Source organism: Pelobates fuscus, chromosome 6 (genome assembly GCF_036172605.1).
Source record: "Pelobates fuscus isolate aPelFus1 chromosome 6, aPelFus1.pri, whole genome shotgun sequence".
Lineage (NCBI taxonomy): Eukaryota > Metazoa > Chordata > Amphibia > Anura > Pelobatidae > Pelobates > Pelobates fuscus.
The window spans coordinates 272435476-272579654 of NC_086322.1; the positions used below are offsets into that span (position 1 = coordinate 272435476).

The following is a 144179-nucleotide window of genomic DNA, read 5'->3' on the forward strand; positions in this document are numbered from 1 at the left end:
TAAGGGTGCTTGTATATCATTTTAGTGTTTTAATGCGGGGTGGTATGTGTTTGTATGTAATGTTTGCGTTTGATTGCAGGGTTGTATTTGTATGTAATGTTGGCTTTTAAATGCCGATGTACATTTTTGTAGTGTTGGTGTTTGAGTGCTGGGGTGTGTTGGCATGTTTTATTGGTGTCCCTAGAATGGGCCTAACATAAACAGGCAGTCTTCAAGCTAAATGAGAGAATAAAACGGAGTCAGACCAAGGATCAGGTTATAAAAAATATACAGAATTGGTAAACAAGCTAAAATGAAGGAGAACAGAGGAAAAGAGGACAGGATATTCAGCAAAAAAGATTTTGAATAATCAGAAGATATGAGAATATACTTTCAGATATCTAAGAGCATGACAGGGCACTGAGCAGACTGTGTCGTGATCTTAAATAATGCCAGACGAAATGCCATTGTACAGTATCAAATTATGATGCCAGAACATCTTCGACTGATATCGCCAACATGTCGAGGCTCGCTGTGGCTCCAAAAAATGACAAAACAAATATGACGGCATGTATGAGAAGCGTGGCGTCAATACATATCTGGGTCAAAGAGTATTACAGGAAATTGCAAAATGATGTCTTTATTCTCAATGGTTTCTTCATATCACAAAAATTTGGCCAACATTTGTCTCAGTCCATTACCATGCAATTCCCATCAAGGTGAATGGACGTCGGTGCTACCACACTATTCAGCCTCCAACACGACCTTGTGTAGCAGGGGTGTCACTGCAGGGTAGGGACTGAAGGGAGGCTGTAGTGCTCTAAATATGCTTGAGTGCCCCTGTTTATGCCTGTGTGTCTTTCTTTACCTTTCTGTATTTGTATGTGTACCTCTGTGTTCTTGTGTGTGTCTGTCTGTGTTTGTCTGTCTGTGTCTCTATATGGACTTGTTTGTGCCTGTGTTTACCCGTCTGCTTACCTGTGCCTGTCTGCGCTGTGTTTGTCTGTCTTTACTTGTCTGTGTCTCTGTGTGTAGCTCTCTGTGTTTCTGTGTACCTGTGTGTGCCTGTCTGCTTTTGTCTGTCTTTACCTGTCTATGTCTCTGTGTGTACCTGTTTGTGTCTGTGTGTACCTATCTGCTTACCTGTGTATGTTTGTGCAGGTGCCTTTGAGTGCTTGTGCATTTGTCTAGCCATCTGTGTCTATGTGTGTATCTGCGTATGAATCTGTGAGCCTGTCTGTAAATAACTGTGGGGGTTAAGGGTAAGGGGAGCTGGTGGGACCAGGTTTGTTTTTGGGCTCAAGCCCCAAATATTCTTTGACTCTTGCAATGCCCCTATTGTGTGGACACGTTTAGTTTCAGGTATAATGGCACAATGGGAGTGTGATGTTATACATGACAAATTCTAATTTAAAGACACTGTGGCAGATGTCTGCAATCTGGTCACACATTCTGTCCTTCAGCTTGTCCCCCTGGGCTCCTGGTGCTATCAGTCTTAGGGTTCTACTCTACATTTGTTCTCACTCTCTTCCAGAATGATGCACGCTTTTGATCTGGCCTTGGTATAAATCACTCTCAAGTCGGGTCCTGGTATTTTCCAATGTGATACATTTGCTTGCTAAAATTGTTCTGACCTTGCCACTAAGTGACATTCTAACGATCGAGTCTGTTCTTTCGTTGGAATGGGTTACCCAGAAGATCTGGAATCGTAAAACAAACTCAGAATTCTTCAGACTCTAATAGAAAAAGGAATCATATCCAACAAGAACAACTCATCTTCAAAGTGGAAAATGGGTTCTGAGAGGCAAACTGTACTCCGTCAGCTCCTCGAACCTTTCAAATGTCTTCAGAGAGGATGAAGGCTTATTTGCAGTGCCATCTTTAGAAATGTAATCTATCAGAAATTGAAGCTGCCTTGGAGAACAGATTCCAGGAGTCGTTAACATTTATGTTGAGATGTCTTCTATTTTAGTCGTGTCATGATGATGCCAAAAAGGAGTTCGTCTGCATGCTTTGTCTCTGGAGCTGCAGGGATTTGTGGGTTCTCCAACAGTAACAGCTGTCTAAACTGATTACATAGGAAAGGAATGCGGTAAACTATGCAGGATATCTACAATATTATAAATAAGTCGTGTTTCAGATCTGGTTTCCAGTGAATGCCAAGACAAATAACCAAATGGACAATTTCTTGAAAGACATCAGTCTTATAATTTGAGGGTAACTGGTAAGGTCGTATTCTGACCCTAGATACTGAATAGCATTGGTACGGCAGATTACATATTTGCCACTGATTTACACTATTATTTGCCAAAGAAGATGACGGGGTATGCCATAGTATGGTAATAATAATGTTTAATAATTATTTACAATTTGACACGTGCTATTGAGCTTTTAACGGGGTCCAACAAAATCACATTCTCACATTTGACAAAGGGTCCATATGCCTTACATTAAGCAATCAAACTTCCTGGCATTAACATGTACTTTGTGTGGTTATAAGAATAAAACTGGGTTTACTCTGCATTCATGACCATTTCCTTTTGACCAAATGTAGAACCCAGCACATTTCACAATGGAGTAATTAGGTACCTCTTTCTACACCTCCCTTAATTTTTTTTTTTTACCTTACTACCTCATTTTTAGTTCTGTCCTCACATGAAGGTGTCTATTTTGGGAAGATAATGACCCCCGCCTCTTCTTACCCACCCTGTAGGCTGACTCTTGCATATATTATTAAGTAGCTTGAGAGGGACGTACAGTACTGTAGGCAGCAAATAGTTCGCATTCCATTGGTGAAAGAATCTCTCATACACTGCACCTGCCTCCTTTCCCATCCATCTGATTAGATCCAAGGGTAGTAACTACACAAAAACATCAATATCTGTTTTATCAAGCAGCTTAAAGTTGAAAAAAATGCACTTATATCTTCATGGCGACATCACCGTCCCATGATGCCCTGGGTGCGCAGGTACCCACTTGGGCATCTGTAGAGAAGAGCCATATGAGAACTCGGGCAATCATAGTGCCATGTGAGGGCAGGAGACTGGGCATATGGCACTGCAGGTGTTTATTTAAATTAATATGTGCCAGACAGACATATCTATTTTTTAAAGTGCTAATTGGAGCTTACTTATATATAGCTATCTTGTTGTGCAAAAACCCTTATGTGAAAACTCCACTGTAATTTTTCTAATTATTCTATTTGCAATCCTGATTACTAGTCCATAAGCTTATTTATATTTTATTCAGTATTCTTTTTTAATTAAATGTTTTCACCGTCTTAGAGAGAACCCCGGCAAGATGCTTTACGATTAACATTAATATTGATTACTATTCCAGATTAAATATTTCAACATTTAAAATTGTGCCGTCTCTCCCTAATATAAAATATATCACATTTTCAAGAATGTTTCTTCAAATGGGTGAAATTTACTTTGTTCTACATCACATCACATCGCATCTTCAACTTTATAATAGATTATAATAGATTTTTAATAGGGCCCTAAGCAGGGTGTACCCCCACAAAACCCATTACAATATGTAATTGTATTGTATAATCAAGTCATACCCAACACTCCATTCACTATCACTATATGTCGTCTATTTCCTTATTCAATATCCATATACCCCTAAAGCAGTGGTTCTCAAACCAGTCCTCAAGACCCACCAACAGTCCCGGATTTAGGGATTGCCCTGTTGTGTCTAAGGTGTTTTTAGAAAAGAACTTTAGACTCAACAGGGCAATCCCTAAATCCTGGACTGTTGGTGGGTCTTGAGGACTGGTTTGAGAACCACTGCCTAAAGTCATGTACTATCCCCTAATCATATACACCGCATCTTTATTCCCATTGTCTTACCCCCCATCCTTAAAGGAATACTCCAAGCAGCACAAGCACTACCTTTTCTTCCCCTCAATGTCAGGAGTCAACCATTTTACAACGATTTTACTTCTTACTAGAAGGCCCTTTTTCGTCTCCTCTCAACAGCCAGGAGAGCTGGATGCTTTTTCTAGAAGCCTTGAAGCATCTGTTGATGTCTCTCGGCCAATAAGCTAAGCTCCGCACTGTCGGACTTAGCTTAGACAAAGAACATCTGATACTCTGAAGGCTGTAGTGGAGGCAAGGTTCGGCACCTGGTGATCCCCGGGTGTGTACTAACAGTTCTGGTGGGGCCACGGCACTCTGGCATCATAACCACTATAGCACACTGTAATAGTTATAGTACTTGCAGTATTCCATTAAAATAACCATAACCCCTATACATAGCCATATCCTCTCATCCTCACATCCGTATAACTTCATCTCACATAGATATCCAAAGTCCTCAGACCCATTGCCACACTCCCCAGCCATGTTTCCCCCTCTCTCTCTCTGAAATAACACGTCCTCATCCCCACCCCCCAAACCTCATTGTTCCATATCCATCCCCAACGTGTCACATCCACATCCCCAGTTCCCACAGTAAAGAGGCATCACTAGCACTTTTAGAGTACGTGGTCAGAAAGCTTGCAATTATTATATCAAATACATTTTATTTTTCTTGCACAAAGGTGACTTAGAAGAACAGCCCAAACATGTTTGTTTTGCTGTATATGGCAACCCAGCTTCTCTGTTCTTTTTACGTATTTACAAAGTCATTACATTCTCTAATTAGCTTCTTATGAAAGTATCAAACTGTGATCTAACCTGACCTGAAGTCATTAATACATTTTGTTCTTAGTGAAAATTTTCCATAAACAAAGTACAGGCAATAAGTCAAGGTGACTTTGTTTCATTCAAGTATAAAATATTGCTGAAATCCGTGGAATTCTATAAACAGATATTTTTTTTTTCTGTGCTGCAGGGAGGCTGAACGCCCATCTGTTTCACGAATGTCTGCAGCAGAATACATTCGTGGATATTTAATAAACTGGGAAAGATATATGTAATAGAATTCTCTCTCTGCAGGGATAGTGCCACTTGATTTAAAACGTGTTCACGGGGCCTTTTATTCTCGTAGAGAGAAAGTGGTTTGAAAAGACTTTAAGTCTTCTCCACGATGAAGCTTTTCGTCGGCTCAGAGAGTCTTTACTGAAACCGTTCTATGTTGAAAATAAACTAGAAGCTTAAATCCCTCCTTAGTGATAACAACACTTCCAGTTATAGATCGTTCCTCTGGGATCTAAACAAGGCAAGGCTCTAGCTTCTCCTTCAAGAGGGGGACTGTGCCAAATTCAGATCCTTCTTCCGGAATATGAAACTGTGCCAACACTGTCCTACTGTAAGATGGAAATATTTTCTTATGAAAAACTGTATGCAGAGTCAGCTTTAGTGGACCTGGTCCTAGGCATGCACCGCCTATTAGCATATCAACATTACTTAAAAATACTAATTGAAAATGTAGTTTAGAGAATCCACATTGCTGCTCTAATGATCAATTGGAGTAGGCAGAGATAGGCATTCTTTATTTTCTTCCAAACGTAACAAGCTGACCAACACCAACAGTAAAGCAAATTGTAATTTGCCAATAGAGACCTAAATAAGGGACAGCGAAGACAATTTAATCTGGCCACCTGGCACGTCTCTTACACATTTACACTTACACTTTTGGTCCCGGTGAGGGTATAAGACCATGGTGGCCCTAGGAGAGGAGGTGCCGCACTTTGTAGGCCTGCATGCATATTGTGAATCTTCACAAGGATGCATCATGAAGGGGCTAGACAGTTAGTCGGGGATAATAGTCTTGTAAAAAAAAAAATATGTGGAGGCGTTTACTGGGGAAAAAAATGCCATCTAGATTCAGGATTCTAGAGACATTAATGGACCATTCATCCTTGTGACTTGTGGTTTATTCATATATAATAATATGTATGCAATATATATATCCGCAAGATCTTTTGGATAAAGAATGACATCTCTTAAAGGAACACTATAGCGTTTGTTATTTCTAATGCTATAGTGTTCTCCAATGCATAATGTCAAAGGAGTGCTGCACACGAGTATGTTTGCATAGAAGATCTGTGGAAGGGGGTCCGCAGCCCACTAGCAACAACTAAAAATAGAGGTCCACAGACGTCAGAACATAAGGTGAAGGCAAAATAAAATATTTATTGAAAAAAAAAAGAAAAAAAAAAGATATAATGTTTTGGCATAGAGGCCTTAGTCATGACACCTGTGGGCCCCTATTTTTAGCTGTAGTGTTCTCCTATCTATTTAGATTCAGGGAACCCCTAAATTAATTTTAAAAAAAAAGAAAAACATAGCTTTTTTCCAGCGCCACAACTCACTCGGTGCAGCTGCTCGTTCTTCCTCGTCTCACCCAATCCAGTGCTTCACCTAGAGAAGCACTGGGAATGAAAACCAAATGCTGTATATGAGAAGCATTCAGAGGAGGAAGACGGCCACCAGAGGTATGTTTAGCCCTGCATTGAAAACATTGCGTATGTATTAAATGGCAGTGTTATATAGTGTAGGGCAAAAATAGCAGGGGCATTGCACCCAGACCATTTCATTGACATGACGAGGTCTGGGTGCCCTTTGGTAGTCCTTTAAATTGCATGGTGTGGAATGCATGTAAAATGGTGATATGCGATATAATAAGCGCATTTACGAAGAATATTATATTATTAATATATAGCGCAGGTTGTTTGCTAAAACTAAAAGGGGATCTGTTACTTTCTCGGATTTTTAATATTATCTTTAAATATCCCTATATTTAACAAATATGTATTTGGGAGGGGTGAAAAATAAAATTAAAAGTGGAACTCAACACCTCTTTATCCTGCAACTGGGCTCCTCCATAGAAACATAGAATGTGACGGCAGATAGGAACCATTCGGCCCATCTAGTCTGCCCATCTCAGCTCTATGTCAGCCATTGTTATAAACTCTGTCCTTTGCATTTGACAGTCAGGGTAGCGAACGCTTACAGAGAAGAGGAGAAATTAAACAATGTTTCTATGTGTTCTCTCCATTTGCAATGTTTCTCTTGGCCTTGTCTGAACTGGAATATGATGTCACTTGCTAAATCTTTTATAGAATTTAAAAGAAAACAGAGTTTCTCGTGAAGAATAAGGTCAGCGCAAGTTATAAATGATTTTCAATGTTTTATTTAATTTTGCAAATTCTAAAGAAGTGGTTGTTCACGTTAAAAGAAAAACATGTTTTGGGGCGGAGCCTAACTGTCAATGGAGTAGGACGTGTGTTCCCTCAGCTCTCTCACCCCGGGCACGAAATCCGCATCCATCAGCCTCCACAAAAGTGCTAAACAGGTGCTAAACTATCCACAACCAACAACAACACTCACCTTCATGGGGGGAGCAAAAAAGAAAAAGGATTCGACACCATCCGTGGCCACGATGTTCCGGACAAAGGAAGACAGGCAGCCATCTTGGGCCCAGAGCCAGGGAAACTCCGGTTCAGACTCTGAAGAGAGCGAACACGAGAGCACCCACTCGACACCCCTCACCAAAGAGGACCTGCGGCTCATGCTGAAAGAAACGTCGGCAGACATCAAAGCCTACACCACAGCAGCTCTTGAAAAACAAATTGCAGGCCTCAAAGGCGACATAGAGGCACTGGCCTCACGCACCGGCGACACAGAAAATGCGCTTAAAGAAACTCAAACCCAGGTGCTAGATCACAGCAAAGACATAGGGATGCTGAAAGACAGAATCCTATTTCTGGAAGATGGAATGGAGGATCTTAATAACAGATCTCGCAGGCAAAACATACGCATCAGAGGCCTGACGGAATCTGTCCTGCCAGAGGCCATACTCCCCACTATCACAGCCATATTCCAGTCCCTACTACCAGACACCCCGGGGCCAGACATCTACATCGAAAGAGCCCACAGGGCATTGAGGCCCCCATTCCCTAACTCAAATACACCAAGGGACATCATCGTCAAATTGCTACATTTCCCGGTAAAAGAACAGCTTATGAAAGCAGCGAGAGATCACCCACCAACTTACCAGGGACAACAGCTCCAATTTTACCAGGACTTGGCCCCGTCAACACTGAGAAAACGCCGGGATCTTAAGCCCCTCACCACGGCCCTACTGGAAGCCGGCTGGCGATACACGTGGGGGCACCCCTTCCGAATCACGGTAAAAAAAGGGGATCAAACTTACACCCTCCACCAAGTCTCCGACATGCGGGATTTCGCGACACATCTGGGATTACAACTACGTTACCCGACGACAGACACCCGAATTACCGCAAACGAAAGCCGAAACCGACGAACTGATTCCCGCGCAAACATGGCGCGCACACAGTCAAAGAAGAACACCTCACCGGCCTCGCAAGATCATCCACAAAAGGACACCTGAACAACAGCGCTTGGTGCGCATAGGACTCCTTCATATAATTCTGATTCTACCTGAGCCCAGGCACCCACGCCAAGGACCGGGTAAAAGGACTCCATTAATAACTCCAAGACCGGTAGTATCAATGTCATAACACGCTGTTATACCCCAATAGGGGGTTAAGGTTTAATGTTCACATATGGTTATGTTTATGTTTATGCTTAGACCCACTTCTGACACAATCGAGCCAGCAAGATTGCCACCACAGGGTATACTTAAGGCGGGAGGGTAACGGGGAGAGGATGGTACCACCCCGACTAAAAGAGGGGTTACATGCCAGTACGATAATGCTATACACCAATCCTGGGATACTGCCCAACAAGGTTTACAATAAGAACTCCAACCGACACCAATGAATCAATATGGGTACCACCACAGGATATACACAAGGCAATGGTGGCCGGAGGGAGGCGGGCAACACCCAGACAACACACTAGATGGCTCACCAGATAATATATAGCTATACCCCAAATACCAGGCTAATATCCATTAATGCTCAGATCAATAATTGCAACAGACGCAATCAAACCAATACAGTTGCCAATACCTGGTACACTTAAAGCAAGGGGCGCCGATAAAGGGTGGACACCACCCCGGCAAAATGCAGGACAACACCCCAGGGAAATACTGTCACACCCCAATGTGGGACCACTACACACCAAGGTCTATAATACTGCTCATAATGATCACACTCATACCAATAAGTAAGACACTACAGGGTGCTATATAACAGGGGGTGCCGGGGGGAGAAGGACTCCACCCCAGAGAAACGTAGGGCAGCATAAAAACCCCACGAAACAACAGGGGGCTGACCCCCGATACCTGACGCGAAGCACCCACTTACTAGATTTCTAAGGGGTAACATGCATTTCTAAAGTGATGCTGCACGACAAACACCCAAACTGTAAAGGGTTGATGACCCCCACAAAAAAGGGAAACCCGGGAACCGGGCAGTAGGGACTGATCACCCCGCCACAATCTACACAGGACCTAAACACCTACCCTGAGCACCTGATGCTAAGATACTAAGAACCTACTATATATGTGATGTTTAAAAGTTTCAATGACATGTTGTTTATGTTTATGTTTATTTTTGTTAAAGATATGTTACCAGTGCTACACTATTGCTTCATGAAAACCTGACACCCTGACGACAGCACATCAGCATGCAAACTGGGTCTTACAACGAAAAATAGACACAGACAGGTTAGTCAGCAAAACCTACAGGCCACAATTACGAACACACCAAATCGCACCCGACTGCACACACACCCGACAGCCATAGCACGACCACCCACACAAGAATACCACCATCATGAGGATAACGACAAACATTTACAACTACCATAAATCCCAGAACACGTACACTGACTTAACAAAGACCCCACCCCAGACAGGACAAAAACACACACACAAAAAGCATAATTCCAGAACACTACCGTACATACGACCCGAAAGACTACCCGGTACCAACACAGCATACAATCATACAACCCGCCATAAACGCACTGCACCCGCGGAGACGACACCTCGTGCCCGGGGAAGAGGGGAAAGAGACACACAGTCACACTACCCTCCTCCCCACAAACTCTAACAACCAAACACAACTATCTACACTTAACACACTCCAAAACATACAGGCAACAACAAATCCACATACACAAAACTCAAACACCAACAACACCAACCAACACCGCCCACTCGACGCCTGGCGATTGACTGGTAAGACCAGGCCCCTCCCAACACTTTCCCCCACCCACCCCACTGGTTCAACCTTCCTAACCCCACACAAACACCCCCCCAAAAAACAGCGCTTCTCACCCACACCCCACCCCAACCCCCCCCCAACCACAACCCACACTCCACAACCCAAAACAACCCCCCGCAGACAGATAACCCACACGCTACGGTCTATTGCAACACCAACCAGCATGCCAGCCACTCTGACCTGCCTATCAATCAACTGTAAAGGTCTGAACAACCCCTCTAAGAGACACCAACTTATGAGATGGGCAAATAGAACCAAAGCAGACGTACTTCTACTGCAGGAAACGCACTACACTCGAGCCAAACAGTTCCCTCTCCTGAGCCGACACTACAAAGTCAACCACTTTGCCAGCTCTCCACAAGAGAAACATAACGGGGTAGCCATAGTACTAAGAAAATCCTGCCCCCTCTCTATACAGAAAACTGTAGCGGACCCTCAAGGCCGATACCTCACAGTTGCAGGGAAGATAGGCACGCAATCCTATGCATTTACCACCCTATACGCGCCAAACGCCCCAACCAACGCATTCTGGCACACAATACAGGCTCACCTAGCCCTCTTTCCCTCTCACCACTCCATAATCGGTGGCGACTTCAACGCTACCCCATCACCAAAGGTAGACCGACGCCGCTCACAAACCTGCAGAAAAAATAGACCACCAACAGCGAACGCAGATAAACTACTCTCAGCATTCATTTCACGCACACGCCTCATTGACACATGGAGAGCTCAACACCCCACAGCTCTAGACTACACCTTCTTTTCACACCCACACCAATCACACTCCCGCATAGACCTCTTTCTCGCGTCACCGTCACTAGCACCCATGATCAAAAACACAGCAATAGGCCCCATCACATGGTCTGATCATGCAGACATAACGCTAACGCTCAACCTACCCGGAACGGCGAGACCCTGGACGTGGCGCCTAAACCCACTCCTCCTACACAATCCACAAATCAGACAAACAATCGACAAAGCCATAACGGAATACTTCCAAATCAACAAAGGCACGGCAAGCTCCGAAGGCAATCTATGGGCGGCACACAAAGCCGTAATCAGAGGAGCCTTAATTAACCAAGCGTCAATACACAAAAAAAAGCAGGTAGCCCATCTCGAACAAACGTTACAGACTCTGCGAACCCTGGAGGCCAAACACAAAATAGACCCAACACAAGAACTCAACGAACAAATTAAAAAATGCCAGACAGAGATAAAAGAACACATGGCGAAAGACTCGGCCAAAGCGATACTCTGGACAAAACAATTATATTACGACAAAGCGAACAAAGCCGACACACTACTCGCCCGCAGACTCAAAAAAAGAAACGAACATAAACAAATACATAAAATAACAACACCAAATGGAGACACCACAGAAGACCCAGACAGAATCGCCAGAGTCTTTCAAGAATACTTCAGATCCTTATATGACCACACCCCTGAAACACGACACCACCCAACACTGACCAAAACACTAATAGACCAATACCTAGCCCAAATACCACTACCCTCCCTAGCCACAGAAGCGGCACAGACCCTAGCCAACCCCATAACACCAGAAGAACTCGCAAGAACGATAAAAGAGCTAAAGCCCAACAAAAGCCCAGGTCCAGATGGGTTCACTGGGCTATATTACAAGACATTCGCACCCAATCTGATACCACACTTGTGCACACTATACAACACCATCCTACAGGGAGACCAACTACCGAATAACATGCTACAGGCGAATATATGCCTCCTACCTAAGCCCAACAAAACTAACCTCGACCCTGGACATTACCGACCAATCTCACTCCTAAATGTGGACATTAAAATATTCACCAAAATTCTAGCAGACCGCCTAAGCCCCAACCTAACCACACTAATAAACCCAGATCAAGTGGGCTTCATACCGACACGACAGGCAAGCGACAACACGAGACGGACATACAACCTCATCTGGTCAGCCCACAAGACACACACCCCAACCCTCTTCCTATCACTAGACGCCGAAAAGGCATTTGATAGGCTCCTATGGCCCTTCCTATTCGCCACACTAGAAAAATTTGGACTCCCACAAAAATTCATGAATGCCCTGCACGTGCTTTATGCCTCACCACAAGCACACCTCCTCCTCCCACTCACACGCCCTCCAACCTTCACAATCCATAACGGTACTCGCCAGGGATGCCCACTTTCCCCAGTACTTTTCGCTCTGTCCCTAGAACCACTCCTACAAATCCTCAGACTTCATAGGGACATAAAAGGAATGACGATACGAGGGGAAGAATACAAAACGGCGGCGTACGCAGACGACCTGCTCCTAACAATTACAGAACCAGTCACATCCCTACCACCACTCTTAGACGCCCTGCATGCCTACGCCAAGGTCTCGGGATATAAACTCAACATTAACAAAACGGAGGTACTACCAATACACATAGACCCCACCACTAAAACAGCTATACACAACATATATCCATTCGACCTTACTCTCAATCACATTAAATACCTGGGTATAACCATCCCGGCAGACCTTTCCCTTTGCTATGACCTGAACTACACACCTACAATTCAAAACATCACCCGCGACATAGATAGATGGCAAGACATGCCGATATCCTGGCTAGGACGGTTGGCGTCTGTCAAGATGAACGCCCTACCGCGACTTTTATACCTATTCCAAACTCTTCCGATCCCAATACGCCCCACAGACTTCAAACAGCTGCAGTCAAAGATCGATAAATTTATATGGGCCAACAGACGCGCTAGAATAAAAAGACAGACCCTATATGTACCCAACAAACAAGGAGGTCTGGGCCTCCCGCACCTCACTCATTATTATCAGGCTGCACAGCTGGCACAAGCACAGAACTGGCACGTTCCACCAGGGGCAAAGAGATGGGTCGACCTGGAACACAATATTTTTGGCAGGGATTTCCCCTCAATGTATATATGGCTGCCCAAACCAGCGAGACCCCCCCTCCCTCAAACATCACCCGCAATCCTAAACACTATTAAGGTATGGGATAAAATCGTACACAAACATGGCCTGACAACCCAAATTTCCCCGCTAACCCCCATACTCCGGAACACTCAATTCCCACCGGGCATGACGCCCAAAGACTTTACCCGCTTCGAAGATAATGACCTCACGAGACTACAACACTTTTACAAAGACGCCCGATTCCATTCGCAGAACTTCCACAAAACACTCCTTTTCGCACCTTCGACATGTTTCGCCACATACAAATAAAAAGCTTTCTAGAAACCCCGACAATAACTCAGGGAGGGACCAGAAAGCAGACACTCTTTGAAAAACAATGCCTACAAACCCCAGCACGTAAAGGCCAAATCTCAGAGATATACTCACACATAATACAACACACCAAAGACGGAGCACTCACGTACGTGTCGGCTTGGGAGAGGGACTTAGGCCCGGCAGAAGACCCATCAGACTGGGCCGACATTTGGGAAGCTATAGCTACCATCTCAATTTGCGTCAACCATAAAGAGCAGGCTTACAAGACCCTCATGAGGTGGTACCTCACCCCCTTAAGACTCAAGCAGATGGGCAGGTCAGACAACGACTCATGCTGGAAGGGCTGCGGACAGAAGGGAACATACCTTCACATGTGGTGGGAATGCCCCCACACAGCGCAACTATGGCACCAAATTGCTACTATGGTTTCACAGATCTTGCACACTAACATCCCGCTGGACCCATGGATATGGCTCCTGTCCAAACCCCTGGCAGACACACCACGGGCCCAAAACAAACTCATCGCCAAAATAGCTCTGGCCACCAGAAGAGCAATCGCAGAAAAATGGGGTAGCCCAGATACCCCAACAATGGACACAATTAAGCGGAAAATCAAAGACACTATAAAAATGGACGAAATGTCCGCTTTAATCCATGACACTACAAAACACCACAACAAGATCTGGGACCCCTGGTTCTATGAATTCCCAACCCTGCCATAAGAAATAAGAAGGGAACAATCCCCACCCGCTGGCGAAACACACACACCCACCACCACCTTCAAAACACAACCCAACCCACCACTCACAAAACCCACAAAACCCCTCTACGGAGAGCGCTTAATTGATAAAGACCTACACCCGAAACCGCAAAGACATTAACCAAGGGCGCACTCACACCGAGCCCACACATAAGAAAGGAAGAGAAAGTGGACTCACGAGGAGGACCACTACACAACAAACACCCTCCCACTAACCAGGGGAGATCAACACAAACAGACCCATCCCACAGGACACACAATGACACCTCAAAACACCTCGAAACGAAACTCCAACAAGAACCAACACCCACACACACGATCAACCGTCACCACATACGACTACACGCACAACCTTCCAAAAGGCTACAAAAACCCACCACAGACGCAACGACAAGCAAACATCAGACTCACACCCCCCAACCCAATCCCTCCAAAACCCACAGACACTACAGAGAAGTGCTACAACCGAATTGCCTAAGCTAATCCCCCATAAACTCACACACACACCAGATGCCAGACAAACCCGACCCACAAATCAGTAAGAGGATACGACATCAGAGCAAAGACAAAAGGACAAAATATTAGGATATCCAATCCCCCCCCCTTCTTCTTTTCTTTTTGTACCCCACCCCAACCATTAGACAAGGAAAAGATGATACGAAACACATCTGTAACACTGGGCCAATGAACAAACGCCCAAAAACTAACTCTATAAACAATTGTATTGTATTTTGAACAACAAGAACGACCACTGCAAATAATGTATGAAACAAACTGTTACAGACATGTAAAACTGTTAAGCTTGATAAATTGTCATGTTAAAACATACCTGCTCTGTGAAACAGGTACCAATTATGCATCCCCAAGTTTTCTTTTCTGTACCCCAACCCCAAACAACAAAATCTTTCAAAATAAAGAATTTATAAAAAAAAAAAAAGAAAAACATGTTTTGATATATACGGTGGCGAGCATTGGAACTACGAGAAACGTCAATTCGAGATGGACCTTTGTTTTGACCTGCTTCAGTGCTTTTACACTTCAAAAAAACACTTAACGAGAAAAAAAATAACTCAACTTACTAAACATCTCCTAAATGTGGCTAAATCTCTTACCCTTGTCCTGTGGAGACGACAAGTGTGACCTCTGAAGATCATTGCCTTGAAGGAAAAACACGAATAAGCCCACCACTTCTCATACAGCGTTTCAGCATATAACTGCCATGGTTTGACTTTATAGCTGATTTAAGGGTACTTGCAAATTCTATTTAATTAAGGAAATGTGACATATATTATATATATTGGGGCCATTCTCTCCCCACCGCACCTTCTGTGTTCCCCTTTTATTTCTGGGTATTTTGGTTCATGCTATATTCTGAAATGATAGCTAAAATTAATATGATTAAAGTATTGAATGTTATTCAATACTGTATACAGATGAGTCAAATGTTCATTGGTTAACTAAAAATAAAGATTGTCCCTCCCCTCCAAAAAAAAAGCTTATTATACAGTGAAGGAGGTCGATGAATGAACAACACATTGGCCAGCTCTATTTCACAAGTTGTCTTCCAAAGTTCTTAGATAGATATATTTAGTAGTAGTAGAATGTTAAAACAGGGAACGAGGTGATTGTGGCCACAGTGGTTAAAAATACCTCACAGCTGGAAATGGTAATTAAAACCCATATATATTTAAATTACCAGCTGTGAGGTTTTTAACCACTGTGTTTGCAATCACCTTGTTCCCTGTTTGATCTACGTATGTATTAAGCGTGACAGTGACATTGCACTTGAGTGATTTATTGACTGCACTGGGTTTTAATTACAGCAACATTGATCTTTAAAAGATTTTAGAAGTAGAATGTTGTTCGATGAGTAAGTTGCACAGTTCTGGAGTAAAGATTTAGATAACTTACTACAATTGGTTGAATCAACCAGAATTGCCCGTTATGCTTACATGTTTCATAAGCGTTAGAATTCTTTCAAATCTGATGGTCAAACCCCATGTACAAAATTGCTGCTGTTTTTATTTTCTATTTTGTAATTCCTATAATTTTTTGACGACTTTTTTTTATGAGACATTATGAACGTTGACTTGTGCTAAAAATAATGGAGTTTTGTTTTGTTTCTTTATGATATAGCTCTTCCAACAAAAGATGACCATCTGTTTTGATGCTCTTACATGCTCACATCTCATTAAATATAAAAATCAGATTCCTATAAAAAGTTTGAAACCTCAGAAGAACACATTGCTTTTAGACCTGACATTCTGAAATTCTACTGAAAGACTGAAAAGTCTAGCCCCTTACTTGGGGTTGGAGACAAGATTGGACCAAGCTATAAGGCAGGGGTTTTCAAACCAGTCCTCAAGGCACGCCTACCAGTCCAGGTTTTAGTGATTAACCAGTTGTGTCTTTTTTCTTTCTAAAAACACCTTAGATACAACTGGGTAATCCTTAAATTGTAGATTGGTAGGCGTGTCTTTAGGTTTGGTTTGGAAACCACTGCTATAAGGAACCATTGTATTAAGGGATACAATGAATACATAGCCTAAAATAATACTTTGTTAATTTTTATTGGTGGTCAATGTATCCTTGGACTGAATCCAAAGGCCACATCCTTTAAAAAAACAGACATGGAAAATCATCAATGTATATCTTGTAGATAAATGATTAATATAAAGGTCGAAACCTTTATATTTAATCTCCTCTCCGTGATCTGAAGTACCTGTGTTATGGAATTTATTTTATTCATAGGAAAATTACCACATCCTTAAAGGATCACTATAGTGTCAGGAAAACAAAGCGGTTTTCCTGACACTATAGTGCCCTGAGGGTGCCCCCACCCTCAGGGTCCCTCTCCCGTGGTTAAAACCCCTTCAGCAGCTTACCTTATTCCAGCGCCGAGCTCCCTCGGCACTGGTGACCTCTCCTCCCCCGCCGACGTCAGCTCCAGAGTGGAGCGGAATGCGCATGCGCGGCAAGAGCCACGCGCGCATTCAAACAGTCCGTTTGAAAGCATTTCTCAGTGCTTTCCTATGGACTCTCTGCGCGATGGATGTGAAATTCGCATCCAGCGTCGCAGATGCGCCTCTATCGGCTGTCTGGAAGACAGCCACTAGAGGTTGGCTTAACCCCTAATGTAAACATAGCAGTTTCTCTGAAAATGCCATGTTTACATCTGAAGGGTTAAAACCTGAGGGACCTGGCACCCAGACCACTTAATTGAGCTGAAGTGGTCTGGGTGACTATAGTGTCCCTTTAGTAACAACATGCTAACAGGCTTATGCAAGCACATATAAAAGCGTCAACTTATTACTAGAATGTGACATTGGAACTTTGAGACATTTCACTGTAACCGGAAACAGTTTTGTGAATTTTCTCTCTCGTCACTGACGGAAACGTGTTGTGTCACTGAACTTATTATATGTTACTAATATGCCTGGTGTTATAACACTGAGAAAAGGAGAAAAAAAAACAGACATAAAAAAGGGTTGTGGTGCATGGTACGTGTCTGAATGTTGTGTTGTTTTTTTATTATATGGGCTTACATGAATGCAGATCTAACTTTCTGTTATACACAATCTGCATTTTATTTTGTTAACATTGTATAGGTTGCAAAGCAGATTTTTTTATTGTTTGCACCAAATTTGTGTGCTTCTTTGATATTTTGTTTTGATGTGCTTTTGTTAATTTTTACAGTTTCTTATTAAGTAGGCGCAGTGTTGTGCACCATGTTTTTCTCAAAAGTCAAAGGCAAAAGAGACCTTAAAAAGAAAAACAAAAAAGATAAGATTTACGCATCATGAGCCGTATGGCTAACCACTTAACCGCTTAAGTACACAGCTTCGGAAGCAAAAAGCCAGTATGACGGAACAATTCCTTCATGTGTTCTTAAGGGATTAATGTAGTCAAAACTGCAAAAAAAAGTTTACCTTACAATAAAACAAATGATTTTTTTTTATTTTTCAACATGTTTTAAAGTTCCCCTCAAGTGGGCGGTTTTATTTCAGAGATAAAAAAAGTTGTGCACTTGGCCCAACCATCCCTCACAGTCACACTTCTATAACATTACCAATGTTCTTTTGGATGCCAGAAACATTGTCATGCAGACCATAACCTGGACTCACCTTAAAACACATTGTGTGTGCAATTAGAAAATATTGATCTGTAGTGTGTAAATGAAAAACACGTCAACCCCTAGGTAAAGCAAAAACGCATAACCCACGGGTTTCATATTTCTCAGGGGTATGATCTTCAATAGCAGGAAGGCAGTCTGGAGCGACGAATGGTTCACTAAGACTTTTAATGGTAATTTCAGTTTTATAAATAACATTTGAGAAGAGGAAAAAAACAGAAAGATGAAGAGAACAGAGAGTCTTGGCGTGAACATGGAGAGGAGAAAAAGACTCTCCCAATGACAGTGAAATGGACAACGGAAGCAAAATGGGATATGAAGGACAGAACAGGACAACTTGCTCCATCGTGCGGGTGGTATAAGACGCAGTGTAATTTACAAGTTGGCGTCACAACGCTCCAGAGGAATGTCCCACAGCTTATTGTACACCTTCCATCATCTTCAGGAACTCTGCAAAAACACAAGAACACCTGTCAAATGTGGTGGCAATATGCAGGGCAGGGTTGCACATAAGGCAGAGTAGGCACCTGGCAACAGGCACCTGTCCTGTAGGGGGGCACGTGCTCTGCCTGTTAAAACCCCTCTCCCTACCTGTGTTTGCTAACTACATGACTGTGGGACTGTTTGCATACAGTCTAAGGAGCCTGATCTGTGTGTTCCCACTGCGATCAGCAGGAGGGAGAGAGGAGAGGACCGGGACAACTCAGGAATTAAAGGTCCACACTGCTCTCCACACACATTGTCCACACACACACTGGAACAAGTCAGCCAAAAATTAAACAAAAATGAACATGAAGAGGAAGGGAATTGGATCACCACTTAGATAATAGTACAGTTTATAAATACAAGTATAGAGCAAATAACTGAGAAAACCTTATTTCAGTACATTCAAATAGTTGTCATAATTAATAGACTATGCACTCTACTTATTATCTAAGTGGAGATCCCATTTCCTTCCTCTTCATTTCCAGTTTTGTTTATTTTTTGGCTGATTATTAAAGGGATATGATCAACTGAGCAGTGAGACTGCATGATGTATACACTTCATTAAGCTAAAGTTGTTTTGATGCCTATAGTATCCCTTTAATGTCTTTTAGGATTATGCCCTATATTGGGAAGAAACAGGGTAGCTCCTTTTACATAGTTACATAGGCTGACAAGAGACATGAGTCCATCAAGTCCAGGCTTTCTCACATCTTCCTCAAGCTTTATGTGTATATTATTACATTTAAAAGTTCAAGTACTGTTTTTATTAGTTTGGAAGGGGCGCTTGTGATGTAAATCCAGACCTAGCAGTATATTGGTGCCCAGAGGCAGTAATTTGCGATGTTGTATAAATATCGAGCCTTATGCAGACTCAACATACCATCAAAGTCTATTTTGCCATCATTGTTTTTATCTCCGTCCTTCATGAGCTCCTCAATCTCTTCATCTGTGATACTCTCTCCTGAGGAACGCAGGATCTCGGCCAACTCCTCACCGTCAATGTACCCATCAGCATTTCTGAAGATGAAAGACACATAGTATTATATGATGTACATATTCCTATAAAGTTGCAGATAGCTCTGTGGTATGACACGCCAGAAGCGGTCCTGACCCTTATCTCAGGTTGGGTTCCAGAAACATATCCATATTTCGGAGAATTGTTTCCGTTTTGGGTATTTATGCCTAATCTTTCCAATTCCCTTGTCCCTTCTGACAACATCCTGTATGGTGGATTATCATTTTTGCATATTGTCCAATACTAACTTGGACTTAATATTTAATATTTTTGGATAAACTTTTCAAATAATTTAATATTTTTGGATAAACTTTTTAATTATGAAAATATCCCCCCAAAATATCATATATATAAAAAAATATCAAAATATTGAAAGTTTATAAAAAAATCTCACAAAAATAAAAAAGCTTATCCAAAAAAATTTAATTAAACTGTTCTTTTTGAAAACAACTTTCAAATTATTTTTTCAAATAAATAAAATACCAGAAGTATATCATTAATAAAAACATTTGTTATCAACATATTAAAATATTTGTAATAATAGTAAATCATTTTAAAAGTGGATCGAAAAATATTCATTAATTGAGTCTTTTTATCGAGTCCTTAGTTTTAGAAATTATTTTTAACATTTTATAAAGGGCATCAAAATAAAGTAAAGTAAATAAAAACTATATGCCATAGAACACTTTCTTAACCATGTTAAATGATTTATGGTTTTTTATGTGCAGAAAAAGTGGGGCACATTACTCTGTGTGTTCACAGAACACAGTAGGAATAAAACAGCATAATGTAAGTTAGAGGTTGCCTTATGTCACTTGAGATTGGGTATATATTTGGGTCATGATGCATGTGTAAATCTTGGTAAGTTCAGGACTGCCATTAGCAGGGCTAAATAAGGGTATCACTGACTTGTCAAAGATGCGGAAGCATTCAGCCAACTCCTCCTCGCTTTTTCCCTGAGCATCCTCTTTCATCTGGCGCACCATCATGACCAAGAACTCTTCAAAGTCGATGGTTCCGCTGCCTGCAAGATAATCCACCAAATTCCATAATTTCAGTACATATTTGCCATTTCTACTGCTAATACATATTTCTTAATAAAAAAATAATAATTTTAGATGGCATGGACATTGTGAGTGCAATACATTTACGCTACCATTTTCCCATACGGGATTCCACTTATGATAATCCTTATAGTCTAAAGACATACGTGAATATGCTTTTATGAACCTAAATATACATTGTCCGAGCTACACTAGTCTCGTCATTCCTTTCTATAGACTGATCACCCCACCCCTGAAACTCACCATCTTCATCTACTTCCTCAATGATGGCATCCAACTCTTCTTTGGTTGGTGTCTGTCCCAGCATTCTCATGACAGTACCCAACTCCTTGGTGCTGATGTCACCACCGCCATCAGTGTCAAACATGTCGAAGGCCGCCTTGAACTCTAAAGAGAAAAAAAGACGCAGACTTTGTTCAACCAGTTTTTCTGTATATCGGCCATTTGCATATTTATCCATTCCCCAATGCCATTTTGAATTTTTACTCAGCCAAGCTTACTTTAAACCTTTTTCTTCACCCCTTGGCTCGGAAATGTAAATAATACATTGTTAGCACCTGGATGCAAATCCACTGCGCATCCGCCATTGTTTAGCTTATACAGCTATAACAATAGCATAAAGCCATACATGGAAAAATGCTAAATAAAAAAATAAATTTCAACCAATTTGTACCAATCTCTTCCATGTGACATCTCTTAGTACTATTTAGGTTTCTTCTGTCTCATTATTTTGCCTGTCTTGTTTAATTTCCATTTCAATTTCCCTTTCCCTTTTTCCCCCAGTTTGGTGGCTGTCACAGAGCAGTGGTGGACATTCTTTGCTATGGAGATGCTATGCTAGACATTTCCCATGATGCTTAGCCAGCCTTCAGCCTAATTTTGCCTGGCTGAGCATTATGGGAAATACAACTCAAAACAATTGTACTGCCAAATTTTGCCATCACTAGCAGGTCTTGAAAGGCTACAGAAACCTGGATGCTCTGCTTCCTAAAATGGCTCCTGTCTGGGGCTTTTCTAGAATTGTATAAACATGCCTCTTCTGGTTGCTAAAAATGTCAGTTTTGCTAGCCTCCCAAATATTGCAGATATCTCTAACGCCCCTTTTCGGTAACATGTTTACTATGTTGCTGTTCACCCCTTTGGTCTCTTTCTCATATCTCCTCAAAGTTCAACCCAAAAACCCAGGCCTGTGCTTTAAAAAAACTGATTATACATGCCTGACCTGGATAATTTCCTCAGCTCACTGTATTCACATATATACTGTACAAAATCAGACCCAATAAATTCCACACACAAATATCTGTCCCAAACACACACACACACACACACACACGCAAAGACATACATATATATATATATATATATATAAATCAACGGATTATGCAGAAATCTAAAAACAATTCCTCAGATTTATTCATACAAATGACTACAATCACATTAATAAACACTTTAGAAAGGTAAATACTTTATGCAAATATGCAAATATAAATGTTGGGACGGGAAGAAATGGGAACCATGTACAGTACTTAGAATTGGGAATGGGCCATTAAACATTAACTGCAACAAACTTCAATTTGTACAGACATAAAAATATGGCCAGGGGGCTATTGAGGTGTATGGTCATTGGACAATAGCACTCAACACCTCTCCTAACGCATAACTTTACAGGCATACCAACCACGCATACATATACGATGGCAAATATCTCACTAAACAAGGATATGCATATAGTAATACCAATATATACACAGCTAATACACGCACAAAGAAATGCTACTTACCGGCGATCATCTCTTCACTGAGGAAGGACCTCGCATCTTGCTGCTGGTCTGTAGGCTGCAAACCAAAATATATGGGTCACTGAATGCTTGGAATTAATAAGTTGCCCTCCAACCCCATGTTTAATCAATAGTAAAATGTGAGAAAAAGGTCCCTGTAGAATAGTGAGGCCAATCTACATTAATATACTGTGTCAGCTCTTGCAATCATATGAAACAAATGAAGGCCCAGTGTCTTCCTGCATCAACAGATTATAACATATCTCAAGATATCCAGGTAGTTTAGGTATCCACTGGTGTCTCCTCTGAAGGTTCCATCATACAGCTGTCCCAGCAAATCCTCTTAAACTCAACCAACCAGAATATTCAAGGGTTTTTTTTTAAGGACGAATGTAAAAAAAATTAAATAAAATATATTGGTTGAACTGAAAAAGGGTAAAAAAAAAAAAAAAAAAGCTGCTTAGCTAGCTGACAAAGTGAAGATGGAAAATGATTGTAGGTACAGACATCTCCATGGTGTAGACTGACCTGCGACATGGTGGCAACGGACACAGGGCTTCGTCACAGCACTATGTCCACAGATGACTGAACCCCAAGAGGTTGGTGCAGGTGTCCAGAAGATATGTGCTGGTATAATTAGCAGAGTGTTCGGGGCTCCTTATAGGGAGTGGAGCTCAGAAGGGGATTGTGTTACCGCCTTATACATGAGACCCCCTAAGACTGTCAGAGATAGAAGTGGGCTGAAGCTGCCAACCTGCTAAATATACTCTGTGCAGACAGAGCAACATTCTCGTAAGAACATTCTTAGATTTCACCTCAATGATCTGTCCCAGCCTTGGGCCCAAAATGCTGAACTCAAACTCACACCTATAAACTATAAATGTTATGTTTTGTTTATCGGACGCTAACAAGTAAGAAACACGAAGCAATGACTAGCCACATGTTTACCCAAGACATCATATTTACATATGGGTTCACACAAAAGCTCAATATAAATTAAAGAAAAAGAAAAGTATTCATACATTCCCATATGCAAAGTTTACAGAGGTTAACAAAATATGAACAGGACAAATCGAAAATTGTTCATTCACTCTATAATAATTCCAGACTAGATTTGCAAAATTCATGCCAAAATGGCGACATTGCAAACATTCCCCAACTCGGCCAGTGAATACATACTATAAATGAGTTGCTAATTTCACACAACTCACTGTTTCATGATATTTTTGTGAGTATATTCAAAGAGATAAAGAAATGCTTTCAAAATATATATTTTTCAGGAAAGCAGGGTTTGACCTTTCTTAACATATCCCAGGATGCATCTTGCTTTTCTATACCATTTTGATTGCAAATATGGATTTTATTTTGCCTCTTTATGACTGGAATAGTTAATTCAGAAAGGGAAGGGAGGTAAAATGTATGATATTTGTGACCTTACATGCAGTTTCTTGGCAGTTAGTCATAAACCCATTATAAAAAGAAAAAGCTACTTCATTTTTAATGGAGTCATAAATCACATTTTTATTTTGATTCCCTTACATGACTTCATCGGGTATTAAGAAAAATCTTACATACATGGGGTTTTATTAATTAAATTATGAATAATAGGAATTAGTAAACCGAACTGCAAAATCCAGAGTAGCTGTTTAGGAAAGATTTAGCTGTGGTCTTCGTTTGGGCATTTTAGCCCGAATATGACAATTCTCTTTTCAATTATTTACAATTCATGGTTTATTTACTAAATTCTACACGGTTATTCGCCAAATTGATAACTGTTGGGTGTTGACAAGCAAATTGCACATTCATAGTCAAAAACAGTCACACTAAAAAAAAAAACTTAATTATATCTATAAAATTGTATCTATAATTTAATTTAACTGGGATCCCTCAAGATGTGATGATTTTGCAATTAAACGTTAAGTATCTTACTTGGTATTTGTTCTTTAAATATAGGCCTCAGGTTGTCCTTGTATTCTCTCAGGTACAAATGAAACACCATACAACATACTAAAAGTGCTCACAACCTACTTATGCACACATAGTATAATATTGCAATTATAATGAGATCATATGTCTTCTAGCGTTAGCTCAACATATAATAAGCACATACAAAAGGCAATTTGTAGAGCACAATTAACCCGAGGGGTCATTTAAAAGGGAAGCAGCAAGGGGCCCAGATAGGGATAAAAACATTACTGGGAGTTTTTCCAATAACTCCACGACATATTTATAGGTACTTAGGTAACCTGATATGTCATTTAGAACATAAAGAATTTTAATTATACAAATGAATTCAGAGACATGCGAACTGTGCTTTAAACAAAGATCAGTGTGTGTTTTATTGCTGTGGGTCTCTGCGGACACCAAAATCGCGATGAGCTTGCACGAAATAAGAAGCCAGGATACAAATTGGAATCTACAAACTCTTTATAATCATGAAATGCTTCGTGGATGATTGAAATACCAGCCTACTTCGCTGTATCGATTTTATTTGTTTTAAGTGCATGCTTAGGAGATACATATCGTGAGTTTCAGGCTAACAATATCATATATAGTTTCATCAGGGCTCAAAAGTCCTGTTCTACTAGCCAGGTGAAAAAAGTTTCTTGCCACTAAAAACCTCTTCCTATAATGTCAATTCATATTTGTAGAATTTAATGGTTCCAATGACAGGAGCAGACATTGAATTACACAGCAGGTGCTGTCATAGTGACTGTGTCGTAGGTGGGGGGGAGAGGAGGCAGAATGAGAGGGGCTGAAGAGACCTGAACTTCTTAGCTATTTTGAAAGCGTGCAGCTGCCTGAATCCAGATATACACTCTATAATGATGGCCACATATATAAGCCATGTGGCCACTGGAAAAGAATAATAGGCAGATGACCAGTTTGGGTCCCTCCTTTCATTCTTCACACAGCGATAGTGAATGGGGCCTAATAAATGCATGGTTATTGGTCTGCTGCCTAAACCCTCAGAGGTAGGCAACCTTCGGCACTCCAGATGTCGTGGACTACATCTTCCATGATGCTTTGCCAGCATGATGGTTGTAAGAGCATTCTGGGGGATGTAGCCCACAACATCCAGAGTTCCAACGGTTGCCTAGCCCTGCTAGGTCCTGGGTGGCTGCCCAAGGACCCCTTATGGTTGGTAAATCCTGCTCTGGTGGACACTGTTATAAAAGAATTGCTTGTTTCTACTTAGCAGAGCTGAGATTCCACTCGTCAGTGAAAATGTTTACCCTAGGTTTCATAAACGTAATCAATATGACCAAGTAACAGAGACTATCTTGTGTGCATTATAGCTACCACATTAATACAGAGGGCTGATAGATGTATGAGAAAAAGGAGTAAAATTAGATCACACTTACTAAATCAAAATAAAAAAAGATGACAAATGCTGACAAACAGCAATCTGTAAGGTTTTTTTAGACAGTGTCTTCACTCAGTAATCATCTTAACGATATTGCTGAAGCATATAGATCTCTAGCATAGCTACCAAGAGGCCTTTTTTTATTATTAGGGACAGTCCCTCTATTTTCTCTCTTTCATACCCTGGAGTATGTCACTTATAGAATCTCAAATGGTTCTTCCTATACTATTGTATCACTGTATAAAATTCCACAGTAGTAAAATTCACTGTACCACGTTCAAACTATACTTTAAGAGACCGTGAATGTGTTTTGAAATTTACTTTGTACCTATGTTAAATGACTTTGTACATTATATGAATGGCTAAAACTAGACCATGAAGTCAGTAAAAATACCCAGACTCCAACCCCCTGGCCATACTTCTAGCCACTCCTCCCAACAACAAGTGTCCGTCTTTGGCCATTTGAAATGTAAGGCGTTATTTGAGATGGCTAGTGTTATACAATCCCCTTGAATCAGCAGGAGTACAGTTTATTTTACAGTCAACATCCTATAAAACAATATCATTCAGCCAACCACTATTTCACTCTCAGTTCTTCCCCCACCAGTCCCAGTCATGTCCTATTAATCCCAGCCACCCTATTATATTTCAAATATCCAGTCCATTCCTCCAGTTTCAGGTAGCCCACAGCAGTCCAATCTTGTGCTTCTCAACCTTCCTTTCTTAAAATTTTTCTACGGGCTTGCCTGTTACCATCCCCTCTTGTCACTCTCAGCCAATCGCTTATGTCCCTGATCAATATGAATGACCCTGCCTTTCCTGTCAATCAATTCATCTCCAAATCTTTCATATTTATTGTATCGATCTCAGCCAGAGTTTGTTTTTTCTGCTCTCATTTTTACAGTCCCTCCGCTCTGCCGCCTTGATTTCAGAACTCTGTCCTTATCAATATCGGCTACTCAATTTAGTCCCTCTGTGTTCCCTCCTATTAATCAAGCACCTATTACTCTCAGCAACCTCCAATCAATCTCAGCCATCCCATTTTCCCCCTTTGAACCTCTTTGATATTCATCTCAGCTATCACTTTATATCCCTTTCATCGCCCTCTTCTCATTTCAGCAACCCCATTTTGTTCTTTTCCTTCCCTTCTGCAGACCCCTCCTATCAATCTCAAAAAGAGTCTTACTTGGTCTTCACTGACTGATCCCTCGAGGTTTTCATGTGGGCCATGTGCAAGAGACTCAGCCTATGTTCTGCCAACAGAAAATATGGGGGCTAGAGCAAAAAATACATATATAATTTCTTGGATCAAATAATGATCTGGCTGCCACAGGCCATAGTACGTTTGGAGGAATAGAAGAATTATCTTATTTTGCCTAGGACACACTAGGTTTCACAATTCTATTGTTTTACTTTCACAATTTGTAACATACTCACTTCCATCTTAAGTCTATCGGTCACTTGCCAAATCCACTCACCTACTTTCTGGGGGAAATGTCCTTTTTGACTCTAAAATGCCATTTCAGATTTCTCCTTGGGTCAACAAGCGGTTACCCCACATATTAACTACAATAAGCTTGAATATTTTAGATAAAAGGAGTTGCTAAAGGACAGCGTTCATGATGTACTCAGGCAGTCAAGTAAAATTAAACCTTTAGTCCCCCAAATATGGTAAAAAACTATAGAAAAAAAAAGTGAATTTCGGGGGAGCACACAGCACACTCCTGGAACATGCATTTCTCAGTAGTGATACTGCCATGACAATCAAAATATATACAAAACACCGATTAAGGAACAGAGCACACACAGAAAAACATACAGTTTAAATTTTACAAGGCTACTTAAAATCACCTATCTCAGCAAACAAACATGGGGATTCAATTACACCATATGGCCATATTGTGTTAAGCCCACCACTACACCACAGTACACCAATATCTGTGGGTTCTATGCTAATTTTAACATGGGTGATTAAAGAGACACTATAAGCATCCAGACCACTTCACCTCATTGAAGTGGTCTGTGTGCACTATTCCTGTCCTCCTCAGTCCTGCAATGTAAAACATTGCTGTGCTAAGACTGCCTCTAGTGGCTGTCTACCAGACAGCCCCTAGAAACGCTTCTTGGATTTTGGAGTTTGACTCCATTAAACAATGCTGGACGTCCTCAAGCTCTGCATGAGGACATCCAGCGTCCAGGAAAAATCCAACAGGAAAGCATTTAAGCAGTGCTTTCCTATGGAGAATGCCTAAGTCGCTTGTAGCACTCGCCACACATGAGCATTAGGTCCCCCTATTGGCTGACATCAGAGGAGGGGGTACACGACGCAGGTCCTGGGATATTGGGCGCTGAAATCAGGTAAGTTAATAAAGAGTTACTTAACCCTTTACAACTTGAGGAGAATTGGGTGCAGGGGCAGAGGAACACGTTAGTGCAAGGAATACAGCTCTGAATTAAGAATACTAAAGTGTTCCTTGAACATTCTAACTGCAATACTTACTGCTTAAACTGCTTCCAGAGACTTTCCTCAAATGTATGCTTTCCTGTGGTCACCTCCAAAGGGGCACCAATAGTGGAGGGGTGTGGTACTCAACCCAAATGGAATCTGGTCTGGATTCCAAATATGCATAGAAAAAAGACGATTGATGGACACACAAGGAACACGCATTTCTCAGTAGTGGTGCTCAAAAAACGCACATTAAATTTTAGCTCTCATAAATGAAACTGTCATTTAAAAAGCATATTCTCTGGGCATAATACAACTGTAATGCACGGGACAGATTGTGGCCTCATCAGTATGCTGTATTTTTTTGCATGCTCAACTCACAAAAAAAACCCAATAAATGTTTGGCGGAATTTTGTACCATAAGCCTCCTTAGCCACGCCCCTTCATGCCAGAAAGACTTCCTTATCAAACGTATGTACACAGCTTAGACCCCAACAGCAGGGACACGGTGAGGGATGGAAGCATGGGCATGGCAGGAAATAAAGGGAAATGGTACAATCATCGCTGGGGAGCGAGGTAAGTGTGGGTATGATTGAGTCATGAGGGGGCATGGCTGGGTTGGTAGGCAGACACAAGGTTGTAGAGGTTTTTGTTTGGCTAGATGAGTTGCAAAACATTGCCCACAAGCATTTGAAGTGTCATGGCTTCTTTGCACCTAATTAGATGAATCAATACTAGGGTCTACATATCACTAGATGCATTGGGGATACATTTCCCATGATGCTCAGTCAGCCCTTAATGGGAAAGAGACGGGCATAGAGAGAGAGTGGTGTATGAAAACAGTGTGGAATGGAATCAATTTAGCCTTGTCTAGTGTCTGCATGTGCCTCCCTTACACCACAGGCAATGTCCTAAACCCACCACAATGGCCAGAAGACAATCCCTGAATATCCCCGTTCATGGAAGGAATAAACCTGGGGAGGAAGGAAAAATAAAAAATAATATATGTATTAGGCATCATTATCCAGAGCTGATGCCGATACAGATTATTGGTCGGCTTTCAGGCCGAATGGTGATAGCCGGTGCCAATAATTCTGTATATTTTAAGGTTTGAAAAAGCAACACAATTTCTACACAAATCTGACATTAACTGAACATGCTGTCAGCATTTACACTCCTATCAGTCTCAGGCTGCCAGTACATGCGGAAGTCAGTGAAATCTCAGCATGTACAGTGCTGTTACTGATAGGAGTGTTATTGCTGACAGCAAACAAACTCCTATCAATCTCAGTCAGCCTGCCCAGTACATTTCAATAGATTATTCACTGTCAAACCTGCCTTCAGCTGAGCTATGCATGTGGGACTCACAGTGAGGGGTGACGTGAGATTGCAACAAGCCACCTCACTGGCTGGAGCTTCTGGATGCTCAAGACGGTGTGTGTAAGTTATTGGTAATATCAGTAAAAAAAATATTGACTTTCCGAAATATGCAAAATAGCTCTAATAATCGGTCTATCCCTAATACGTATTCCCCCTAATTTGTTCGGCTCTACCTATTTACTCCCCTATATTGCCATACCCTGTCCAAACCCAGCTATATCTCCAGTCATCCGTAACAGAGAGAAATGGAAACTGCAGATCATGATTGACACATGTTATTTTTTCAACACACACTTATCAGTTATTACAATGTCAATCAATGCCCATTCCCGCCGTTTCTCTGGGCATTACCGCACTATCACATATCACATGAATTTTCTAGTCACTGTCAATGATCTGAATTGTTGCTACATTCAGGCTTAAAGGAACACTCCGAGCACCATAATTATTACAATGTGCTGTAGTGGTTACGGTGCTTGGAGTGTTCCTTTGATACAACAACAACAACAACAAAAAACAATCAGAATATAGGTTTGGTTTTAAATGGGCCAGTTTATTTTATTCCTGTCTACCCATATCTCTCATTGCTTGTGTTCTGTAAACCGAGGAGTTTATCTTTTTATATATATTTGAACTTTTCTTACAGGGTTATTTACCAAAGTGTGAATGCCTGAGAATTCTGAGCAGTGGCGTACACACAACCCATGGGGCCCCGGTGCGAAAACTGATCCGGGCCCCCCCCCCTCCCCCTGCGCGAGCGCTTACTCTGCGCAGGCTGGGGCCGCAACACATGGCGGCGGGCACCTGGTCGCAGGGCTGCGACCCGTGCGACCGCGGTATGTATGCCAGTGCATGCATAAACACATACACTTAAAGGACCACTACAGACACCCAGATCACATCAGCTCAATGAAGTGGTCTGGGTGCCAGGTCTCTCTAGTTTTAACCCTGCAGCTGAAAACATAGCAGTTTCAGAGAAACTGCTATGTTTCACTGAGGGTTAATCCAGCCTCTAGTGGCTGTCTCATTGACAGCCGCTAGAGGATTTTCTGCGGTTCTCACTGTGAAAATCACAGTGAGAAGACGCTGAACGTCCATAGGAAAGCATTGAGTAATGCTTTCCTATGGGCGGTTTGAATGCGCGCGTGGCTCTTGCCACGCATGTGCATTCGGAGCTGAGAGGCGGATGGGGACGGAGAGATCCCCAGCGTTAAGGGAGTCCGGCGCTGGAGAAAGGCAAGTGCTTAAGACACACACACACACACACACTCTCATGATGAACAGACGCACACATTTACTGACAGACACACACTCAGTGACAGACGCACACAAACATACTCAGTAACAGACACACACACTCTAACACTAACACACACACTCACTAACACACACTCACTAACACACACACTAACACACACACTAACACACACTCACTAACACACACACACTCACTAACACACACACACACACACACTAACACACACACTCACTAACACACACACACTAACACACACACTCACTAACACTAGCACACTCACTAACACACACTCACTAACACACACACACTCACTAACACACACACACTCACTAACACACACACACACACACACACACACACACTAACACACACACTCACTAACACACACACTCACTAACACACACACTCATTAACACTAACACACTCACTAACACACTCACTAACACACACACTAACACACACACTCACTAACACACACACTCACTAACACTAACACACACTCACTAACACTAACACACACTCACTAACACACACACACACTCACTAACACACACACTCACTAACACACACACTCACTAACACACACACTCACTAACACACACTCACTAACACACACACTCACTAACACACACACTCACTAACACACACACTCACTAACACTAACACACACTCACTAACACTAACACATTCACTAACACACACACTCACTAACACACACACTCACTAACACTAACGCACACTCACTAACACACACACTCACTAACACTAACACACACACTCACTAACACTAACACACACTCACTAACACTAACACACACACTCACTAACACACACTCACTAACACTAACACACACACTCACTAACACTAACACACACTAACACACACACTCACTAACACACTCACTAACACACACACTAACACACACACTCTAACACACACACACTCACTAACACTAACACACACACTCACTAACACTAACACACTCACTAACACTAACACACTCAAACGTTTTTTTTTTTTATTTAATCCCCCCAGCCTCCTTACCTGTGGGCGAGCTGGGGGGATTCCCTGGGGTCCAGTGGTGTTGCTGGCCCTGCTGTCACCCGGCTGGCTGGCGGGCGCGCGAGGGAGCACTGTCCCCTGAGTGCTCCCTCTTCAGCTCCCTCGCGCGCCTCGTACTGATGCCGGAGCCGGAAGATGACGTCATCTTCCGGCTCCGGTTTCAGTGCGGTGCGCGAGGGAGCTGAAGAGGGAGCACCCAGGGGACAGTGCTCCCTCGCGCGCCCGCCAGCCAGCCAGCCGGGTGACAGCAGGGCCAGCCTCGGGGGGCCCGGAGGTGGCCGGCTCCTGGGCCCCCCAGCAGAAGAGGCTGGCCCTGTGGGTACATACCTGGGTCGCAGGGCGGCCGGGCCCCCTGGTGGGCCGGGCTCGGTCGCAGCCGCGACCCCTGCGACCCTGGTATGTACGCCACTGATTCTGAGTGACTTTTAGGATACAACAGCTAAACTGGAAAAATTCCAAAAATCAGCTTTGTATCTTTTTGAGCTATTTTGGTCTAAAATTAGAAATGAATTCTAAACTGACGTCGAATTTTAGACAGTTCACAGTTTAGTCTATAACTCTGCTAGTTTTGTTTCCGTTTAAAGCCATACTTCTACTATGAAATGGGAGCACGTTTAACCCCTTAAGGACTGAGCCAAATGTACACGTTTTGATCAAAATAAAACGTAAACAAACTTGGAATTTGACTATATGTCTGTTCAAACGTAATTCACCTCTTTCATATTAAGTGCACCCACACTTATTATATATCAAACCTGTATATGAGGGGTACTGTTGAACCCAAATACTAGTGTTTCAAAACCATAAAACGTATCACAACAATTATATCGTCAGTGTAAGTGCCGTTTGTGTGTAAAAAATGTCACTTTCACTGATGATATCATCGTTGTAAAACATGTTACTGTTTTGAAACACTAATATTTGTGTTCAGCAAAGCCTTTCAAGTAAGACAGTACCCCCCATGTACAGGTTTTATGGTGTCTTGGAAAGTTACAGGGTTAAATATAGTGCTAGCAAATTAAATTCCCTGGACTTTCTGCCTGGGTTGTTAGGCAGGTCCTGCAAATTGTAATTAATAAAATGACTTAATTTTGTAAAAATATTACATAAATATATATGTAGAATTAAAATATATAAATATATATATACACATTCTTTGGTTTTACTATATATTGGGGCTGATGTGTACTGTAGTCATTTGCAGCCGCCCAGTGATGGGAGTGAGCGCAGGACTTATCTTTCTTCATATGTATATATATATATATATATATATATATAATTTTTTTAAATTATTGTTATTTATATATACGTATATATATATATATATATATATATAGTGATATATACACATATATATTTATTTATGTATATAGATATACATATTATTAATTACCTCAATAGCCCCATGTCTCCCCACCCATAATAGTGTGTTTTATTTCTTTTTTTTTTTTTCTTTCTAACCTCAGACCTTATATTTCAGACTGGGCCCCTTAAAACAGCATTAACACCCAGCACTCCCAAGCAACCAAGTCCTGCTGAATCTTCAGAGCAGAGGTATCATCTCTTGATCTCCAACAGTTGTCAGCTGACATTGATTCACAACTGCTGTCCATCCCTTCCCTCTCCTGTCCTTCACGGGCCATCTCCATATATAATTCTACTCTTACATCTGCCTTGAACACTGCAGCACCACTCCAAACAAGCACCTCGAGGAGGACCCGCCCCCAACCATGGCATACTAAATCAACGCGCTACCTGCAAAGATGCTCCCGTTGTGCTGAACGCTCCTGGAGGAAGTCCCGCACCCAGGCAGACTTTCTCCATTATAGATTCATATTGTGTTCATACAGTGCAGCCCTTGCCCTTGCCAAACAGTCCTATTTTTCCACTCTCATTAGTTCATGTTCCCGCAACCCCAGGCGTCTCTTTCACACCTTTAATTCTCTTCTTCGCCCTGCTGTGGCCACCCCCAAAACTACTGCTGATAACTTTGCATGTTACTTCACTGACAAGATTGAACAGCTAAGGAAAGAATTCTCCCCTCCTTGCCTTTCTGTTTCTCAATCACACATAGATCATGCCTTTCCTACCCTTCAGACATTCTCCCCAGCTACTGACCAAGAGGTGGCTGCTCTTCTTTGCTCCTCTCGCCCCACCACTTGCCCGCTCGATCCTGTCCCATCTCACCTTATTAGATCTCTCTCCACTTGTCTCGTGCCTTCTCTAACACACATCTTCAACTGCTCGCTCTCTTCTGGCATCGTCCCTGCTGACCTTAAACATGCCACTGTAGTACCTATACTAAAAAAACCATCCCTCGACCCATCCACCCCCTCTAACTACCGTCCCATATCTCTGCTCCCTTTTTCCTCAAAGCTTCTGGAAAGACTTGTCTTTACCCGTGTGTCTCATTTCCTCAATTCCAACTCTCTCCTTGACCCCCTTCAATCTGGCTTCCGCCCTCTCCACTCTACAGAGACTGCCCTTATCAAAGTTACTAACGACCTAATCGCAGCTAAATCCAAAGGCCACTACTCCATACTAATTCTTCTTGACCTCTCAGCGGCCTTTGACACCGTTGATCATGCTCTCCTTCTTCAAACTCTTCAATCGCTTGGTCTCTGTGACTCTGTCCTCTCGTGGTTTTCCTCTTATCTCTCCCAACGCTCATTCAGTGTCTCCTTTTCTAATGATACCTCCTCCCCTTGCCCTGTCTCGGTTGGAGTTCCCCAAGGCTCCGTCCTTGGTCCCCTTCTATTTTCTCTTTATACTGCCTCTCTTGGCAAACTTATTACCTCTTTTGGATTTCACTACCACCTGTATGCTGATGACACCCAGCTATATCTCTCCTCCCCGGACCTCTCCCCTGCTGTCCTGCAACGTGTCACTGCTTGCCTTTCTTCCATCTCTGACTGGATGTCATCCCGCTTTCTGAAACTCAATCTCTCAAAAACTGAGCTCCTTGTCTTTCCTCCTCCTAATACTGATCCTCCTCTTTTGCTCTCCCTCCAAGTTTGTGGTACCAACATCAGTCCATCCTTGCAAGCGCGCTGTCTTGGCGTCATACTTGACTCTGGTCTCACCTTTGAGCCTCACATCCAGCATGTTGCCAAATCCTGTAGATTCCATCTTAAAAACATAGCCCGCATCCGCCCCTTTCTTGCACCAGATACTACCAAGGAGCTTGTCCATGCTCTAGTAATTTCCCGCATGGATTATTGTAACCCTCTCCTGATTGGTCTTCCCAATAGCCGTACTGCACCCTTACAGTCTGTAATGAATGCTGCTGCTAGATTGATTTTCCTCTCTAGTCGTTTCTCTCACACCTCACCCCTCTGCCAGTCCTTACATTGGCTTCCTGTATGCTATAGGAGTCAATTCAAGGTACTAACTCACACCTATAAAGCACTGAACAACTCTAGCCCCTCTTATATCTCCTCACAGATCCATAGGTATGTCCCTTCTCGGTCTCTCCGCTCTGCCCGTGACCACCTCCTGTCCGTTGTCCGCACTCGTACGGCCAACTCGCGCTTGCAGGACTTCTCACGGGCGGCTCCCTTCCTATGGAATAGCCTGCCTACCGCCATCAGACTCTCCCCTAGTCTTTCATCTTTTAAGAAGTGCCTTAAAACCCATCTCTTTAGGAAAGCTTATGGCCTCCAAGACTAACCCTTACCTCACATACCTGTCTCTTGCCCTCTCCTAAAGGGCAGCCCACCTTATTTGATTGTAAATTCCTGTCCTAATGTGTTTTACACCCCACCTCCTATAGAATGTAAGCTCGTTTGAGCAGGGTCCTCTTCAACCTATTGTTCCTGTAAGTTTATTTGTAATTGTCCTATTTATAGTTAAATTCCCCTCTCATAATATTGTAAAGCGCTACGGAATCTGTTGGCGCTATATAAATGGCAATAATAAATAAATAATTTTGTTCTAAGTGTATTTTGATATCTATATATATATATATATATATTAATATCAAAATACAGTTAGAACGAAATTACACACACACACACACACATATATATATATATATTTTTTTTTTAAATGTATTTATTATTTTTTTTACGTATTTATATATTTATTTTTTTAGCCCAGCCATACACGAGACACGCGAGAGCAGAGACCGGAATTACAGACCGGATTGGATGAGGATCATTCCCCATTACTACTTCTCCCGATTAAGAGATATTCTTTTGAACACCTCTCCTACAAACATGCAATTGAACAACTTACTGCTAGTGAACAGATTCAATTCTATGGTCCACATCTACAGCATATACAATATGTGGTGAGATCCAACCATTTTTCATCATTTAAATAGTGCACTTTTTTCAGTCTGTTGAACTCTTTAGTTTTTTCATCTTTCTCATTGTTTGGTCAGTTTTTTCTTATTTTTCTTATTTTTTTTCAAATTTTTCCATTTGTTAATTTGTTTCTCTTTTTCTTATTTTTTGTCTTTTTTTTCGTCTTTCAATTTTTGCCTCTTTACATCAGGATAATAATCAAGTGGTGGATCCACCTGAATATTTATGAACTTTCAACCTCATGCATATGGTGTTTATGGACTATATATAGCTGTAAATAGTCTGGGATGTATATATTATGAAATTTTGTCACATGTATCATAGATTAATTCATAATACATCAATTTATATATTTAGTAATAGTGGTCTCCTTTTTTTTTTTACTTTCATGCATTTTTATGCGTGTGAGTGCGGTATAAATTGATACATTTTTTGAATTTATTTTTTATATTATATATAATTATATATATTTAATTAATATTATTCTGTGTATTTTGAGATTATTATATATATACAATTATATATATATTAATATTAAAATACACTTAGACAGTCAATGTATGTGTAAGTGTATATATATATATATATATATATGAATATATATATATATATATATATATAGTTAGATCATATATACATATATGATCTAAGTATATATTATTTTATTTTAAACTGTTTTAAAACTTTATTGAAAATTATTTCAGGCAGCAGGGGGACTACCTGTCATTCCAGGCACTCCCCCTGCTGGCACTTCTATGGATGGCTATTCCGTCCTCGCAAGGACCTCGCGATCACATGGCCCAGGAGGGCCGAATCGGCAGCAGGGGGACTCCCTGGGATGCCATTTAAGTCCCCCCATCGCAATCGCCGGCGAGCAGGTAAGTGAATAGGACGGCGTGGACGTGCAATGCTGCTCACCGGCGTTTAGAGCTGGGTCCCCAAGGATGGCATAGCACGCCCTCCGTCCTTAAGGCGACGGAGGGCGTGCTCCCTTAAGGACGGAGGCAATTGTCCATGTTCTGAACTAAAACAAAACCTAGCTTTGGAGCTACATGTCTGTTCAACCATAAGTTAACTCTTTAATATTACATCCACCCACACTTATTATATATAATTTTGTTCAGGAGAAGGGCTTTTATTTCACATCAAATATTTATATATGAAACAAAATTCTGCGTGGCATTTGATCTGTGAATGCCATAATGCTGTTAACATTCATGGCAATAAAATACACACACATATATATATATATATATATATATATACATATTTGTATGCTCTGATGTCCCCAATGGTGTTTTGAAAAGTTACACGATCAAATATAGGGCTTGCCCATTTCAGTTTTTTCACATTGAAATTCGCCAGATTGGTTATGCTGCCATTGAGACTGTATGGCTGCCCAGGAATGAAAATTACCCCCATCATGGCATACCATTTGCAAAAGTAGACAACTCAGGGTATTCAAATGCAGTATGTCTAATTTTTTGTAGTAGCCACTTAGTCACAAACTCTGGCCAAAATTAGTGTTCATATTATTTTTTTAATTTTTCACAAAAACGGCATTTTCACTGATATCATCGTCATTATCCATTTTACTGTTCTAAAACGCACATATTTGTATTCAGCCATGTTCCACGAGTACAAAAGTACCCTCCATGTACAGGTTTTATGGGGTTTTGAATAATAACAGTGTCAAATATAGGGCTTTTAAGTTAAATTCTCTGGTATTTCTGCCTCAATATATAATTAATATAAAGATGCATAAATGATATATAAGAGACATTTAGAATCAAATATATATATATAACTAAGCAAGTAAGAGAGCACTTGGGAGACTTGGTATTGATCAAAAGTGATGCTGCTTTATTTAAACCACCAGTATAATAGCACATAAACAAAATCAATGTTTCACTGTTCAACTGGACTTTTATCAAGACTTTTGATCAATACCAAGTCTCCCGAATGCTTTCTTACATGCCGAGTTATAACTTTTCGGTTGGATACTTTACACCAGGAGAAAGTAAATTGAGAAACATTAAGTGCGGAACCCCATGTTTTGTACACATGTACATATACATTATTTCATTCTAAGTGTATTTTTGATATATTATATATATCTAGTGTATATTATACACTAGATATAATATACTCAGAATTACATTAAATATATATATATATATAAAATAAAAAAAAGTATCTTGATATTAATATATAATCATATATATATCGATATCAAAATACACTTAGAATGAAATTATATTTAATTTATGTATTGTGTATATATAATGAGCTTATTTTATTAATTATACTTTGGCCTAACAAACCAGGCAATCTGTCAATCACGCCGATCCGAGTCATGTGATCATGGGGTCAGTTGTCAGCCGAACCCTTCCCCCCCCCATACTGATCCTGCTGCCAGGAAGGCCCGATCGTTAGAGTGTGCTGTCCTAACAATCAGGAAGGGGTTAAAGTGGAAATCTGAGAATCATGATAGATTCTGTTTGTTTTTTTTAACAATTTATTTTAGTTTTGTAACTTTTTGGGATATCCCTTTTTTTTTTTTTACTATAGCATATGTAACTAAATTAAGACACAGCTGGGGTCTCAACGTGTCCCGGATTTTGTGGGTCTGTCCCGCGTCCTGGGCACCTTCATTCCGCAACAATGTAATGTCCCGGAATGAGCTGGGCCCCATATTAGTGAAGAGGGGCCCCATTTGAAATGTGCGTGCAGCAACCCTCCCTCACTCTCTTCCCTCCCTCTGAAGTCCCAGTGCTGCGAGGAAGTTCAAACGCGATGACGTAGCTTCCTCCCAGCACTCTTTGCAGATGGCCGCGCGGGAGGAAAGACAGAGGGGCTCCCCTCCCAGGACCAGGTAAGTGAGGAATACATAATAACTGCTTTGGAAGCAAGGTCTGATCCCGCACTCCTAAGGTTAGAAACTATACGCAAACTGGTTTTCATTTCCAGTTACGCAAATAAATGTATGACTCAGTCTAATGTAGAACTAACTTGTCTTACTCAGTGGTTTAAATGGGCAGCTATTAGGATTGGCCAATCTAATATGGCTCTTTCCAAATATTCGCAATAGCAGGCATTCGTGAAACTACTCCTGGGCATTTAGCTGAATACCAGCTGAGGGTTTGGTAGTGGAAAGAATCTTATCACACGGGACGGGTGGCTTAATGCAGTTTTCTTTTCACAATGCATTCGGGCCATGATGTTTAAGTTCATTAAAATGCGTTGAAGTGAAGCCAAGAGAAAGCTGAGGGTTCTAAGTTTACATTTGCTCCCATGGCAGTACAGAAATTAATTTCTCCAAATAAACGTATTCAGGTTAATGGATAATTGAAAATTAGTAAAAGCTAACAGTGTAAGATAACAATTAGTTTATTTATTTTTTTATTACTGTTTTTTGATTACTTAGATACCACGTATTCATATATTAGTCTATTCTGCAGGATCTGTACACTTTCCAATCTCTAAATAAATGTAAAGAATAATGGCTTATTTGTAGCTGTTCCTGGTGACGACATTTCTTTTTAATAGGCCCCTAACACTAAGAGTCTGTGTCTGGTTTCACTTCACTATATACTAAAGCTTGATCTTAAAGTAAAATGGTCATGCTATTTTTGGGGGTGAATGAGATAGGGTTGTGATAGTCACTCTGTGTGGCAGGATGAAGGAGGATGAGTGTGAGATAGTGACAGGGGATGTGTGTGACAGGGTTGGGGTGAGTGTGGTTGTGTGAGAGATGGTAAGTGTGACAGGATTAGGGTAAGAGTTAAAGGACCACTATAGTGCATACTCGTTTTCCTGGCACTATAGTGCCCTGAGGGTGCCCCCACCCTCAGGGTCCCACTCCCGCCCGGCTCTGGAAAGGGGAAAAGGGGTAAAACTTACCTTTTTCCAGCGCTGGGCGGGGAGCTCTCTGCCTCCGATCCTCCTCCGTTCCGCCCCGTCGGCCGAATGCGCGCGTGCGGGAAGAGCTGCGCGCGCATTCAGCCGGTCACAATGCTTTCCTATGGACGCTTGCGTGCTCTCACTGTGATTTTCACAGTGAGAATCACGCAAGCGCCTCTAGCGGCTGTCAATGAGACAGCCACTAGAGGATTTGGGGGAAGGCTTAACCCATTTATAAACATAGCAGTTTCTCTGAAACTGCTATGTTTATAAAAAAAATGGGTTAACCCTAGCTGGACCTGGAACCCAGACCACTTCATTAAGCTGAAGTGGTCTGGGTGCCTAGAGTGGTCCTTTACTGTGATAGGGTTAGTGTGGTATGAAGTGCACTGATACCTATACAGTGCAAATTCTATAGTTCAAATACTATCCAGTTTCCGCCTCTTTTTCCTCCAACCTACACCCCCCTGTTCCTCTTTACTTTTTTGCCTTGAATACAAAATCTAATATACTACAGTGTAGCGCAGTCACAAGTTATTTCAGTGACCTAGACAATTACACATCCTTCCTGTAATTTCCATCATATGCTCTCCCACCACCTCCACCTCCGACAATTTTAAAATGATATGGGCTGCTAAACACCTTGTTAATATTCTCCTAATTGTGTGTGTTTTTGGCTTTGCATTGTACGATCAGTCCTGGACTCATTCCCATGTGTGTGTCTCTCTTGCGTGCCAAGTTCAAATCTTTGAACTTTTGAATCCATCGGTTTCTGATCTCTCAACATGTACCCTACATACCATATGGGGGAATAGACATGAAATGGGGGGTGTGGGGGCGATGGACATGAAATATGGGGGGATATGAAATATAGGGGGAATGGACATGAAATATGAGAAGGATATGGAATATGGGGGGAATGGACGCTGAAACCCACGCTACGCAGCTTTGTCCGGTGTGAAGAGGGGTTGCAGGAGGGGCAAGGAAGTGTCCCTGAATTACATTTTTGAAATGGCACAGCATTACCGAGAATTTAAAAATACAACTATAACACAACTTTGAAAAAAATAAGAAAAAAATTGTTTTATCAGTTATGAAGTGAGAGGTTGAATTTTACAATAACATACCTACCAGCACAGGTGTCCCTCTGTCCATATTTTCTATCATAATGTCCCTTTTTTTGTTTTTCAACTCTATGTTATTGTTTTGTCTGACTGTATAACAGAAAGCCACAGAAAAAATACTTGCAGTAATGTGTCTTTAAACTGCAATAAATGTGTTTAGAAAGCAGTCTGTGTAAATACGATACATTGTTCTTGTTCCAAATTACATTTTAGTTGTACATATTGTTGTTAGTAAGTTACCTTAAATTTCTTAGTCCTGCTTTGCCCATTTTAAATGTAGGGAGGTATGCAATAAAATCAATTACAACGACAAACTGCAGCTTAGAAGATATCTGAGAACATAACATAAGACAAATATAACATGTATAGCTTGGAGGAAAGACGAGACAGTGGGATAGAAACATTGAAATACATAAAGGGAATCAACACAGTAAAGGAGGAGACTATATTTAAAAGAAGAAAAACTACCACAACAAGAGGACATAGTCTTAAATTAGAGGGGCAAAAGTTTAAAAATAATATCAGGAAGTATTACTTTACTGAGAGGGTAGTGGATGCATGGAATAGCCTTCCAGCTGAAGTGGTAGAGGTTAACACATTAAAGGAGTTTAAGCATGCGTGGGATAGGCATAAGGCTATCCTAACTATAAGATAAGGCCAGAGACTAATGAAAGTATTTAGAAAATTGGGCAGACTAGATGGGCCGAATGGTTCTTATCTGCTGTCACAGTCTATGTTTCTAATTTAGCTAATGGCAATACAATATTTTTTGTAACTAGGCTTTCCTGATGACTATCTCTAATAAACGTCTTCAGGGGTATTTACAAAAGGGAGAAGTGTCAGGAATTCAAAGTGAATTTCAAAGAACAAAGCAGCCAAATTAGAAACATTCAAAAAAGGTCACTTATGGCAAATTGAGATTTAAATTAAAATTCTCAGTTTATTGAATAACCCGGGAAATGTGATGTTACATATGATTAAAGCAGCTACTCACATGTTTTAACAGCTTTTCATGGTGTATGTGTGACCCTTCAAAACCAGTTTAATTTGAGGTATTACCTTCATTTGATATAATGTCTCAAGTATCTGGGATACTTATTGAAAACGGAATAACAAACTACTGTAGTATTAGACACTACAAATCCTATAAACCGCTGGATTAAAAAGTAGAATAGTTCTGGTCTTTTATTTATTCACATATTTATTAACAAGTGAATGTGCGTATAATATAATGAGGATTATTCAATAAAATGTTTTTCACCAAGAATGTGCAAATTTCGTCCAAATAACTAACTGGAAGTGTTTTTCTCTATCGTGGACTCAAATGTGCAATTTCCTTGTGGATTCCTGACAATCCATAAATCAGTGTATAACACCTACGTGTTTCTTTACCAAAGTGAATTTCAAATTTAAGGCCGAAGTGGCCAAAATGAAAGCATAGCTGACAGAAAATTTGTCAAGTTTTGACCTTAAATTTAAATTTCACTTTGATATATAACTTTTCTTTTAGTATGGTAAGTGGAGTTTGTATGATGTATAAAATTAACGCAAACAAGGCTATTCCCCAAACTGCGACTTATCAGGGACTGACATTGGATTTTTAAATGTTAGGCCCAAATAGCTGAGTTAGAAACATAGCTGAACTGAAGAAATGTTCAAATATGTCTATTGTGGCCTAATATATATATGGCAAGAATCCCCGGTTTCATGACTAACCCTGGCTGAGTTTTATTAAAGAAACCAGGATTATTTGAACACTGTGAAGGAAATTGCCACACCCAATGCATCTTTTAAAAAATAAATATCTGAATTGTATTTGTCAAATCTCTGTAATTCTTACTTTTTATGAATAAATGCCGAGGAATTAGGGTCGACCACAACACGAGGTTAGAACTCCATGAATCATGAAAACAGATGTTACAACGAAAAATAAATAAAAAATTATTACATATATGCAAAGGATTTTTTATCTTTCCAAAAGAACATACATGGGAACTACATATCTAAAATAATTAAATACATACATGGATGTCATTTATATGAGGTAAGTGTAGACGGGTGTCGGGGGTATTACCTTGATTAGCCTCGGGTATTTTCAACCATCATCCATAATGCCCCTTGTATTGCAGTCTCTCCTGCCCGCTACTGTTAGCAGTCACTTAGACTCTAAACTGAGACCTTGCACAGCAGAACTATTTCTGTGTGTGGATATAATCTGGCTGTCATAAATAAATAAATAAATATGTCCAAATATGACAAACTCTTAATGTCACCAGAGATTTGCATGGCTCCAGAACCTGATACAGTAATACACTAGATGTTTCTTTATTATGTGTTTTTTTGTTGTTTTGCTTTTGTGGTTAAATTGCTTATTTGTTAACTGTATTTAGATTTGTGGGAAATATTAGAAGCTTCAGAATAGTATATGGACTGACGTGATTAGGGACTCAGGTGGTTTTACCCTTGCAATCCTGTAGAGGGCATTGTTGTGCCAGTGAAAGCAGCAAGGACATTTAAAGCCTGTGTGATTTGATATGTCAAAAATACATTATTGAAGCAACACACACACACACACGCACAAACAAACACACATGTATGTTTATATATCATACAGTTATAGGTCAAGATAAACCGCTAATCAAACTTAAATTTCCTTACATTTTATGAAAGCTATACTGCTGTGAACATACAAACTGCACCAGTTTCTACATTACAGGAGATTTGATGAGTCAAAAAGGCCACCACTACTTTTGATTATTATGTAGACTTAATAGATGCTTATATAATGGTGGATGTTAAGCCAATTTATTTACATTTCATTCACCCATTAAACGGACTCAGCCATCTACAAAATATGTCGACAACAATGTGCTTTTTAGGTAGGTATGCAAATTGAATTCATACATCGTGTTTTCAGAATTGTCAGCAAATATATCAATAAAGCTATATTTAATTGAATATTGCATGTGCTTCATTCAAAATGGCAGCTGCCATGGATGCATGCAATGTATGTGCATTGACCCATTACAGCCATATTACTGATTCTAAAATACAAAATTAGGCCCTGCGCTCAAACTCATTAGAGATTTTACCTTTTAGCTGAGAGCAGCAAGGTAAATTGTTAGTGTAGGACTCATCTAGGAGGTTTTCCTTGACATGGCAGGTGAGCTTACACTCAAGTGGATACTAAAAAGCTCCAGTTTTTTATATGTGCATAGCGATTTGGGATAGTGAGCAAGTAACTTTTTTCTTTGGTTCTTATATTAGTGATTCTATTGATACCATCGTCTCAGTAAAGTAAATAAATCTGTATATGACAGTTACAAATTTCCACTTGATCACTATCCATTTAAAAGTGAAAATTCAGCCTTGAATGGTAGAAATTAACCATATGGAGGCATGCCAGGGACCCTCTACGTTTGCAGCTGTGAGTTACTTTTAGACCTGTTTGGTAACGTAGGACTTGGAAGTTGGAGCCCTGTTTATTTTATTTAAAATCAATCTATATCTACACATTGAAAGCGTATGCTCTTAAATAACACAATATCAAAACAACTGTTAGCCATTTGGCCAGCATAAAAAATAGATAAAATAAAACAGAGTGGTTATATTAATAGTCACTTCAACCCTATCCACTGGAAGTAGAGTCACATCCAATAAATATTACAGTAATGCAATGAGCTACAAGGAATTATAAGGAATTATAGAATTATAAGGAATTCTCGAATATCAATCAGTATTACAGTAAAAAATTCATGAAGCAATAATAGAAATTACAGGGAAGGTTTATATTGAGTAATCAGAAACAATAAAAGTACAGGTAATAGTGGGCGGAATTAGAAAGGGTTTAAGTACCAACGGGAGGAGTTACAGTGCAGAGTTTCATGGTAATCTAAATTGGAAATAGACTCAAGCACCAGGTTCTGCCATTCGTGCACCCCTCTCTATTGTTAAACCAAAAGGAGGCGAAAAACACAATTTGAAGCGATTCCCAATTGTACCACACAAAGGTAAACAACCCTTTCTTGGAATTTCTTCTAAATGGAAGTTAGAGTTTGGAGCGACAAGTCAATCAAATATTTAATACTAAATGTTAAACAAATACAGGGGGGGGGGGAGTTTAAATATAGGGTAAGAAGAGTTATTCGTGTACCAAGATGGTATGGTAAAAATGAGCAAAAATGTGTCTAGGGGGATATGTTATATGGAGTGTGTGTAAATATATATATATAGCAACATCAATAGAAATTAATTGCACAGATATTATACAAGAAAGGGTGATTTGAGTTAGTGCAATTGACAGAGAGATAGATAAGGATGAATGAATGGACGGATAGACAGACAGACAGATGGATAGACAGACAGATGGACAGATAGACAGATAGATGGATAGATAGACAGAAATGTGGCTAGATAGATAGATAGACGTATAGATAGACAGACAGTCAGCAAGATAGATATGTATATAGACAGACAGTAGGATAGATAGATAGAACAAGAGGAAATATAGAAAGCTTTAGACAAAAGTTACACTAAAAGAAAATACATTTAGAATGAAACTGTGACTCAGGAGAGTTTTTATAAGAGGAGCTTCATACAGTAATCATAGTGGTTGTGGTAGGAATGATATTGTGCAACAGATGTAGTTTTGGTGAATTGTTATTGATAGCTACAGAGTAAATTACTGGGAATTAAAGTTTGCGGTCACTGGTCATGCTATTGATGGCCATAATTACAACTTCTTTGTGTCTTTGGAGGGCGCTTTGATTCTTGCTATTTTCATAGAGATCGCCTGTGTTTTGTAGAAACTCCCTTTTTATAATGAATGCTACAGAGCCTTGATGGACATGCCAAGCTAAAAACAATGTTATATTAGTCAGAAGGAAAACTCCTCAAATAGTAAGAGTCATCTTCTACGTCCAAGCCTGGGGCTCTCTACAATCTCTAGGGGATATCAAGAGCGACTAGAAGAGGGGGTTACAGAGCTCCCCGTTTTGTAATAAATAATTAAAGTGTGCTGTAGGCTGCGGAATCATTGCTTAGGTTTATAGCGTGAGTGTCATATAGTCTCCCCCTATAAATAGGCGTTATGAGCAAAGTGCTAACACCTGTCCCAATCTGCAGCTGTTCTGCACTAGGAATAGCCCTTCCCATCATGTACAAACATGTTTAGATCAAAGCAAAACACAGGTATCTATGTTTTTCATGGCGTATCAGATTTCTTTCTAATTGCACAGTCTTATACGGAGACAGAAGTCGTTGGAGAGAGAGAACCGACAATGGCCTCGATTTAATATTGTTGGGCAAGCTTTCAAATTATTTCATATTTTTGGCTAAACGGTTAAAATCATTTCATGTTATTTTAATACCGTGATATTTTTCTTTGTATATATTGATACATTGTATTTATATCTGGTATATTTGTAGAAATTCATTTTATAAGTATATAAAAAAAAAATATTAAATAAACGCCAATCTTGGGCTTATTCGATAAACCACAGATAATTGACAAAAGAATTGAACATTTTTGTTCAACATAGTAAAATCGAAAAAATCTGCAACACAGCTATTTTTCCCTAAAACCTGTGATTCCTTTGTCCGTTCTCCATACTTCTCTATTTAGTGTATAAAGCCAACTGTTTAACAGCATTCTGCTTGCAGTATGTTAGCGCTATGATTTATCATTTTATCGCTTAAAATGTAAATGTTTGGATTCCAATATATACCCTATTGACCGCCATAGGAACAGGGTCCAACATGACATTATCTCATTCTAATGACCAGATCTCAAGGGTTCTTTGGGGAAAGTCCATTAGAAAATCACTTGAATCGTATAGTTTGCCAGATCTGTCCAGAATTTTCTGGACTCTACAAGCTGATGGGCAGTGCATGAAAAGTGCTTGCCGGCAGGATCTAACATGCAGGAGGTGATGAATGAAGAAACTAAGAGCAACTTTATGAGTTAATTAATCTTCCCTCTACAGCATGTGAATGCTTTATACTACAGGAAAGCACATTTCATTATACCAACTCTCTAACACGGTGGGGTGACCGGTATCAATGAACACAGTTGGGCATCCAGCAATCCTCACTGTACAATGCTAAATATATCATTATATAACTATATCATTAGATGGATAGGGCGTTAAGCAGTGTGAATTTTGGCGGCAAATTTCAATTTAGTTTTAGTCACAGTCTTTTGACTAAAAAGCCATTTTAGTTTTAGTCGTATTTTAGTCATCTGAATTGTTTTAGTTTTAGTCTATTATTAGTCAACTAAATCTCTAGTAGATTTTAGTCAACACGACTAAAATCTAATGGGTTTAGTTAAAGCTTCTATCTGTCTCTTTGTGTCCTCCCAGACCCTCTAGGTGTCTCTCTCTCCCAAGCCCTGGTCTGTCTCTTTTGCCCCTTCCACAGCCCCTCTGTGCTGAGTCAATTTTGGCGGCAAATTTCAACATTTTAGCTTTAGTCATCTGAAGTGTTTTAATTTTAGTCTAGTTTTAGTCGACCTCAATCTCAAAAATGTTAGTTGACAAAAATTTGACTAAAATTGTTGACAAAATGAACACTGGCGTTAAGTATATGAGCAGAGTGTTTTTATAATTAAATCAAGCACTTCAACAGTAGATCTCAGCCCACGTCCTATGAAAGCAGGATTCCTATAATTAAAATGAATGCAAAATGAAATAAAATGGCATCAAATCAATCAGTGCTCTGTTTTGATGACAGGTGGCTGATAAGATAATATTTGTTTTCTAAGGAGCTCAATCATTTCGGTGTTCATTTATGAAAAGGTTCTGCATTTTTATATATTTTTGTATATTTTGTACTTTAACATTCACACTATTTTGGAAAAAAAATGCACAGGATTATTCAGTGAAATGTGATACACATTTTATAGATAAAAAAGGCTGCAGGACATTGTGTGAAACTGTGTCTAGAACTGAGGTTTCAAAAACAAAAATGGCCTTCTGGCAAAGCATTATGGGTGTTGCAATTACACAACAGCTGAACATTCTAACATTGGCTGTGTGTGGTCTGCTGTGCCCTTCCCTGTTATTTGTGCATTATGCTTAAGTATTGTGGTTGTTTGTCCTGTGCTTACTTAGAAAATCTGGGTTATGAAAATATGTTTCTGTGACTTGGTGTGACCACATGTCTATAATCTGGGACTAGTGTACGGCTAGTGTGCTGGGATACTGAGAGCAAAGTCCCACAAGGTTCTTTGTAAGAATGGTATTATTGTATAGACGTGTGTTTATATAAAAAAATATATCAAACAGTCTGCACTGTGAGACATACAGAAACTGAGGTGTTTTGCTGCAGTAACAGGTTAAGCATGTTTGTGGCTAATTTGCGTCTGAGGTTTGTTTGTGTGTATAATATATACGTATGTGTGTGTGGAATAAAAAAATATTGAGAGAGAGAGAGAAAAATAGTGTGTTAAGAGTAGATACTGTACCCGTATTAGTCCTGTTATGACCACATTTTTTATTGGACTTATAGAATTTTGGAATGACAAGCTTTAGGGGGGTCTACCGAAAGCTTGTCATTCCAAAATTCTGTATATGTATGTCAAATATATATATATATATATATACCTGAGGGGTCGAAACGTTGATTTGATGTTCTACACTGTGATGTAAACTTTTGTCACAATAAATAAACGATAAAGAAGTCCTTTTGAGTGCTCCTATTTTATCAATGGGTATATATTTATATATATGATATATATACATGCGTGTGTGTGTGTATATATATATATGTGTGTGTGTGTATGTATGTATATGTGTGTGTGTGTGTGTGTCTTTTATATATATACATGCGTGTGTATATATATATATGTGTGTGTGTGTGTGTCTTTTATATATATACATGCGTGTGTATATATATATATGTGTGTGTGTGTGTATGTATGTATATGGGTGTGTGTGTGTGTCTTTTATATATATATATGCGTGTGTGTATATATATATATATATATATATATATATACATCCACACATCCACACTGACATTTGATACAAGATATTAGAATATTTATCTCAAGAAACTGTTGCCAAGTGGAAATCTGCATGTAGAGGATCTATTGGCTGTGGTAGGTTCGTGGTAATGCAGAACGTTGGACGGCTTCCAGTTAGAGAGTAGGCTGTAAAGTGCAGCTGTCTTATTTTGAGAGCTCAACGTGTCTGAGGGAAAGATGAAACCTCACAGAACCTTCACACGGATCCATTAGCTTCACACGGACTCTTAAGTATCGCACAGAACAATGGACGAAGAGAGACACTTTAATTTTAGCGCTGTGAGCGGGGGCGTGTCAAGGAAATTGTGACATATTAAGACACTTACTAGTAACAACTTGCAAACAATATGTGAATAAGTATAAGAACAATGTATCTTATTGTATCTGGTTTCTAAACACACCTATTGTAGTTTAAAACAACATTACAGTGAGTATTATTGCTGTGGAGCTCTGGTATCAATTCGGACCCACCCGAATACTGAGCACCTAAAAAAGAGGGACATTAGGATATTAAAAAGGGACGGAGGGGGGGGGGGGGGGCCGGACCGCCGAGCTGGATGGTCGCTCGCAAGACCAGCTCCAGCAAATGCAGTCTAATTAAGCTGCAAAATTAAGATTTACAACATAAAAACTGTTCAGGGACGGCGGCCCTTACCGGGTGGAGAGCACCAGAACCAGGGCGAGGCTGACCCAAAGGGTTTTAGTCCCCTGGAGGAAGAATCTTCACTGGCACACCGAGGCCTACTCCAGCGGTGAGCGGGGCAGACGGCCGCTGCCCAGCTATCCTGCCTACCGATGCTCCGCCAAGAGCCAGACCCTGAGGAACCGGCTCTGTTCCCCCCCCTATGGACCGGGGGGGTGATCCCGGTCCTCACCCTCGAGCCCCGACCACCACACAGCACCCAAGGTGCCGCAGTAAGGGCGCCCCCGACCCGCGATGGAAACATCGAAACTAAGATGGCGGCGGCCGCGTGTGTGGGCACTGAAACCAGCAACTACCTGCCTACCCGGAGTGGCAACAACCAGGAGGGGTTGAAGGCATCTGCAGCACAGTCCACTACTGCAGCCACCCACCCACAGGCACCCCTGCCTTTAAACAAACCACACAGGCCCCGAAGCTGAGACAGGGATGGGGATAAGACCGCGACAGGCAGCGGGGAAGGAAACTACACAGGCCACACAGAACAAACCGCAGGACCCTGAACTGCAACTGATCATCACCCCGACACAGCGATCCATGAGGTACCCTGCCGGGAGCTATACTACTCAAGATCTGCCGCACGGGGCCCACCGCGCGACCCTGAAAGAGACTGAGTCCAAAGCAAGCAGAGACTATGGAGATATACGAGAGAACTCTTTGAAAGTAAGTCTCATTGCCACACAAATTTAGTGTATAACCCTGGACTGAACAAGTAATTGGGGGGCGAGGGGGTGATACTTAGCACTCCTCAGCGACAGTTAAAAGTGTTTGCATGTTACCCACTTCTCTAAGCGTGACACCTTAATTTGTATGTACCCTATGTATGTATGTACTATCCCTAAATACAAGGTGGATAACATCCCATACTTCAGAAGTCAAGCCGTCAAAGTTTAAAGTGCGCGTTCTAGAAACGTTATATATTAAGATGCCTGATCTCTGCGATCAAAGTCAAATATTGTTTATTCACTAAACAGTGATTGTGGTGAAAAGAAAAATCAATCGCAAATTAAATTCACAGGCTAAATGTCCACAGGCTTTTTTTCCCCTCAAACAGATTTTTTTTGCCTAATTTTTTGCAATTTAGTTCACAGTTTATTACAATTTGTCTTTTTTTTTTTTTTTTATTGAATAAGCCCCGATGGGTATTATGCCTTCAACAACTGTGATCAGTATGTAAGACTTAAGAGCTTATCCACCAAACTGTGAATCATCATGGATTGGAAACTGAATTGCAAATGTATACAGACAGTGCTAATTTGGAAAAAAAAAAACGTAAATATAAAAATTGAAAAATGTAAAAGTAAAAACTGTAGCTATTTAGTCACGGATTGGTTATTTCGGGCTGGGTTTAGCTATTGGGTTATCAATTCACCCCTCATTTGCTGTTTAGTGAATAAGCCCCTTAGATTCTAAGAAGTTTGCTCAATTGCCTTTGCATGGTGCGAACAGCCGTTCTCACATACTTCAGATGCACAACATTGCAACCAATGATCTGTATCTTTCTGCACACATTAGATTCACAACACAGCCGCACATGGATACAAAACATTCTAGACTCGGAAATATACACAATGGTCAGCAGTCTTTTAAGACACACAGTCAAACACGGGGCTTAGTGGAGTTGGAACTGCCAAACTGTCAGTTTCTAGAACAAAGGGCTCTCAGTTGTCCCTGATCAATCATGCTGTGATCAGTAACAACTGGGTGGAAATTTCTACTTCCAAATATAACCCAAATCAAATACAACACTATATTAGAGTTCTATAAGAATTTATTCCATAAAACACTGAATTGAAAATTGAATTGCAGAATTTATGCAAAAAGTGATTATAATGACTCAAAACAATTAAGCTTTAAATCCAAGATCAACATGAATTGTCGATTCAGGAATTCTCAAATCATATGGACCATGTTTGGTACCTACTAGATATCACAGATTTACAGTGAGTATATGATTATTATTTTTTTAATAGAAATTAATGCAATACCCCTCAAAGAATGTCCTCCAGAGAAGCATATTTTGAGTTATTAGTATCAGGCTAAAATTATTAACCATGGCATCATAAATACCAATATATACACTACCAGAGCACCATGTGAAATATAGTTTGAAAACATCACCAGCTTTAACTGTATTGACCAGTACTAATTAACATCGTACATAGTAATAAAGACTGAATGATGAGTAAAATTCATAGAGTTTCGCCTTTAGAGATCATATATTGATTGTTTTTTTTATGCTAGTTTGGTATGGTTCTGTAGGTTTCTACATTAATGCATCTCTACTTCTGTGAAGTTGCAAGGGGTTTTTTTGTGTGCCAAACTATGGATGCTTAGCAACACAGCCCCATACAAATTTTAATGATGTGCATCACTTCCCTAAAGGTTAGATCAATAATGGCAATCAAGGAAATGGGCGCAATGAAAGATGGATGAAGATCACTAAAAATTAATTGAGGAAGGATTGGGGGAGGGAGAGAGAAGTAGAATTGGATAGAGGGTGAAGTATAGGCACAAACAGGATTGTGAAATTAAAAATAAATATGTGCACTACATAATTTCTAGGACTGTATAAAAAGACGTAATCTAACCATAAACACCTAAAAACAACAAAAAAATCCTTAAAATAAAAATAAAAATATTCCCCACCCCCTAAAGCTTTGGGCAAGGTAAGCCCTAACCTGTGTAAATACCAAGGCAACACTTCCAATGTAAGGTTAGCCAAATCTACCACTTTGGCCAGAGTCCTAATAACAAATGTTCCGTTTTAACAACAACAAAAAAAACAGCATTATCACTGTTCAGTAAAATCAGGACAACACCGCAAGGTTAGAAAAATTAAATTACTCTTTTAGCTTTTCCAGTTAATCTGTAGTCAAGTGATTACGTTACATTGGTTACAAACCAGGCACTGCTTCAGTCCTTTCCGATACCCGTAGTTATGAGATTACATTTCAATAGTCACAAACTTGGCAATGCCTAATTAATATGCAATCAAAATATTAAATTACATTTAAATACAAATCTAACAAGGTCTGAGCCTGTCCTGATAATCTGCAGTTAGTAATTGCAACATTTCATTAATTAAAACAGCAGCAATGTCTGGTGTGTCCTGATAGTGTGCAGTCAGATATGACTCTATATTAAATTTAAAAAAAACAGCACTGTCTGAGCCTGTCCTGTTAACAAGGCAGGGGTTACACGATATTAGATACACGTTCAAAAATGTATTTATAAATCTTGGTAATCTACGTGAAACATAGTCGTGAATCGCAAGAATTAAAAACAATGGTTGAAACTGTTTTGAAACAATGTAAAACTTATCTCTGTGTATTACACATAAACATGGGATACAATTACTAGAACATTGAATTCCAAACATGTCTCTAAGTACAATAGTTCTCTATTCAAGTACTCTTATTAACCCCTTCAGGACCAAACTTCTGGAATAAAAGGGAATCATGACATGTCACACATGTCATGTGTCCTTAAGGGGTTAAACAAAAATGCCATCTATTTGCAATAAAGAAAATCTAGATTGAAATATGCCTTCAAGCCTAGGAGGTGCCCCCTGTATGTTCCCCTCTCCCAATCATGTTGACAGCATCATTCCATTTGTCATATCCCCTGGCGAAGATGGTCATTCAAGGGATGACTGGTGACAGTGCCCACGTGTGGCATTCATATCTTGTGCAGCCACACAGGAGGCGATGCATCCACATTCTGTCACCTTACTTTGAGTACAGGTGCTTTTTCTGACCGCAGGAAACAATCCCTGTTACACCCTAGCTCTCCAACATAGACTGGGCATCATGTCACCTCTGATTGTATAATCCATTTTTTTTGCGGGTGGTAATATAGAGCTTCTTTTCACAAACCACCCTAGGGGCACTTACCATCTTGGTGGGTCACCACAATGCCTGCACAGGAGAAGGACGGACGGGAGGTATCTGTGAGGTTTTCTGTACAGACCCCCAAAGCTTTGTCTATAAAGAGTCCTCTCTAATTTGTAGTGTGCCCATTCACACACCTGCTCCCTCTTCAGCCCTGATTGGATGCCACCAAATAGAACATCCCCCCTCTCAATGCAATGCCAGCAGATCCCTGATTGGCGGGACAGACATTTTACCAAATTTAGCTTGTATCTTGGGGGAGGGAGTGGGGGAACAACACAAAAATAAAAGACCAGGTAAAGAGGGAGGGGTCATTGACGACTGTGAACACATGGTAACTTTCACACTGGAGATAGTTAAAGGGAATTTCCAGCACTTGCTCTTCCTCCTCCTCCACCCCCCCCCCCCCCCCAGCAAGCCCTCCCTATGACATGGCTTGATCCCCCGGATTTATGACAAGGACTGCTGGGGCCAGAGAAGAATAAGGATCAAATAACCCCCCTCTTCCTCAGAGGAATGCATTCGAAATAGAAGCAGCTGCAAACGTGACTAGCAATGGCACTGGAAGAGGGGCCAATCTATGCCAAGACTAGTAAAAACAAATACATGTTAATTACACGAGAAAGCTGACAAATATTCAAAGCAACATCATGTCGCCCATATTGATGGACACATTTACAGACTGGCATTTCTAAAATGTACCTCTACCTATGTCCCTTATACTTGCAGAGGAACACATTTGCTTTATCCATAGGTGAACATTCTGTGACTCATCCCTTTAGACCAGGGGTGCACAAAATGTAGATCCCTAGACCCCAGATGTTTGAAAACTACAGCTTCCATTCTAAAGGCACGCAAAGGCATACAAAGCATACAACATATGGGTATCTACATCAGGGCCGTTTGAAGGAATTTGGGGGCCCCAAGCAAAATGGACATGGAGGCCCCCCCCAACTCCCACTCCCCCACACCTCTCCCCCCCACACATACGCAAAGCCTACAGGAACCACAGCATAGCCATACAGTTTAAGTTCCCCACACTTTATATAAATAAAAAAGGTTTACAGTGCAAATACTGCTGTTGCATATAATGTGCATAAAAGTTGAAAATTTTCAACAATTGAACATTTGCAAAAGACACCACTGTACCAAAGAAACCAATATACATTAAAGTGCACAATAACTAAATCCAACATACTTAAAACACACACATACATACACACTCACATTAACATTTTTCAGTTCTCACAAACATGTGCAAATTATCTAAAACGGCTGTTTGCGAGCCGTTTTCTGCAAAGGCAATCACAATGTCCTCCATGTCCAAAGAGTGGCACACACACACACTAACAGACAAACACACACTCACTAACAGACAAACACACACACACTAACAGACAGACACACACTCACTAACACACACACACACACACACACTAACAAACACACACTCACTCCCTAACAGACACACACACTCACATTAACACAGTCAGTTTTTTTTTTTAATTCAACCCCCCCAGCCTCCTTACATTTGGGAATGCGGGGGGGGAGGGGAGGGGGGGTTCTCCCTTTACGTGGGGTCCAGTGGCTGCTAGGCTGCTGGGCGGGCGGTGCTGGCGAGGGAACACTGATTAGTGAGCTCTCTGCTCAGCTCCCTCGCGCGCCGCAGAGTGATGCCGGGAGCTGGAATATGACGTCATATTCCGGCTCCCGGCATCACTCTGCGGCGCGCGAGGGCGCTGAGCAGAGAGCTCAGGGGAAAGTGCTCCCTCGCCATCGCTGCCCGACCGACTTCCCGCCTGGCTTGTCACTTACCCGCAAGGATAACAAGACACTTGCCCTGGGCATTTGGGGGCGGCTTTTTTTGCCGCCCCCTGGAAAAAGGCGCCCAAGACAAATGCCTTGTTTGCCTCACGGCTAATACGTCCCTGCTTGGGGCCCCAGGCCAGCTCGGGGCCCCAAGCAATTTCTTGGTTTGCTTGCCTTGTCGCGACGGGCCTGATCTACATTTTGGGCACCCCTTGCTTTAGAATGGAGAGGATGTATTTCACACTGAGGGGAAGCTGGAGAGTTCTTCACTAAAAGTGTGAATTTGGGGGAATTCAAAGTATTTTTCAAATTTAAGGTCAAAGTAGCCAAACTGCAAAAATTCCCAATTACATTTTTCCATTTGACAATTATTTAGAAAATGTATTTATTTATAAAATATTTGACCAGGAAAGATACATTGAGATTTCTCTCGTTTTCAAGTATGTCCTGGGTCCACAAATTGAATATATGAAATTTATTTTAAATTCCCAGCAATTGAAATTTTTTTTGACTATGCCTGAAATTGACAAAAGCCTCCTTTTCCGGGTGTGTGTGTAGTTGATTAGTGCGACGCTCCATAAAAAAAAAAAAAAAAAGATTTAAAACATGATTCAAAACTCACAATACAGTGTTTGTGGTAGAGGGTTTGAGATAACGCAGCCTCTGCTCCACCCTCCTAAATCCGAGTCATGGAACCAGTGATGGAATGTCAGTTCAGCCTGTGGAATCTGTGTCAAGAAGGCAGTGATCACAGTGTCTATTGCAACATAAGTTGATCAACCTGTCTAAATACGTTTTGTTTTGGAATTGCACAACACACACACACACACCCCTTGGAAACACATAATAATTTAAATGTGATGAATTACACAACATAATTTTATCATCAGGACTCCTGTACTATGAATGTAGCCCTTGTGCAATATTCCTTGATAATAAATACTTCAGAACTCGATAAAACAAGGGGTAAATGTTTAAAATGCCATTCTTATAATGAAGTCATCCATGGAAAATGATATGATCCTGGAATATCAGAAGATAATTTAAAAAGAAAATAAGTATTTAGAGTGATTGGGGGTTGCAGGATCATGTAGAGCAGCGTTTCCCAATTGGTGTTCCGCTGAGTCCTAGGGTTCCGCAAGAACAACATTGGGGTTCTGTTGAGATTTGCCCGTCGGGTGGCACAAGCATTTAGGGTCACCTGATGGGTATTGCTAAACAGGGGTCTGGTCAGGCACCGCGGCCATCTAAGACCGCGACCGGACCCCTGTTGTATGGGATGCTGGGAGGAAGTGACAGCTGGAGTGAGAGAGGGAGCACCGTGGACTGAGCAGCACATCAACCTCAGCCAGCAGCACTGAAGACCCTCCTGCGGAAAAAAAGCAAGTGAACAGCACATTTAAACATATATGAGTGTATGTGTCTATGTATCTGTGTAGGGGTGTATCTGTGTGTGTATGTGTCAGTTTGTGTATCTGTGTGTCAGTGTGTGTATCTGTGTCTGTGTGTGTATGTGCTAGTGTGAATATGTGTGTCAGTGTGTGTATGTGTCAGTGTTCCTGCCAGTGTGTGTGTGTGTGCCAATGTGTGTATCATTTTGCCAATGTGTGTGTGTATCTGTGTGCCATGGTGTCTGTATCTGTCAGTATGTGTATCTGTGTGTCAGTGTTTCTGTCAGTGAGTGTATCTGTGTGCCACTATGTGCCAGTGTGTGTATCTGTGTGTCAGACACATACACACACATATACACAACTTGACACACAGATACACACACTGGCAGATACACACAGGCACACAGATGCACACACCTTGATACACAAATACACACACACACACAGTTACACACTGTGTGTCAAGGTGTGTGTATCTGTGTGTCAGTGTGCGTATCTTTGTACCAGTGTGTGCATCTGTGTACCTGTATGAGTCAGTGTGTGTATCTGTGTGTCAATTAGTGTATGTCTGTGTGTATCTGTGTGTCAAGGTGTGTGTATCTGTGTAAGTGTGTGTGTCTGTGTGTCAAGGTGTGTGTATCTGTGTGCCTGTATGTGTCAGTGTGTGTGTCTGTGTGCTAGTGTGTATCTGTGTGTCAAGTTGTATATGTCTGTGTGTATGTGCCAGTGTGTGTCTGTGTTTGTATGTGCCAGTCTGTGTATCTGTGTGTCACGGTGTCTGTGTCTGTGTGTATATATCGGTGTGTTTCTGTTTCTAACTCCAAGATTATACAGAAACACTCAAACACCAATACTACACACAAATGTACATCCACATTTAAAACCCAACACTACATCCAAATACACCTCTGCATGCAAATGCTAACATGCCATACAAACACATCATTGTATTAAAATGATAAAATATATATACAAACACCAACTCTACACACAAACACACACCTACTCCTAAGTACTGCAATCTGTTTACTATATTTTGAAATATGTGTATGTATAGTAAAAATGTTTTCACAATTTGCTAATAGTGATGTCGCGAACATGAAATGAAAACGAACTTCCGCAAATGTTCGTGAACGGGCGAACGCGGCGAACCGCCATAGACTTCAATAGCAGGCGAATTTTAAAACCCACAGGGACTCTTTCTGGGCACAATAGTGATGGGCCCCCACCCATCTGAGCGGTGGGTGGGGGCCCTAAACAAGAATAAGGGGGGGGGACCTAATGTCCTCCCCCCTGGCCCCCACCCCTGAGCGGTGGGTTGGGGCCCTAAACAAAAATTGGGGGGGACCTAATTTCCTCCCCCCTGGCCCCCACCCCTGAGCGGTGGGTGGGGGCCCTAAATACCAATAGGGGGAGGGACCTATTGTCCTCTCTCCTGGCCCCCACCCCTGAGCGGCAGGTAGAGGCCCTGAATACCAATTGGGGGGAGACCTACTGTCCTCCCCCCGGCCCCCACCCCTGAGCGGCGGGTGGGGGCCCTAAAGTCCAATAGGGGGGGGACCTAATGTCCTCCCCCCCGGCCCCCACCCCTGAGCGACGGGTGAGGGCCCTAAATACCAATAGGGGGGACCTATTGTCCTCCCCCCCCGGCCCCCACCCCTGAGCGGCGGGTGGGGGCCCTAAATACCAATAGGGGGGGACCTAATGTCCTCCCCCCTGGCCCCCACCCCTGAGCGGCGGGTGGGGGCCCTAAATACCAATAGGGGGGGGACCTATTGTCCTCCCCCCGGCCCCCACCCCTGAGCGGCGGGTGGGGGCCCTAAATACCAATGGGGGGACCTATTGTCCTCCCCCCGGCCCCCACCCCTGAGTGGCGGGTGGGGGCCCTAAAACAAATGTCCACCCCAGGTGACTAGGGGTCCCCAAACCCCTAGTCACCCCCTCCCCCCCCAAAAAAATGATCCCCCTACCTACCCCCCTCACCCTAAAAATAATGAGGGGGGAGTCAATAAAGCTAAAAACCTGTAAATAAATAAAAATAAACTTACCATTAGATGTCTTCTTTTTTCTAAAATCTTCTTTCTTCAGTCCCCAAAAAGGCCAAATAAAAAGCCAATATAACTTTGAAAAAAAACGAGCGCAAAATAAATGAATCCTTGTTCACCCTTCGAGGGCACGCCGCGTCCTGAGCTCCGCAGGGCGGGTCAAGGCTTATAAAGCCTTGCCACGCCCTGCAATTAGAGCACCCAATCAGAGTGCTCTGTGTCATTTTACACAGCGTGGGAAAGTTCTGTGGAATTTTCCCATGTTGTGTAATTTGACTCATAACAACACTCTGCTCACTGTTTAATAGACATGCCCCTACTCGTGGTATTGCGAGTAGGGGCACAATTTACTAATACTAAGTAATTTTTACTTAGTAATAGTAAATTTGGCTGAAAGACCACAAAAAAAAAAAAAATAGGGGGCGGACCGAACATCGCATATGTTCGCCATCCATGGCGAACGCGAACACGCTATGTTCGCCAGGAACTATTCGCCAGCGAACCGTTCGGGACATCACTATTTGCTGATTGAAAGGTTTATGCAACGGCGCCAATACACAGAGATAATGTGTGTATACTTGTATATATATGTGTGTGTAATTATGTATGTGATAATGTATAGTGTATATACACCAAGAAACAATATTTGACAAAAAAGAAAATATTACACTTATTACGCTCTGCTAATTAAAAGGTGTTTGCTACAGGGCAAATATTTTCAGGGGATTCCCCGATGTTGATACACCATGTCAAAGGGTTCCACGGGAAAAAATAATTGGTAACCCCTGATGTAGAGTAAGGATTCCTAATTATTTTTTTTTGTGAAACCCTTTGACATAGTGTACTAACATCAGGGAATCCCCCGAAAATATTTGGCCAGTAGAACAAACCTTTTAACTAGCAGAGCGTAATAAGCGTAATGTTTTCTTTTTTGGCAAATTTTGTTTCTTGGTGTATATACACTATACATTATCACATACATAATTACACACACATATATATATACACAAGTATACACACATTAACAAACAGACACACATAGAAATACACTAACACATACACTGGCACACAGATACACACTCATTGACAAAAACACACAGATACACACACTGGCAGATACACACAAACACACACATAAACACACCTTGACACGAAGATATACACACACTGGCACAAAATTGATGATCTCAGCCATGGGGGTATAAGGCTAAGCAATTGCAACGTCCCTTATGGCTCCTGTCGACTGATGCGGAGAATGCTTTTGACTGGGTGGGCTGGTTTAGCCCTGTGGTAAATAAAAGCTTTATATCCATAACTGATAGCTAGAATACAAGTTAAAAGGGCCCTGACTGAGAGGGTGCTCGTAACCAACATGTTGGTAAGAGGAATGCCAGATATTGCCCCTGCTATTCATGCTAACACTAGAGAGCAACACCCTCTGCCTGCCCTCCCCCCCTCGCATGCCCTCCCTCCTTTGCCCCTGGAACTGATTCTAGCGTTGTTATCCCTTGGCGCTGAGTCGGCACTCTGCCTCCTCCAATGTCACCCGAGGGGGGGAGCTAACGCATATGCGCGGCAATTTCAAGAGCATTAGGCCCTCCCCATAGGAAAGCATTGTTTCAATCATTTCCTATGGGGATTTAACTGATGCTGGATGTCCTCGTGTAGAGCGTGAGCCTGTCAAGCGTCAGCTCGGTGACCAAAAGTCACCAACAAGCTGGAAGTGCCGCTAGTGGCTGTCTCAATGACAGCCACTAGAGGCAGTCTTAGTTCTGCAATGTACTTATTGAGTTTGTATAAAACTGCAATGATTTACATTGCGTGACTAAGTGAGCCAGGGGCACTGCACCCACACCCCTTCAGTGAGCTGAAGTGATCTGGGTGCCCATAGTGTCCCTTTAATTAATTGTGGGTTGGAGCAGTTTTCCTAATTTACTGATATTACTGCTACTAGCAGCTATTGTCAGGACAGCCCGATTTCATAAGCAACATACCTCCTATATTTATTACTGTATTCTCCTTGGTTATGTATCAATTGATAGTTCAATTGATGTGTGTGATACAGGGTGGATTTTGTAAGCATTAATTGAGTTTCCTATCAATTAGGGATCAGAAGTCTGAACTTGCATTAGACACATTTTTTTTTTCTTTTGAGGCTTTACCAAGTATTAGGATGGTTTTTTTTTTCTTCTCATCTATCAAGTACATTTATGAGTGTTGGTTTGCTATGATCTTATTAGGGACTCTTTATCTTAAAGGAAGACTTTCTAGCCCCCCTTGCTTCCCCTTGCTCCAATAAATATAGTAAAGTCTTACCTTTATTCCAGTTTGCTGGTGCTGGCTCTGCCCCTGATCTGCCTCCTTGGCTGACATCTTTAGAAGTGATTATCTCAGCCAATCACAATGCTTTCCCATAGGAAAGCATTGGATTGGCTAAGATCATCAAGGAAGCGGGTCAGGACGGAGCCAAACGCCGCCCTGGCCAATCACCATCTTCTCATAGAGACCTATTGAATCAATGCATCTGTATGAGGAAAGTTCAGTGTCTTCATGCAGAGGGTGGAGACACTGAATGTCAGTCACACTATGCAGCACTGCCCCAGGAAGCACCTCTAATGTCTATCTGAGGAGTGACCAGTAGAGGTATCCCTAGGCGGTAATGTAAGTAATGCCTTTTCTCTTAAAAGACTCCAAAAAGCTTGCAGGTGAATCCCTATACTCACCAGAACAATACAATAAGCTGTAGTTGTTCTTGTGACTATAGTGTCCCTTTAATAACCATTATTCTGGACATAGTTGTCAACTCTATGTGCATTTAATTTTTATACTAAGTATCTCTAGTTATCGCTAGGTGTAAAAAACACTTACCATATACCTACTGACAGCTACTAGATTGCTAGTCAGTGCTTACATTTAGAAATTGGCTTGACTGAGTGAATCAGTTGTGTTAATCAAGCAATCAAGCCATTCCATGCAAATGTGTGGGTGGTGTAATGTTCCGCACCCACTTATCTAGGACAGGACATATCAAATATCCCTTGAACCTAGAATGAAGGAACATACGGTAAGTCCGTTCGCACACTGGGTTAATTTGCCACTGTCAGGGTACCTGGAGTCTCTACCTTTGAGAGAGGTAGAGACTTAGAGGGTTATCCGTCCGGACGCCATGTCTCCTCGGTCTCCCGCGGTTCACTCGGTCTTGCTAACGCCGGCCGCGAGGGAGTCACTTCCTTTTATAACAGAAGGACCGGAGGTAGACGTCATGACGCTAACCCGAAACATCCTGCCACTCAAATCTCGGGAGACGAATCAGGACTCGCCGGAGGCGTGTCCCCTCTCCCTAGCCAGGATACTTAACGGTGGTTCTCTCATTCACTCATTGCCCTGTCGTGGTTCTAGTCCGCCTAGTCACACAGTGCTTTATTATTCACTTGTCTTTTGGTTCTGACCCGGCTTTGTTGTTTACTCTCCTGCCTTTCTGTTATCCTTGACCCGGCTTGTCTCTCGCTTACCTGTCCTCTGTTATCCTCGACCTCGGCTTGTCTCTGACCATTCTATTGTAGTTATACGTTAGTCCGGCCATTCTAAGGACCGGTATACGTATCAGCTACTCTTTGTACTCTGCGTGTTGGATCCCTGACCCGATCCTGACATTACGACAGGGCCATGGATCCTGCAGGTACAAATTGTCAGCTTGGTTCTCCTGATCCTAGGTTTGACGCCATGGATCATAGGATGGATCAGATGGCTCTGGCACTACAGGCGCTGCTGTCTCGCCCTATTAATCCACCTGAGGAGAGGCGTAACACTTCTGCTTCTTCTGTGGGTTCAGGGTTAGAGGTAGCTACTGTAGGTGCTTCTTCCCGAGTTACCCCACCTGTACGTTATGCTGGTTCCCCTGAGAGGTGTCGTGGCTTTTTGAACCAGATCAGTATTCATTTCGAGCTACAGCCCCGTTCATACCCTACTGATAGGGCAAAGGTGGGATTTATTATTACCTTACTCATTGAGAAAGCTCTGAGATGGGCGAATCCGTTGTGGGAGAATGATAATCCATTAGTCTATAACTATAATTCCTTTGTAGCTGCTTTTAAAAGAACTTTTGACCCTCCTGGCAGGAAGGCCAATGCAGCCAGATTACTGTTGCGCCTTAGACAAGACAACCAGACACTTGTGGATTATGCACTAGAGTTCAGGTCTTTGGCGGCAGAGGTAAAATGGAATGAACAGGCCTATATAGACGTATTCTTAAATGGATTATCTGATGTAATACTTGATGAGGTAGCTACAAGAGAACTTCCCGAGAATCTGGAGGACTTAATTTCCTTTATCTCCCGTATTGACGAACGCCTAAGGGAGAGACAGAATACTCGAGATAGAACCGCTAAATCTTTCTCTAGACTAGTACCATCATTTCAAGTTGCTGAAACCAAAGATCCACAGGTTTCAGAACCTATGCAGTTAGGCCTTACTCGTCTCTCAGAGGAGGAGAGACAGTACAGGAGAAGAGAGGGACTGTGTATGTATTGTGGGTTCAGAGGTCATGTACGTTTGAGCTGTCCCAGCCGTCCGGGAAACGCTCGCACCTAAGTTTCTCTAGAGGACAGACCTTGGGTGTTTCGATTTTGTCCTCTACTCATAACTACAAAGAACATAGACTCCTATTACCGGTCTCTTTAACTTGGGAGAAGGGAACTTTAGAAACTATGGCATTGATAGATTCCGGCGCTGCTGAGAGTTTTATCGACCAAAAGTTTCTCACCGAACACACTATCCCATCCCAGTTAAGGAAGACACCCTTGGCTGTTGAAGCCATTGATGGTAGACCTTTAGTTGAGCCTGTGATTTCCCGGGAGACCACACCTCTTTACTTAACTATTGGTATTCTACACAAGGAGGAAATATCCCTACTACTCATTTCATCCCCTTCTGTTCCCATAGTCCTGGGATACTCCTGGCTTAAGAAACATAACCCCGTTATAGATTGGAGATCAGGGGAAATAGTTTCTTGGGGCCAGAATTGTCAAGAGAGTTGTTTAAAGAAAGTGTCACCTCTTTGTAGTGTCAACCCACTTAATAACGCTACTGACTCTACCAAAGTACAGATACCGTCCTTGTATCAAGATTTAAAGGCAGTATTTGACAAAAGAAAGGCTGATACCTTACCACCACATAGGCCTTTTGATTGCAAAATTAATTTACTTTCTGGTACCATGCCCCCCAGGGGTCATGTATATCCTTTGTCCACGAATGAAAACTTAGTTCTAGAAGAGTATATTCGTGAAAACCTAGACAAGGGGTTCATTAGAAGATCCTCCTCTCCTGCTGGGGCTGGATTCTTTTTTGTTAAAAAGAAGGATGGTTCTTTAAGACCTTGCATTGACTACCGAGGCCTTAACAAGATAACCATCAGAAATGTTTATCCGATTCCCTTGATCACCGAGCTTTTTGACCGATTAAAAAGTTCTAAAATTTTCACTAAGTTAGACCTTAGAGGTGCTTATAATTTGGTGAGAATCCACGACGGTGACGAGTGGAAAACTGCATTCAATACTCGATATGGGCACTATGAGTATACTGTAATGCCTTTTGGTCTCTGCAATGCTCCGGCAGTATTTCAGGACCTTATTAATGAGGTTCTTAGGGAGTTTCAAGATGACTGTGTAATTGTATACCTTGATGATATTCTTATACATTCCAGGGATATTGAGACTCACCACAGGCAAGTCAGGAGGGTTTTACACAAACTTCTTCAGCATGGCTTGTACTGCAAACTAGAGAAATGCAGCTTTGACCAATCCCAAACTACGTTTCTTGGTTATGTGATTTCTGGGGAAGGGTTTGAAATGGATCCGGAGAAGCTCCAATCCATACTAGACTGGCCTTTACCTCAGGGTCTCAAGGCTATCCAGAGATTCATTGGTTTCTCTAATTACTACAGACGTTTCATTAAGGGATACTCCTCTATCATTGCTCCCATCACTAACATGACCAAACAAGGGGCTGAGACTAAGAATTGGTCTACTGAAGCTCTTCGGGCTTTTGAGACACTCAAAGAGCTGTTTGCTTCCGCACCAATTTTAGTTCACCCTGATACTACTCTACCTTTCCTACTCGAAGTAGACGCTTCTGAGACAGGTATAGGTGCTGTTCTGTCCCAAAGGTTGGGTGTAGATAAACCATTACATCCTTGTGGATACTTTTCCAAAAAATTGTCCGGTACTGAAAGCAGATATGACATTGGGGACAGGGAACTACTAGCGGTTATAATGGCCTTGAAGGAGTGGAGACATTTATTGGAGGGTACTTTGCATCCTGTTACTATTTTGACGGATCATAAAAACTTATCCTATATTGGGGAGGCTAAACGACTATCATCTAGACAGGTTCGTTGGTCCATATTTCTCACTCACTTCAACTACGTACTCACATATAGGCCAGGTTCTAAGAATTCTAAAGCCGACGCCTTATCTCGCCAATATGAACCTGCTGCCGTATCTGAGCCGGTTTTGTCCTCTATAGTACCCAAGTGTAACATTATCGCTAACACTACTCTCAAAGTTCATTCCCCGCTACTTGATCAGATAAGGAACTTGCAGCATCTGGCACCTAGACTGACTCCGGTTTCCAGACTTTTCGTTCCTCCTGAACTTCAATTGGAGCTCTTACAGTGTCTTCACGAGAGTAAGGTGGCTGGTCATCCGGGTGTCCGCAAGACGTATTCTTTGATCTCCAAGGATTTCTGGTGGCCGTCGTTACGGAAGGATATTAAGGATTTTATCGGGGTTTGTGTGGTCTGTACTAAAACCAAACTACCGCATACGCTTCCTTGTGGCCTTCTACAACCGCTGGAAATTCCTGACAAACCTTGGTCCTGTGTGGCAATGGACTTTATTGTGGATCTGCCGGTTTCTAAAAAACACACTGTTATCCTCACCGTAGTCGATAGGTTTACCAAGATGGCACATTTCGTACCTTTGCCTAAACTCCCGACTTCTCCTGAATTGGCGGAGGTCTTTGCTAAAGAGATTTTTCGTTTACATGGGATTCCTTCTGAGATCACTTCTGATAGAGGCTCCCAATTTGTTTCACGTTTTTGGAGGTCGTTCTGTTCTCAATTAGGCATCAAATTGAATTTTTCGTCCGCCTATCATCCTCAGTCTAACGGAGCTGCTGAACGAACTAACCAGAAGATTGAGCAATACTTACGTTGTTTTGTTTCCGAACACCAGGACGATTGGGTCGGTTTGATTCCTTGGGCAGAGTTTGCGCACAACAATCTTGTTTGTGACTCCACGCATTCAAGTCCCTTCTTCATGAACTATGGCTTTCATCCATCCATTCTTCCCCCGGTTTCTCCTTCCCAAGGAGTGCCGTCGGTTGATGTCCATGTGGCCAACTTGAGGAAGTTGTGGGATCAGACTCGACAGATTCTTCTACACAATTCTGTACTGGTAAAGAAACATGCTGACAAACGTAGAAGGGCGGCTCCGAAATTTTGTTCCAGGCGATAGAGTGTGGTTGAGCACTAGGAATATTCGTCTTAAAGTTCCTTCCATGAAATTCGCTCCTCGTTATATTGGTCCCTACAGGATCTTGACTCGAATTAACCCAGTGGCATATCGTCTAGCTCTTCCGGCTACTTTACGCATCCCGAACTCCTTTCACGTGTCATTGTTGAAACCTCTAATCTGTAACAGATTCTCCTCCACAATCGCCCCTCCGCGCCCTGTTCAGGTGGAGGGTCAGGAGGAATATGAGGTTAACTCCATTATTGATTCTCGTGTCTCCCGGGGACGAGTACAATATTTAGTTGACTGGAAGGGATATGGTCCTGAGGAGAGGAGTTGGGTACCACAAGAGGATGTTCATGCTCCTCGTCTTCGCAGGGCATTTCACTCCCGCTTTCCATCTCGCCCCGGCTCCTTCCGCCCGGTGGGCGTATCTGAGGGGGGGGGTACTGTCAGGGTACCTGGAGTCTCTACCTTTGAGAGAGGTAGAGACTTAGAGGGTTATCCGTCCGGACGCCATGTCTCCTCGGTCTCCCGCGGTTCACTCGGTCTTGCTAACGCCGGCCGCGAGGGAGTCACTTCCTTTTATAACAGAAGGACCGGAGGTAGACGTCATGACGCTAACCCGAAACATCCTGCCACTCAAATCTCGGGAGACGAATCAGGACTCGCCGGAGGCGTGTCCCCTCTCCCTAGCCAGGATACTTAACGGTGGTTCTCTCATTCACTCATTGCCCTGTCGTGGTTCTAGTCCGCCTAGTCACACAGTGCTTTATTATTCACTTGTCTTTTGGTTCTGACCCGGCTTTGTTGTTTACTCTCCTGCCTTTCTGTTATCCTTGACCCGGCTTGTCTCTCGCTTACCTGTCCTCTGTTATCCTCGACCTCGGCTTGTCTCTGACCATTCTATTGTAGTTATACGTTAGTCCGGCCATTCTAAGGACCGGTATACGTATCAGCTACTCTTTGTACTCTGCGTGTTGGATCCCTGACCCGATCCTGACAGCCACACTCTCTCACACACTTTATTCTCCCTGTCTCAAATACCGATAACACAAGTCCCAATAATCCACATCATACTTAAAGTGAAATTGTCATTGCTATTTTTACCATAGCGCTTTTAAAAGAACGTCACATGTTATCCATACATTGAGCTAGCAGTTTTGCTGACAACTGTATAGATTGAAAGAGAAAATTGTATTTAAAAACAGGGTTTTTTTTTTTGTCTCCTATCGGTCAATCAATTTCTTGCCAGACACTCAATGCTGATTATTGGTATTTGAGATAGTGAAAATAAAGTGTGTGAGAGAGTGTGCCTAGGATAACACAATGAGTACCCATCTGCCCTATAGCGACCCATCAGGCTTATGGTTGGGGCTGAACAAGGGAGCTGTGGGATGGAGAGTTGTCTACAAGTCCGCTTTCCTTGGTCTCATAAGAAAGGATGAGCAGATGACCAGACTGTGGAGCTATGTAATACGTACAAAGACATTGAACATGGGATCCGGTTAGAAGATTTTATTATCCTCTTACTGGGTGTGGAGGGGGGAACTGCCACGCTGATACAGGCAGGTTGGGGGATTCCCTGGTAACAGCCCTAGGCAGAGGGCAGCAGGAAGGAGTCCCTGTTTCCCCAACCACTAGACATCAGGGACTGCAGGCATTCAAAGTCCAGCCTCCTCTCCTCCCGTTGCCCTAATCAGTAATGTGCAGGAGACGGAGATGTAATGACTGTGGGTGATTGTATGTATGTTACTGGGGATGACAGTGTGTGTGTGTGTGTGTGTGTGTAAAAGTGTATGTAACTGTGGGTAACTGTGACTGTGTGTATGTGACTGTTGGTGACTATGTGTACCACTATGTGTGTTTGTAATGTTTGTGTTTGCACAGGTGTTTTTCCCATTTGTGTTTGATTGATGGGATATATGCACATACATACTTGCACAGATATTCATACACATTAACACACATATAAACACACTGACACATACACACACACACACACACGAACGCACAGATACAAACACTGGCACACACTCAGATTTAGACACTGGCACATACTCAGATATACACACTGACACACAGATACACATGCAAACAAATACAAACGCATTGATACACAGATACACACACTGACACCCACACACACTAACGCACAGATACAAACACTGGCACATACACACATACTGGCACATTCAGATACACACACTGACACACAGATACACATGCAAACAAATACACATGCATTGATACACAGATACACACACTGACACCCACACATACATAAAGACACTGACAAGCATACACAAATACACACACTGTCACACAGATATACACATTGGCACATACACACAGATACACACACTGACATACAGATACACACACACACACACACACACACACACACTGACACACTGACACACAGATGCACACACTGACTTATAATAATATAATAATGTATATTTGCAGCCACCCTCTTGTTAGCATATCTTGCTTGTGGTGCTGCTGGCTGAGGCTTATGTGTAGGGAGTCTGCAGTAGCTCACTCCTGCCTCTCTCCTCCCCATTACTGCCTCCTCCCTCCTGCATGGCGCACTCTCTTTATAGCTAGGAGGAAGTGACCTGCTGTCACTTTCTCCCATGCTGCCGATATTACAGGGGACCAGTTGCACTCCTAAAGGGCCGTGGCTTAGCAATACCAATTGGGTGGTTAACCGATGGGCCCCTCCATTGTGCAGGCCCCGGTGGTGTGCATTGGTAGTAGTTCTGCTGCAAAAAAACTGTAGTGGGCAGCAGGCCCATGGGACAGCTGCTTTGGGCCCCCAGGAGTAACTGGGTCTGGGGCAGCTGATTTGTTTTTCGCATTAAAGACGGCCCTGATGCATGTGACTGTGTATATATTTGAGGTGGACAAAAAAAAAAGGTAGAGGGGTATAACAGTTATAAAAGGTAAGGGGTGGGGTTTTAAGAGTCACACAAGAGTTAGGAGATACACACAAAGGGATGAGGAGGAACATAGGGACACAGAAAAGTTTACAATTGGAAGGGCAACATACACATCCATCCTGGGTGCCAAGTAAACTTAGTAGGGCTCTGTTCCAGCACATCAGAACTTTCTGTGGATCTCTGCAACACACTCACTGGACATTACTGTATTACACTTATACACACTGAGTACTGTGGAGCTCTGTAATACTCTCATGGACACCGCATGTTACTGTAGACATGTGTAACACATGCCTAAAGCAGTTCTGAACATTTCACCTTTCCAAATTGATAGGGCACATCAATCCGGCACCACTGAACCCTTTGAGGGAGCTTAATCTCACTGTCATATTTAAATTATTGAATATCACTGACAAATATGTTATCTTGACAGTTTTCAGGAATCAGAAGAATCGAATCCATGTCATCCTGTTCCAAGGCTATCCTGGACAAGACACCACCAAGAGTGATGAACTCTCTCTACCTAAACAAGTAATAAAGCTCACCTTATTTTATTCTACTTGGCTCAATGTCACATTCAATGGCCAAACCCTTTGAATGGATTCCCTGATGATACTCAGTCTTTTTCTGTGAAAAGTATACCAGTTGCTCAACAAGGGCATCCCCAATACTCCCACGGCTTAGTGCCCATCATGTCTAATTCTATCAATTAGATCTGCAATATGCCACTGTATATAGTTCTTAGTTTTTAGTTTATTTTTTGGGGGTACTCTGAAGCTCCTTTGTCCTCCAACAGTGTGGAATCCCCCTCTGTCATCACCAATGTTCTTTCCAATCCACATCCAATGGCCTCTTCTGCTTTGGCTAGGATGACTAGAGGTTCAACTCTCTGATCTTACCACGGCTCCATCAGCATTGACTTTAACATCTCACTTGTTTATGGTTGATCCACCTACTTCCCCACATTGTCTGACTCACAGATTTACCTTGCTCTGTTTAGTCTCCTGAAAAATTAAAGCACTCAACATTCCTGTCCAAAAAAGTACTCTCTAGTCTTACAAAAATTGTGGATTATAGTCCCCCTTCCAACTCTCTCCATCAACTCGCTCCATAATAGCAGATGCTGATAGACATTATCGCTTTTACATTATTGCTTGTTGAATGTTTATGCCTCAAATGACGCCAACCTTTCCTTTTTCTTCCACCTTATTACACTCATTAATCTTCTCCAATTTGCTATATTGTTGGAGAAGACGTTAATGCAATCCTATACTCCTCTGCTGTTTGATCATGTGGCTTGCCTTCAGCTGTCTTCTGTACTAATTGCCAACATTTTGTAACTTCTTCGAGGTTCCTAGATCTTGACGCATCACTCATCGTGACAAAAGGTATTATGCATACTTTTGCAACATCTATGAGTCTCATTTCCACGTTGATATGTTTCTGTTATCCCCGTTCATGAACAAGTCCTCAATAGAAATGCACCAATTACCATGGTGCTCGATTAAGACCCCCCATTCTACTGTGTTTGCTTCAACTAGGGTTGATCATTTTACTGATGACCATCTCTCCCATACTGATGAATTGTTCCGATAAACTTTGAAAGCTAGCATTCAAAGCCAGATAAGAGCAATTACCGAACACAATAAGGATAGAGAAACAAACTTGCCCTTGACACTGTATTTTAACTAGTGCACTCTTATTTCATAGCGAACCACTCAGATGAGACAACTCTTCAATACATGATTGAAAAAAATTAAAAAGGACTTTGTTGCATATAAAATTCCAAACACATAAACTTTACTGATGGGACAGTAAAATGCGTCGTTAACTAGCTCACAAAGCTAAACCTACCACATGCTATAGACCCGTAACCAGAATTTACCATTGTCTTTTAAATTTCAGAACTAGAAAAGTAAAGGACATTTTATGATTTTATGGGGTCTTGCAGAATCCAGATATATATATTTAGGGAATGTTCAAGAGGGAACAATATGGTTGCCAACAGATCAAGCTATCAGCAAAGACATTTATTTTAGTTTTTTTCTTTGAAGTTAATCAGAGCCACAACTGGCAGTTAAACAAGTCAACACATGGAATTTGAGCTTTCACCACCTCCTAATCATCCAACATTAATAAAATTTGGTATTTGGTAGCTAAGCAAAGGTTAGCGATGGCTTTATTTGGGGCGCATTAAAACTAACCACTAATACCAGCTCCTCAATCATTATAATTACAGACACTGATATTGCTGTTTGACAACCATACTGTAGTCATTATGTTATTTATAAACTCCCAATTTTCTTTTTTTAGAATCAGGGTACACTAGAATTGTGTAATTTCTGTTAGCAAGACCAGAACCAAAGAGACACCCAATCTCCAATCATTCTAAAAGGTTGATGCAGATCAGCAAGAAAGAATGATAAATGGATCAATCTGTCAAACGGGATGGCTGTGACGAGAGTCAGAAAACCTGCATAGATTGTGTATGATATTGCATATCTGTCTGACATGCATATAATCACAGGTGTTCCGTTCTATCACCAAAATTGCAAATCCTATCTTTGCAGTGCAGTTGTCAATAATATTTTTTACAAATGTCAGTGATCCCACCACCACACACACACATTTTAAAATAAGTACACATAGCAACATTGTGTATTTCTTGCCTGCAAGGGCCATTAACAGAATTAGATCATATTTCTTAGGATATTAATTCTTAAAAGTGCAGTTTATATACCATAAACACTATAGTCAATTGTACTAGTTATAGTACTTGCAGGCTGCAGGAATCACCCCCTGCTTTCCTTGTTTGGGATCAAATTGGTTTTGAAGACCCCAAAACTGGGGGTGTTAAAGGCACCCATAGCCTGGCTATGTCTATTACATTTCTAATGCAGATAATTTACTTCCTCGTTACAAATATCAAATTTGTCCATGATAGGATGAGCCCTTCACCTGATACATTCTCAGCCTATCAATACTGTCAGTGACACGAGGGACCCTGGTTTTGGTCATAGAAAAATATTTTGCACAGAACATGAGAATGACATATGCAGCCTACTAGCAACCGTAGCCTACAAATGTATGTAGTGGTTATGGTGTTTAGATTGCACCTTAACTTGCCAGGGACTTAAACTACATTTCACGGAGTAACCTACATTATTATCGGGGTCTTCTCTAACCCTAAGCTTTTGGCTTCTCAGAGTTGGAACTAATCAGCTCCAGTATACAGACCAATTAAAGCTTATTATAGCCACCCTCGCTGTTTGTAAACTACATTGCCTATGATGCTGACTGATCATGAAAATGCAGATACAGGGTTATACTAAGCACCATGATCACTTTATTGATTTGACGTGTTCATGGTGCTTGGAGTCTGTATGTGCAGAGTTTCAGTTTTAAATGCTGAATAAAAAGGAAAAAATGCACATTGCTACTGCAGGTGTAACTCCACCTGCGGCAGCCTAATTAGCTAACCCTGAACATGGACTACAGGCTGGTTAATGTCCATTCTGTGCATAAAAGGTGTCGATCGTGAGCATGCATAGCATTCTGGGGACAGACAACCAATGGCAGCACATCCCCCCCCTTTGCACTTCTTCCCACAGTCCGTCCGTACTCCTTGACATCCCTTCTCCACCAGCAAGAGGGAGTGATGGCATCAGAGAAGGATTGGGCTACGGAGAAAACATGGCTTTGGCAGAATCAAAGGTAAGTCTTCGCTTTAATTCTTCATTATTTATTTATTTTTTTTATGGGGGAAAAGGGTGCATGCCAGTAAGAGTTACTTCATCCAAAAGCAGTGTTTTATTAAAACACTGATTTCAGTTTCAGTAAATCTTTAAAAAATCATGCAGTTGGTCCTCACATTACTACCTACCCGTTTTACCACTGCTCAGACTTACGACCAGCTCTCTAGCGTGAGCATTCAAGGGATTCCACACGTTAGAGAGCTGGTCTATGTTCGGGGGAATTCCCCCAAATGTAGACCTGCTCTCTAGCGTATCTATCCAGCACTTGGCGACCAATTTGTTCTTTGACCGAGTCGTAAGAACAGAACCCGGTCGGTAAGTAAGGACTACATGTATATGTATATCCTGAGGTTAAGCAACAGTGACTGTAAATAATCAATTGTTCATGCAAAGCAGATTGTACATTGTAACATTCTCTCATTAATGACTGCAATGTATTAATATTATTATTATAAAACAACACAACATATGCAAATAGAATAAGCAGGTTTACATGGGAACTCTATGGAAGGGGGTCTGCAGCCAACCAGGAACAACAAAAAAGAACACACCTAATAATAAAAGTCCACAGGCGTCACAACGTAGGGTGAAGGCAACAAAATATATTTATTGGAGATCAAAAAGGACAAAAAAGATACAAAATTTCGGCCAAGAGTCCTTTTTTATCTTCCTCATTTTAATTAATTTTTATTTTTTTATATTTTCAGTATATGTTATATGAAATCTTGAAACATTGCTTAGTATTGTACTTCGTGTACAGTAATTTTCAACTCATCACTGCCCATTTTATTCTGAATAGTCTTCTCTAACTACTTCTGGTCCTCTAGGTGCACATAATTCCTCCACCCCCTCAAATACACCCTACTATCAGATCTACCCAGTACTGATGGACCAAAATCCTTCTCATGTTCTGATCTCTTGCACCTGACAAATTCTTAGGGTATCAGTTGGACACACTGTCACCAGAGCTTCCTGAGCAGCAAGCGGTGACAGCCGGTGATATCTGTCACATAGCCAGGTCACTGCTACGTGTTGATATCCCAGACATTGCTGCACTTCTTAGATTTATTAAGCGTTCTAAAAGCAGCTGAATAATGTTATCTGGAGATGTTAACAATGGCTTCTTAGTGATCTAAGTTATGTTTTAACCATTTGTGGGCATTCAAACACAATGAAAGGGTGAAAACATACACAAAACATTCATAAGTCTGTCCACAGTCAATTTAGAAGTAACACAATAAACATGCTAAGCCATTAACACGTACTGTTCCAACTTCTCACCGAGTGAGGGCCACCTCTTGGGTAATGATGGATGTCTTGCACCTTAGTGGAATTTTTTTCTGTCATTTGATACCACCATGCATCTAGACAAACAGAGATACCTGGCTGCTTTGTTTATTTTGTCTGTCTATCCTGTGATTTGACCCATGCACCATAGTTATTGTTGATGAGTAGGTTAATGTCTTCCTTTGACCTGTACATATGGACTGACTCTCATGTCATTCCCTTTGGAACTGGCTTGGTTTATTGATTTAAAGGGAAGCTGATTGATTCATTTGCCTCATCGAGATTTACATACAACACTCACTGTACTTTCAATTCACAGTGTAAAAGAAACACTGTTTCCCATACAATATGTTCCTTATCCAGACATCCCAACCTGCAAAAACTATTTTCAGGGAGGTGGCGTCACCCCCTACACACACACACAGCCATTAAACATGAACAAGGACATGACAATTTATTTTGACAGAACACAACTAATTATTGAACAATATATTATAACTATTTACACACACTATTAACACACTGACGCATGCATACACCTTGATACATACACACCTTGACACACAGATACACACACACTGGCATATACACACACTAACACACAAATACATGCAGTGACACATACACAGACCTTGACACACAAATACACACACTGACGGACACATTCAGATACACACACACACACAAAGATACACATATTTACTCACACACACTCAATCTGGCATCCATAAACGCATACAGGTTATAATTTTTATATTTACAGCCACCCTCCTGTTAGCTTACCTTTTGTGTCCAGGAGGGTGGCTTGCTTGGGGTCCTGGTGATGCTGCCTGAGGCTGATGGAAGGGAGCGCGATGGTCTGCAGCAGCTCACCTCTGCCTCTCCTCCCCATACTCCTCTATCCCTCCTGCGAGACGCTATCTTATGAAGCTGCTAGGAAGTGGTCGGGGCTCGATTGCGCTGCTAAAGAGCCATGGCGCCTGGTCAGGCCCCTGTTCAGTGATACCCATCGGGTGGCCCTAAATGCATCCTGGTGGGCCCCTCCAAATTGTTGCAGGTTGCAAGCTCATTTCCAGGATTATGTGTATAGAATTTGCGGGTGTCAGGGAGCTGATATTAAAATGTGGGAGACGACCGGAACTTCAGGGAGAGTTGGGATAGCTGCTTTTCTTCTAGAATGCAAACAAAATCAGACTTGGCGGTGGTGGGGGGGGAGGAGAATTACTGTCTTAGCTTACCGTCTTCCTAAAAACACCAAACTATATTTCATTTTGAAGGTCACATTGCTTTTCATATACTATACTATACTGGGCTCCTGTCTGACGTATACTCTATTTTGAAAAGTTATCTCACTGCTTCTTAACCTTATTCTTGGGATTAGCTTGGCAGCCTATTATAAAATTAACTCCAGTGATCCATTCTTCCATTGTAATATAAGCTAATGCCATTTAAATCTTCCCAATACTAAAATGGTGTCCCTTTAAGTATGGATGGAAGAGAGCTATAGTAAACAATTTAGTGTTCGCTGTTGCCTGGGGCCTAACAAATGAGTTGCCTATTGCCAACAATGCAGATGAACAAAACGACACAGTGACGAAGTTATGGATGTTTGCATAATTAATGGTTAAGAACCACTGAGTTAGCTATAATGTGAGTTTGGGAGGTGTCTGAATTCAGTTCTTAACCCATTCGTACACTTAGATCTTGACAACGGCTGGCAGAGAGAATATGCAGTAAACTGGAACGGGAGCAGCTGTCGTTAGAGGGGGTGACCGGCAACAGCAACTGGCTCCTTAAATTATTAATAGACATTCCAAGGAAGTGCCTGGCAGGCATACTCTAGGCTATTCCTTAATATGGAAGCACAGACTGACATTAAGGAGGAGCGGAAGGCTTCAGCAATAACCCTAGGGTAGACATAAAATGTTCCATCCAAACATCTAGAATCCATAATTTTCCACCACCAACTTTGCACCCAAACTGCAAGAATGTAGAACAGAAACAATGTAATGTCAAATAATTTGCCCACATTTTCAAAAATATGACACTACGAAGTAGGTAGAACATGTGCCTGCTTTGAGATTCTGGTGGCACCTAGGGAGGACTTTTAATAATGGGACCCATTCTTAGCATGTGCAGACAGTTTTGGAAAACACACAGAACATGTGTGCCTCTTCTCTACTCCTAAATAGCGTCCCTACCAACTCCAGACTTTACTTTCATTTCTTCACCGTAAGCTCTTTCCTATTGATGCCGGACATATTTGATGGTCTGCCCTGGGTAGGAACCTATAATACCCTTGAAAATGGCTGTAAAAACAAATATTTGCAAAATGGTTTATCTGTGCTATAAAAGTCCCCCATAGAAAAGCATTATACATTTCCTATGGGGTTTTGGGTGACGCTGGACATCCTCATGCATAGCGTGAGGATGTCTAGCTTCAGGTAGGCGACCAAGAGTTGCCTAACTTCCTGAAAGTCCCTGTAGTGGCTGTCTGGTAGACAGCCACTAGCCGTAATGTTAGCCCTTGATTGTAAGTATTGCAGTTTCTTAATAACTGCAATAATTACTATTGCAGGGTTAAGGGACCTGGGAATATGCACCCAAGCCACTTCAATTAGCTGAAGTGGTCTGGGTGCCTATAGTGTCCCTTTAACTTTGTTTTGTTTTTTTTCCCAAAAGAGACCATTAATTTAGACAATTAATATACGATAGCAGATTAAACAGAGATATTAATTTATATTAGAGACATCGCTTCAAAACACATCTTTGTTACACATTCAATGTAAATATATGTTAATGTAAAAAAATAAATAAATAAATAAAGTAAAACATGGAGCTCTAATTGCATTTTGTATACTGAAGAATATAATCCCCCTAGGAAACCTGATTCACAATCCCCAATGTATTTCTGGTTTCATGCACATGAAAAGTCATTTACAGACACTGTAACTCTATAAATATCAGTAATTCCATAGGTTGTACACTTGATACAGGCATGCCGCTCAGAAAACTGCAATTACAGTTAGGGCTACTAACTGGAATTAAAAGCAAATTCATAGAGCTTTACTGAGCGCATTTAAATTGAGATGGCAAAATGTAGACTCCAATACCTGATTTGAATAAGTGCACCAACTTGGCTATGGTCACAGCTAGGCTGTTTTAGTCTTAATTATACTATTAGGATTTCAATACATCAGTATTTGGAGTTGGTGAATAAAACCCAATGTGAATTAACATTGTAAGTCAAGATAGACATGTTGGAAAACAAATCCCAGCCAATTCTCATGTTTCCATTTGTCATTTTGGTCTAAAATTTAATGAGACACTATATCCACTCGGACTACTTCAGCTCATTGAAGTGTTCTGGGTGCAGTGTCCCAGGTCCCTTAACCCTGCAGTGTCAATTATTGCAGTTTTTAATAAACTGCAATAATTACCTCCCAGGGTTAACTCCACCGGGGCGTTAGGCGACTTTTGCTGGACATCCTCAAGCTATGCATCCAGCGTCACCCAAAACCACATAGGGAAGCATTATACAATGTTTTCCTATAGGGGAAGTCCTAATGCGAGTGTGGCGCCCACCATGCATGCACATTAAGGGGAGCAGAGCCTGAACCAGCCCCGAGGGACAAATAATAGAGAGAGCTATAGTTCCATGAAAACAACATTGTTTTCCTGGCACTATAGTTTCCCTTTAAAATTTACTTTGGATTTCCACAAACTACACTTTTGCGAATAGTTTTCTTAATGAATAACTTAGTGACCTTTTCAGTAAGGTTTAACCATTAGAACTACAGCTATTGTGGACAATAGGATTAATTAAAGTGACACTGTAGGCACCCAGACCACTCCAGCTCATTAAAATGGTCTAGATGCAATGTCCCGTTCAGGACCAGCACTTCCTATAAGGCGAACTAGGCAGCCGCCTAGGGCATCATCACCGGCCCTTTAAATGCTGCAGCTGCCTGAGCGCTCTATAGAGAGCCTCAAGCGGCTGCAGCACTGCCTCTCTCCTCACCTCCCCTTCCCTGTAGCGTGGCCGAGCTCCTCTCCGGTCCGCGACCCGGCCGGACTGATAGGAAGTGCACACTCAGTGAGCACTTCCTGTCAGTCTGGCCGGGTACAGGAAAAAGAAAAAGAGGAGGACACAGGGAGGGAGGGGGGTAAGAAGAACTGGGGGAGGGGGTTGAGTAAGAAGAAGGGGGGGAGTAAGAAGAAGAGGGGAGGGAGGAGTAAGAAGAAGAGGGGAGGGGGAGTAAGAAGAAGGGGGGGGAGTACGAAGAAAAGGGGGGAGTAAGACAAAAAGGGGGGAGGGGGTACGAAGAAAAGGGGGGAGTAAGACAAAAAGGGGGGAGGGGGAGTAAGCAGAGGAGGGAGGGGGGAGTAAGAAGAAGGGGGGAGGGGGGAGTAAAAAGAAGACAGGGAGTAAGAAGAAGAGGGGATGGGGGAGTAAGAAGAGGAGGGAGTAAAAAGAAGACGGGGAGTAAGAAGAAGAGGGGATGGGGGAGTAAGAAGAGGAGGGAGGGGGAGTAAGAAGAAGAGGGGAGGGGAAAGTAAGAAGAAAACAGGGGGAGGAGGGGAGTAAGAATAAAACGGGGGGAGTAAGAATAAAAGGGGAGGGGGGAGTAAGAAGAAGGGGGAGGGGCAGTAAGAAGGGGTACGCGGGAGTAAGAAGAAGGGGGAGGGGGAGTAAGAAGAAGAGGGGGAGAGTAAGAAGAAGAGGGGATTAAGAAGAAGAGGGGGGAGGGGGAGAAAGAAGAAGAGGGGAGGGGGGAGTAAGAAGTAGAGGGGAGGGGGAAAAGAAGAAGAGGGGAGGGGGGAGTAAGAAGAAGACGGGAGGTGGGGAGTAAGAAGAAGGGGGGAGTAAGAAGAAGGGGGTAAGAAGAAGCGGGAGGGGGAGTAACAAGAAGAGGGGAGGGGGAAGTAAGAAAAAAAACAGGGGGAGGAGGGGAGTAAGAAGAAAACAGGGAGAGGGAGGAGTAAGAAGAAGAGGGGAGGGGGAGTAAGAAGAAGGGGAGAGGGGAAGTAAGAAGAAGGGGAGAGGGGGAGTAAGAAGAAGAGGGAAGAGGGGGCGTAAGAAGAAGAGGGAAGAGGGGGCGTAAGAAGAAGAGGGGGAGTAAGAAGAAGAGGGAAGAGGGGGAGTAAGAAGAAGAGGGGAGGGGGGAGTAAGAAGAAGAGGGGGGAGGGGGAGTAAGAAGAAGAGGGGGGAGGGGGAGTAAGAAGAAGAGGGGGAGTAAGAAGAAGAGGGGGTAAGAAAAAGAGGGGAGGAGGGAAGTAAGAAGAGGGGGGAGTAAGAAGATGGTAGGGGAGGGGGAGTAAGAAGAAGGTAGGAGAGGGGGAGTAGGAAGAAGAGGGGTGTCATGCCTTAACTACCGGTATTTCCTTGTCTCTTCCGGGTTGACGGAGCTTAACCACACCCCCCTTCTCTGACGCGGTCTCCCCACGCTACATAATGCGACCGCGCCAGATACAAGACGCTGGATTATTGAACAGCGTTACCGCGATATCAAACCGGCTAAAGATTTTCTCCAAACCCTTACTTGTGAAGCGAACCGGACTGGAAATCTACTTACCCTCTTCCTCCTCTCCTCGACCACGGCTAGTATCTGGACCTTCCGCATCCTGCTTGTCAACCTCCCTCCCAGGAGGAGAACTCTGTGAACCTGATCTTTCTCCATTTAAAGCTAAGTCAATTGCAATATCCGTAATAGGACATTACCTGCTCTCAAGCCCGCTAATCCTTCCTGCTACAGCCTGCTCTCAATTCCGCTAAGCACTCCTGCTTCAACTTCATTTCTAATTTTGCTCTGTTTCCATGAACTTGCAAACTCCAATGTGCCATACTGCATGTATACCAGAAGCAGCTTACTCCGTTTTAAACCAACAGCAAAGTAATTAAAGATACAGTACCTGTATTATCCGTAATTAAAGATACAGTTCCTGTACTGTCCACTTGTATCCTAGTCATCAATCTGAGTCCTAAGAGATCTGCAGTTGTGCTCCATTTAAATACATGTAAGCATTACAGGGAGTAAGAAGAAGAGGGGAGGGAGAGTAAGAAGAAGGCAGGGAGGGGGGGGGGGTGAGGAAAGGGGGAGATGAGGAGAACACAGGGAGGTGAGAAGAATACAGGGGGAGTGAGAATAACACAGGGAGGGGGGAGTGAGAAGAACACAGGGAGGGGGGAGTGAGAAGAACACAGGGAGGGGGGAGTGAGAAGAACACGGGGGGGAGGTGAGGAAGACACAGGGAGGGGGAGGTGAGAAGAACACAGGGAGGGGGAGGTGAGAAGAACACAGGGAAGGGGAGGTGAGAAGAACACAGGGAAGGGGAGGTGAGAAGAACACAGGGAAGGGGAGGTGAGAAGAACACAGGGAGGGGGAGGTGAGAAGAACACAGGGAGGGGGAGGTGAGAAGAACACAGGGAGGGGGAGGTGAGAAGAACACAGGGAAGGGGAGGTGAGAAGAACACAGGGAGAGGAAGGAGTGAGAAGAATATGTGGGGGAGTGAGAAGAACACAGGGAGGGTTGGGGGTGAGAAAAACATGGGAGAGGGGGTGAGGAGAAGGGGAGGTGAGGAGAACACAGGGAGGGTGGGTGTGAGAAGAACATAGGGAGGGTGGGTGTGAGAAGAGACCGCAAGGGGAGGGTGGGGTGTGAGGATAGAACAATAAGGGGCAGGGGAGAGCTCTAAGGGACAGAAGGGAGAGCTCTATAGGACAGGGGGCAGGACAGGGAGCTCTTTCACACTATGCGCACACACACACACACAATGCATCCCTATACATACACAGAAACACACAATACATCCCCCCACACACAGAAACACAACATGCTTCCTTTACACACAGAGAAACATGCAATGCATCCATTACACACACACACAATGCAACCCTTACACACACATGCAAACACACACTCTGCTTCTCTTACATACCACACAGAAACACAAGCTCAATGCACACAATTTGCATCCATTATGCATACAAACACAGATTCACACAATGCATCCCTTACACACAACCAGAAACACACAATACATCCCTTATAAACAAACACACACTGCTTCCACTACACACAAACACACTGCATCACCTACACAAACTATACACTACATACCATAAGCACACATATTAGATCCTCTACAATAACACATCCCCTACACACTCCACTCCCTGTGAGCGAACTCATGGGTGGAACATAAAGGTTGCCTTACGGGTGGGCCTTATGGGCATACTCACTGTCAGGCCCTGGGGCCCAGACCTTGAGCTGTATAAGGGGCACCAAAAAATGGAGTTGCTTCCCGTTCTCTCAGAACATTGAATTTTGTGACCACAATTACAAACAGCCTCCAGAGATCCTGTTCTACACCAGACCAGTGGAGCCAAACTGCAGCCAGAGCCCATCACAATCCTCATCTGGTTGTAAGTAGGCAATCTAGTATAGTATTAGTGACACTAATCTCTAATTTACCTCACATTAAAAAGAAACTATAGTCCCCAGAACCACTGCAGCTTAATGAAGTGGTTCCGGTGTCTATAGCCTACCCTGCAGGCTTTTTAATGTAAACACACACTGTGTGCAACACTGGTGTTAGTTCATATGGCAGATCATATGGGTGGGGCACTGTGATGTCACATGGGGGGGGGGGGGGGGGCGGCAAATTTTTATTTTGCCTAGGGCGGCAGAAATCATTGCAACGGCCCTGGTCCCGTTGAGAAACTGCAATTGATTTGAAACGGACATTTGTTCTGACGCTGGATGTCCTCACGGTCTGCATGAGGACCTCCAGCAACAGATTTATTTCCCTATAAGAAAGCATTGAATAATACTTTCCTATGGGAAAATTCTAATGCGAGCACGGCACTTGTGCATTAGGCCAGATGAGTAGCGCGGGCGGAGCCTGACCTAGCGCAGGGGGGGTGGGGGCACTATAGAATCCCTCTAAAAGGCACTATAGGGTCTTTAGGTCCCCTCCACCCTCAGGGTCCCACTCCCGCTGGGGAACTCTCCTGGACGTCAGCATCTTCTCACTGTGATTTTCGCAGTGAGAAGGGCGGAAACGCCTCTAGCAGCTGTCAGTGAGGCAGCCACTAGAGGCTGGATTAACCCTAGTGTAAACATAGCAGTTTCTCTGAAACTGCTATGTTTACAGCTGCAGGGTTAACACTAGAGGGACCTGGCACCCAGACCACTTCATTAAGCTGAAGTGGTCTGGATGCCTATAGTGGTCCTTTCATTAAGCTGAAGTGGTCTGGATGCCTATAGTGGTCCTTTAAAGGACCACTATAGGCACCCAGACCACTTCAGCTTAATGAAGTAGTCTGGGTGCCAGGTCCAGCTAGGGTTAACCCATTTTTTTTTTTTTTTATAAACATAGCAGTTTCAGAGAAACTGCTATGTTTATAAATGGGTTAATCCAGCCCTCAAATCCTCTAGTGGCTGTCTCACTGACAGCCGCTAGAGGTGCTTGCGTGATTCTCACTGTGAAAATCACAGTGAGAGCACGCAAGCGTCCATAGGAAAGCATTGATAATGCTTTCCTATGAGACTGGCTGAATGCGCGCGCAGCTCTTGCCGCGCGTGCGCATTCAGCCGAATGGTAGGAGAGGAGGAGGATCGGAGGAGGAGAGCTTCCCGCCCGGCGCTGGAGAAAGGTAAGTTTTAACCCCTTTCCGCTCCCCAGAGCCCGGCGGGAGGGGGTCCCTGAGGGTGGGGGCACCCTCAGGGCACTATAGTGCCAGGAAAACGAGTATGTTTTCCTGGCACTATAGAGGTCCTTTAAGAATACAAAGATGTATCCCGAAGACTAATGTGTTTCTCAGCCCCCCCAAAGCATTGTAAGGGTTAAATAACCCTTTATTTACGTGGCCAATTCCAGCACTGCGTCGCAGTCCGCCTCCCCCGATCGATGGGGGGGGGACTTAATGCGCATGCCCAGCAAATGCTGCACGTTGGATCTTCCACACAGGAAAGGAGCTAACAGTTTTAGAGAAAGTGCAATGTTTACATTGTAGTACTGCTTGTCTACCAGATAGCCACTAGAGGTGCACAGACAAACTGACACACATACACACACACACAGACATAGTGACACACACACACACACAGACATAGTGACACACACACACAGACATGCACACACACAGACAGACAGGCATACTGACACACAGACAGACTAACACACACACAGAGATATACTGACACACACACACACACAGAGATATACTGACACACACACACACACAGACATACTGGCACACAGACATTCTAACACACAGACATACTGGCACACACAGATATACTGACACACACAAAGACAGACATACACTGATACACACACAGACATACTGGCACACACACACAGACATACTGACACACACAGATATACTGACACACACAAAGACAGACATACACTGATACACACACAGACATACTGGCACACACAGAGACATGCTGGCAGGGGTTCCGTGTGTGTGAGAGGGGTGCTGTGTGTGATCAGTGCTGTGTGTGATGGATGCTCTGTGTGTGTGTGTGTGTGAGGGGTGCATAGGTAAAAAGGCCTGAGTGCCCCCACCAGGGGCGTACCTAGAGCATTTGGCACCCGGGGCGGATCCTCCTTATGGCACCCCCCGTCCCCAAAATGTAAAAAAACACCCAATTTTTTTTACAATGAATGTAGCACTGAGCAGTGTTTGTGCATCTAAATGTAAGCATGGGTTTTTGTATGGAAAATGTGTGTAGTGTTGGCGTTTGAATGCAGGCATGCATTTGTGTGTAGTGTTGGCAGTATAGGGCAGTGGTGTGGTTATATCAAAAACATGGTGATGTTTTAAAGGTGTGTTTGTTTGTAGTGTTGTTTGAATGCAGTGGTGTGCTTGTGTGTAGTGTTGGCAAAATGCTAAGATGTATACACATACACAAATATATACACACAATCAGACAACACATTTGCATAGAATTCATACTAGCCACCCAGATTTCCTGCAGATAACTCATCTTTTTTTATATATTTTATATCCCTATGTGAGATTGCCATATTTAGATCTAAAGAGCACCCTAATTTGGCATATTTAAATATGGAAATCTCACATAAGAGCATTAATTTAGGGAATTATCTACTGAATAGCTAAAAGAACAAAATTTAAAAGCCTTTTACTTCTTTTTAATCTTTCAGTTGTTTAGTAGATAACTCCCGTATTTGTTATCCTTATGTGGGATTGACATATTTAAGGACACCAAATAAGGGAGCTATCTACTAAACACATACTACACATTTATATACACACAGACTTGTACATCTGTGGTTGTGTGTGTATATAAATACACACACAATCCCAGACATACACCTAATCACAGACACACACAAAAATCACATTCTTACACACATTTAGTAATTAAGATATCCACCCAGCTTCCCTACCTTGCTCTTGGATCTTCCCCATGGTGATTAACGGTTGCTGCTGGGTCGCTCTTCCTGTACAGCTCACTTGTGCTCCCAGTAGTGATGACGATGCCATCTTATCCCAGCTGCCGGTTCACTGCAGGGCGCGCACTAACCTCACTGCCTCCCAGAATATACCTGTCCTTGTCCCTTGTGTAAAAAAATGTGTTTGTGACAGCGTATGTATGTGCATTGTGTGTGACTGCATATGTAATTCGTGAATGTGAGCCTGTGTGTAATGTGTCTATGTGACAGTAGGGGAACAGTTGTATGTGCCTGGTGGGTCGGAGTAGATTGGGGTCTTGGACTTCGTGTGTGATATTGCATGGGGGAATAGGGCAGGGAGGGTGAGGGTATAATGGCACGGAGGGTGGGGGATATAGGGCAGGGGGTGGGGTTATAATGACAGGCGGGTTATAGGGCGGGGGGTATAGTAGTACCTTACTATTTAGGAGGGTGCAGGGTCTGTTTCACCATTTGGTGGCTGCTCTGGGGTTATAATGGCAGTGAGGTGGGGTATAGGGCAGGAGGGGTGGGAGTATAATGGCAGGGGGGTTATAATGGCAGTGAGGTGGGAGTATAGGGCAGGGGGTGTGGGGGTAAAGGGGTGGGAGTATAATGGCGGGGGTTATAGGGCAGGGGGTGTTATAATGGCAGGGAGGTGGGGGTATAGGGCAGGGGGGATTATAATGGCAGGGGGGGATTATAATGGCGGGGGGGATTATAATGGCAGGGAGGGTGGGGGTATAATGGCCGTGGGGGGTGGGGTATAGGACAGGGAGGGTGGTGGTATAATGGCAGGGGGGGTTATAATGGAAGGGGGGTTTAATGGCAGGGAGGGTGGGGGTATAATGGCAGTGGGGGAGTGGGGTACAGGGCAGGGAGGGTGGTGGTATAATGGCAGGGGGGTGATATAATGGCAGGGGGGTATAGGGCAGGGGGGTGATATAATGGCAGGGGGTGATATAATGGCAGGGGGTACAATGGCAGGGGGTGATATAATGGCAGGGGGTACATGGCAGGGAGGGGGTTATAATGGCAGGGGGTATAGGGCAGGGGTGGTGGTGATATAATGGCAGGGAGGGTATAGGGCAGGCAGTGGCGTACATACCAGGGTCGCAGGGGTCGCGGCTGCGACCGGGCCCGGCCCACCAGGGGGCCCGGCCGACCCTGCGACTCGGTATGTAGCCACTGGGCCAGCCTCTTCTCCTGGGGGGCCCTAGAGCCGGCCACCTCCGGGCCCCCCCGAGGCTGGCCCTGCTGCCACCCGGCTGGCCGGTCCTCTTCAGCTCCCTCGCGCACCGCGTAGGGATGCCGGCATCTTCCGGCGCCGATATCAGTACGCGGCGCGCGAGGGAGCTGAAGAGGAAGCACTCAGGAGAGAGTGCTCCCTCGCGCGCCCGCCAGCCTGACTGCCCGCCGGGTGACCGCACCCCCAGGAGCCCAGCAGCACCACTGGACCCCAGGGAATCCCCTCAGCACTCCAAAAGGTAAGGAGGCTGGGGGGATTAAATACAAAAAAACGTTAGTGTGTGTGTGTGTTAGTGTTAGTGTGTGAGTGTTAGTGTGTGTTAGTGTGAGTGTTAGTGTGTGTTAGTGTGAGTGTTAGTGTGTGAGTGTTAGTGTGTGTTAGTGTTAGTGTGTGTGTAAGTGTTAGTGTGAGTGTTAGTGTGTGTTAGTGTGAGTGTTAGTGTGTGTTAGTGTTAGTGTGTGTGTGTGTGTGTGAGTGTTAGTGTGTGTTAGTGTGAGTGTGTGTGTTAGTGTTTGTGTCTGCTAGTGAGTGTCAGTGAGTGTGTTACTGTGTGTGTCTGTTACTGTGTGTGTTTGTGTGTGTTAGAGTGTGTGTGTCTGCTAGTGTCAGTGAGTGAGTGTGTGTCTGCTAGTGAGTGTCAGTGATTGTGTTACTGTGTGTGTCTGTTACTGAGTGTGTTTGTGTGTGTGTTAGTGAGTCTGTTTGATGTCTGTTAGTGAGTGTGTGTTTGTCAGTGAGAGTGTATGTTTTGTAAGTGAGTGTGTATGTATGTCTGTCGCTGAGTGTGTCTCTGTCAGTAAATGTGTGTGTCTGTTAGCTAGTGTGTATGCGTCTGTTGGTGAGAGTGTGTGTGTGTCTTCAGCACTTACTTTTCTCCAGCGCCGGACTCCCTTGGCGCAGGGGAACCCTCCGCCTCTCAGCTCCGAATGCGCATGCGCGGCAAGAGCCGCGCACGCATTCAAACCGCCCATAGGAAAGCATTATTCAATGATTTTCTATGGACGTTCAGTGTCTTAGAATCGCGGAAGCGCCTCTAGCGGCTGTCAGTGAGACAGCCACTAGAGGCTGGATTAACCCTCAGTGAAACATAGCAGTTTCTCTCAAACTGCTATGTTTTCAGCTGCAGGGTTAAAACCAGAGGAACCTGACACCCAGACCACTTCATTGAGCTGATGTGATCTGGGTGTCTGTAGTGGTCCTTTAAGTGTGTGCATCTGTATGCACTGGTGTACATACCGCGGTCGCAGGGTTCGCAGCCCTGCAACCCCTGCGACCAGGTGCCCGCCGGCCCCGGTCCGCCAGAGTAAGCGCGGGGGGTTGGGGGGGCCCACGGATCAATTTTCGCACCGGGGCCCCATGGGTCATGTGTACGCCACTGAGGGCAGGGGTGATATAATGGCAGGGGGGTGGTGATATAATGGCAGGGGGTGGGGCATATGGCAGGGGGGGTTATAATGGGCAGTGGGGGGGTTATAATGGGCAGTGGGGGGGTGGGGTACAGGGCAGGGAGGGGGGTATAAAAGTTACTTACCATTTGGCATTTTGGAGGGTGCATGGGCAGCAGCTCCTTCCCAGGCAGGCAGCAGGTGCAGGGGATCTGTACAGAGTGACCGCGGGGGAGCAACCTGGCTCTGCGCCCCCTGCTGGTACACTCCGAAATAGCCTCCCTGCAGCTCAGTGTGAGTCAGAACACAGGCGGGGAATCCCCTCCTTGTGCTCTGACTCACAAACTGAGCGCCGGTCTGCCGGAGCTGCGGGAGAGCAGGAGGTACAGAGCCTGGCACCCCCCTGCTGAGTGGCACTGGGGCGGACCGCCCCCCCCGCCCCCCCCTTAGTACGCCACTGGCCCCCACCCATCTTCTTATCTTTGGTGGGAGGGGGGGGGGGGACACTGCCAACCTTGGTGGATAGGTGGTGAGTAGTATATATCTACAGCCAAAGGATCTCCCCTGTTGGCCCGGTACATGGGCAATGCTGTGGGTGGCCCTATGCTTGTGGGGCCCCCGGGCAAGTGCCCATGCGGAAAGACGTCATTGGATGCCGGCCGACTCCACTGGCTGCAGGGAGAGAGGTAAATTGAAAAATCCGAGTCCCCAGCCAGAGACAGGGGATTAGGATTTTTCCTTTTATTTCTGAATGTGGGTGGCCCTGAATTTAGGACTGCTTAGGGGGCAATTGCCTCCCTGCCCCCCGTCCCAGATCTCCAGCATTGTTTCAAAGAGTCAAACTCCATGAATCTACAGGAAGCACCTCTAGTGGCTATTTGGTAGACAAGCAGTACTACAATGTAAACATTGCACTTTCTCTAAAACTGTTAGCTCAGTGGAGCTAAACTCAAGAGGAGCCAATTGCCCGCAGCACCTGCCTTGCTTCTTATTGGGCTGCATTGGGTAGTCTGTGATTGGAGAGCCGCAGAAAGTCTGGGCGGGGTTAGATGGGGAGGGGTTGCAATATACTAAACAGTGATTTTTTTTTTTCATTTGGGCAGTGGCGTGTCCCTTGTTGGTGCAAAAGGTAGGAAATTGTCATGGACTGATCATATTTTAGGAAAAGCATTTAAAAAAAAAAATAAAATAAAATAAAAAGGAAAAGTTCGCCAGCTCAATTGCTCTGACCTAAAATATTTCGGTTCTCCAGTATTTATTTTCCCCATTGGTTTCCATGGTGACAGCTCCACGTCTTGACACTATTCCACACTCACATGTTAGTTTATACACAACCCTCATTGATGATGGACGTAACAGCCCTTACACAGAAAGCTCAATCTCTGCCAACTAATACTCTATGGTCCCTCCATCCCTGCCAACTACTACTCTATGGTCCCTCCCTCCCCAGCAGCTCTTACTCTATGGTCCCTCCCTCCCCAGCAGCCCCTACTCTATGGTCCCTCCCTCCCCAGCAGCTCTTACTCTATGGTCCCTCCCTCCCCAGCAGCCCCTACTCTATGGTCCCTCCCTCCCGAGCAGCTCCTACTCTATGGTCCATCCCTCCCTACCAACTTCTACTCTATGGTCCCTCCCTCCCTCCCCAACAGCTCCTACTCTATGGTCCCTCCCTCCCTGCCAACTCGCAATCTATGGTCCCTCCGTCACCAGCAGCTCCTACTCTATGGTCCCTCCCTCCCCAGCAGCACCTACTCTATGGTCCCTCCCTCCCTGCCAACCTGGACTTTATGGTCCCTCCCTCCGTGCCAACGCCTACTCTATGGCCCCTCCCTCCCTGCTAGCTCTGGCTCTATGGTCCCTCCCTGGATCAGGAGACCGGAAGCGAGCTCGGACCATAGACTGATCTCCTATGGAGCAGAAGTGAGTGCTGGCGGGGGTGTGGGAGCTCTGCCGGAGACTGAGTGGGTACTCCGGGGATTGTAACTGGAGGGAGGGGGGTGCGGTGCTTGGCTGCAGGGGGTGTGGCCAACAGGTAGAACCCTCCTCAACTGCTGTAAAACTACAATACCCAGCATTACCACTGCACTGGCAACCAGCTTTATCGTGACTAGTAACCAGCTAAATCACCACTGATAACCAGCTATATCACCACTGATAACCAGCTATATCACCACTGATAACCAGCTATATCACCACTGATAACCAGCTATATCACCACTGATAACCAGCTATATCACCACTGAAAACCAGCTATATCACCACTGATAACCAGCTATATCACCACTGATAACCAGCTATATCACCACTGATAACCAGCTATATCACCACTGATAACCAGCTATATCACCACTGATAACCAGCTATATCATCACTGATAACCAGCTTTATCATCACTGATAACCAGCTATATCATCACTGGTAACCAGCCTTATCATCACTGGTAACCAGCCTTATCATCACTTTAACCAGAATTATCACCACTGGAAACCAGCCTTATTATCACTGGCAAGCAGCTATATCACCACTGATAACCAGCTTTATTATCACTTGTAACCAGCATTACCACGTGCAACCAGCTTTATTATCACTGGTAACCAGCATTACCATGTGCAACCAGCTTTATTATCACTGGCAACCAGAATTACCACTGGTAACCAGCATTATCACTGGCAACCAGCCTTATTATCACTGGCAACCAGCCTTATTATCACTGGCAACCAGCCTTATTATCACTGGCAACCAGAATTATTATCACTGGTAACCAGTCTTATTATCATTGGTAACCAACCTTAGTATCACTGGTAACCAGCATTACCACTGGCAACCAGTCTTAATATCATTGGTAACCAACCTTATCACTGGCAACCAGCATTACCACTGGCAACCAGTCTTATTATCATTGGTAACCAACCTTATTATCACTGGCAACCAGCCTTATTATCACTGGTAACCAGAATTATTATCACTGGCAACCAGCCTTATCACTGGCAGGCACCAAAGGAGTTATAGTGTTAGAGCAGATACCTAGTGGTAGGACCCTGGTTTTATAGTTTATATCAGTGATGGACACAATGCAGATTTCCTAGGTGTTGTAGAACTGCTTCCTTGTTAAACCTCAAGGCTGGCAAAACATAGTGTGAGTTGTAGTTCTACAGCGGGTGATGGGTTGACCACCTTTTTTTGGCATGCTGGCAGTAAAGGTTTAAAAGACAAGCTAGATAAATGGCAGTCTCTGAGAGGCCAGAAGGAGTTAGTTTTCCTACAGTTACACAGTGTAGTAATAGCTCTTCACAAGCTGTAGTTAATATATATTTCCTTTCCTGCAGAATTCAACATTTTATAAATGTCCCCAATTTAAACGCTAGTATGGTCACTTCATTAAAAATAAACCTGACATGCACCCAAAAATGTGCTTTTTATTTTTTTCTTCGCTCAGTAAATTTATTTATACACTGTAGAAATCAGAACTGTTGTTTATATATTTCTCCAAAAACTGATTTGAGAATGATGTGCATTAATATCCAACAAAGGAAGTGAGACATTACCCCCTATCTCTCTATTTCTTGAAAAACACATTAACATGCCCCAATACACAAATATGTCCTGTGTAGGCTCCTAGGCTGTGCCGGAGAACTACATCTAACCTCTGTTCGCACTCCTACCTCTGATGCTCCCCTTAAACCCTTAAGGACACACGACATGTGTGACATGTCATGATTCCCTTTTATTCCAGAAGTTGTGTCCTTAAGGGGTTAAAGACTTCTCTAGCACTGTACCGTTCCTATGAAACACCCTTCCCCTCTCTTAGACTTTCACCCAATCTCCACTCCTTCATAAAAAATTAAAACTTACTTCTTTAGGAAAGCACATCAGTTAAACTGTAAACAGCTTTCCCTCCCCGCACCCTGATTCCACTCCTGAAACTGTCATCAAAACAAAACACTAAGCCATCAATGAATACTATCCTAGCAACCCCTCTTTTCTACCCTACTCTTACCTTTTGTGTCACTATACCCCATATGTTCCTTCTGTTCCTGTGCGTCCAACTTGTCTGGTCACAAATACGTGTCTGTTAGTCCACCCATTGTACAGCGCTACGGAACTTGTTGTCACTTTATAAATAATAAAAATGTTTAATGGGTTTTTTTTTTTTTGTATAGCATATCAGATTTCACCAAGTGTTTCATGTTCCAGAACCGTGATTGTTATAAAAATATAGTATGTTGTTGTTTTTTTACACTCTTTCCTTATTCACAAACATCAAATTATACTAAATTAAAATCCATATTGATAAATGTAGACAAAAATATCAGATTAAGAAAAATTCTGCAGCTTAGCTATATTCACAGCTTAGCTACTTTAACATAAATTTAGCAGTTTGGATTTCAGTTTGTTACAGATAGGAGTTTTGTGAATATTTCTTTATATTTTGTCTCTTGTACCAGCTCTATACGCCTTTTATATATCCTCTGATATTTAACAGGTTGATCAATACTCTTACTTGTTCAATACGATCTTAATTTGTTACCTATCCTTTTGACTAGAAAAAGCACCAAGATGGCTGCTAAGCTTCTTCAGCGCCTCCGTCCTGCTACCCTGAAAGAGCCACAGGGACCTGGCCCACCAGAGGAGCCCCCAGAGATTGCTGAACTGGTGGACGACACAGAGGGTATTTCAGTGCGATTGAGTGGCACCCTCAGTCTTAGTGAGGACAGTCTAGGATCAGAGGAAAGTGATGGAACAGGTATGAGGGAAATCATATGTATATATACTACAGCTTGTAGTCCACTGCCTGCTCAGCAGGGGTGAATTTTTACTTGCCAGTGGCTATTGTTTGAGGGGAAATATTAAGTCCTGTACCTAAATATATACATATCAATAATTATAGTGATTTAAAATATCCCCCCGTAGGGACTCTCTTCAAAACATCTTAATTTTAATGAAATTGTTTTGAAGTGAGGAGTCCTTGCGCTGCCGTACATCAAGGAGTTAAGTAGTTTTTGGACAGTTAACTCCTAATTTGGGTGTCCTTAGTCCATCTGCCTTGCCGCTTGTGGGCTTCACCATTATTGCCTCACGTCTTTCCATTTTTCTGCTTGAGTGGTGGTAATTGGCTGACACATTGCCCGAAGACCCCTCAGCTCAACATAACTTCATTAAAGGGACATTATAGACAATGCATCTCTATTAGGAGATGCTGATTGGCCAGGCTGGCATTTGGCCCCGCCTCCTTGACGATCTCAGTCAATCCAATGCTTTCCCTATGAGAAAGCACTGGATTGGCTGAGACCATCAATTGGCTGAGAGGCAGATGCGCGAGGAACTGGAAATAAGGTGAGTTTGATCCGTTTCTAAGTGGGGAAAGCCATCTAAATTGTTTTTTTAACACTATAGGGTCATACATGTTTGTGTTCCTGACCTTATAGTGTTCCTTTAATATTTTTCCCCATCAACATCTTTTTATGTAATGGACATTAGATGGCTTGTGCATCATGATAAAAGTGTGATATTGCAAGTTTTTAGTTATTAGACATAGCTTCTAACTTCCTTATGAGCACCCAGAAGAGCACTCTTACAGACAGTATTGAAAACTTGGACATAATATAGTGCGTGTACTCGTGCTGCACTTGTGATGAAATACAGGACATTGCAACACAAACAAAAGTGCTTCAGTCATACTTTGGAGTATGGGAAGCTCTGATGGCCACCCTTGCAGCCGTCTGTCTGGATCTCATGCGCACTGGGATGGCTCATCACCAGTGCCTTATTTGGATCACTGGCACATCCACACGCCAGCCCCGTAATACCTCCCTCTGGCCTGCCATATCATCTCATTGAAAATAAGATTTCTGCCTTTTTTGAGAATACGCCGGTGGTGCAGCTTCATCTGCCTCTTATGCACCGTGGCAGGAAATAGGTCACGGTGGGGGGTTAGAGAGGAAGTTTGCTAAAATTGCAAAGATCCCACAAGTGACAGATGCTTTATGTTGCAAGCTAATTTTTTATGTTTTATATAAGGCACAGAATAAAATGTAAACACTGTGCAAAATATAATTGGGTAGAGAATTTTTAAATTTTATTTAAAAATATTACATCATGGGGGCGGAGCCAAGCAGCACACCGAGCCAGACGCCATTTTATGGAGCTCGGAGCACGCCGCCGAAATAAACACATTTAACTCCAGAACCGGGAGTGCTACCGACACAAAACTACCATAATCGGCAAGGGGAAGCAGTCCCAAACAGGCAGATGCCATTCATTTTCCCTGCAAGTGGCAAAAATCAACGGCGGGGAAGCCGGGCCTACAGCGCGGGATTCCCGCAGGATCCAAGCGAGGCATATTGGGGCTTTCTGAACACAGGAGGTAACCGACTCACAGTTGGCAGCCCTCTAACCCCTACAGGGCCAGACATGGTGCGCAAAAAACTCTCTCAACCCACCCCGAAAGACGGGCAAGATATTGGCCAGATGCTGACATCCCCAGCACGAACTAGGGGAATGGCCGCCACACAGCCTGAAACTACCCCACCGCCATCCACGGCGGGAATAGTAATAGCCAAAGCCCCAGCCATAGCAAATGGAACGGCTCCATCCACAAAGCAAGACATACATAACTCATGCACTTCCAGAACATGTTCACGGCCGAACTAAATCTGGTCAGGACAGAAGTGCAAGCAGTGACAGCCAGAGTAAAAGCTACCGAGGAGGACGTGCAGGACCTCAATCAAGGGGTGACTACCCTGAACGACTCTGTCCAACAACTCAGAGCGCTGCATGCCTCATTATCCACAAGAGTGGATCGACTGGACGACAAAGGAAGGCAACGCAACGTCAAAATCAGAGGGGTAGCAGACTCGCTCCCACCGGACGAAATTCCCCATTTCATACGGCGTTTAGCCGCAACCATTCTGTCTGCGAAAGCTGCCAAACTATTCGCCTTCGGAGCATATCGCATTATGAAATCCGCACAAGCGCCCACCACGGCCCCGAGAGACCTGATCCTATGCTGCCAAACGGTAGCAGACAAACAAACTCCTAGCGGCACTAAAAGGGAAAACCCCACTCCAATTTGAAAACCACAACATCACATTCTTTCAAGACCTCAGCAGACCCACCCTAACGTGGAGAAAATCGATGAAACCCATCACCGAAGCACTGCAAACTGCGGGTCTCGCCTATCGGTGGACTTACCCAAGATCCCTCACAGTCAGTAAAGACGGGAAGATCCTGCGAGCAACAAGTCCCACAGAGGGCCCAGCATTTCTCCAGTCTCTGGGCATAGCCGAGGCAACCCCATCAACGAGCTCCAACCATCAATGGGACGTTTCAGCAATCACTCCCTTTGTACCAGGGAAAGAACGGGACACTCTGACCTAAACTCTTAATACCCAGAATGAAAATCACTGTTTATGTTTAAGTTTATTCCTATTATTACTTCACTTATAAGTTTCGAGTTTTGTCACTAGTTTAGGAACAACCATACATACTTACTAACGATATCCACATAATGGACAACTAAGTGCTGCTGTAGCAACAAAAACCCACCTCTCAAAGATAGATCTCTCTACTCATACTGGCACGGGGTGCTATAAGCTTACAACTCTTCCCCCCCCCCCCTTTTTGCCTCATGGGTTAGAGGCTTCTACATCACTCGGGTACTATACTACCGCCGCAAACACATAGACTCACTTCCTAGTCTAAAAGGTAACAGCGACAACACTTCGCCTACCTACTCCTAGACCCCGGGGCAACACTAACACACCAATAGCTGCTTTAAAAAGAGGGCGGGAAGAGAAGAAACAGGTGAACACGCTAGACACCATTGTATACAAATCGTGCATACATGTACTAAACGAGATACAATGAAATAACAAAGCTTGCTAAAGTTTTCGCTACCCTCTTTCTTTCTTTTTCTCTTCTTCAAATCAAAAATGTATGCATATCTCACATGCCACATTACTGTACTAATATAAACATGTGAAACGAGCCTGCTAACGCTGTTGTGGCGACACAGGCACTGTTGTACCTACCTGCATACCTAAAAATAAAGAATTTATAAAAAAATATATATATATCACTTCATATAGTACGTTGTTCCATTCTGTTATATGTTTAGTGTCATTCACAATCTTGTAGATTGGCAGTCGGTTACAAAAAATTTAACTGTCGCTTTTATTTTTCTTAGATAATAATCTAGTGGAGGAGCTGAATCAAGGAACTCTTTTGACACAACAGCTGAGGGAAATGTGGTCAAATTCTCAACGTCGCACTAAGCCCATCAAACTGACGTTCGAGGTAACAGAGGCTAATGTGGTGCGAGATGTCCATACCAAATATGTGGTGAGTGCATCTAAGTTCAGGTACACCTTCGAGTTTAAGCATCCTTATCTATGTGCTTACTGCACTGTTACTTAAACCAGGGCTTGACACATTTGCTTTGAATCTAGAAGCTTTATTTTCTATGACAAAAATACAATTCTTAAAGGGACACTAAAGTCACCAGAACCCCTACAGCGTAATGTAGTACTTCTGGAGTCTATAGCCTTTCCATGCAGGATTTTCCTGCTTTGTCTGTGAAAAGGCAGTGGGGTTGCACTGCTACCTAATAACACCTCTAGTGGCAATCACTAAAATAGCCAATAGAGGTGCATCCCAGTCCAGTGCCCGCTCTGCATGGAGGTGCTGAATGTTTCCAATATAGATTCCATGCATCTCTTTGAGGAGATGCTGATTGGCACAGTGCAGCTTTTTGCCATGCATGCGCAATAGCCTCCCAATGCTTTCCTATGGGAAAGCATTGGAGTGACAGCCATGGAGGCAGGGGGCGACAGGCACAATGTGGGGAAAAAAAAGTGAGCAAAAACGCCCAGACACACACATTCTCTTACACACTCACTAATTATGTTTTATTTTAAATTTGCATCCACCCATCCTCCCTATCTTTAGGAGAGCTGGAGTGGATACTTTCTCTGGGTTTCAGTGAAGCTGCTGTAATCTTCCTGCTCTGCCCCATCTGGCCGGAGTGACGTCATGTCCTAGGATCACAGCAGTACGCACGTGGGAGAAGAGCAGGAAGACTACAGCTCCTTCGCGCATGCCTCGTTGGGGCTCTAAATGGCCATTGCAAAACAGGCTGACAAACACCCAGGTGCCAGGACAAAATTGCTAGTCACCATGGTGACCTGGGATTTATCAAGCCCTGACTTATATACTGTATGCAGTCTCAGTATGGATTCTAAAAGGTAGTTTATAAGCCAATTCATATAGGAGGATAAAGGATTTTTTGTTTATTCTTGTCTCTCTGTGATACCAATTGAACAGGAACTTGTAGTCAAAATAAAAAAAAATTATTTCATTTGTCACCTCATTGGATTGGCTGAGATCATCATGGAGGTGGGGCAGGGCCTGCTTAGCCAATCAACATCTTCTCATACAGAAGCATTGAAGCAATTAATTGCTATGGGAAAAGTTCAGACTGTGCAGCACTAACCCAGGAGGCACATTTAAAGGCTGTCTGAGGAGTGGCCACTAGGTGTTCCTAGGGAGCAATGTAAATACCGCCTTTTCTCTGAAAAGGCAGAGATTACAGCTAAAAGGCTGCAGCGACTGACTGTATTCACCAGAACAACTACATGTAGTTGTTCTGGTGACTATAGTATCTCTTTAATGAAGTGATCTTGGTGTATAGATCATGTCCCTGCACTCTCATTGTTCAATTATCTGCCATTTAGGAATTAAATCACTTTTGTGTTTGCTTATGCTGCATTAGCCACACCTCCCCTGGCTGTGATTCACTTCATTTTCAGTCAGATCTGTGTGTCAACATGTAAGATAAAGTGATCTTTGGCACACTTGTTTATATGTACCAAAGTACATTAACATGTGCCGATTGGAGCATTATCATAGTTGCATACTTGTCTATAATAGATAACAGTATTCCTCAGCTTACTTTAGTTTCAGGGAAGGTAGATGTTGCTGTAAATGTAAAGTTTACACTCAGAAAACACTTTTCTGTAAAATGTAAGTGTACATTTGTAATGTGACCATTGGAACTTGGCAACTACGACAGCCTTATTTAAAATAAATTAATCAGAATACTAATAAGAGATCATTCTAGTGCATAGATACGGGTCTATGATGAAATACCTTTAACCCCTTAAGGACCAAACTTCTGGAATAAAAGGGAATCATGACATGTCATGTGTCCTTAAGTGGTTAAAACAATGTTTCTATGACTTGCTTTAACTTTTTTTTTCCATACATTGCACTTGTTTTAAAGGTATACTAAAGGGTTTTGCAAAGCACCATGACTACTTCAGTGATTTGTTGTCACAGAAGCCTTATTAGCCAGTCCAGTACTAGAATTCAAGGCTGGCTAATGTCAATGCTATGCATAGGAATATGCACATAATTGAATTCAGTGGCTAAAAATGGTCAGGTGACACCCTCTAGTGGGATTAAAGAATGGCAATCCTGACAGCCGCTAGAGGCGCATCTGAAACGCTGGATGCAAAATTCGCATCCAGCGTGCAGAACGTCCATAGGAAAGCATTGAGAAATGCTTTCCAATGGACTGTTTGAATGCGCATTCCGCTCCACTCGGGAGCTGAAGTCGGCAGGGGAGGAGAGGTCACCAGCGCCGAGGAAGCCCGGCCCTGGATTAGGGTAAGTGGCTGAAGGGGTTTTAACCCCTTCAGCGCCACGGGAGGGGGACCCTGAGGATTGGGGCACCCTTAGGGCACTATAGTGATCCTTTAAGCATAGTTTAGCAGTCACATGTAGTACCCACACAGAGGCATGAATGAAATTACTCTGCAAGATATTAGAATCCACTGAATAAATAAACAATCAATCAGATGAATGGATACAGGAGCATAATGATTTAAAGGGACGCTCTATGCATCACAATCACTCCAACTTATTGAGGTGGTTACAATGTAAGGATTCTATCCCTGCAGCCATTCCTTTGATACATTTATCGAACTGGCAGATAGCGCTTACATACAGAGCTCAACCTCTAGCTGGAATTATCAATAAGTTGGCATAAAGGACGGATGTGGAAGGGCCTTGCACATGCTTCTCCCCAAGGTGACTGCATGTCCTGTTTTACTTGTGATTGATTGGTGCTGTGCCTAGGAAGCAGTGCGTTGAAGTAATTTTATTAGCTGGATAAGGATATATTATAATTAAAAACACAAACTGCAAAACAAATATATATAAATAAAATATGAAACATAACCAACCTTAAATTGAGGTATAGTGCCTGCTTCCATGAAGGATATTTTTGTATAAGGGGCATGGTAATGTTAGAAAGCTGGTTGACACAGTGAATGAGAAAAATCTATTTGTGTATAATTGCTTTTTATTCTGCTAGCACAGGAATATAGAATATAAATGACATGTATACCCACTAAAATAACAAGCATCCCGGTTATGTGCCCTGAGTCGGGGGTTGAGAACCGCAGGTTTACCAATCTAACACCTAGGTAGGAATACCTCAGGTTCCTAAAATTTCCTAAAATGCAAAAACTATTCCCCCTACTAAAAATCGGTGCTTTTCTCTTTCTAGGTGTACACCATCTTTGTTCTGCAATCTGGAAAATTTGACCCTTCTCCGGCCTATATCTCTTGCCGCTACTCTGATCTGGAACGGTTAAAACGTCGCCTGCGCACTCTCTACCCAGATGAAATGAGTGACGTGTCTTTTCCACGTAAGCGTCTGCATAGGAACTTTACATCAGAAACCATTGCCAAGCGCAGTCGTGCCTTTGAACAGTTCTTGTGCCATGTGTCATCAATGCCGTCTCTGCGCTGGTCCCCTCATTTCGTGGGGTTCTTTTATTTGAAAGAAACTCAGAAGGCTCAACAACTCACTCGCACAGGACTGTATAATATAGCACTTCCACTTTGGACAAATATTTGGCGCCTTCAAGACAAGCTTTGTCCTCTAGAGCCCAGTACTCATCGGCTGCTTGTGTTGGCAGGACTGGTAGCTTGTCACCAAGAGATGGACACTTTAGTAGAAGCGCAAATGTACAGTGAACAAGCAGTAGGACTTTTGAAGGAGGTAATGGACGCTAACTGCCCTTGGCTAATGCCTTTTCTGAATGCTCATATTCAGCTGTCATGGAGAGTTGGAAAAGACAAGAGAGATTCAGAGGCTGCCTTACAAAAGTTACAAGAGGCTGGGCATACTACACAAAATGTTCCCAGTCTGAAAGAAGTTCTCGTTCGAGAGACTGTAAATCTGAGTGTTTAAGGGAATATGAGGGATTTCTGGAATGCAATACTCTCCCATTTTTGGGAGATCCTCTGCCAGCTATCTTCTTTGGATTGTCTTTAACCCCTTAAGGACGAAATTTCTGGAATAAAAGGGAATCATGGCATGTGTCCTTAAGGGGTTAAAGGGCAAAAAAATAAATACAATGGTGCTACTACAAACCTTAGGTTGTGAGAACAAGGATGTTTTTTGGGATACCCAGTTTATAAGTCAACCGGTTCTGGTTGCTCAACCAAGTCATGAATCCAAGGAAAGTCTTCTATAGTGCACTTTTTAGGTTTGTAGCCTCTTGCTTGATGTAGTGATGTGGACACAAACTCAAGAGAAAAACTAAATTACTGCATCACCTGATCAATTGAAAATACAATTTATTAATTAGTTAATATTCTAATTATTTACAAATAGAGGTCTTGGCTCTTGGAGAACACCTTCAACAGCGCTTATTTCGGTAATGATGGATTTTCAGATCTGAAGTAATAATTTAATGATTCTGGTTGCTGAGATTTTGTTGGTAGGTTAATGCCACTTCTGATCACAACTTGCTGCTGGGTTCATTTTGCCTCACACGGAACACACCTTCCTGTGCACATGTCACAGCCAGAACACCATCCCTTCGCCATAAACGACCATGTACCAGCCCACGGCAGTTCCCTGTGCAACAGGAAACAATTCTTCATTGGTGACACAGATATAAAAGAAAAACTACTATTTTCCATACAACAGTATCATAGTTGAGACATGTGAGAATCCACTCCACCAGAAGTGCTTGCCTATACTTGCCTTTCTCCCCATCCTTTCACAGGATCCATAATGACCTTTTGAAAATAATCACATTCTGGATCTCATCTTTTATAAAGTGAACTTCCCTACCATCATGCTCTCCACTTACCAGCCCAGTGGCTTTCACACTCATAGAGCATCCATTCGTCAGCCCTGAATGGTGCATGAAACCACATTGAATGATCAAGCGATGCCATAAAACGCATGCGGAGCTTCAGGTGAGGAAGCAGAGCGGTACCCAGGAAGGAATAGTCCGAAATATAGGCAGCTACACAGCAGTGCAACCTCATGTCACCTGGGCCTGAAAACACAAAGGATTGGAAGGAGAAGAAAGGGATCATTACCGTTACCAGTATATTGTTATATTGTTTACTAAGAAAACTATATATATATATATATATTTTAACTATATATGAGTAGAATATATTTTCCGTAACGAAGAATAAAACCATACATAGCACTTAACCGGGACTTGTTAAAGGGACACTGTAAATAAATAATTTTCCAAATGTACTAAACATTGTTATGACAGTTTCTGCGCAACCGTAATTTATTTAAATGGGGAGAGGGGTATAGAAAAGTGTGTAATAATCCACCCCCTTAATCTGTTCCTGTTTCAAGGAGTCTCTGCATACCGATGCACACTCACTACAGGACCCATGCAGTCCCCACACCCCCATCACTCTGCATGGCACACATTCACTGATGGACTGCACATGTGCAAATTAATGTTGCTCATTTATGGGAGGAAATAACATTTCCGTTGAATCATGTGCTCAGAAAACAAGAGTGTCTCCAATGAGATGACTAGGGGAACAAAAAGTTAAAGGGACACTATAGTCACCAAAACAACTTTAGCTTAATGCAGGGGTGGGCAATCTACGGCCCTCCAGATGTTTTGGACTACCTCTTCCCATAATGCTCTTAGGGCCATAATACTAGCAAAGCATCAAGGGAGATGTAGTCCAAAACATCTGGAGGGCCACAGATTGCCCACCCCTGGCTTAATGAAACAGTTTTGGTGTTTAGATCATGCCCCTGGACGCCCACTGCTCAATCCTCTGCCATTTAGGAGTTATATCACTGTGGTTTATGAGCCCTAGTCACACCTCCCTGCATGTGACTTGCACAGCCTTCATAAACACTTCCTGTAAAGAGTCATCTAATGTTTATCCTTCCTTTAATGCAAGTTCTGTTTAATTATGATTTTCTTATCCCCTGCTATGTTAATAGCTTGCTAGATCCTGCAAGAGCCTCTTGTATGTGATTAAAGTTCAATTTAGAGAGCAAGAGATACAAATATTTAAGGTAAATTACATCTGATTGAAAGTTTAAACCATTTTTGTTTAGGCAGGCTGTGTCAATCAGAGCCAGGGGGGGGTGTGACAAGGGCTGCATAAACAGAAACAATGTGATTTAACTCCTAAATAGCAGTGAATTGAGCTGTGAAACCTGAGAGGCATGATCTATGCACTAAAACTGCTTGATTGCGCTAAAGTTGTTTAGGTGACTATAGTGTCAGTCTAATGTTTGATGTACAAGCAATTCTCCATTCACTTTGCCTGTCTTGTACAGTAAATCCGTTGCAAAAAACAATTTTGAAAAGCCTATCAGGGAGCTTCATGTAAAGCTCAGAGCTTCCAGCCTATCCTCTAGTTCCCACATAGATGAATAGGAGGTGCATTGCACATGTGCTTGATGCAGTCAATCATATTTTCATTAGATGTTGTCTGTGTCATGTGAATATTTACACTAATACAGTCTGCAGACATTTCCACTAAGATGACTCAACAGCATCTCCGGGTGTACAATGCCACACAGTGATATTGTTTCACTGGATATCAGTGGGGTGGAGGGAAGGTGTGTGGACTAGTGCTGTATTCTCAGGAGGGTGTAAAAAGTAGTTGAAATTAAGTTCAGTGTGGTTAGTAAGAAATTGCATTGCCCTGTTGCAGGAAATGAAAAAGGGTCCCTCTCCTTGCTCCCCACCCTCAGCAATACAACTCACAATAAAGGATAGTGTATGAATGTATGAACTCCACAGCAATACAATTCGTAATAATATAGAGTTTGTGCTATAGAGCCCTGTGACACACTAGTTATTTGCAGAGTCTTAGACCTCCATAATAATACAACTCCACAGTAATATACAGTATGTGAATGTTGTGTATGAATGTATCACAGAGCTCCTTAGCAATGCAACTCGCAGTACTGTGCAGAGCGCATCAGAGCATCACTGTAACACAATAAAATCCATAGAGTACATGGGTATCACAGATCCCCACAGCAAAAGTGGCTGTGTCTTGTGGGATGGCAGTGTGTGTTGTGTGTATTATATTTATAAAGTTTTGGATTTTTTTTTTTTTTAAACCGCTTCCAGCAACGATAGAAAATAGTTCCCTGTGGTGCAGAGGACTGGGTTTGTTGGTGGTCTAGTTGAGAAACATGTGGTCTGCATCTCTGGTAAATGCTCTTCCAATCCAGTCCTCATTAAATGATTTATAGCATTGCTATGATAACTCAACAGCAGTGCTCTGAATCATTATCTGAGCTTCGGGATGCAAGGAAGCACTTAATGTTGTCTGCAACTGCAGGAGACCACATGCTCCCTCTGATTATTTCTCATTTTATATATTACCAAATTGGGAGAATATTTAATAAACACTACAGTGTCAGGAACACAAACATGTATTTCTGACCCTATAGTGTAAAAACACCATCTAGCCCTACCTTGCCTCCCTAAATATAGTCAAATCTTACTTGTATTCAAATCTGCAGCTGCTGGCTCTGCCCCTGTCTGCCTCTGACATCATCAGAAGTGGTGGTCCGAGTCAGTTCCAATGCTTCTCCATAGGATTGGCTGAGACTGTCAAGGAGGCAGATCAAGGGCAGAGCCAGCACAAGTCAAACACAGCCCTGGCCAATCAGCATCTCCTCATAGAGATAATTTGAATCAATGCATCTCTATGAGGAAAGTTCAGTGTCTGCATGCTGAGGGTGGACACACTGAATGGCAGTGCTGCTCACTGTGCAGCACTGCCCCAGCAAGCACCTCTAGCAGCAATCTGAGGAGTGGCAAGTGGAGTTATCACTAGGCTGTAATGTCTCTGAAAAGAAAGTGTTTACAGCAAAAACCCAAAGGGAAGGATTCTACTTACCAGAGCAAATGCAATAAGCTGTAATTGTTCTGGTGACTATAGTGTCCCTTTAACAGTTTTGCAGGCCTCCCCACACACTCCCAGGTCCAGTTGGAATAGAGACCCTAGAACATCTGATACTGGCAAAGGTAAAACTACTCCAGGCTGTTATACTTTTTTCTTTTTTTAAATGCTGAAACCAGAGTTTTAAATCCTCAACTTACCAATCAATCCCTTAGCTCGTACCCAGAACATTTGGCGTGGTTCCTGTGGTGAACGATGGAACATATCTGGTGGGTTAATAGGTTTAATCAGGATTGGAACCTCCTGTGCCAGGATCTTGTTTAAGCCCATTCTGTGCTTTTCCACCAGAGAGGGATCCCTATTAGATGATAGGCAGAAGACATCACAAACAGGTCAGGTCACACAAGTATGCTTCATTTTATAAAGAAAATATCTGCACAACAAATTTAAAATAGCAGCTCTGTTCCTTCTAGAGTTTCCACTGGCTATACCAGACTTATCCAGGAATCGCAGTTATTCTCTCAAAATAAGTTGCTGTAATTAACTGTAATTACCGTAAGTACTTTTGTATAAGCTGCTCTCTAGTAAGCAGTTCCTCTGGTGGGGGCACCGTGGGCATTGTGAACTGATGCTTGAGTGGACTCTCCTGGGAACACTGGAATGAAGCCTGGCATGTCAGGATTGGCACGCCATGTTGAACAGCCTTCACAGAACGCACACTGAAACTGCGGCCATCACGAGTCCTTTCCACTTGGTACAATACTGGAACTTTAGGGTCACCTATTGTGGACATATGCAGAAAGATTAATTAGGTGCGCACTGATCAGCCACAACATTAAAACCACCTTCCTAATATTGTGTAGGTCTCCCTTGTGATGTCAAAACTGCTCTGATGTGTCAAGGCATAGACTCCACAAGACCTATAAACAGGTGCTGAAATATCTGGCACCAAGACATTAGCAGCAGATCCTTTAAAATGAAACTATAGTGCTGGTAATACAAAGTTGGTGCTGAAAGGGTTAAAACCCCCTTTGTGGCCTGATAGACAGCCACTAGAGGTGGAGTTAACCCTGCAAATTAAATATTACAGTTTATCAGTAACAACAATTAATCAAACTGAAGGAGCTATTGCACCCAGACCATTTTAATGAGCGGAAGTGGTCTGGGTGCTTATGATGTCCCTTTAAGTCGTAGAAGCTGGGGCCTCCATAGATCAAAATTGTTGTTCCAGCACATCCCACAGAAGCTCAATAGGATTGAAGTCTAAGGAATTTGGAGGCCAAGGCAATGCCTTGAACTCTTTGTCATGTACCTGAAACAATTCCTGAACAGTTTTTGCAGTGTAGCAGGGTGCATCATCCTGCTGAAAGAGGCCACTACCATCAGGGAACACCATGACATGCAGGGGTGTATGTGGTCTGCAACAATCTCTAGGTAGGTGGTATGTGTCAAAGTAACATACACATGAATGCCAGGACCCAAGGCTTCCCAGCAGAACATTGTCCATAGCATAACACTGCCTCTGCCGGCCTGCCTTCCTACCCCTAGTGCATCCTGCTGTTATCTCCTCCCCAGGTAAATGCACCCAGACATCCTCCGGAAAATCTAAAAGAAAACATGATGCATCAGACCAGGCAACCTTATTCCATTGCTTCATGGTCCAGTTCTGTCACTCACCCATTGAATGTGTTTCGGTGGTGGACAGGGGTCGTTATAGGCATTCTGGTCAATACGCAGCAAACTGAGGTGCACTGTGTGTTCTGATACCTTTCTATCATTGCCAGCATTAGGTTTTTTCGTAAATTTGAACTACTGTAGTGATCAGACTAGGTGAGCTAGCCTTCGCTCACAACGTGCATCAATAAGCCTTGGGTACCCATGACAATGACGCTGGTTGTCCTTCTTTGCACCACTTTTGAGAGGTACTAAATGCATACAGGGAACACCCCACAAGACTTGCCATTATGGAGATACTCTGACCCAGTCGTCTAGATTTCACTGTCTGGCCTTTGTCAAAGTCACTCTTTGTCCATTTTTTCTGCTTTCAACACATAAAACTCAGGAACTGGCTGTTCACTCGTTGACCAATATATCCCACCCCTTGACAGCCATTGTAAAGATATAAGCTATTCTCTTCACCTTTCAGTGGATTTATTGTTGTGGCTGATCGGTCTATGTGCACTTGAGTAGTGCTGTAAATTGCCACGCTTAAGGGAAAGCAGTATAGGAAAATGGTAAAGAGGAAGGGAGCAAAGACACACTGCTCTTAGAGGAACAACCAAAAGCTATTATATAAGATTTAGTGTTTTAGAGTTTGATGCATTTATCATTAATCAGTATACTATGGCACTGGGGTTCTAGATTCTTATCCCGATGTCATTAACCAAGCCAGTTCAGTTTGTCTGCTTATACAGGATCCTTCATGGGGTTTAATTCTACAGCCGCTTGTTAATTGTACCGGGTTAGAGTTAATGGAGGAAACGCTGACCTGAACAGATGCTAATAAAGAAGAAAAGGCAAAATTGAGTTTATTTTACAGAATAGTTTTAGAAAGCATACGATGAAACATGAAAATTGCATAGAATGGGTTAATGTGTTTTTGATGTGTTGCAATGCAATTGTTAATTCTGGAAAAATGCAGATGTCTGCTATATATCTATTTCCTGTATTCAAGGTTGCTATCTGGAGAAACTGGCAAGCATTAAATTGTATCCCTTCCATGCTGTACAGCTACATACAGGATGTACAAAGTAACCAGTTCTATAAAAAGAGCATTGCGTGTGTATTTAGATGAGAAATGCTAAACATCCATGATGACTTTCTGACATTAACACCGAAGCAGTAAGATACAACCATAATGCAATAATGAATTCATCGCGGCATCCGCTACTGTACCAGCATCGTCATTTTTACAAGATATCAACTTATTTTAACTTTATTACAAGAATAAAATCCGCTGAACTCATTTAGAAGAATCTCTAAATTTTTCTCAGCTATAATAGCACGCAGACACATCACGCAGTCATAGACAAAGGGAAGGCAGCTGGTGACATAATGAAGGAGACCAAATGTTCCACGGAGACATGTGTCGTAGCTACCAGCCTTCATTACAGTTTGTAAACTTTAAATGAGTTTGCTGCATGGGCCGTGTCCCTTGTGGACAGATGGTACCATGGAAAACATACAGGCGAGAGGTTTGCCAATAGTCGTAGCATAACTTAATTTCTCATTTCCCATGTAGGCTTGCATTCACTTCAGGGTTAATTTTGGCAGCAAATTTCAATTTAGTTTTAGTCGTATTTTAGTAATCTGAATTGTTTTAGTCGACTAAATCTCCAAAAGATTTTAGTTGACATGACTAAGATGAAATGGGTTTAGTTAAAGCCTCTGTCTCGTTTGCCCCTTGTCAGCCCCTCTATATCTCTTTGTATCCCCCCAGTCCCTCTGTCTGTCTCTTTTGCTCCTTCCCCTATCGGTCATTTTTTACCTATTCCCTGCCTCTGTGTTTTTTTGCCCTCACCCTCCACCCTACCCCCTTTCAGTCCCTCTGTTTGTCGCATTCTCTCCACAATCCCTCTTTGTCGCTTTGTGTGTCCCCCAGCCCAGCTATGCATCTAATTTCACCCACGTGTCTCATTCCCACAGCCCCCTATGTGTCTTATTTCCTCCCTCCCCCATGTGTCTAAGCCGCTATGGTTAGTTTTGGCAGCAAATTTCCATTTTGTTTTAGTCATAGTCTTTTGACTAAAAAGCCATTTTAGTTTTAGCCATATTTCAGTAATCGAATTCTTTTCGTTTTAGTCGACTAAGTCTCCAAAATTTTAGTCTGACGAAAATTGTTAGCTGGTGAAATTAACACTGATTCACGTACATCATTTTTCTACTGGAATCGCAATTTGAAAGGCCAAATAAAAATAAATAAATCAGTAGCACTTCATTTTTTGCAAACCAGGCATAAACCTTTTCAATGATCCTGAATTCATAGGTATTACTGTTCTTATTACTCTTCCCACCCATATTATCAATGTTCTCAATTCTTCTTCAACTTACTACCTTATGTCAACTTGCATTCTACAATGAACTAGTGCTAGCTAATTGGTTTGTAACTTTGACTACGGTCACCATGAAGACTGGATTCACCTTAGAAGCCTTGCAAATGTTCTCTTTCTTATTCCATTTTATATAATACATTGTGTGTGTGTATACACTATTATATGTATATATATATATATATATATATATACACACACACACACACACATATACACACACACACACACACTATAATTGGGAGGTAGCAAACAAATTGTGTACAAAGAATAGAATGTTACCTGCTCGTACGAAGTAGCAATGTAAGGAGTGGACATGCTCATCTTCATTCACAGATCTAGCTGCTGCCACTAAAGCTTGACCCACTATCTGACCACCAAATAATCTCTGTGTGGCTGGTATCCAGTGATGAGATCCCCTGTGTAAAAATTATGTTAAATGGGTTGAATCACTAATATGTATGCACTATTACAATAGCATGGGCTCTGCAAACACAGGTAGAATTATTCTATGCTGCTACCGCCTTCTGTGAAGCAATCAAAGAATTCTCCAAATTGAGACTTTGTTAGTACATGACAATAACCAAAGTGTGCTCCCTATGAGATTTCTTTATTAAAAAAATGATTTTTTCCGAATGAACAAAATTTGGGGAAAATTACCAGATTTCAACTAGATTTTCCATTCTCATATTTTGTAACAACAAATCTGATAAAAAGATAAAATAAGAAGTTCAAATGGGAGGGGGCCAGAGCACCCCTAATACCATAACCACTACAGCATTCTGTACTGATTATGGTGCTGGGAATGTGTTCAAAGGTTGAACTCATGAGCAAAGCATTCCCCATCTTTCTGTTTGTTTTATTATCATTTTTAGATAACAGGATAAACAAACAATCTCCAGGTACCTGAACAGGTCTTTGTCCAATTGCTCTAGATTTAGGACACTGGTGACCAGCACACTCCTCAAATCCGAGTCATTGGCTTCTTCCGGCTCTGGGAGATCATCAGGCTGCAGGGAGGCTGCCATCTTGCAAATCACGTGACTGAGAGGCGATCACATGACCATCTCCTCTACCCCTGGACCAAACCTGCCAAGCCAAGCCATCGCAACGCCCTCTCCCCTTTATACAGGATGCTGGAGAAAGAAAAAAAAGCGACTTCCGCTTGTGAATTCCATCCAATGGCTCTCGATGCTGAACGTTCGATCTCACCACGTGACGCACATCCACACACACTGATTGGCCGGTTAGCTGAACCATGCCAATCATGTCCTCATCTTCGCAGTCATTGGCCCATCTGTGAGTGGGTGTGGCTTTATCATCAGAAACTATAAAGGACTGCGGGGCGTGGCTTTAAACAAACCCTATATATAGGAGGAGGTGAGTTTTGTTTCGTTTGGCCGTTGCTTACCGGAAGTGCTCGGATGTTCGGAGCTGGTTCTTAAGTAACCAAGCAGCCAGCTGGTCAGGTATTCCAGGTCACGTGGCCATAGGGGGATTAAAGGGGAGAATAAACGGTTACGGCACCGGAAGCCAGGACTGACCTCAGTGGGAGCAACCGGAAGTGAGCCCACGTATATGGTCCCTGCCTGAGAGAGGGCCTCACACACACCGAGATTTACACCAACAGAATGAACAACATGGAGCTCTGAGTGCCCACTCACACTCACATAGAAAATCTGGGGTCTATGCAGATAAGTCCTTAAAGTTGATTTTTTTTTTTTTATTATTCTTTTTTCACCCATGGGCTACCACAGACCAGGCTATGGAAATATCCTCTCTAGAAACCACTAGTGACCTGGAAACCTTGACCATGCAAGTATCCTGATGGGATATTTATATATTAATATAAACATACTAAATATGTTCCTGTGAAACCCACTGGTTATCAGCTCAGCCAGTTGCCATCTCTTTTTTTAGAAAAAAGAAATATATATATATATTATTTAAACGGACTACTTGGCTAGAAGGCGCCAGGTGGATGCGGTGGAACGATGCAGGAGGGCAGTTGTTTTTTCAGCTACGATCACTTCAACAAGATTTTAAAAGAAAATGCCACCTACGACTATTTCCTCCAGAGCAGTGTGTCTGTGCGACACCATAATTCCAGGAATGCCGTAAACGAGGTGCGCCGCGATATCATGTAAGGATGGCAGATGAACTCTGCATAATTAGATTTTTCTTTTTGTATGTTTTTTTGTTTTTCACTTACAGGTTAATTTTAAAATGGCTATATGTTATTGTTGATGAAATACCATGTCAGTATCGAGGAATAGATTAAATGTGAATTATCTATATGTGACTTAAAGGGACACTATAGTCACCCAGACCACTTCAGCTCAATGAAGTGGTCTGGGTGCCAGGTCCCTCGGGTTTTAATCCAACCTCTGGTGGCTGTCTTCCTGACACCCCCTAGAAGCGCATCTGGTGCAGACGTTTCGCATCCAGCGTGCAGATCGTCCATAGGAAAGCATTGAGAAATGCTTTCCTATGGACTGTTTAATTGCGCGCCTGGCACTTGCAGCGCATTCCGCTACACTCGGGAGCTGACGTCGGCGGGGGATGAGGTCACCAGCGCCAAGGAGCCCGGTGCTGGATTAAAGGGAAACTCCAGTGCCGGGAAAACAATCCGTTTTACTGGCACTGCAGGTCCTCTCCCTCCGACCCCCCAATCCCTGTTTGCTGAAGGGGTGAAAACCCCTTCAGTAACTTACCAGAGGTAGCGACATGTCCCACGTCGCTGCTTCTTGCTCCGCTGCCCCTCCTCCTCTGTATTACGTCGGCCGGTGGGCGAGACTGATCCCGCCCACCGGCTGGGGAGATCTAATGCACATGCACGGCAATGCTGCGCATGCGCATTAGAGCTCCCCATAGGAAAGCATTGAAAATGCTTTCCTATGGGGAATTGAGTGACGCTGGAGGTCGTCACACAGTGTGAGGACGTCCAGCGACGCTCTAGCATGCAGGAAGTGCCCTCTAGTGGCTGTCTAGTAGACAGCCACTACAAGTGGAGTTAACCCTGCAAGGTAATTATTGCAGTTTATAAAAAAAACTGCAATAATTACACTTGCAGGGTTAAGAGTAGTGGGAGTTGGCACCCAGACCACTCCAATGGGCAGAAGTGGTCTGGGTGCCTGGAGTGTCCCTTTAAGGTAAGTAGTTGAAGGAGTTTTAACCCCTTCAGCGCCAAGGGAGGGGGACTTTGAGGGTGGGGGCATCCTTAGGGCACTATAGTGTGATGAAAACTGGTTTGTTTTCCTGACACTATAGTGATCCTTTAATAACTAAACACATTATTGTAGCGAATTGAAAGTTGGTTATAAGTTGTACTATTGATTTCTTTCAAATAATGAACCGTTTATATTTTAAAATGTACATTGCGTCCTTGGGTGTCCTAAAACAGTCAGAGCCGGTATGGCAAAATTGGATTAAAGGAATCTTATTAATCTATTTTGAATCTACACTCATTTAAACTATGGAGGCATTGGAGTCTGTGTGCCACTTTAGCTTCATGGGTTAAGCCTTTTGGAAACCACTTAACCCTGAAGTTTGGATCCTGACGCATCCCGCCTCTGACGCTCAGCTTTCTTTCTTTCTGCATTGTGATATGAAGAAGGTACAGACTAGCAGTCGATGAGAGCGGTAGCCGAAAAAAAATCAAACCACTCCCGAAAAACATGTAATTTCTGAACATGTTTAAGTAGAACTTGGCAATTGAAGAGTTTTCCTAGCAATTCATCACAAATATCTCTGCTTTGTAAGATTGACTTGCATGCTATGTGTGCACAGGCAGATTACAATGCTCAGCAGAAACAAAAGTCGGGAGAAAATGAGTTAAAGGGACAATGTAACTGTCTTCTCATTGAAGTGGCTATAGTGTCTGGAAACCCCTGGCGTCATCTTATTCAGGGTTAAAACTTTTTAGTGTATTAATTCTAAATGAGTACCTAGCAGCCCATTTCCTCTGTGCTGCTTGGGCTAATGACAAAGCATTGGCCTGAGCAACAGTGGGTGACCGTGTCAGCTGACCATTTTCAGCCTAACAGCGCTTATTGCTGATGTGAATCGGTATTGCAAGAAGGAATTTTCGCAACTCTTCCTCGCCATACTTCCTGGCGGGGAGAGGGGATTGGTTTTAAACTGTTGAATAATGTAGTGATAAACTAAGGTATATACATACTGATATTCACAAATAGAATAATAAACCAAGGTATATACATTAATATTTACACATTTTTATTCTTTTTCCACCTCTCTCATCAATAATAGATATTTATCTATTATTGTTACATATGCGGCCGATAGTACGCTAGGACGTGATTTTTCACCTCTTAATTTTTCCACACCCATTATCATAAACGATAAGGCACCGTACGATAATCTTTTGGTGAGGATATGGTTTACAGTCTTTAACTCTGAATAACAACTTTCCAATCTTTTAAAATTGATCCTCCAGACCCACAAGGGTTAAAATTCCTCTCTGGCAGTTATTAGGGTTAACTTTGACTAACCTATTACGTCATCAATCAATTTGATTCTAATTGGTTGATCTAAGGGTGACTATTTTTGAACTTGCCTCTCAGAATGGTTACTCCACTTTTATAACTTCGGTTATTTCCCGCACATCGGTTCCCCTATGATGAGCTGTGGGCGAAACGCGCGTGTCAGGGAAACTTGGTGATCCTGAGACTTTACACTTACCTTATGTTTAATTAAGAATTGACTCCTAAGTCTCAGGATCCCGAGTTTGTTTTACCACTATGGATCATGTCTGTATTGGGGAATTGAGTTATATACTATTTGATATCTAGCCATCTTAAGAGTCAGTGCGACTTGGGAAACTTCAAATTGGAAACCATTCTATTCCTATAGCAATAGTGGTTTAATACTTTTTTACCCACAGAGGCTGCACTTTGTGCTTTCTGGAAAGCGTTGGATCATGCACTTGGTGAACTGGCGTTTACTTTTAAAGTGTATTGCATAGATCGCTCAGCATTTATTCTTGATTAAGGTACCAGAAAGATATTTGTTCAGTACCTACTTTCATCAATAGATGCCAGTTTACGACTGATTCTGCTTTATTAGGAAGTGTGTTGCAATATTTTTTTCTTAGCTGCTGTAGTTGCGCAACATTGTATTCTTATGATAGACTTGTTACTGTATTGAGAGATACTCTCTATCATCTGAATTAAGCACTAAGCCCCTGTGGTTTTAAACTGTTTGAAAATAGTTCATTACCAAATGGGGGGACCCCAGGCACTATAACCAAGTCAATGAGATGAAATAGTTATACTGCCTACTACAGTATCCCTTTTAGTGTAGTATTTAATTTGTGCAGTTGATAGTTTATTGAAGGTACACTAAGTGTGGTTTAATGCATGTACCAAAAGTAAGGGCATATTTGTTCCTTTAAATTCCAGTTATTCTTACTTTTTTTTAAACTTGCTGCTCAAACTAGGCATACTGCTTCTGCATAATGTTTCTATACCTGACCTCTCAAACTTCCGTGGGTTTATTCCCTAAACTGATTTGCAGTGATTTTTTTTTTTTAAAAAAGGAATCGCAATATTTAGTTGCTTTTTTGCAGATGACCACGATTTAGAGTTAAATTTAATAAATCTTCACATTTCTGCTTGAACAAGTAGAATTCATCAAAACCAATAGTGTTATTCACTAATGTGTGGATTCAAAGTGTCAAAATCTACCCTCGAATAGCCAAGCTATATGATATTGAGATTTTTTTCTTTTTCCCAGGTTAGTTATTGTAACCTTAACTGTCCGCTACAGATTTCAATTTACTGCAATATTGGATTTAGTGCATAAACCCAAGATAGGTTGGTGTTTTATTCCTATTTTGCTGTTTTGACCTAAATGTTTAGATTCACACTTTAGTAAATGATCCAGTTATCAGTCCTCTCTTCATATGTAATGGTGAATGCAGTAGTATTGGAGTGGGTGGGATATTTGTATATATGTGTGTAACCATAATTTTTTTTCCATGTGGTGTCAGAAGACTCATCTTTGTACTTCTTTATTATCCTTTTTGCAGGTTCGTTGATGCAAGATTTTGCTGTTCATTTGTGAGGGGATACAGTGGCAAAAATAAGTCTAAAGTAAAACACTGCCCAGCCTATTTCATTTTGCAGTATGTTGAGAGACTGGATTGCTTGGTCGTAATGGAGGCAAACAACAATCATGTCCACTTGCAAGAAGAGCATCAGCCTTCACTCACTCCTGCTAATGATGCATCAGTTTCAAAAAAAGCTCGCGTTCGAAGGCGGCGTGACGTAATCTCAGATGACCATTCTAAACAGAGTTCCTCCAAGGAATCCACAGATTTGTCACAGAAAGCAAAGTCTTTACCGGTGAAGACTCCGTCAAAAGTAAAATGTGTTGCTCCTTCCCTCAGTGAGATTACTGACTTTGAATCCCCTGACGGCTCACTCTCTGTAGAAGCTGTGCAACGATTAGCAACACTCATGAAAAACTTCCTGCTCACTGATAAAGGTGCCAAAGCCACAATAACCATTGGGCCTGAGCAGGTACTCGAGCTGTTGTGCTTTCAGACCAGTAAAATGGGTGAGCACTTTGTAAAGTTCCCCGAGAGTCTCCTAATACACAGAGTGGATGTTAAATATGACTATGTCTTGTATGCTTTCTTGGTCGAGAGCAAAGAACGTGTAGGAAAACTTGTCCACTTTTCCTTTGTTAGAGAGGACAACGCACAAACGGTGTCCAATATTCTGAACATCTTTCAGGACTTCAATCCAGATTGGAAAAAAATAAAGATTATTTTTACAGATGTGAGTTTTTCTCACAGTGCTTCAATAAAACAGGTGTTCCCTTCTGCTCAGATTCTTCTGTCTGTCTACCACACGGTTATTTTTATCGAAAAGAATGTGAAGGCAAAACAATCCTTTAAGGAATGGCTCCGTAAATCGATAGAAGATGCCATATTTTGCACCTCTCCGCAAACGTTGTCTTATCTATCTTCAAAACTTAAGCCCAAAATGGACAAGGATTTGTATAATTATCTGTCTACAAACTGGTTTAAATGTGAGTTGCTGTGGTACACACATGTCAAAAAAGGCTTGCACTCGTGTAGTACCTATATGGACAGTTTGAACATGGTATTGGGTAAGATTTCCCACCTGCTTGGAAAGCAGAACTCAATGGAGTCAGTTATTCGACAGTTTGTAGAGAATGCGGACTGCTTTAACAGCAAAGGCTTGGAGAACCCTAATGATGGCTCTTTACGTTTTTCCAAGAAAAATAATATAAAATGCCAAATGATCAGGAAAAGAAAAAGTACACCCCATTCTCTGGATTCTGTAGCAGAGAACAACTTGAAAGGCAAGGAAAGCCCGTCTGATGTCCCTCTTACACCCCATTCTCTGGATTCTGTAGCAGAGAACAACTTGAAAGGCAAGGAAAGTCAGTCTGATGTCCCTCTTACACCCCATTCTCTGGATTCTGTAGCAGAGAACAACTTGAAAGGCAAGGAAAGCCCGTCTGATGTCCCTCTTTCCCCTGTTTACAACACAGATCCTCATTTAGTACATCCTTCGACCCTGACAAACCAAGATGCCATGTTTGAATCTCTACAGGAACATTGCAATGATCTGGCATTTAACCTTTGCTCAAAGGAATGGGAAGTTGTGCAAAAGTCCACACAAGTCATAAATGTGCGAGAGCAATGCATTGGAGTGCAGGTTCTGGAAGAATCACATCAGATCTCAACTGATGGTCGGTCTTGTACTTGTAACTTCAACAAAATGTATAAATTGCCATGTCGGCACATACTGAGCATGCTTTATATAGAGAAGAGAACAGTGGACCACACCATGGTATCACCCAGCATGCAAAAATATGCACAAAACGTCTTGCCAAATGCACAGAGCTCAGGCACTGAACTGCATTTGCAAGAAGGAAGAGAGGATAAAATTAACAGTCTGACTAAGGAGCTTTCTAACCTGCTTTGTCAGTGTGAGGGATCAGAAAATCTGGTCAGGTCGTCTACATTGCAGATGATAGTAAACATGTGGAGTGTGGCATCTAACACCTCCGACAAAGATCACCAAGATCTAGACAGTAGTCAAGCGTTGCCCTACAAGTGGGTGAAGAAAGAGCAGATAGAGGGAGAGGAATATTCTGGTTCTCGTGAGCTCTGTAGACTAGATGCATTCCCAATTCTGAGCTGAAACTTTTTTCTTTTCTAAACAAATGACCTTAAAATCTACTGTAGACCCTGTAATTACCTCTGGTGCCCAAATGAGATGTTTGTTCATAATATTTTGCAAATGGACTGGAAGCCATTTATTTATTTTTAATAGATTTTTTTTTTTTTTTAATGTATCCACAAATTTTTCTATGTTAAAGTGAATCGGAATACTGTGGATATCCAGTTGCGTTCAGGAAAACCGTCTGTTATCTGTAAAATGTTGCAGTGTCTGTTATTGCAGACAGTAGAACATGGAGATTCATTTAAGTGGACCTATTAACTAAGAGAAGTTCTCATTAATAATTAAAGTATAAAAGAGCCGTCTCTATATTATATCTATATAGATCTATAAAATGATTTTTTTTTTTTATTGCTTAAAGTTAGGACTTGTTCTATTCTTTCCTCACATATAATATTATTCATTCAGAAATGGTATAGGTGTAAACAAGGTACAGATTCTTAAAGGAACATTCCAAACGTATAATGCACTTTAGCTAGTGCAGATAAATCAACCTTGTTGCACCCCCGGGTGTCAATAAGACAATTCGGTGGAGCTAAATGCAAGAGGCAGCAATTGCTCAGAGCACCTGCCTTGCAAAGACTTCTCGATGAGCTGCAATGGGAAGTCTGTCGTGGGGAAGAAGGCGATGGGGCTTACAAAGGCTGCAGACAAGAGAGCTGCAGCTTTCGTAATTTTTTTCTTTTTAGATATACACTCAACAAAAATGCATAATTGAATGCATGTTTTCATTGGTGGTATGTAGACTACAGTTTTTGTTATTTGGACAGTGGAGTGTCCCTTTAAGATAATATAGACAAAGACCAAAAATCAAATTCAGCTATCATCCAGTAGCCGTGCATAGAGCTGGGAAAACCAGACTTCACATGGACAAAACACGAAGCAGTGACAGGGATGTTCACAAGTTTGGTTTTAGAAATATCACATATTTGTGACAATATAGCAGAAATGTAAATAATTTCCGTTTAGTGAATAACCTTGTAACTCTTTTTTGTATTTCTGATGAAAAGAATGCCATCAATTCAGAAACCTCTTTAGCTCTATTTGTCAAAGTGTGGTTAACAGCGGCAGCAATGGTGGATGTAGGAGAGAGTATGAAGTTCTTTCTTGTTTGACCAACTTTGTCCCACCTATTGGTGATGCTATTTTAAACATTATCTACTGCTGTTAGTAGTGTAAATTTCCAGTGTGAAACACTTTTTCTCTATATCACAACCACTATCAGGCACTTTGCAATCCAAGCACCATGTCACACCATATATACCCAGTTTTAGAGTTCCTCGGGTGCACACACTCTTTCCAGTCTTCTGGAATTTGTACATTCCCCCATAATAGAGGCCATTTAGTTGCAGTATTAAAGGGACACTATAGTCACCTGAACAACTTTAGCTTAATGAAGCAGTTTTGGTGTATAGAACATGCCCATGCAGCCTCACTGCTCAATCCTCTGCCATTTAGGAGTTAAATCCCTAGGTTTATGAACCCTAGTCACACCTCCCTGCATGTGACTTGCACAGCCTTCCATAAACACTTCCTGTAAAGAGAGCCCTATTTAGGCTTTCTTTATTGCAAGTTCTGTTTAATTAAGATTTCCTTATCCCCTGCTATGTTAATAGCTTGCTAGACCCTGCAAGAGCCTCCTGTAAGTTCAATTTAGAGATTGAGATACAATTATTTAAGGTAAATTACCTGTTTGTCATGCAGGCTCTGTCAATCATAGCCAGGGGAGGAGTGGCTAGGGCTGCATAAACAGAAACAAAGTGATTTAACTCCTAAATGACAGTGAATTGAGCAGTGAAATTGCAGGGGAATGATCTATACACTAAAACTGCTTTATTTAGCTAAAGTAATTTAAGTGACTATAGTGTTCCTTTAATGCAAAGTTCTCCATGGGTACAGGTGCATTTTAAAGGTGAATATTACGAGTATGAAAAAATGTCAATAAAGCAATGTGACTGTTTTCTGCAAATTTTTGTTATTTATTAAAAAAATGTAATATTTAAGACTATATTTTTGTGGGGGTTTTTTTTGAGATTTTTTTTTTTTTAACATTATTAAGCCAGTGCGGCTCAGAGTGGCACTGCCACTGTAACGGATCGACGGGGACCCCGACTGGGTACCTCCGTTGAAGGATCCTCCTAGCGCTTCCTGAGGACTCCAAGCACTGCAGCAGACACCATAACCACCGTAGACTCCTCCAGAAAGCAAGGCAGGAACAAGCTCTTACAAGAGCTTAGTAGTGATTTAGCAAGGGAGTATGACAAGCATAGTGTAACGGCACCCCCAGGCATAAAAAGGGGTTAACAGCCGTTTAGGAGATATTCCCTTCCAGATATACAGGCAGCTACTGTAGACACCAATCCACCGAACCGGAGAAGTATATGAATGCTCTCAAACATACGAATGCTGTAAACAGCCGAATAGGAAAGAACCATACGAATAGGTTTACACTCCTAGCAGTAAAACTGGAACAGCATACAGTAAATCCCCCCAAGAACGAGACAAAGCTCCGTGTTGAGGGTCAAGCAGGAACAGCCAGAGCTGTGGGTTTATTGTTCTTATATACACATTAGTACCGCCCACAGGGTTTTGGAAAACAACCAATAAACACGTACAATACATTCAGACACTACCACACAAAATCCTCCCCTCTGCCTGTGATACAATTACCTTACACAATGGGTAATGTAATTATCACAGGCAGAGAAATACAGTTTTTCCACATTATTCATAACTTTAAAAGTATGCATCACATTCACATAAAACTTAAATTTTCAGAATCAGCATACTCCAAATACAAACATACATCAAAATCATACAAGTCTTCTATCCTTGAGATAATTGGGAAGTAATCCAATTATCTCCAAGGACAGAGGCAAAACTCCATTGAATACATGGCAGCAAAAGACAATAAAATACACAAGGTTACATTTATTACATAAAATACAGACATGCAACATATCCCCAGATAGCTTAGGTCTGAGTGCAGATTATTACTGAATGGCGGTCAGACCACACACATACAGTTCAACTGCCATGGAGCCAAAGTCTTTTATTACACGAATAGGTTCCATGGCACAGCTATCTGGGTTAAATGAGTTCATTCACTAAATCCGAGAATCTACCGAACGCCAGGGCAGTAATACATGAATAGACCTTTCTGCATCGGAAAATAAAGTATTTAAATGCTGGTCCATAGTCAAAAGGCGTCAGGCAGGCAGGCTCCTCCAATGCACAGTGGCAAGATTGGTCTCGTCACACATAGCAATCCCTTGTAGCAGATTCCCCCAATAAGAGAGGGCACTCCAAATTGAGGGTGCAGTAGAACTGACTGTACTGGCACATACAGCCTCTTTTATTCACATTCTACAAACATAGTACTGCCCACAGGGTTTTGAAGACAACCAATAAACATGTACAATACACTCAGACACTCCCACACAAAATCCTCACCTCTGCCTGTGATATAATTACTGAACACAAAGGTCTAACTTAATTATCACAGGCAGGAAAATGCAGTTTTACACAATATTCATAACTCTAAAAGTATACATCACATTCACATCAAACTTACATTTTCGGAATCAGCATACTCCAAATACATACGTCAAAATTATACAAATTGGTCCAGTGGGTCAAAAGTTAGTTCGACGTCCTTTGTGACCAAATGAAGCATGGCTTTTCTGCCCAAAACCAGTTCCACAGAGTCTTCTATCCTGGAGATAATTGGGAAGTAATCCAATTATCTCCAAGGACAGAGGCAAAACTCCATTAGTCACATGGTAGCAAAATACAATAAAATACATAAAAATATATAACTGTGCAGCTATTGCATAAAACAGGTACATTCAACATATCCCCAGATAGCTTAGATCTAAGCGCAAATAATTACTGAATGGCGCTCAGATCACATACATACAGTTCAATTGCCATGGAGCCAAAGTCTTTCACATAGTCTTTCATTATACGAATGGGCTCCATGGCATAGCTATCTGGGGTAACACTGCTCACATAGGGAAAGTACCGAATGACCCGGCTTTCGGGTCTTTGCAAGGGAAAATCAAGCATTTTAACATGGGGCCATAGTCACAGGGCAGGAGGCTGGCAATCAGTCTTCTGCAATGCCCAGTGGCAAAGCTGGTTCCGCCACATTTCTCCCCTTTCCCAAAAAGACTAACATGGTATCTGGCCTCCTGTCGGTCAGTGCCTTGGTTAGTCCAGCAACCTACCCTCAAAACATAGTCAGTAGTGCAGCCCGCCCACAATGAAAAGTTACTGCACCTGGGGAAACGTGCAGCCATTTTTTACACTGGAGACTGTTAATTAAGCTGCTGGGTTGCGATACTAACAAGCCTAGATTTTGTTTTTTATCCTTTTTCTTTCTTATATGAAAGTAGAATAAATTCATACGTACCTTATCCAATTCTGTATTGTATATTCAAGCAGGTCAGAGGTTATTTATGATATATGCTCAAAGACTATATATGCTATAATTACTTGTTTTTATGCTTGGACTAATCCCTCATTTATCTACAATTTGGACTTTAATGCAGTGCTGATATATAAGACTAAGGAATTGTCTATTAACTCTTTCCTGGATGTTTTAAATGTTTTAGAACTATACTGATATTTATATCTACATTTATTCTCTGTCAATATATCATATATTTAGTATTTATTAGTTACATGTTATAAGCTCCTGGATACCTTTATCTTTATATTTGTGAATACTTATGGGATTTGTTGAAACCCTACTTTTTCCAGTTTCAGAGCTTTTATCCTATTCTCTGTCTTATTCCCTCTTACACATTTTCTGATAGACATATCTTTTGAATATCAGGACCTATTACTATAGTCGGTAATGCAGCCCACCCACAATGAAAAGTTACTGCACCTGGGGAAACGTGCAGCCAGTCTTTGTCCAGGTGCTCCATCACGGCTGGCAGGCTGGCAATCAGTCTTCTCCAATGCACAGTGGCGAGGCTGGTTCCGCCACAGCCACTTTTCGTCTTTTAACCCCTTAAGGACACATGACATGTGTGACATGTCATGATTCCCTTTTATTCCAGAAGTTTGGTCCTTAAGGGGTTAACAATCTTTCTTTATGAAAAGCTTTTATGGAGTGGAATTTATTTGATATTGTTTTCAAGGTGTTTATGAGACAAAGTAAGGACAAGTTTTTCTCATGTAAATGTGACAGCGGGTAGAGCCTGCACATTGTCGCGGTTTCCCATCAGCCACCTATTGTGAAGGTAGATGGAACATGCATCTTATTGACTTTGGAATCTCCTGCAAATGCGTTCTTGGTAGGTGACATAGCAGAGCTGAGGAACATGGGGGCAGTGAAGACAACATTGATGTTGACAGAATTGAGAGTTTCAGGCAAGTTACAGTGCTGAGTATTATAGTTAGCCTATATCAGTAGTAAACCAGTGTACCAAAACAAATCTTAAAATGTGGCATTAACACATCAACCTCAGGGCTGTAATATGTAGAAAGTCATATTGTATTTCTTTTAACATTGCAATACATTTTGTTAATCACATCTAGAAATTAATTAAACTCGGTAAGTCAGTTTAGGTAGAGTTAGTAAATATGCATGCTGCATACATCTTGAATATGGCTGCAAATAAATGTGAAACTACAAAAAAAAGAACTGGTTGATCATTTAGAAGATATCTCATCTCATCTGGGGTGCGGGCCTGACAGGCAAGATGTCTGGTTGTGCTTCCTAAAAGCTCTGACTTTTCTGACCAAACCAGCACTGGATACAGCTCTGGGTGCCCAGAAGACTAAGCAGAAACCATCAGAGGCCACGGGGATACCCGTTTACAGCTGGTACACTGCAAAACTGCCTGGTCAGGAATGCGGCCTAGTTCAATGCAAAGTCTGGGGGAGGCAGCTGATCCCCCGACACGGGACACACTCGCACCAGAGAACCAACTGCAGGTCTGCTGCCCCCCCTTTGGACCGGTGGAGGTTATCCTGGTCCTCACTGTGGATACTTACCTCTACACCGCAGCATGATCCCATGCAGCCATGGAACGTACATGGGAAGACAGCCATAGCATTACCCTCGCAATCCAAGGACGGCACAGTGAGCCCTACAGCCTGTCTTAGTGGGCGAGCCGACTTCTCCACTAAGCTGGACGCAATCTTTGAGAATTTCTGGAGAAAATTGGCCCAGCGCCAAAAGCAGTTCGCTAAAGCTAAACAAAGCGACAACTCACCTCAGAGTTTCAGCCTAGCACGCAAAATGGCTGCTGTGCCAAACCTCCGGCGCCAACCTCACCATTCTACCTCCTATGCCAAACCTCGGATCCCCATATCTGCTGGGATTGCCCCTTCCTCTTCTGGGCTGGAAGTCCAATTGGAAGCACATCCTACCCATTGTCCATATATCCGGAGGCGCTACCGGGATTGGGAGCTCCCGGGGGCCCACTGTTTTACTGCATTGAGCAGGGGGACCCATGGACACAGGGAAGTGACTCCCATTTTAACCTGGGCTTAGGGATTGGTGCGGTCACAGCACTACCAGTGTGGACTCACTCGACAACAGATTCATTATGGTTCCCCGCGGTGTCCAGAGGTGGCAGGAGGCTGCTCAGCACTTTATACAGAGAACTCTCTATCACGACCCTCATGTGGTGTTGGCTGAACAGCAGCTGGAGATGCTACTTGTCATTTGTTACTAACATTGCACAGTGTTGTTTCAATTCATTTTAATTTTAACATCTTCTGTTTATTTCACCAGTACCCAGCGGTATATATACTCTAGCTATTCTGCTTAAACTATGACTAATAGCTACACACACATGACTTGCCTATTTTATCTTTAACACTTCATAGTCTATTATTGTCGATATTGCATGCTCACTTTACACATTTATATTACTCTGTTTACTTATTGAGACTAACTGGGTTTCCACTATTGATTTACCTACATTACTAGGTGTACCTCACTCATACGACCTAAAAGCCTTACCCTAGACAACAGCGACAGTCTCATTTAGCATCTGGATATGACTACTTAGCCTTCCTACGTTTTATTATAAAATTGTGCATTATTGTCAGTATGCTATCTACCTGTTTTTATATCTACCTTGCAATCGCTATTGTGGCATTGCAAGCTTGCATGTATTACTCTGCACAACAAAAATATATATATATATTTTATATTAATCCTGAGGAAAGTCCACAAGTTGGACTGAAACGTTGATCCTTATTTTAAATGACCAAATAAAGCATTGAAGATTTTATTTCTCAACCGTGAGTGCAGCTATACTTTTTGACATTTTCTGGATACCCTTGAGCCCAGGCTGGCACCCGGCAACGTTTCTGTAATATTACAGCTTGAGTACAGGGACGTTTTCTATATTTTCATTATATATATATATATATATATATATATATATATATATATATATATATATATATATATAATCAATACACAAGATCCAGCGCACTCTCCTATCCACTAAACAGCAACTTCAATGTTGACAGATTTTATTAGTTTGTAAAAGTTTTTTTTAAAAACACCTAATCTAGGCAAAAAAAATGGGGATTTAGTTACATTATATGATCATACATTGCATAAGCCTGCCACAACGTCAATGTACCCCATCTTTGGCAGGTCCTACTCTCACAGTCTAATGTCTGCTCTTATGAGATTAACCACTTACTTGGGAAAAAATTCCATCTGAGGCTCTCTGCAGTACAAGGCTAAATAGGGACCTGAGATGAGGCACCTGTAACAGGGAGGGGTGCAAAATCAAGGAGTTGGCTAGACTCCCAAATATATATAGGAAACATGGGGGGATGGTTGCACTCACCTAAACATGCTTAAATGGGGTGCTGCTGGGGGCCATATTATACAATAAACAATACACAAGATCCAGCGCACTCTCCTATCCACTAAACAGCAACTTCAATGTTGACAGATTTTATTCGTTTGTAAAAGTTTTTTTTAAAAAACATCTAATTTAGGCAAAAAAATGGGGATTTAGTTACATTATATGATCATACATTGCATAAGCCTGCCACAACGTCAATGTACCCCATCTTTGGCAGGTCCTACTCTCACAGTCTAATGTCTGCTCTTATGAGATTAACCACTTACTTGGGAAAAAATTCCATCTGAGGCTCTCTGCAGTACAAGGCTAAATAGGGACCTGAGATGAGGCACCTGTAACAGGGAGGGGTGCAAAACCAAGGAGTTGGCTAGACTCCCAAATATATATAGGAAACATGGGGGGGATGCTTGCACTCACCTAAACATGCTTAAATGGGGTGCTGCTGGGGGCCATATTATACAATAAACAATACACAAGATCCAGCGCACTCTCCTATCCACTAAACAGCAACTTCAATGTTGACAGATTTTATTAGTTTGTAAAAGTTTTTTTTAAAAACACCTAATCTAGGCAAAAAAATGGGGATTTAGTTACATTATATGATCATACATATATATATATTTTAATTAGTTATCTCATCCTCCTCCCTTAAAAACATCATATTGTCGAGTCTCAAAATGGATGGAGACCCTGCGGACTTTACTAAAATCATTAAATTGTCCAGTCTGGCATTCAGAAACTCAGATCCCTGGCTTGGGATCCAGACCCAAATCGTTACACTGTTCATCCCTTCTCCACCTGAAGAACCTTCCGGAGCTAAAACCTCCAACAACACTACCCGAATAGTAGTAGCAATAGTAGATTGGAATAGAAGGAGTTCTGTCCCATATTACAAGACCTCCTTGCCTAGAACAAACAGCCTGAAGAGACTGTGTTTGGCATGAATAAAGCACATACACTGTAAAGCTGGCCACTCATACTGAAATGCCCCAAAAAACGGTAGAGCCTGGTTGGAGAGATCTTCTGATCTCCACAAGCAGTCCAAGACTACACTGTTCAGTAAGCAATTTGCAATTTCCTATGTGTGACTGGACTTAAGGCGTATACAGTTGTAATCAAAATTATTTAGCCCCCATTCAAAATCAGGTTTATGTCAAAATTTACAGACTTTTAGCTGTTTGCAATGAACAATTGGAAATAACTCGACACAACGAATGCTTTAAGTGGTTTCCCCAAATCAACTGAAACTTATAATGACTTTTCCAATCCTACATTTATTCAATCCCAAACCTCTTTAGTACTTCGTAGTGCTCCCTTTTGCTGTTATGACCTGCTGGAAACGAAAACGAGATGCATAACCAGACACCAGAATCTGGCAGCATTCCAGAGGGATCTTCGCCCATTGCTCATGAGCAAATAGCCTCTAGTTCAGTAATATTTTTGGGTTTGCGTGCTGCAACCACTTCAAATACCACCAGAGATTTTCTACGGGGTTCAAGTCAGGTGGCTGTGGTGGCCACTGTAGAAATTCCAGGACTTCTTCTGCAACCAAGCCTTGTGGAATGTGAGGTATGCTTGGGATCATTGTCTTGTTGGAAGGTCCAATGACGCCCAAGCTTCAGCTTCCTCACAGATGGCATTTTCTCCTAGGATTTCCTGATACTTCAATTAATCCATTTTACCTTCCACACGCTGCAGGTTTCCAGTGGGATTTCTTCTCTTAACTTTGTGGACCATTTTCTTGTCTTAGCCAAATTTTTAAAATGTAGTCAAATGTGACACTCAACAAACCCCTAGAAAGTTCAGGTATTTCAAGTGTTCCAGCTCAAGTACAACAGGTGCAACTAATACAGTCTTTGATAAGTTGCATCAGGTGTGCTTGAGACAACACAAGTTTTGCGTTTTTGTGCGGTATTCCATTCAGGACGTTGAATAATTTTTAGAGTAGAGCAGTAATTTTAAGTTAAAATTTTTAGTAAAATTTGGGGGAACCACTTGAAGCATTGGTTGTGTTGAGCTATTTCAATTGCTTTTGTTTGATTTGTTCATTGCAAACAGCTGAAAGCCTATAAATTGGTATGGGTGCTATGTCCACCCATTTTAATCCTGCAGCTGAAAACATTCTTTGCAGGGTTAAAGGGACTCTCTAGTGCCAGGAAAACAATCCGTTTTCCTGGCACTGCAGGTGCCCTATCCCTCCCACCTCCCGTCCCGGTTGCTGAAGGGGTGAAAACCCCTTCAGTCACTTACCAAAGGCAGCGATGATGTCCCTCGTCGCTGCTTCTTGGTCCGCCGCCGCTCCTCCCCTTCCTCACGTCAGCCGGTGGGGGAGACTTATCACGCCCGCCGGCTGGGGAGACCTAATGCGCATGCGCGGCAATGCCGCGCAAGCGCATTAGACCTCTCCGTAGGAAAACATTGAAAATGCTTTTTAATGCTTTCCTGTGGGGATTTTAGCAACACTGGAGGTCCTCACATCACGTGAGGACGTGCAGCGACGCTATAGCACAGAAAACCTGTGCTATGGACCAGGAAGTGCCCTCTAGTGGCTTGTAGCGGAGAGCTGCTATTACACACGTTATCTCCACTTTAGATCCCAGTAAGGCTCAGGAACAAGTATTATAAATCCATACGGCAATAATTCCAGCAGGCAAAACAATCCAACAATATCCCAACATCAATCCCAATGACTGGACGACACACAGCATCAGGAGCAGAGCTGGCTTTTAATTTACACAACTTCCTTATAAAGCATTCTCCCATGCAAGGGAGGAGTTTGCAATAATTATTACAGTAGCCAATCATCCACGAGTTGCCACCCACACATCCCCTCCCCTTAGTGTGATACATAATCCCATTATACAGGACACACATTCCTTGAGTTTCTGCATGTTCCCCGTAAACATAGGGGTACACCTTTAAATGTTACATCCCCTGGTAGCCCTGATCTGGGTGAGACACATATCCAAAAATCACCCAGATCGGTCCAGGGGTTCGGGAAATTTATGGAAGTTCTAAAATGACCGACCGCACTGATCTTAACAGCCGAAAAGGGTTCCATGTGTTTTGGCCCTGCGGTCGGTCACAGAAAAGGGAATATAACACACGAATGGCTTATGTTAGGAGAGCTGGGACGGTTTTGGGTAATTTCCCTTGTTCGTGGATTTCAAACTACCGAACAGGAAGCCGTTCGGTAGTTTGTATACGAATTGGTGGCAGTATGGAGGTCTCCGATTTGGGTTCCAGACACTCGACGGCAAAACACCGCTGTTTGGGAGTTTAAAATGGCCGCCGCCACGTGCTGCCACATGTTCGTCTCCCGAATGGTGGCCACCCAGAGAACAAAGAACCCACTACACGAACCGCCAATTACCGTTTGCAACATTGTTGCGAACAGTAATTGGAGGCACACTTGCTCCTGGGGTGGTCTGATTGTTCGGTAGTTTCACTCGCATAGTAACTGGAGTGATTCTACCGAACAATCAGACGAAAGCTACATATACTTCACATATACAGGTACAATTCAACCGAACACATAGACATAAATGCAATTTTTAGGACAGTCCAATGCCACCCACTACACTGCCCCCCTTGCCCACAAGCCAGCATACACAGTCTGATCCAACACGGATCGGCTTGGGGATGTCCGGGCGGCTCACGGATCATTTTTCAAGGTCAGTTTGTCTGGACAACCCGTCAGCATTACCATTCTGTTTTCCCGGGCGGTACTGGATGTTAAAGTCAAACGGCTGCAGTGCCAAACTCCAGCGCAGCAGCCGGGCATTGTCCCCTGCCACCCGGTTTAACCATACTAACGGGTTGTGATCCGTAAGCAGGGAAAAGGACTGTCCATACAAATAGGGTTGCAATTTCTTTAAGGCCCACACCACAGCCAGGCACTCCTTCTCGATGGCAGCGTAGCTCACTTCTCTAGGTAATAGTTTCCGGCTGATGTAGGCTACGGGATGTTTTCCGCCATCGGCCCCGACTTGGCTTAATACTGCCCCCAATCCAAACATAGAAGCGTCTGTGTGAACAAGAAAACGTTTAGTTGGATTGGGAGCTGCCAAGGTCAGTGCATTTTTCAAAAGTTGGAATGCCTGCTCACACTCCGGGGTTCAGGTTACTTGGCGGGGAAGATTTTTGCGGGTAAGGTCAGTAAGGGGTTTGGCCAGGGTGCTATAGTTGGGCACAAACTTCCTGTAATACCCAGCTGTCCCTAGAAAAGCTAGTACTTGGGTCTTTGTCCTGGGGATTGGCCATTGGGCTACGGCCTCTACCTTTGCGGGTTCAGGCTTCTGCTTCGCGCAACCTACTCGGTGTCCGAGGTACTGTACCTCAGCCATACCTATATTGCATTTAGCAGGTTTTAAGGTTGATCCTGCTTCCCCGATTCTATCTAACACTGCTCCTATGTGGGCCAGATGTTCCTACCAGGTATTGCTAAAGATAGCAATGTCATCTAAATAGGCACATATGTAATATTGAAACCCATCTAGGAGCTGGTCCACCATCCTCTGGAAGGTAGCCGGTGCGTTTTTCATCCCAAACGGCATCACCTTAAATTGGTACAAGCCGAATGGGGTAACAAAGGCGGACTTAGGGATGGCGTCCGGGGCCAGGGAAATCTGCCAATACCCCTTACAAAGATCAATGGTTGTGAGGTATTGGCCCCTGGCCATCCGGTCTAACAGTTCATCTATCTTAGCTTAGGTACGAGGACTACAGGGGAGGCCCAGGGGCTATCTGACTGCTCAATCACCCCCAGTTGGAGCATCTCATCGATCTCCTTGCGCATATTCTCCCTTACTGCTTCAGGGATGCGGTAAGGCGTCTGGCGCATGGGAAGCTGCCCTGGGTTTTCTACCTGGTGAGTGGCCAGAGGAGTGTACCCAGGTATATTGGAGAAGGTATCTTGTTTCTCCCTTAGTAACTGTTGTACCTCGGTACGCTCCTGTGGGCTCAACCGATCTCCCAGCGTAACCTCCCCTAGATCCCCAGACAGCCGACCGTCCCCCAGCAGATCTGGGAGGGGAAGGCTGTCGAACTCCTCAGAGGAGGGGGCACAAATGGCTGTCACCTCCTCTGAACGTTCCTGGTAGGGCTTCATCATGTTCACATGAATCATGCGTCGCCCTCCATTTCTGGCGCAGGGGCCAATTATATAGGTGGTGTGTCACATCTTTGTTCCACCACTTTATAAGGGCCCTGCCAGGCGGCCTGTAACTTATCATGTCGGACAAGCTTTAAAATTAAAACTTTCTGCCCAACCTGGAAGCTACGGTCCCTGGCGCCCCGATCATACCATGTGCGTTGGCGAGTCTGAGCTGCCTGGAGGTTCTCCCTTACCAACTTATTCAATGCTTCCAGACGATCTTGAAATGCCAGCACATATGGTATGATGGGGGTACCGTCTGCGCTCCGGTCTCCCTCCCAGTGCTCCCTAAACAGGTCAAGGGGTCCTCTTACCCTCCTCCCGAATAATAATTCAAATAGGTAAAACCCGGTCGATTCTTGCGGCACCTCCCGGTAAGCGAATAGGAGATGGGGCATGAATCTCTCCCAGTCCCTATGGTGTCTGCGAAGGTTCGGAGCATTTGTTTCAATGTTCCATTGAACCGCTCACATAGCCCATTGGTCTGGGGATGGTATGGAGCACTGATTATAGGCTTGATGTCACAGAATTTCCAGAGGTGCTGGGTAACTTCCGCAGTGAACTGGGTGCCCTGATCCGAGATGATCTCCCTGGGTAACCCCATCCTGGAGAAAATCTGCATCAGGGCCTCAGCCACTGTTTCTGCATGAATGTTAGTCAAAGCCACCGCCTCTGGATATCTGGTGGCATAGTCTACGACCGTTAAAATATACTTTTTACCAGATGGGCTGGGTCGCTGAAGGGGGCCTATTAAATCTACAGCTACTCTACTGGATGGCTCCTCAATTATGGGTAGAGGATGCAGTTTTGCCTTCCGCCGGTCCCCCCTTTTCCCTACCCGTTGGCATGTGTCACAAGTACTGCAGTACCTACGGACTTCCTGGCTAACTCCCGGCCAAAAGAATCTTTGGGTCAGTCGGTGCCGGGTGCGACTGACCCCCAAATGTCCGGATAACGGAATATCATGCGCTATCCGGAGTAATTCAGATCGGTACCGCTGTGGTACTACTAGCTGCCTCATGACTATCGGGTCTGACCCAGCTACCTGCTTGTCAGACTCCCTATACAGCAACTGTTTATCCCATACAAATCTTTCGCCCTCCCCCCCAGGTGGGTCTGAGGTGACCTTGTCTCTATAGACCTGTAATGTGGGGTCAGTGATCACCTCAGCCGCAAATTCGGTAGGGGGAGCCCAGGGGATACATTCTAAGGGAGGGGAAGGATCTCTTACCTGGACCTCCGGGAGTGTGTTGTAGTCCTGGGTGCAGGCCTGTTGTTGAGTGACCACTGGGTGTGCCTCTCCAGTTGCTGGTGCCTGGGGCTCAAAAGCAGAAGTGAGTTTGCCCAGATCATTCCCCAGCAAAACCTCCGCCGGCAATTGTGGCATTAACCCCACTTCCACATTACCAAACCCCGCTCCCCAATGCAAATGTACCCGAGCTGTGGGTAGCCGGTATACTGCTCCCCCGCTACCCCGACTGCTACAGTTCGGCTGGTCTTGGCTTGCTCTGGTACCAAGTGACTTTTGACTAGAGTTATGGTGGCCCCAGAGTCGCGGAGCCCTTGGTCTGCTTTCCCCTCCAGGTAGACAGTCTGTCAATGATGTTGACGGTTGTCTGCATTCGCTTGTACGGGATCTGCTTCATGTAACACTTCCCATTGTTCCACAGTAGTGATGGGGATGGTTGAGCCATATGGAGTTGGTGTCTCAGGTTGGTAGCAGTGAGCTGCTGCTCGAGGTGGTGGAGGTGGTGGACCTAGCCTTATCCAGGTAGATCGGTCTCGCAGCTGAGGGCACTCTCTCTTGTAGTGTCCCCACCTCTGGCAGTGGTGACATGGCCCAGAGCTAGGCTGACAAAATCGCGGTTGTGCAGCCGGTGGTGGTGGTGGTAGTGGTCGTGGTGGTACTGTGGGGTAGTTTGTCCCCCCAAAGGATTTTACTGGGATTTTTGGGACTACCGTTTTTTGCTGCCTGCGATCATCCAGGGAGTCGTCTGCTTTCCTAGCCGCCTCTGTGAGGGATGTAGGGTTACGGTCCCTTACCCATTCCTGGACATCTGTTGATACCCCATCATAAAATTGTTCCATCAGTATTACGTCCTCCATGGACCGTGCTTTGCTAGCTTGTACCCATCCAAGGGCCGCCCGCTGTAGTCTGCAAGTCCACTCAGCATGCAAGTCTTTCTCAGCTTTCTTTAACTCTCTGAACCGCCTTCGGTATGCCTCTGGTGTGATGGCATACCGGGCCAGTATAATTTATTTTACTCTACTGTAGTCCCGGATTTCCTCGTCTGGTACAGTATGATAAGCTTCTGCTGCTCTCCCAGTTAAACGCCTAGCCAAAATGGCAACCCAATCTTCTGCACTGATCTTATGCAAGGCACACAGTCTTTCAAAATCCTGGAGGAATGCATCTATGTCCTCCTCTGCCTCCACATAATTTTTAAAAGCTTGGTACGGTATTTTTGTCTTACCCTCTGTGTTGGTAGTGGTTGCTGTGTTTCTCTCTGTAGCCTGTGGTGGTCTTTGGCGTAGTATAAATTCCTGTACTTCGGTCATAGTCCTGGAGATAATGTCAGCCGTTGGATTTTCTCCATAGAAGGCCAGCCTAAATTGTAGCTGCCTTTGAAATTCTTCTTGTTCAGATCCATCTGCTGAATTTTGCTGTTCAGGGATTGCCCTGCACTCAGTTTGGTATTCTGCCATAACCTCTGCAATGAGAGTTGCTTGCTGCAATACCTCTTGCTTCCAGTAGGTCTTTTAGCGTGGATCTTTTTATCTTAGCATAATCACTCTCCATCCGTATTCCATTAGTCCTTGTTCCTTTGTGAGTCTGGATCCCAGCGCTGCCAACCAATGTAGCGGAGAGTAACAGTAAGGCTCAGGAACAAGTATTATAAATCCATACGGCAATAATTCCAGCAGGCAAAACAATCCAACAATATCCCAACATCAATCCCAATGACTGGACGACACACAGCATCAGGAGCAGAACTGGCTTTTAATTCACACAACTTCCTTATAAATCATTCTCCCATGCAAGGGAGGAGTTTGCAATAATTATTACACTAGCCAATCATCCATGAGTTGCCACCCACACATCCCCTCCCCTTAGTGTGACACAAAATCCCATTATACAGGACACACATTCCCTGAGTTTCTGGATGTACCCGTGGTAGCCCTGATCTGGGTGAGACACATATCCAAAAATCACCCAGATCGGACCAGGAAATTTATGGAAGTACTAAAATGACCGACCGCACTGGTCTTAACAGCCCAAAAGGGTTCCATGTGTTTTGGCCCTGCGGTCGGTCACAGAAAAGGGAATATAACACACGAATGGCGGGGGGGGCGGAGCCGAGCCGAGTAACAGACTGGACGCACTCTCCACGAGCTCCCGCAGTGCAGGCCCAAAATTAACGGATTACCCGAGCCCAAATGCTGCGATCCACTCAAGCACCAGCCCATGGGCAAGAGAAGGCAGCCACGGTCATGCCGACATCACAAGTAACACCCGACCCGACCGGGAAAAGTGGCAGCAAGCTGAGGCCTAGAGGAGGCGCGGAGGAAGGACGGCCGCCTTCCCGCCAGATGCCACCCGCAATGCACGAGTGCAAACCACGCACCCCCCCCCCTATGGACCGGTGGGGGATATCCCGGTCCCCGCCAGGTGGGTTGCCCCGAACCACACACCCGACGACAGGCATACAGACCTACACAAGCGAGAGGGAGAAGGGTGCACCTAAGATGGCGGATCAAGCAGTCATAAGAGTGTCTAACAAACGACGACAACATCAGGGTGTGGCAGATACCGGGAACCGAGCAATAGACCCCATTACTGCGATCTTCGAACGCTTCTGGGCCAAGCTGCAGGCGTGTTTGCAGCCTGAAGAGCCTCGCCGACACCTTACCATACGAGCTGGAGTCGCAAGTAAGCAGAGGAATGGGAGTCCGCCTCAGGGCCACTCTAAGACCCACGCTACCACATCACCCACCCGTGGCCCTCCCGGGCTGAGAGCAGCGCGGGGCGCTCCCCAGAGGTGCCGGCCACACTGGCGGAGTACAAAGCAGCGACCACCCAAGCGACCTGGCAAGACTCCCCGCACCACCCCGAAGGGGTTGAGCCTGGGCCACGATGGCTCCCAGGCTCACGGCCGACTAGCACCAGCTCTCGCACAGCTCCGGGGCGGGAGAGGACTCCCGGCTCTGAACCACTGCGGCATTACCCAGCTGAGACGTAATCCAGGAAGAAGGCCTACACCCGAACACACTGTATCCCGACACAGCTCACTTGCTCTATCAGCCTACCGACCATGCGGTTGCAGGTACGTGACCTGCGGTGGGCAAACTCGAGACACTGTCGAGAGACAGCCTGCCCAAGTGTGGCAACGCGTGCCTTACTGCACGAGAACAGGAGACGGGACTTACCTGACACAAGGCATAGGCTGACGGGCCCGCAAGACATGTCTGCTATGTTGCAACCACTATGTTTACACCACATATGGGACTTTAAAGGAATGTATGCTGAAGCATGTTTTATATTGCCCAGTGGCATTTCCTAGTTGTTTGCCTCACCAGTTCTAATTTTGCATGTTTCTCTTACTGTTTATACCTGTTAGCGTCAAATTTTAAATGTCATTTAATTGCATGAAGCTTATAGCCTACTATTTGCAATCACGTATGATGCAGTATGTATCCTAGTAATGCCTTAACAAGAGTAGGGACGGTAAAGTACAGCTTAGAGCAATGTGCCCTTTATCAGTCTCAATACCTTAATGAGATATACTAGGTCATAAAGTTAATGAGAACTAAGGAAAGTCTAGCCAAACTTAAAGCGCAGAATTATTAAACGTACTGGTTACATTAAAGTTATCATATTATAAAAATTGTGCAGTTTAACCTAATGCTCCTATTGTTACAAGTGAATATTCGCTCAAGGATTGCTCTTGGGGCACCACGAGCCTGTCTGTCATTTTGTCATTGCACAACAAAAATAAAGAATGTAAAAAAAAAAATAACACACGAATGGCTTATGTTAGGGGTTTTGGGTAATTTCCCTTGTTCGTGGGTTTCAAACTACCGAACGGGAAGCCGTTCGGTAGTTTGTATACGAATTGGCGGCAGTATGGAGGTCTCAGCGGTGTTTGCCTAACCGAGTGTCCGATTTGGGTTCCAGACACTCAACGGTAAACACCGCTGTTTGGGAGTTTAAAATGGCCGCCGCCACGTGTTCGTCTCCCGAATGGCGGCCACCCAGAGAACAAAGAACCCACTACACGAACCGCCAATTAACCGTTTGCAACATTGTTGCGAACAGTAATTGGAGGCACACTTACTCCTGGGGTGGTCTGATTGTTCGGTAGTTTCACTCGCATAGTAACTGGAGTGATTCTACCGAACAATCAGTCGAATGCTACATACACTTCACATATACAGGTACAATTCAACCGAACACATAGATATAAATGCAATTTTTAGGACAGTCCAATGCCATCCGCTACATGGCTGTCTAGTAGACAGCCACTAGAGGAGGAGTTAAACCTGCAAGGTAATTATTGCAGTTTATGAAAACTGCAATAATTACAGTTGCAGGGTTAAGGGTAGTGGGAGTTGGCACCCAGACCACTCAAATGGGCAGAAGTGGTCTAGGTACCTGGAGTGTCCCTTTAACCTGCCTCTAGCATACGGACAGCCACTAGAGGCACTTATGTGTAATAGTGTAAACTCCACTGTTTCTATCAGATGGTCTCAGAGAGACCATGTGATTAGCGCAGCATTTTCCTGCGCATGCATAATAATATTTTATTTAGGCTCTGTAAAAAGCTTCGACTGCTTTCGGTACTTGAATAAAGACGAGTGTTATTAAGGGAGTGTTTGAAAACTGTCTCTGTGGTCTTCAATGTTTGAAGTGAGTGAAGCAGAGAAAACCACAGAGACTGTCTGTTTTTAAACACCGTTTTATAAAAAAAAAAATCTATGTGCTTTCAAAATTTGATAAATAGATTAGTAGATTAAAAAATTGTTTTGAGGGGACATTTGTCCTTTAACTTAATTAAAAGACATGAGAGACACCTGTGTCAGATACTGCTTTTGACCCCTAGTGGTCAGGTCCAGCATACATATGGGGCATATAATGTTCAGAGACATATCTAGTTCTCATACTACTGATGTAGAATTATTAAAAAGTCTTTATTGTACTTGTATTGAATTATTCCACTAACTCCATTTTAACCTGATGCTGTGACAAATCCTCCATTTTGTCCTCATAACCTGACTTCTCCATATGAAAACTACATTACATGACAGAATTGCTCAGCACATCTAACACAATAGACAAAGACTGTATTTTTCCATAAAGACATGATTAACACAGGAATTGCTGACTTTCCCTTAACTTGCAACATAGTATAAATTGAAGGCCATGAGAACACTGTAGTAATTAAATGTTCTATTCATAAGAGACCTTGCACCTGACCACGAGATCTGACATCACCGACCGTGTAAAATGACGCTCAAGACCCCCTTGTCCCCACCCGTGTCCAAAATAATACCACCTCTTGGTGGGTGGACACGAAGCTAACCACTTAGTTTTTGATCCAATTAATAATATTGATGGGTGGACACTGATATAGTCACATAACGTTTAATCCAATTAATGATGTTTATTTGTTATTATCTGATATTCAATGATGATGTCATTTTGCTTTTAAAAAGATCTGCACAACTGTTTTCCAACCAGATTGCATTAAATTTTCTGAAGTGCTTTTAACCTGAACTCCATGTGTCAGTGTGAGCTTACTTCTGCGTATACGCAATTTAATCATCTCAGATTTGGACAGGAACAGATAGACATTTAAACATATTTGTTTATTTCTAAATTAATCTACATCAATTTGGCTCCCAACGTGGGGCATCGGGCTATGACCTCTGGCCGGTGAGCCGTCCTAAGGAAGACAAGGTTGGACGGGGGAATCCTGGGGGTAGGAAAGGAGATTGATCACCTCCAGGTACACGGTAGAGACTTCTGCAGAGCCACCGGTATGTTCCGGCCCCTTTGATTGACCCGTCCACGTGTCTGTGACTGCTTCCCGGGAGGACATCAAAGACAGGTAATATCTTGCCCGGTGTCTCGTTACTCATTTGTTTACCTGCATTTTAGTCTATCTGTTGCCTGGGTGTGTTCGAGTTGTGTTTGAATTGTTTGCCTGTTTCCCCATTTTGAGATAAAGGGGGGGTGGACCTGCAGGGGATTTGCCTGGGGTTCTGTCTTGCTTGTTTTCCCCTTTTTGGGATAAAGGGGGGTGGACCTGAGGGGACTTGCCTGGGTCTTCAGTTTGCCTGTCTATCTGTTTGTATTTTCCCCCTTTTGGGATAAAGGGGGGTGGACCTGAGGGGATTTGCCTGGGTCTTCTGTTGCCTGTTTTACCCCTTTTAGGAACCACGGTGCTGTGGTTGTAGGAAAAAAGGGGGGTTGACCTGTGGATGTGTTCCTGGGGGTCATCTTTTCCTGTTTAACTCTTTTAGGAGCCTCGTGGCTGGGGCTGTAGGGAAAAAGAGGTGTGTTGGATCTGTGGAGATTGTGTAGACTCATAGTTTCCTGGGGATCCTTCTGGTGTCACTTTGATAGCCTAGCTAGCTTCTCTGTGCACGTTACTCTGCTTGCAGAGTGGTGGTACCCTCCAGCTTTGAGCGCTGAGCTGGAGCCATTCCAATTTTTTATTTGTGGTGGATGAATTCGGGCAGGCATTGCTGTCTTCATCGCCACGGAGTAGTGAGACTTATAAAGTGGGTTTTTTATAGGGGCACTACAAGGGTGAGGGTAGCGCAGACACTATTAGTGGGCTGCTGTGTCAAGGGAGGCTGGCGGAACTCGGACCGGTGTCAGTTGTTTTCCGCGGCCGTAGGTAGTGGAGACACTACGGGATTGAGGGAGGTGACTTTGGAGTAAGCACACGAGTAAAGGAAAGGAATTACTGTTGATTTCATTTGAACTGTGATGCATGCACTGTATTTCAACTGTATTGTTGTCTTGTTTGTTTAATGAGGAGTCTCATGAACTCCTGTGTCTGTCTCTAAGGATTTTTCCTTGCCTTTTCCCTTTTCTATACTTCCTATATTATTATTCTATCCTCTCCTATTTCTATTGTGAGAGAAGTGACTGGTCACACACTTCTCACCTCGCTCCAATTAGTGACTAGTCTACGTTTTGGGAAGACGCACTTGGGGGGGACCCACCCCTCTCGAGTGTCAGTCCACCATTGTAGACACTGTTTAAAACCTTTTTACCCTATATCTGGGACGCCTGTATAGGAGGGGAATGGAACAGGGTTAGAAAAGCCCAATAAGGGCTGGCTAGCGCGTGTGATCTAGTTGAAGATAGAGATTGCTAAAGTGTGTAAAATTGCTGTGCCTTCATGTGGTAGATTACTGACAGAGAAGAAAGCAAGCTTACTGGTACAGAGTAGCAATGCTATTCAGCAGGAAGGTTGGGCTGAGGAAGAACTAGATCACAAAGGGTTAAGAATATATGTATATTATAATAATTGTTTTTGTATTTTGTGTTAGCCATTACCCTGGTAGAGGGTGGGGGTTTTGTATTGAGTTTCACTGAGAGTATTATTAAATGTTGTGTTTTTGTGTCTCTTTGCTTTTGCAATAATTGTAACGTAACTGTCTTCCCAGCACTGACATGGTTAAAATGTCATGCTTGCAGCCCCCCCTACCTCTTGTTTCTCTCCCTCTCTCCTCCTACCCCTCCCTTTTTGCCTTCTGTGAGACAGGGGAGGGAGGAGGAGGGGGGGGGGGCGTGGTTGCGACTCAGTGCGATTCAGATTTGTGTTTCGTAGAGTTATTACTGATAAGACTTAGCAATGGAATTTTTGCTAGAAAATATTCTAATTGTGTATTTTGCTACTTACATAAGAGTGATGTGTCGTATGGAACGCTTTATGGGAGGTTTCTAGGGTTTGTGTGTTGTTGCTGCTGCCATTTGTGAGACGCCAGCAGGTTCCGTGGCGTTGTATATGTATTTGGACGTGTTGAGTGATTAATAGCTGGTGAATGATGGGGGAGGTTGGTTGCATCCCGTGAGTTTATTTATTTATTTATTTTTTTTAATTTTTTTTTTTTTTTGCACCATGTTATTTCAAAGCTTCACGGGCTGTTAAATGTATAATGCTTTCATTTGTCAGCTGAAATGCCCTAAAAGAAAATGGCCCCTAGAATAAAAGAAGGTTGTCCTTAGTACCCACACCTCCTCCTGCCCTCACTCTGCCCTTACCATATCAGTGAGGTCATATCCGCCCGTGTATTGTGTCATGCTCATCCTATCTTAAAGACATGCTGTCTTCCTTAATTCCCATATATTATGAACAAAAAAGAACATTTACTAAAAGAAAGTTCTAATAAACCAAGATCTCTTGAACAAATGAATAAGCCAAGTTTAAAGACTGACTAACATAATTTTTGTTGTAAGCCCAGATATTTTATTATTGCATATGCATAGGAATTGAGACTTTGGGCATTATAGTATATTAATTCTAGATCTGTTACTAGCAGCAAGTGCTTAGCCTTATGCCTATCCCACGCATGCTTAAACACTTCTACTGAGTTAACCTCTACCACTACAACTGGAAGGCTATTCCATGTATCCACTACCCTCTCAGTAATGTAATGCTTCCTGATATTATTTTTAAACCTTTGTCCCTCTATTTTTGAGACTATGTCCTCTTGTTATGGTAGTTTTCCTTCTTTTAAATATAGTCTCCACTTTTACTGTGTTGTTTCCCTTTATGTATTTAAAATGCTTTTATCATCTTTTCACCAAGCTATACCTGTCAAGATCCTTTAACCTTTCCTAGTGAATTTTACCCTGCAATCCGTGAACCAGTTTAGTAGCCCTTCTTTGAACTCTCTCTAAGGTATCCATATCCTTCTGAAGATATGGTCTCCAGTACTGTATCCAGTACTCTAAGTAAGGTCTCACCAGTGTTCTGTACAATGGCATGCGCACTTCCCTCTTCCTATTGCTAATACCTCTCCCTATGCAACCAAGCATTCTGCTAGCATTCCCTGCTGCTCTATTACATTGTACATTGTCATTAACAGCCAGAAACTGGAGAACAAGAAATGTGAATTAATGTATAGCCTTTTATAAGCTTAACAAAATCTCCATTATCTTTTCCATTTATTTTCCAGAAGACAATGTTATTTGTCTATTTCGTATGTTTTAAAAATACATTATCAGTGAAGAGTAGAATAAATTTTATCCCATTTGCGAGACATAAAATTGTGATAATGTATATTTGTGATATAAGTAGAAATTACATTTTGAGATGTTAGATATAAATTATTAAATTAAGAACGAGAGTCAGGGATAGCGTCTGTCTCCGCGGGCACAAGACCCCGTGTGGAGAAGTGGTGGGCAAGCCATCATGGGCCACCCATGGGAGTGAAACGTTCGAGGCTTGTGGAGACAAGATGAGCATGTTAGCCTTTTATTATTTTTCTCTAGGGAAAGCATAGGGCCAGTTAATAGTTGTTGTACATGGGCTATTTGCAGCCTCCATTGCATTTCTACCTAGTCTTGATTTCTGATGTCTCCTCCATTGCTACATCACCTGTCTGCTCCCTTACCTGCCCACCCCCGCTTATTCCTCCCACCGATCCCTCCCCTTCATCTACAGTCCCCCACTTTCCCCTACTGCCCCTCCCTCTACTCCACCTTCTCCTCCTCCTACTCCTTCTTCCTGCTCTTACTCCTCCCTCCTCTTCCTACTCCTCCCTCTACTCCACTTTCTCCTCCTACTCCTTCCTCTACTCCACCTTCTCCTCCTCCTACTCCTTCTTCCTGCTCCTACTCCTCCCTCCTCTTCCTACTCCTCCCTCTACTCCACTTTCTCCTCCTACTCCTTCCTCTACTCCACCTTCTCCTCCTCCTACTCCTTCTTCCTGCTCTTACTCCTCCCTCCTCTTCCTACTCCTCCCTCTACTCCACTTTCTCCTCCTACTCCTCCCTCTACTCCACTTTCTCCTCCTACTCCTTCCTCTACTCCACCTTCTCCTCCTCCTACTCCTTCTTCCTGCTCTTACTCCTCCCTCCTCTTCCTACTCCTCCCTCTACTCCACTTTCTCCTTCTACTCCACCTTCTCCTCTCTCCTCCTACTTCTCCTCTATTCCTCCTTCTCCTCCTCCTACTCCTCCCTCTACTCCGCCTTCTCCTCCTCCTACTCCACCTTCTTCCCTCTCACTCTATCCACTACTCATTCTTCCATCTCCCCACCACCATATCTATATCCTTTATATGCTTCCTCCCTTCTTATTCCTTACCAATTTCCTCCGCTCATAGACAACTCTGCCTCTACCTGACAGCATTACATTTTGAAGAAAAGTTGCTCTGGCCACTCTTCCGCCACTTCCCAGGGGGGAATACCACACTAACGAAAAATTATTCAGACATGAAAGAATTGTTTTGGGCACTCTCAAGGAAATAGTGCGGTCCTGACCCAGATTCCCATGGAAGTAAGACACCTGTAAGGGGGGTGGCTGTCCCTCATGTTTTTTCTTCACTAAGCCCCCAGAAATCTCATGAAAGGAACACATGAAACACTAACAATCAATTTGCAACTCTCTACAGAGGGGGGTCAACAAGAGAACTGTAAATAGAAAGACAAATACCCCCCAATCTCACACAGAAATAGGTGAGGAAACCTCTTCTACTGCTCCTCATGGTTGCTTTGAACAGATGAAAGAAGAAACAAGACACCTTTCAACAGAGCATGCAGTAGCTTTACCAGATCCTGACTCCACTCTGTTTGCGGATAAAGAGGAAAGGTACCATACTGGATTTGCTGTTGCTACAGAAGATCAGGTACGTCAAGCACCTTCACTTTCCTCACTCACATCTGCTCAAGACGCTGAATTGACAGCCTTCTCAGTGGCCTACAAAATGCCTGAAGGAAGACATGCCAATATCTACACTGACTCAAGACATGCCCTGGGTGCAGCACATTATTTTGGATCAATCTGGAAGATAAGAAGCACCACTCAGCTGACTAAAAGCTGCCAACCAAGCCACAAGTGCACCAAGGGAAGTGGACAGAAGGGTGTCCGCTAAAGAAACTTCTATACTCACCATGTAGATCCTACCTACAGATCTCAAGCTTCTGAAAGAATGACAAGCAGCTGCTGACCCTGAAGAAATACAAAGCTGGAAAAACAGAAAGGGGCAACCCTTGAAGACGGGCTGTACTCCAACACTCTCAAGCTCTGTTTACCCAAAAACATGTACTGGGCAGTGAGCCCATGGAACTTTATACCTATCCCTCATGAACTCTTTGATCTCTAAAATACCCCTAAGCACCTAGCTAACTCTCAATATCCCTTTCAAGAATCCAGGTGACAAAGAGCTACTGGGTCAAATATGCACTAGTTATCATAGACATTTTGTCAGGATGGCCAGAAGCCTAGCCGGTCATCAATGTGACATCCAAGACCATATACCCAGTAGTGCATTGTGAAAGTTGCAGAGATCACTCAGTGGATTCATTGTTCCAGATTCAAGACTCTCTCTCTCTCTGCAACATGAGAAGTAACATTTGTTGATTTTGACACACTTTTGACTCTAAAGAAAAAAGATACCAACAAGTAGGTGTTTGATGGCCATAATAATGCCTGACCACCTGCCATCGATGGAAAGCCGAGGACCCCAAAAGGAGACCTCGTGAAGCTAAAGAGATCCAAACGCCAAGCTCCCTCAGGATTATTTGCCCATCCTGAGTTTGTGGTGATATTAATATTGACTAAATGATCCGAGTCCACCTACGCTGATGTAGCGTGGGACAGGTTTAATACTACAATGCATAAGCAAATGCGCCCTAGCCAAGGTTATTATGTCCATACTCTTGACACACCACATTTATGCTTCAGAACATAAAGAGGAGCACCCCTCTAAAGGGAAAGTTTGACACACATATATATATATATATATTGATGCCATAGGTGTGCCAAGGGGGGTACCAGATGATTTTGCAGTAAAAGGAAAGTTTGAGTCCATTTTCCCAATCGTCACTGCTAATAATTATAATAATATTTTGATTTGCACTTATTATATCTATTGCAACCAACAACGTTTACCTGTCACCATGACTTGTTGTGCCTATATTCCAGATAACACAGGTCCATATGGTAATGTAAGCTTGTCTATTTATGATGTCCCTCTGAAGAACTAAGAAGACTTTAAGAACCGTTACTTCATAGGGTTTTGTGCCTTTGGGCTAACCTGTCTTCTGAAACTAACTAATAAAGTTTATCTCTTAGAATATTTACATTTCATAGGGGGGACTGATGTAGAATTATTAAAAAGTCTTTATTGTACTTGTATTGAATTATTCCACTAACTCCATTTTAACCTGATGCTGTGACAAATCCTCCATTTTGTCCTCATAACCTGACTTCTCCATATGAAAACTACATTACATGACAGAATTGCTCAGCACATCTAACACAATAGACAAAGACTGTATTTTTCCATAAAGACATGATTAACACAGGAATTGCTGACTTTCCCTTAACTTGCAACATAGTATAAATTGAAGGCCATGAGAACACTGTAGTAATTAAATGTTCTATTCATAAGAGACCTTGCACCTGACCACGAGATCTGACATCACCGACCGTGTAAAATGACGCTCAAGACCCCCTTGTCCCCACCCGTGTCCAAAATAATACCACCTCTTGGTGGGTGGACACGAAGCTAACCACTTAGTTTTTGATCCAATTAATAATATTGATGGGTGGACACTGATATAGTCACATAACGTTTAATCCAATTAATGATGTTTATTTGTTATTATCTGATATTCAATGATGATGTCATTTTGCTTTTAAAAAGATCTGCACAACTGTTTTCCAACCAGATTGCATTAAATTTTCTGAAGTGCTTTTAACCTGAACTCCATGTGTCAGTGTGAGCTTACTTCTGCGTATACGCAATTTAATCATCTCAGATTTGGACAGGAACAGATAGACATTTAAACATATTTGTTTATTTCTAAATTAATCTACATCACTACCAATTGACTTTTTTAGTTAATACAGGTCCTGTAGGATGATGGAAAATAGGCCATGTGTATGTGAGAGCTAATGCATGTTCTGTATAAGGATAGGAAGAAGGTTCATAGGCCATGTGTATGTGAGAGCTAATGCATGTTCTGTATAAGGATAGGAAGAAGGTTCATAGGCCATGTGTATGTGAGAGTTAATGCATGTTCTGTATAAGGATAGGAAGAAGGTTCATAGTGACAGCTAGTTCCAAAGGGGCATTAGGCCTTCCCCATAGGAAAGCATTCACTTAATGCTTTCCTATGGGGATTTGCAAGATTCAGTGAAATGCATGGTGGGCATGTGTCAGCAGGAGGCCGGTCAAGCGCTGTGGCCCTTTAACAGCAAAACCGGGCCCCTTGCTTATCGGCAGCCGGGGAGGAAATTAGAGCTGCGAGTCACTTCCTCTCAGAGACCAAAGCCGCGCGGAAGAGGGGAAAGACCGGAGACATTGGAGAAGGCAGGAGAGGAGGGGTGTGGGCAGCAAGAGCCAGCCCCTAATTCCCAACATCATCAACCTGCAGACTGAACATCAGGGAAGCCGCACTCCAGCACCCAAAACATAAGAAACTGGAGGGTGGTTATAAAAGTGTATATTTTGACCTGCATGTTTCTCAGTATGTGTGTCTGTGTGTGTCTGTGTGGGCATCTGTAAGTGTGTTGGTGGGTATCTGTATGTCTCAGCAGGGCTGAC

The 144179-nt window shown here is 42.9% G+C and overlaps 4 protein-coding genes and 1 long non-coding RNA gene across 7 annotated transcripts; 2 read left to right on the top strand and 3 right to left on the bottom strand.

Annotated features, from left to right (window-relative positions):
* Window positions 1–5432: 5432 nt before the first annotated feature.
* On the bottom strand, window positions 5433–17491 carry LOC134614897 (uncharacterized). Its single transcript, XR_010091277.1, has 2 exons — window positions 15058–17491; window positions 5433–7133 (listed from the first exon to the last, which is right to left on the bottom strand). It is a non-coding gene; the product is annotated as an uncharacterized LOC134614897 (long non-coding RNA).
* Window positions 17492–18378: 887 nt separating this feature from the next.
* On the bottom strand, window positions 18379–54147 carry TNNC2 (troponin C2, fast skeletal type). 2 transcript variants are annotated; one of them, XM_063459157.1, is made up of 6 exons: window positions 54043–54147; window positions 22576–22630; window positions 21038–21181; window positions 20640–20754; window positions 19596–19732; window positions 18379–18679 (listed from the first exon to the last, which is right to left on the bottom strand). In XM_063459157.1, exons 1-6 carry the CDS (start codon window positions 54043–54045, stop codon window positions 18648–18650), a joined length of 486 nt encoding a protein of 161 aa, XP_063315227.1. In that variant the 5' UTR covers window positions 54046–54147; the 3' UTR covers window positions 18379–18647. The 2 variants fall into 2 exon arrangements, with proteins under 2 accessions (XP_063315227.1, XP_063315226.1); XM_063459156.1 differs by lacking the exon at window positions 54043–54147 and adding an exon at window positions 23101–23212.
* SNX21 (sorting nexin family member 21) lies at window positions 45320–100499 on the top strand. 2 transcript variants are annotated; one of them, XM_063459153.1, is made up of 6 exons: window positions 45320–45430; window positions 70174–70271; window positions 92411–92610; window positions 96052–96206; window positions 99436–100201; window positions 100265–100499. In XM_063459153.1, exons 2-5 carry the CDS (start codon window positions 70201–70203, stop codon window positions 100123–100125), a joined length of 1116 nt encoding a protein of 371 aa, XP_063315223.1. In that variant the 5' UTR covers window positions 45320–45430; window positions 70174–70200; the 3' UTR covers window positions 100126–100201; window positions 100265–100499. The 2 variants fall into 2 exon arrangements, with proteins under 2 accessions (XP_063315223.1, XP_063315224.1); XM_063459154.1 differs by lacking the exons at window positions 45320–45430; window positions 70174–70271 and adding an exon at window positions 89612–89786.
* Window positions 100498–109246, bottom strand: ACOT8 (acyl-CoA thioesterase 8). The gene is made up of 6 exons (XM_063459155.1): window positions 109043–109246; window positions 108419–108555; window positions 104642–104867; window positions 104288–104445; window positions 101036–101227; window positions 100498–100797 (listed from the first exon to the last, which is right to left on the bottom strand). The coding sequence occupies exons 1-6, from the start codon at window positions 109162–109164 to the stop codon at window positions 100679–100681; spliced, it is 954 nt and encodes a 317-aa protein (XP_063315225.1). The 5' UTR covers window positions 109165–109246; the 3' UTR covers window positions 100498–100678.
* Window positions 109247–110111: 865 nt separating this feature from the next.
* ZSWIM3 (zinc finger SWIM-type containing 3) lies at window positions 110112–116351 on the top strand. The gene is made up of 2 exons (XM_063425489.1): window positions 110112–110279; window positions 114186–116351. Exons 1-2 carry the CDS (start codon window positions 110131–110133, stop codon window positions 116335–116337), a joined length of 2301 nt encoding a protein of 766 aa, XP_063281559.1. The 5' UTR covers window positions 110112–110130; the 3' UTR covers window positions 116338–116351.
* The last annotated feature ends 27828 nt before the right edge of the window (window positions 116352–144179 follow it).

Excerpts from the sequence above, each read along its gene's own strand:
- SNX21 (XM_063459153.1), top strand. The coding sequence starts at position 70,201 with ATGTCATCCTGTTCCAAGGCTATCCTGGACAAGACACCACCAAGAGTG. Across the intron at positions 92,611-96,051 it reads AGAGGAAAGTGATGGAACAG|ATAATAATCTAGTGGAGGAG; the intron begins GTATGAGGGAAA and ends TATTTTTCTTAG. Across the intron at positions 96,207-99,435 it reads ATGTCCATACCAAATATGTG|GTGTACACCATCTTTGTTCT; the intron begins GTGAGTGCATCT and ends TTCTCTTTCTAG.
- ACOT8 (XM_063459155.1), bottom strand. The coding sequence starts at position 109,164 with ATGGCAGCCTCCCTGCAGCCTGATGATCTCCCAGAGCCGGAAGAAGCC. Across the intron at positions 108,556-109,042 it reads TTGGACAAAGACCTGTTCAG|GGGATCTCATCACTGGATAC; the intron begins GTACCTGGAGAT and ends ATTTTTACACAG. Across the intron at positions 104,446-104,641 it reads CTTATACAAAAGTACTTACG|GGATCCCTCTCTGGTGGAAA; the intron begins GTAATTACAGTT and ends ATCATCTAATAG.
- TNNC2 (XM_063459156.1), bottom strand. Across the intron at positions 19,733-20,639 it reads TGCTTCCGCATCTTTGACAA|AAATGCTGATGGGTACATTG; the intron begins GTCAGTGATACC and ends TTTCATCTTCAG. Across the intron at positions 18,680-19,595 it reads TGGCAAAATAGACTTTGATG|AGTTCCTGAAGATGATGGAA; the intron begins GTATGTTGAGTC and ends GTGTTTTTGCAG.
- ZSWIM3 (XM_063425489.1), top strand. The coding sequence starts at position 110,131 with ATGCAGGAGGGCAGTTGTTTTTTCAGCTACGATCACTTCAACAAGATT. Across the intron at positions 110,280-114,185 it reads GAGGTGCGCCGCGATATCAT|GTTCGTTGATGCAAGATTTT; the intron begins GTAAGGATGGCA and ends TCCTTTTTGCAG.